Below are 136,690 nucleotides of genomic sequence, written 5' to 3'. Positions count from 1 at the left end.
ATGTTGTTGGAGCACAGGATGATTTTGTTAATGTCTAGTATGATCGATTTCAAGATAAATCATGAGATATTTTATTCTAATTCAACATTCCTTTGTATGAAGAGATTAGACACCTAATAAGATTTTTAATATTTATTAAAAATTAATTTCAAAATTTATTAGAATAAATATACATATAGATTAACTGCGCGAACTCATAAAACGGTATAATAGCATGTGTACAATAAGATGCGTAGATGACTTCGAAGTGCCTCTCTAAAGTTTAATAGTTGTTTTTAAATATCCCCTAAGTTTCAATATATTTTCAAAGTACGCATTCAATTTTATAGATTTTTCAAAAAACAAAAAAAAAGGACGTATCGAGTTTTTTTTTTATTAAAAGCACACTTCATTCTTCCTGCTATTTCAATCATAAATTAAAGTAAAAAAAATTATTAAATCAAATCAAACTGAAGTGAGTCAAGAAAATAAAAATCAAAATTTAATTATTTCATAAAAAAATGTCATTAAACTCTCTTAAATTTCTTCATATTTTTATTTTTAAATTTGGACTTTACTAAAAAAATTTAAAATACAAAAAAGGTTAATAAAAATTTTAAAAATCTTTAATATTTTTTTTATTTAATATCTAACTACAAGAAAATAAGTAAAAGTGAAATAAAATTAGGAGACCATTGTTAATTTTATTATTTAATTTTTTTATTAATTTTCTTTTTGTATTTTTAAAAATTTTAAAGTTTCAAAAGTAAAAATAAAAATATAGATAAATTTAGGAGATGATTATGAATTTCGTAATGTAATTTTTTTAAAAAAATAATTTTTTTAGTGTCATTAAACTCTGTGATGAAATAATAAATTTTTTTCTTAATTCGGTTCGATTCAATTTAGGATTGATACTAATATTTTTTATATTTTTGAGGGCTCTATTAGAATTTTTTAGTGTTTTTACCAAAATCAATCTTTGTTGTTGGTTAATTATTGAATCTAGATGAGTTTGGGAATTTATAGAAGTTGGTTGAGTTGATTTAGAGTTATTTTTCGGTATTTTCTGGGTTTATATTTTAAGAGACTAGATCAAAAGAGGATATCTCATTTTTCTACTTAATACATAATATGTTTACTTCTAGCGATCCTCACCTGTAAAGAATCTGATAGTTGAACCATTGCTCCGACTATCTTCAAATTTTTCAGTTGATTGTCTTTCTTACTTAGCCTACGCAAAACTTATCTAGTCCAGATTTTATTCATTCCTTTATATAGTTGCTATTCACATAAAGGCCACTTAGATAAGTACTGAGTAAATTTTATAAGATTAAGTTTTTCGGAAATAAAAACAACAAGGAAGAGCTTTCTCTGACCTAGTAGAATGACTTAGTTCTTCATAAAAAAACTTGTATTGAAATATGTAGAAACCGTAGACAATTACAAACCTTATTTAGACCATAGATACTTATAAGTTTACATAGATACACAAGTAAACTTACAGAAATCTAAAGCACACTTGTATACTTGTACCTACTCACTAAGTGCTTTCATCATACTCCATTAGAGTGTTATCCAGATTTTATTTACCTACAGAATCCAAGATCATGCCAGAAAAATCAGTACTTATATATATACTCCTTTAGAAAATCTAGAAAACGCCCTTGAAAAATGCTCCCTAAGTGTTCACCAAATGTCACTAGGACATTCTATTATCAAAATGCCTAGTCCCACTAAATAAATGAATAATTTGTTGGATCAATTAGTGTATCCTTAGATTTTGATATTTAGACAAAGAGTTTAAGTTGGGATTTGTATCTATATTTGATATGTGTTATTGAGTGTGTAGATGACAGGTGCAAAGAAAACTCCACGTATAATCTTGGCAAAGGTGAAGTCTAAGCATGGGAATTTTGGCGGTGTAAGTTTAAGCTTGAGACTTGGTTATGTAAGTCTAAGTGTGATTTGGTAAAAGAAGACCCGACAACAAGGACAAGGCTGAAGGAATCTCTTGAAGGAAAAGTGTGAAGGATGAGGAAGTATCTGAGGGACGCAAGGCTGATGGAGAAATCTAGAAAGTAAGGTCAAGGCTGTATTTGCAAAGAAAGACCCGACAACAAGGACAAGGCTGAAGGAATCTCTTGAAGGAAAAGTGTGAAGGATGAGAAAGTATCTGAGAGACGCAAGGCTGATGGAGAAAGCTAGAAGGCAAGGTCAAATCTGTATTGGCAAAGGAAGACCCAACAATAAGGACAAGGCTGAAGGAAACTCTTGAAGACAAGGCATGAAGAATGGAGAAGCATCTGAGGGGCGCAAGGCTGATGGAGGAGGTTAGAAGGCAAGGTCAAGGTTATGCGGGCGAAGACGAGTGCATGAGTGATTATACTCAGAAATAAAATTCTGAGTTAGGGTTTACCAGTAGACTGGTATATGTCCTAGTCGACTGGTGGTTGAGAACCAGTAAAATTAGAATGGAATTTCGGGGCTTATGGTTCTAGGGTTACTAGTTGACTGGTAATTTTACCAGTTGACTGGACCAGTTGATTGGGAGCGAGCAGAATGCTTCTGTTCACTCAACCCATGTGGTTCAGTCGACTGATTTATGTTAGAGCAGTTGACTAGAATCAAGTTGTTAGGTTGTAACGATATAATTCCACATAAATCAGTCAACTGGTAAGTATGACAGTCGACTGGTGGCGAAAACATGACTTGAGTGTTTCCTCCCGAGCTCTATATAATGGAGCTTGGAATGACTGACTTAGGTAACGAAAATAGACTTGGTTAAAGCTCATTAGAGTCTCCAAAGCTTTCAATATGATCCTTGTGTGTGATTAAGAGATTATGGCAAGGTTTCTGTAGGATCAAAAATGCTAGAGGGAGGTGAATAACACTCATGACTTTTTCACATTTTCAGAAAACACAGAACAAACGCAATGGAAATGAAAGAACAAAGGCCCAAAAAACACAAACCAATACTAACACTATTAGTTTTACTTAGTTTGGAGTCTGTGATGACTCATACTTCAAGGCCCGCAATCAAAGATTGCTTTCGATGGACAATTCACTAATAATACAGAGAATTACAAAGACAAGTACAAGTACAATGGAATTATAGATTAAGTACTATAAATGAAAATTATACCGACGACTTAGAGAGTTGGAGTTGCAAACTTTCGGTCGTCAAAGCATCGTTACAACTTTGTAGACTTGTCTTTAGAGCAGCGCACAAGAGAGAGATTGCGAGAGTTGATATTCGAAGCAGCTAGTCGAACCCTCTTTTTATAGCCAAGTAGAACTTGATCTTATCCACTGATCTTGGGATCACTGTTTGACTCAACATTGATCGGTTGACCGATCCTTCTGAATCGTCCCTGATTCTCGTCCAGATGTTGCTGCTTCAGATAAAAGTATTTGTTCGATCTACTGATCCAACTGTTCGATCAACCGAACCTTCTATGCTCCATGTCTTATCTGGTTTGATCAACCCGCTGTTTATCCACTGTTCGGTTGACTGAATTGAATGTTCAGTCGACCTATCCCTTGGTCAAAACTTCATCGTGAGCTAATTTGATCTCTGGGGTTTGGTCGACTGATCCTGACGTTCGGTTGACCGAACAAGGTAAAAACCTTAATCTATAAAATGTTAGTCTTCCAGTAAAACAAAGATAGAATAATAGGCAAGCAAGTTATTTTGACAGTCTCTAAACTGTTTGGTCCTGACTTTGAGTTTCATCGAAACTCTAGGTCAGACCGACACCTACTTTAGTTATATTTAGAAAAGATACTTAGCTTTATGAAAAAAAAATACTTAAATTTTTGCAAAACTTAGCCTTTTTTTAAAAAAAAAATGACTTGAATTTTTTTAAAAAAATACTTAGCTTTTGCAAATGCTAAAAATACTTAAATTTTAACCTCCTTTTTCTCTCTTCCTTAATTAATGTCTTAAAAGAAATTTAAATAAATTGTTTAAATTTGAGGGGACAATTAACTTTAAAATTAGGTAAAATTAATGGCCTCATTATCATCCCTAGAGTTAGAACAATTTTTTTAAAACATATTTAAAATAATTATCTATTTTTCTAATTTTCTATCTCACCCTTTCTAAGTTATCAAATATGTTAAATTTATTAGTTTGTATGAGATGAAGTTAAGTTAATCAAAACTTTTATTTATTAATAACAAATTAAGTTGAGAAATTAATTAAAAATATAAATTAAGTTTCAAAAAATAATTAGATTTAAAATTCTAAAACTTATTAAGATTTTATAATTAATTTAATTTGATAAATATTAATTAAGATTTAAAGATTAATTAAGATTTTAAGATTAATTTAAGTTTGAAAAATATTAAGTTTTAAATGTTGGATCACTTCGGGAGTTAGGGGTGAATAGCTCGTCATGCTCATTCCCTTGCTTTGTAGATGATGATGTTACAGTGGAAAATTTCACAACAAGCTCACAACACTAACATCAAGATTTACTTGGTATCTACCTTAAGAAGAGGTGACTAATCTAAGAATCCACACACACAAGCACTATCCACTATAAAAAACACTCATTCTCGGTAACTACCAGAGGTGGAGAAACCTCGTACAAATTCACACAAGCATACAACTTGAAACAAGAAGTAAAAGTAAACAATACAATGAATAACCTCTCTTGTTCGATCTCGTGTAGCTTGTAGATGTCTCTTGACTCTTGGAAGTGCAACAACACTTGTCCCTAAGATACTCCAAGAATTGGCGGAAGACTCGTGAGCTCGATCGAGAAGAATCGAGAGAGATCTTAGTGTTAGCGCTGCCTCATTTGAACTCGTTGTCATCTTTATATTCCACGATCTAGAGCTCCCAATCGATTAAGATTCCTCCCAATCAATTTCCACGCCAGATCCCAACGATCCTAACCATCTAAAACTTATATCCTGTGCAACGGTCATATCCCAATCAATTGACCAATCGATTGGGGAGGTTTGAATCGATCGACCAATCGATTTAGAGCGTCTCTGTGCTCTCACTAGAAAAAGCCCTGAATCGATTGACCGATCGATTCAATCTTCCTCGTATTCCTGCGAGAAATCCAGCCCTAATTGATCAACTGATCGATTGGTGTGGCTCAATCGATCTGCTGATCGATTGGGAACCTTTCTGTGCTCACGAGAAGGTCTCCCTATTGATCGGCTGATCAATTGGGCTCTGGTTCAATCGATCACTTGATCAATTGACCAACCCTAACTTGTCTAACTCAAGTCTAAGGTTCCTAAACTCAACATCTAGTCAACCTTGACATGTTGAGACTCCTCCTTGCCTAACATCCGATCAACCTTGACCTGATGGGACTTCTTCACCAAGTGTTCGTTCAATCCCTTGACCCACTTAGACTTTTCTCCTTGTGTCAAGTATCTAGTCGATCCTTTGACCTACTTGGACTTCCAATCACCAGATGTCCGGTCATCCTTGACCCACCTGGATTTCCATTGTCTGGCTTCACTCACCAGGACATTCTTACTGCCTAGCTTCACTCACTTGGGCTTTCACCTCGTTTCACTCACTAGGATTTTCATCTGCCTAGCTTCACTCACTAGGATTTTCTCACTGCCTGGTTTCACTCACCAGGGCTTTCTTTCTGCCTGACTTCACTTACCAGGGCTTTTACCTAGCTTCACTCATTAGGATTTTCCTTCTGCCTGGTTTCACTCACCAGGACTTTCAACACCAAGTGTCCGGTCAACATTGACCCACTTGGATATCCCTCTTTTGCCAACCTTTCTGTTAGACTTATCCTTGCCTAATCTTCAGTTAGGACTTTTCCAGTCAAGTATCTGGTCAACCTTGACCAATCTCCCCAAACGGACGATTGCTCCTGTAATATCCATACATTATCAAAACAATCTTCATATATTGTCAAATATCAAAACACACACATTATGACTCAAGCTTGAGCTAATTCAAGTTTAATCAACCTAGTCAACCTTAACATAGGGGAATTGCACCAACATTAAAAATTTGGAAATTAATTAGGATTTTGAAAAAGTAATTGAAAAATTACTAACTTTGAAAATATAATTAGAATTTTGAAAAATTATTAAGTTTTGAAAATTAATTTTAAAGTTAAAAAAATTAATTAAATATATGTAAATTAATTTAAGTTTTAAAATTAATTAAGTTTTTGAAATTAATTAATATTTTATAATTAATTAAGATTTTGAAATTAATTAGATTTTGAAATTAATTTAAGTTTGAAAAGTATTAATTAGATTTGAAAAATTATTAACATTTGAAAATTAAAATTTAAATTTAATTTAGTTTTTAAAATTAATTTATCTTTGAAATTAAGTTTTGAAATTAATTTAAGTTTTGTAATTAATTAAGTTTTGAAATTAATTTAAGTTTTGTAATTAATTAAGTTTTGAAATTGAGTTTTGAGTTTTTGAAATTAATTTAGGTTTTGAAATTTATTTAAGTTTTGAACTAATTTATGTTTAATTTAGGTTTGATTAACTTTGAATTGAGTTTGTTTAAGTTTGATTTAATTTGGGTTTGATTTGAATTTGATTAAGTTTGATTTAATTTGGGTTTGATTAAAATAATTCTTAATTTAAACATAAATCCATCTTACCCTTTTCTAGATTTTTAAATAGGAATCTTATAGATTTTATGAATTGGTTAATTTTTTATCTTTAATTTAAATTGAATTCTATGGATTGATTTATATTTGAGTTAGACTTAGGTTTGACAGTTAGTCGATTAAATATCCATTTTGCTAATCGACTTCCAAGCTGTGGCGAGGTACGAGACCTTCTTAGGTATTGGAGCAACATCCACTTCTAGAGAAAGTCTTTTAAAGAAATTGAACATTTAACTTTCTTTCTCATAATCCTTGGTCTAACCAATCAAATATCGATCAAGCCTAAGTTCTTATGTATCATAATCTAAGCATAAATAAAGAAAGCAGTAAATCAAACATCATGAAATTTTATTTAATAATAAAAATGGTCTTTTTATTAGCTTCCCTATATCATAACCTCAATAAGGTCTATCAAGGTAATTGATTTGATCCTTGAGGATCCAATATTGATGAAGTCCAGCTTGATTAATCAAGTTATACTTAGGGACCTATGCTTAGAGCCTTAGACTACTTTTCTATTGGTTCGATTAACTAGAGATAGATAAGATCTAAATTTTTGTTTAGTCTTATATCCAAGTTCGGATCGATTATATACAGCTCTTTGTTTTCTAAGGATCAGATTAAGATTCTTGGAACCTAAAGTGAACAATTCCAATGTGTCTTTGAGTTCCATGACTTGACTTTTCAAATTGAAATTTTCTTTCTCAAGTTGTTGGACTTGAGTTGAAATTCTAGAATGAACAGGTTAAGTCAAGGGACTTAGGTTAGTCACTTTCTTAAGGGTTGTTACCTCTTTTTGAAGTGACTTGACCTAGATTTTAGATTTGACTAGTTTTCTAGATAGATAAGAAATTAAGTTCTGTAATCTAACTATTGAAGAACTTACAGTGGAATTGTGTTCTGAGCCGGATTCGGATTCGTTGCTTTGCTCAGACTCAACTTTAAATTCAGTCTCAACAATGTGAACTTGTACTGGTAGTGTCAATAAACTTGGTTGAGTTTGTTCTTCGTCTGACTCTTTCAATGACTCAGACCACGTTGCCTTCAATGCCTTCCTTCTTCCTTGCTTCATGTTTGAACACTCCAACTTGTAGTATCCTTTCTTATTGCACCCATAGCAGGTTACTTTAGACTTAGGCTTCGTAGTTTGATTCGTACACATTTGGTTGCCCTTTGATTTGATCATCCTCTTCTTCTTTAGCATTTTCCAAACTAAGTTGACTAGTTTGGAGGTGAACTCCTCATCATTTTCAAAATCTAATTCGTGATCGGGTTCGATTCGGTGCTTGGTTTTTGGTTTCCTTGTTCTACTTGTACTTGCAACTAAAGCAATACCTTTCTCAACTGACAGTGCATTAGTTTGTTTATGCAATTTGAATTCAAAAAATAGCTCATCTAATCTAATTAAGGAAAGATCGTTAGATACTTTGTAAGTATTTACTATCGATGCCCACGAGGTATTCCTTGGAAATACGTTTAATGTGTACCTTATTATGTCACGATTCTACATTTTTTGTCTGATTGTGTGGAGGTCATCGAGCATATCTTAGATCTGAGCATGTAATTGGCTCACCGATTCACCATCCTGCATTTTAATATTATACAATTTATTTAAAATAAGGTCGCGTTTACTTACTTCTACATCGGAGGTCCCCTCGTGCAACTTGATCAGTTTTTCCCACAAATCCTTTACACTTGTGAACGAACCAACTCGGTTCAGTTTCTCTTTGGTTAGTCTACACTATAGGGTCTTAGTAGCTTTAGCGTCATCCTTGATTTTCTTCATTAGGTGCAGATACCAGTTGTTGCATGTCACCATTTTTCCAGTTTCGTCGAGTGGTAGTACAAATCCCTTTTGGATGATTGTCCACATTTCAACTTACGTCTTCAAGTGGTACTCCATCCGGCTTTTCTAGTAATCGAAGTCCTTACCAAAAAAAAGAGGTGGACGAGCAGTGTTGTAGACTTCTTGGTGGGCCATTAGAAGAAATTCTCATACACACAAAAACAGTGACGAATGTTCCAAGACTTAGTCTTGGATTAGTAGTGCATGATAAAAAGAAAACTAAAGAACTCGAGTGGTGTTGTACCAACTTTGAGAATAAAAAAGAACTCGATTGCAAAAAAAAAATCTGATCGGAAGGGGTGATAACAGCGATTTTGATCGACTCTGAAAATCTCAAAATGCAAAATCGAAAAAATGCATAAGAATATTTTCAATAGTGAAAAAGCATAAAAACTTTTTTGCTCAAACGGTGGTTTCACGAATTCAAAGCGACCACGCTCTGATACCAATTGTAGGATTGAAAGCACTAGAGGGGGGGGTGAATAGCGTTCGTGGCTTTTTCATGTTTTCGGAAAACACAGAACAAACATAGCGGAAATGAAAGAACAATACTAACACTGTTGGTTTTACTTGGTTCGGAGCCTGTAATGACTCTTACTCTAAGGCTCACGATCAACAATCACTTTCGATGAGCAATTCACTAATAATAAGGAGAATTACACAGACAAGTACAATTACAATGGAATTATAGATTAAGTACTATAAATGAAAATTATACCGACAACTTAGAGAGTTGGAGTTGCGAGCTTTCGGTCATCGGAGCAGCGTTACGGCTTAGTAGACTTGTCCTTGGAGTAGAGCGTAAGAGAGAGATTACGAGAGTTGATATTTGAAGTAGTTGGTCGAACCCTCTTTTTATAGCCAAGTTGAACCTGATCTAATCCACTAATCTCGAGATCACTGTTTGACTTGACATTGATCAATTGACCGATCCTCCCTGATTGGTCAACTGATCCTTCTGAATCGGCCCTGCTTCCTGTCCAGATGTTGCCACTTCAGATAAAAGTCTTCATTTGTTTAACCGATCTAGCCGTTCGGTCAACCGAACCTTCGATGCTCCCCGGCTTATCTTGTCCTATCAACCCACTGTTTATCCATTGTTTGGTAGACTGAACCGGATGTTCGATCAACCGATCCCTTGGTCAAAACTTCATCATGAGCCAATCTGATCTCTAGAGTTCGGTCGACTAATTCGAACTGTCGGTCGACCGAACAAGGTAAAAATCTTAACCTATAAAATGTTAGTATTCCTGTCAAATAGGGTTAGAATAATAAATAAGTAAGGTCTTTTGATAGTCTCTAGACTATCTGGTCATGACTTTGAGTTTTACTGAAACTCTAGGTTGGACTGATGCCTACTGTTTCCTCTTTGAGGAAAGTATCCTCACCTACTTCTCTTAAGAGAGATTATCTTTTGCCAGACAGGTCCTCCATATCGTTTAGACTTTTGTTCAGTGTCTGAGACATCAGTACTTTCCGCTGGACGTATGATTCCCAACCCGTCCAGTCTTCTGCCTAGTGTCCACGACCCCCATGACTTTCATCTACCATCTTCGACCCTAGGATTGCACCCAAACATCATTGACCCGCTAAGACTTTGCCCAGTCTCTCGGACCAGGACTTCGTTGTCTAACAGTAGCTAAGACTTTTCCACCTTTTGCCTAGCCTCAACTAGGACCTTCATTTTACCTAAGATCCTTAGAACTTTCCTGCACACTCAGTTAAACTTGTTAGAATAACAAAACATCTTAACTTTGAACTCTTTGCCATAATCAAAACTTAGGTTTGATCATCTAGTGTTTCCTGCACCAATAGTTTCTTCATCAAGAAGGAGGCTTGAGCTAGCCAGAGTTCTGAGACTAATCCACCTACGAATTAAGGGATCGTCCACCTCACAAACACGTCGTGAAGTAGGAACATCATCTCCAAACCATGTTAAATCAACGTATAAACGGTTTGATTATTTTCTTTCATGATTTTAGTATTTAGTTTTTGTATTCATATTAGTTCTGTATTTTCGTTGTGTACTAACAAATACTCAAGAAGTGAATGAAGTGGGTGATCGTCTATTCACCCCCCCCCCCCTCTAGTCGATGATCAAGGTTCAAATAATTGGTATTAGAGCGAGGAATTCTTTTGAAAGACTAACTACCGAAAGGAGCAAGCGCTAGAGGAAGAAAATGATAATTCTTTAAAATCGTTCGATACCAAAAAGTGGTATCGCAATGGAGTCAGAAGGAGCACTAGGATGGGACATCCAAATTCCATCTCTATATGAGCAAAGAGATTTCGAGTATTGGAGGAAGCGCTTAAAAACATGGTTCCAAAATGAATTGAACCATTGGATAGCGTTGGAGGAAACTTTTGAAGCTTCAATGGATAAGAAGGGAAAGCATCTCCAACAACGGTATTAGACCAAGAAGCAAAGGGAATAATCGAAGGTAAACATGGATGTAATAAAAATTTTGATAAATTTATTACAACCTAATGTGTTATCTTGTGTAGGTGAGTACAAGTGTGCTCATAAGCTATGGAGCAAAGTGATTGCTCTTCAAAAAAACCCTACACAAATCCAATAAGTGGAGGAGCTCAAGGAGTAGAGTTTATCAGTCCAAGAGGAGGAGAAAGACCAATCAGATATTGAAACGTACCCAACATCCAAAGAGGAGGAAGAAGTGGAATCATCCACATCTTCGAGGAAAGAAGTGGAATCGTCCACATCTTAAAGGGAGGAAGAAGAGTCTAAGACAAGAGAACAAGAAGTCTTAGAAGCGCAACTCTCAACTGCCTCTATCGAGACGAGTGGGAAGAACCACATCAAGTGTTTTGAGTGTGGTAAAATATGTCACTACAAGAGTAGATGTCCTTCACTCAAAAAGGAAAAAGATGTAACTTCTAAACTCAATTCAATTCATTTAGAATCTAATTTGAGTTGTAGGAAGAAGAATGAGAAGATGCACATAGTGTGCTTCATATGTGGTGAGCGGGGACACTACCACTAGGGCTGTAAACAAGCTGAGCTGAGCTGAGCTTTGGGGTGTTCAATCTTGTTTGATAAGGTAACCAAGCCGAGTCGAGCTGAGTCGAGCCGAGCCGAGCCGAGCCGAGCATAAAATGAACCAAGCTTTTGAAATGAGTGTTCAAGCTTGGCTTGGTTTATTTTTTATGAGCTTGAGTTTGTTTGAAGCTTGGCTTGAGCTTGGTTCATTTAGATGTTATCAAGCTCTTAATCCAAGCTTGGCTTGAGCTTGGTTCAAGCTTGGCTTGAGCTTGATTCGAGCTTAATTCATTTAGATGTTATCAAGATCTCAATTGAAGCTTATTTGATTGTTTGAAACTTTTAGTTGTTTGATTGATTATTGAACTTGATAATTTAAATTTATTTATTTTATTTTATTTTATTGCTTATTTAGCATATTAAAAAGAGTTTTATTAATGAATATGGTTCGTGAATATTGTTCATGAATGTTGTTCATGAACATTGTTCACGAACGTTGTTCACGAATGTTAACGAGCTGAACACATATGTGTTTAAGCTTGTTTGTTTAGTTTAACGAACTATTCAAGCTTATTTATTTAATTAATTTTATGTATATTGAACGAACATAAACAAGCTCTTATCAAGCCGAACACCAAACTTATTCACGAATGCTTGGTTCATTTACAACCATAACTACCACACAAAATGCCTAAGGAGGGGAGAGCTCATGAAGATGGAGAAATTGAAATAATGGAGGAGAAACAAGCCATGTGGACGCTCGTGTCATGAGGGAGCTCCAAAAATAAAGGGGAAGATAAACCCTAATTTGAAGTTTAATTCAAATTTAAATTCCTCTATGCATGTTAGAAATAATGTTGTTTATTTGCCCATGCATAATTATAGTTTTAGATATAATGATAGGAATAGGGTTAACATAGTTGATAACCCTAGGAAATCAAATTTAAAAGTTAGACCTAACAAAAATAATCCACTTTACCTAAGGAGAGAAAGTTAGTGGAAAATCTAGGCATTAATCCCGAAGGAGAGGTACATGTCTAGGAAGGTGAGTAGGTCTAAGAATGTCCATGTAAGACAAGCCAATTTAGGGTTAGAAACCTAGAATTGAAAAATCAAGCCTCAAGGGAAAAGTTTGATAGGATAGAAAAATTCCTAGATAGATTCATTGTTAGATCTAAAGGACTTGATAAGATTTTGGGTAGTCAAAAATTCAAAAGTGATAGATCGGGTTTAGAATACCCATCATCATCCCCTAAGGCCAAAGAAAGGACACATGTATTGATTGCATGTGCTAATGGCAAGGGAGAAATCTCCAACGTCAAAGAAAAGATATATACAAGAGTTGCATATAACTATGGCAAGGAGAAGAAAACCAAGGATAAATCATCCAAGGTTAAAGACAAGGAAAAAACAACCAAAGACAAGGTGTCTAAGATTAAGAGAGTAAAGTGGTTAGGTCAATTGTCACCCGAGATGCATCATAGTAGTTTAGCCATAATAGATGAGTTACCTAGAAAAGTGGTTAGGGTTAAGAGCTTTAGGAGGAGTTCAAAAAGCCAATTTGAGACTCATAGTCAATGGATCTCATGTGGACATTGCTTGGGATTCTAGATGCACTCCAAGCCAACACCGAGTTCCTCTCCCGATCTTGCTGACATCGAGCTCCTCTCTTTCGATCCAGCTGTTGTCCGTGGGAGAGCAAGCTTCACCTCTCCCTAGCTGATCGATCCATGGCCAGCCCCCGTCGATTTTTTGGCTCCTGTGAACGTAGGATATCCAGATACAAGAGTTGCATCTGCAAATGGACTCCTGGCCGATGCTGATCTCCCTACTTCCTGTGCCCTCGTCGCCAGGTATTCTGCAATCTCCTGAAAATATCAAAAAGCATATATCATCGTAAATATATGAAAAGTTGAACACGAAAAGTTTCTTATTTTTGTAAGTTCATTAATTGTTAGGATCTGACCCTTGGCTTCAGACTTGCTTGCAGATATTTTGACACAATGGCTACTATTTCTTGGTTATATAGATTGTCGAATAGGCCATCGGTTGCAATCACAATAACATCGCTTTCACACAAGCCAATTTTGTAGGTCTACAAGTCAAGAAGATGAAACCAATGGATTAGGATTTAGGATTCATGGTTGATGGTAGTTGAAAGGGGAAGAAAGAAATTATTACCTCGATGTACTTTGAAGGATCTTCTCCCCTCTCAATCTGCAAAGGGAAGTTGAAACCATAAACCATTGGAGTGGATTTTCTGAAAACAGTGCCATTTCTTATCAAAATGAATCCAGAATCTCCAATGTTGGCAACATGAAGAACCTATATAACATATATATAATTGAATGTTAAAAGAGTTTCTCATGTTGATCCTGATCGATACCAAATTTTTGTTCAACAGATTTTATCAGATTACTTGTATACAGATGTACTTCCAAAAAGAGAATGGCCTTTGTCTAGACTTGAATGTGGTAATGCATTGATCCTATAGACCTGTCTACTTTGATGTTCATAACTTGATCTATACCTTACCATCTATAAATCCATTGTATATGATGGCTGCATTTCAGTCGGTTGTTAAATATAACTATGTTTTTCTCTTTAGTTTAGATGTTAATTATCTTGCATTTGATTGAATGGGTGTCTAAAATAAACTCTTAAAGCAGAACTGTTGTTTCTTCCCATAATCTCAGTTTATCATTGCTTACAAACTATAATTTTTGTTGGAACCAATGCAAACTTGGATAAATGATGAATATATACTAGCATCTTATATCATGGAATAATGTCTGTTGGGCATGGCTTCCCATCCTTGTTGAATTATGTGGCATAAAGAGATGAATCAGGACATGTCACAAGAGGCTAGCTGTAACCAAGAATTGAGGAGTCTACCAGATGATATAAGGGAGATCCACTACCTACGGGCGTTAGCAATAATAAATTGCAATAAATTGGATGCTTTGCCAATTTGGCTCGTACAGAAATTAAGTTTGGAGTCCTTGTGGATATCTAGTTACCCTGCGTTGTCATCCATTCCGGAGGGATTAAAAGTCGAGGGGCGACTGAGAAATCTGATTGTTGAAGCTTGTCCCAAACTGAGCCAGGTATTATTCTAGTCTCCAAAAAAATTTCACAATATATACCTGTCAAATGAGTTTTGTAATACTATTGTTATTATTTTTACTTTGAATTGAATTCAATCAATCCTGTTAAACACCCTTTCCTACTTAAGTTTGAAGTAAATGTCTATGTGTGCTGTTGGATCGAGACATGCTAGAGGGGGGGGGTGTAGGGTGAATAGCGCTTGCGGCTATTTCGTTCGTATCGGAATCGTAAAAAGCGTAAGAGTTAATGCAGCGGAATAAAAATCAACACACAAAGACGCAAGAGATTTTTACTTCGTTCGGAGCCTAAGGCGACTCCTACTCGAAGGCCCGCGATCCTTGATCGCTTCCGGTGGGCAACAACTATAAGCTCGATTATTACAAACTAAGTATTACAAGAAATGCGATAAAAGAAATCTATACCGACGACGAAAAGAGAAATCTTGGAGCTCTGGGTCGTCGGAGACTTGTAGCAGCACTTCCGAGAGTCTTTCGGAGCAGCACGTTGAAGAGAGAAGACTTGGAATTCGTTGGTTTGAGCTGCTGGTCGAACCCCCTTTATAAATAGTGTTTAAGGCGCCTTAAACAAGCTCCAAGGCACCTTAAATGAGAATTTTATCCCGATTTGCTCGCTGCGATAACCCTTTGACTGCCGCGACCTGAAGGCGCCTTCAAACCCTTCAAGGCGCCTCCAAGCTATCTAAGGCGCCTTCAACCCATCCAAGGCGCCTTAAGCCTGCTCCTCGCGCCAGCTCAGGATTTTGAACCCGAGGCGCCTCCAAGCCTCATGGAGGCGCCTCGGACACTGTTCATCCGAGGCAAATTTTCGTTATTTTGTACCTGCAAGACATGTTAGTCCCAAACAACATCCTGCAACACAAAGTTAGCACAAAATAATAGTATGGATAATAAAGAATGTTTAAGACAGTCTCCGGACTATCCGGGTCTGACTTCGGATTTCCGACCAGAAACCCTAGGTCGACCCGACGCCTACTGTTCCCTTTACGGGGAACGCGTCCTCACCTGTTGCCAGTGCGATCCTCCAGATCGACTGGACTTTTGCTCATCACTCGACGCTTCTGGACTTTCTGCTGGACATCCGCTTCCTGGCTAGTCCAGTCTTTCACTTGGTTCGCGACACCAGGACTTTCCACCTAGGGTTACCACCCCCTAGGACTTTTTGCCTGAAGTCATCGACCTGCCAAGACTTTCCGCATAGGGTTACCACCTCCTATGACCTAGGGTTACCACCCCCTAGGGTTTTTCCCTTTGCCTAACCGCAGCTAGGACTTTCCTGAAATCCTCAAGTAGACTTGTTAGAATACAAAACACCTTAACTTTGAATCCTTTGCCATTATCAAAACATGAGTTCGATCGCCGGATGCTTCCCGCACCAACAATCTCCTCCTTTTTGATTATGGCAACTCAAATTCAAAGTTAAGTAAACAAATGAATAGATAACCATTTTTAACACAGGCAAATTTGCTAAGTATAGATGAACACATTAACCAAAGCTAACCAAAGCAAGTTTGCTAAAATAAACTATATGCTCCCCCTTAACTGATGCTCCCCCTTTTTTATTAATTTAAATTTGAATTTTACATTTGTATGTTTGCTACTCTCCCCTTTTGCCATATATCAAAAAATAATAGACTTTTGAATAACTAGATACTTAACATTCATTTCTTATTTATAGTTAAGTGAAAAGATGTATCTTTTTGATAGATTTTAAAGTCTAGGAGAAATGTTTTTTTTAAAAAAAAAAAAAACTTAACATTCATCTCTGAGGGTAATAACTTAAGTTTTTAAAAAAACTGCAGGAATTTACAATGTTAGATTTCAAAGTTAGCTAGGCTCAATAAAGATTTGGACATTAAGATTGTAACTTAGCTTAGCTCTTTAAAAGTATTGAATTTGAAAACTTAGGTTAATAGTAAACTTAAGTTTGAACAATATTTAAATTTGGTTTAGGTTATTCATTCAAATTCAGTTGGTCCTTACGTCCAAGTATGAGTCATATTGATTAACTTACTAGGTATCAAAGCTCTAAAAAAACATGCTTAAGCAGAAAACTGAATGTCCTTTTACCAACTGTCTAACCTTTAGCTACTTGCTGACTGCCTATAGGGCAACAGTTTTCACATGGTTAGTCAAGTCAAGTTGATTTGGTCCAGTTAGATTTGACTAGAGCTGGAAGACTCAACTTGATTAATGTATATTGCGTATTTAACGCCCAGACTCATATCGATGCACAGATATAAGCATTCTTGAGTCCAGGCTGTACCCTATGCATAGTCCAGGCTGTACCCTATGCATCTCACGCCGTTCTATGTTTTTCAATCACAATCAAGGTAGACCTAGGTGTTTGTGAGATGCTCTGGCTTAATTCTAGGGGAACATGATTTCTAGGGGAAATGCTTAGGCTAATTCCAGAATTTTGAAAAATCTAGGAAATTAGGAATTTTGAAAATTATTTTTCCTAGATTTTGAGAAATGATAAGTAAACCCAGAATTTGTGAAACTGACTAAGCATGCAAGTAAGTACATAACCCTTCAAGGAAGTCTAACAACATGAATAGGTAGTGAAGTGAGGGTGTTCATAGTACAATGCATAAAATAGTCATATCAAATAGCAGGATCATCCACGCGAGAAGCATCAGCTGGAAGGTCATCAGCGGAAGGTGGTGAATGGGGCTGCTCGGGTGCTGGCTGACCTATACGTCGTATCTCGTCACGAAGGGACGTAAATCCGGCAGCCATCTCGGATCGAATAGAGAGAACTATCCGTCGTGTCTGGATGGACTCGACCTCGAGTCGAGCAAGCCTGTCCTCGACGGAGAGTGATGTAGAGGTTGAAGGTCCAGCTGAGGTGGATGGTCTGGCAGACGGGGAAGGATATGAAAAAAGAGCCTCAGCTAAGAAATCAGCCCACTCCTCTCCCTCGCCTAGTATATCCTCGGCTGCTGGAGCGATAGGGGCAGCTGCTGGCTGTGGTCGTCCTGTCCAGGCTAGAACTCCATCAGTTGTGATATCAGCACCGGCTAGTCTACAACTACGGGATCCTAGCTCGTCATATATAGTAAGAGGAATGACTGTTCCCCTGGTCACATCTATACCCTCTATGGTCGAAAAGAAGCGTGTCAGAATATGACAATAGGGCATGTGTACTATCTTGGAGGTGACTGTCCCAGATGCACAGATAATGTTCTGAAACATATGCAGGGCTATATCGATATCTAATCGATGACACAGGGCGTACAAGAAAAATGAGTAGGAAGGTCTCATCTTCGGGACATCCCGAGATGAGATCGGCAGAATACATGCTGTCAGGACCCTATACATCACGTAGTCCTGAACCCGAAGAGAGACTGACTTGGACTCAGTCAGGCCAGCAGGTCTCTCTTCCCCGAAGAAATACGTATAGATGGTATCTAACGTAATGTGGGAGTAAGGATCTCTAAATGGCAGATCCCTACTGGGGTAGCATAAGAAGGTAGACTCTGAAACCCTAAGTCCTAGGGTGGTGCGTAAAAAGGTGGGAGTAAGCTCAATGTCAACGCCAGCAACTCTGGTGGAGTACCTATTATCATCAACCCTCTCAAGGTTGTGATAAAACTTTGCACATAACTCCTGGTTTACTGTATCAGTGCAGTAAACCAATTGGTCCAGTTGATAGTGCTCAATCATTTGGATAGATGGCTGACAAAACTGGGTATAAAAGGTCCTATTTATATATCTAGGTTTGATAGGTTCAAAAATGTAATTAGCAAAGGTATCCCTAAGATGTATAGTAGGGAATCTGATATATGCTGATGGAAGTCTAGCTGGATTAGGATCAACGTGTCGGCGCTTCCTATTTTCAACGATTTTCCCAAAAATTGACAGAAATAAGCAGAAATATTACGTAGAACATGAACGGGAAGGATTGAGATTATACCTAGAAGGCATTGCCAAGTGTTGAGGGAAGATTAAACAGGTTGAAGGCGCCTTGGTTGCTTGAATCCGCACGCGGAAGATGTTTTTGGCGTCGGTAGAAAAACGAACAAAAAGAATCTGTTCGTTTTCTAAAGCTGGGAATTGAAGGCGCCTTAAGTGTGTTTAAGGCGCCTTGAGTAGGTTTAGAAGGCGCCTCGGATCGATCCGAGGCGCCTTAAGGTGATGCGGCGGGAACTTTCCCGCCGCTCTTGGAGGCGCATTCCAGTAAGGATTTTTAAAAAATTTTAAATTAATGGATTTTGTAAGATAATTTTGAAATTTAGATTTTAAAATGATTTTTTGAATTTTAAGTTTTAAAATAATTTTTTGAATTTTAAGTTTTAAAATAATTTTCAATTTTAGTTTTAAAATAATTTTGAAATTTAAGTTTTTTTTAAAAATAATTTTGAAATTTAAGTTTTTTTTTTAAATAATTTTGAAATTTAAGTTTTTAAAATAATTTTGAAATTTAAGTTTTTAAAGTAATTTTGAAATTTAAGTTTTTAAAATAATTTTGAAATTTAAGTTTTTAAAATAATTTTGAAATTTAAGTTTTTAAAATAATTTTGAAATTTAAGTAATTAAAATAATTTTGAAATTTAAGTTTTTAAAATAATTTTGAAATTTAAGTTTTTAAAATAATTTTGAAATTTAAGTTTTTAAAATAATTTTGAAATTTAAGTTTTTAAAATAATTTTCAAATTTAAGTTTTTAAAATAATTTTGAAATTTAAGTTTTTAAAATAATTTTAAAATTTAAGTTTTTAAAATAATTTTGAAATTTAAGTTTTTGAAATAATTTTGAAATTTAAAATAATTTTGAAATTTAAGTTTTTAAAATAATTTTGAAATTTAAGTTTTTGAAATAATTTTGAAATTTAAGTTTTTAAAATAATTTTAAGTTTTTAAAATAACTTTGAAATTTAAGTTTTTAAAATAATTTTGAAATTTAAGTTTTTAAAATAATTTTGAAATTTAGGTTTTTAAAATAATTTTGAAATTTAAGTTTTTAAAATAATTTTGAAATTTAAGTTTTTAAAATAATTTTGAAATTTAAGTTTTTAAAATAATTTTGAAATTTAAGTTTTTAAAATAATTTTGAAATTTTTTAATTTTTTAAAATAATTTTAAAATTTAAGTTTTTTTAAAATAATTTTGAAATTTAAAATAATTTTGAAATTTTTGAGTTTTTAAAACAATTTTGAAATTTAAGTTTTTAAAACAATTTTGAAATTTTTTAAGTTTTTAAAATAATTTTGAAATTTAAGTTTTTAAAATAATTTTGAAATTTAAGTTTTAAAATAATTTTGAAATTTAAGTTTTTAAAATAATTTTGAAATTTAAGTTTTTAAAATAATTTTGAAATTTAAGTTTTTTTAAAATAATTTTGAAATTTAAAATAATTTTGAAATTTTTGAGTTTTTAAAACAATTTTGAAATTTAAGTTTTTAAAACAATTTTGAAATTTAAGTTTTAAAATAATTTTGAAATTTAAGTTTTTAAAATAATTTTGAAATTTAAGTTTTTAAAATAATTTTGAAATTTAAAATAATTTTGAAATTTTTGAGTTTTTAAAATAATTTTGAAATTTAAGTTTTTAAAACAATTTTGAAATTTTTTAAGTTTTTAAAATAATTTTGAAATTTAAGTTTTTTTTAAAATAATTTTGAAATTTAAGTTTTTAAAATAATTTTGAAATTTACGTTTTAAAAGAATTTTGAAATTTAATTTTTTTAAAATAAGTTTGAAATTTAAGTTTTTTAAAATAATTTTGAAATTTAAGTTTTTAAAATATTTTATATTAATTTCTTAGTAATCTCACCCGATCTAAATTGTCAATCAGGGAATCCTATAATTGTTGTGAGATGAATTATTGTTGAAATTAAGGGTCTGGTTTAACTTTGTGTTAGATTCAGGTTTAACTTTGGGTTCAACAAGTAAGCATTGTTTGGATAAACTTCTGGGCTATGATGAGTCACAAGGAGTTCATTAAAGTAACTGTAACGACCCGCCTTCTACTACTAGGCTGTAAGGTCGAATCGCTACAGTTATGCTGTGCTATACTGTGCGGAAAGCTGGGCTAATTAAAATTTTACTAATCATCTGATTAATGTTAACTCTGACACTAACATTCCGGGTGTACCTTGGAGTTGTACACCGGCTAGGGGAGGTATTTTCAACTGGTAACCCCCCTCCAGATCGATCCACAGACCGATCTGCTGATACTGGTACGTTCACAAGGCCCTGGATCGGTCGGTTGTCCGATCCCGAAGCTACATCGCTCCTGTACGCACCTGGATCGGTCTGCAGACCGATCCAGGTGTGGCCTGATCGGTCTCTACGACCGATCCAGGAATGTCTGGATCGGTCGGCTGACCGATCCAGTGACACGGCCAGGCCCTGATCGGTCTGGAGACCGATCAGGGTCTGATTTCACCCGGGGAATCTGATTTCAGCACTTTGGCGTGCCAAAACCCCACACAACATCTAACTAATGCATCATAAACTATTCTAACAACATGTAATAACATTTTAACGACATAAACTAGAAATCTAACTTAACATAGGGCATAGTTTAGGAATTCATGGCAACACACAACTAAAAGTGCTTAGAACATGAAACCAAAACCAATAAATAAAATGCTGAAGTAAATGCTAAAAGTCTAATGCTCAATTTGCTACGTCCCCTAAGGACCTTTGATTCCAGTTCCATACACACCCACCATCTTTGCATTGCCCTCCAGCTTCCTCTGCTAGTCCATTTTCCTTTTACCTGTATCTGCAGTATAAGGAAAATAGTATCTATAAGCCAAAAAGCTTAGTAAGAAACCATCTACCTCACAAAATCATGCATTCGATGCAGTATGCTTTTAAATCATGCTATTTGAAAATATGCACTGAACTTACTAAGACATGGTATACAGAAATCATAAGGCATAACATATAAGCATGGCATAAACACTGAATCATGACAAAGCAACCAAATAAACACTGAACTGAATATAGGCTAAACTAACTGAAACTAAATCTGTAACTGGAAACAAACTCAACTAGCATAATTGATTTTGAGTTTTGAAATCTAATACATAATAAGTGAAAATACATAATCATGTTGTTTGGGCCCGGCAACTGTACTTGCTGTGCGCGCATCCCTACTAGACCCGGGGTTGCAAGTCCCGAATTTAGCAGGGTTGTCTAGGCTATCTGAACCTAGGGACGACTGTGGGAGTCCAACCCAATGGATATCTAATCTAGTACAGTGCCACTGAAAATAAAATACTGATATCTATAGCTAACTGATATAACATGTTGTTTCTAGGTTATCTGAACCTAGAGCTAGGTTGTCTGAACCTAGAGGCGACTGTGGGAGCCCACCCATTGGACCGTAGTCCCATACAGCTAAAATAAATTGATTTACTGTTTTAAACGCTTCTAATGCATTTAACTGTAGTATTAAAATGCCTAGGTTGCATTTTTACGGTTCTAGTTATTTTATCGAACACTTAGTGTGCCCCAACTCTCCTCTTTATTAGGGAGACCACCTTTAGGCACCCGACAACGTCTACAACCCCAACTGAAGAGGGTAGGCTAAAGGTGCTCAACTAAATCCCTAAATCTGAGAGGAGGGTTAAAACACCCTACATGTCAACAAAATCTGCATATTACTAATCTAGTGCATAGAAAATCCAAACGGAGCTATTATACTGCAGGTGAGGGGTTTCTTACCTCTTGATCGTAATTTCTTACGATTCTATTCGCTAGAGTTCCGGTGGAGGTGATCCTCTCGACGATCCGATCACGTCTTCGCGTTCCTCTCGCGGAGAAGAACCTCTTTCATGTTGGAGTCGTCGCCGGAAGGTGAACCGATGGACCTTGGGCTTGGTGTGCCGTGCATGAGGAAGAGGAGAAGAAGAGGGGCGCCGGCGTGAGGGTTTGAGAGGGGAAGGTGCCGAACCAAAATAAAAATAACCCAACTCCAACTTACGTTTATTATTTATATTAAGTGGTTTAATGAACCCAACTCTAATATAAATATATTTGGTTCTCCTTTCTTTCAGCACAGCCCTGCTGGGTTCACCGGTTACTAAACTTATCCGTAAACCATAGGTCTCGGGTTCGATTCCCGCCTAAGCTATTTTACGGTTCTAATTATTTTTGCTACTTCCGCTACTCGGAAAATTCCGGAAAAATATCTAAAAATTCCAGAAAAATCATACTATATTTCTAAAACAGTTTTGAGAATTTTCGGGCTTTACAGTAACCATGCCTTCAAGGTTTTCCAAATAGTCCTACCCATTGAACTTAATATTAAACCTTGGTCTAACTAGTTGGGATCCATTTAAGGGTAGCTTCGGTCAGTTCCACTTGGCCAAATGCACCAGGTCGAAGCCATATCTTCCTAGACATGCGATGCCCAAGTTTCCCTAACGTACTATCATCCAAAAACTTCACCGGTATTGTGGTTCAAGTTAAACTTAGCCTGTTTTTAAACTAGCTTTAATTACCCTGCCGGGTAATCTACTCTTGTTTTACCCATTTCGGGTAAATTAGGTTCAGTTACCCTGTAGGGTAGTTCAGTTGGAGGTGCCAGCTAGTTTGGATCCGTCATCTATAATTTAATTTTGAATTTTTAATTTGATTTAGAATTTAGAATTTATAATTTAATTTCGAATTTTAATTTGATTTTGAATTTTAAATTTAGAATTTATAATTTAATTTTGAATTTTAATTTGATTTTGAATTTTAAATTTTTAAGATCGTTTTCTTTTAGCTTTCCCTGGATCATAGCCTTGATATTGTTTATCGAGGTAGTGTATTTGATCCTTCAGAATCCAGTATTGGCCAAATCCAACTTGATTGATCAATTTGGACTTGGGGACCCATGCTTGGACTGATTTACTACTTTGTTTGTTTATTAAGGATAAATAAGATCTATATTTCTTTTTACTTTTATATCCCAGCCCAGTTTTGTTGTAGACGGCTCTTTGTGTCCCAAGAATTAGGTCCAAATTCTTGGATCCTAGAGAAAATCGTTCTAAAGTCTTTTTTAAATCCTTTACCTGATTTTTCAAACTAGAATTTTCTTCCTCAAGCTTTTGAACTTGAGTTGAATTTCCAGTTTGAACTTGATCATGTAAGGAATTAGTGTTTGTCACTTCTTTAAGGACAACTACTTCCTTTAGAAGTGATTTAATCCTATGGTTTGACTTAGCTAGTTTGCGAAGTAAGTAATTAACTAAATTATTAAGCCTTGGAATACTCACAGTGAAGTCTGGCCCTTCTGAAACGGATGCGGATCCGTGGCTTTGCTCGGACTCGGCTTCTGACTCACTCTCGCTCTCGATAATCTGGTCCTGGGCCATCAGTGGGAGTAGACTTGTTTGATCAAGTTCATCGTCGTCGTCCTCCGAAGAAGATTCGTCCCAGGTTGCCTTCAGGGCCTTCTTTCTTCTTTGCTTTTTGGCCTCCTTTTGGTTGGGACAGTTGGCTTTGATATGCCTCTTCTGGTTGCACCCGTAACAAGTGACTTCGAACTTTACCTTTGAGTTCGGTTGGGCCTCCTTGGATTGAACTGTCTTCTTCAGATCTTTCTTGTTGAAGCCCTTCTTCTTCTTGTAGAGCTTCTTCACAAGATTCACGAGTTCGCTGGTCAGTTCATCTTCTGAATCTTCTGAGTCGGGTTCCTCTTCTGATTCCGATTCAATTTTTCGCCGTACTCTTGATTCCCGTGTTCGACTCGTACCTGCAACCACAGCAATACCCTTCTCGGATGGCTGTGCATTAGTTTGTTCATGAAGTTCAAATTCAGAAAATAACTCGTCTAACTTTAAAGAAGATAAGTCTTTGGAGACTTTGTAGGCATCTACCATTGATGCCCACAATGTACTCCTTGGAAACGAATTTAATGCGTACCTTATGACGTCCCGATTTTCGACTCTCTGTCTAATTGCATGAAGAGAGTTGAGAATGTCCTGGATGCGCGCGTGAAGCTGGCTCGCCGTCTCACCTTCCTGCATTTTTAAATTATACAATTTATTAAATGATAAATCTCTTTTACTTACTTTTGTGTCGGTGGTGCCCTCGTGGAGTTCGATCAGCTTCTCCCAGAGTTCCTTTACGGTTGAAAAGGGACCGACTCTGTTGAGCTCCTCCTTGGTAAGACCGCACTGGATGGTGCAGGTAGCTTTGGCGTCGGCTTCCACCTTTTTGATAAAGGCTGGCTCCCAGTTCTCACAGGATGTAGGCTTACCGTCTGTATCAGTTGGTAGTTGTAGTCCTGTCTTGACTATCATCCAGGTGTCGAACTGGATCTTCAGATATATCTCTATTCGCTCCTTCCAATATCTGAAGTCTTCTCCGGAAAATAGTGGGGGACGAACAGTGCTATATCCTTCTTGTTGAGTCATTTAGACCTAAACAAATAAAAACAAAAAGATCTATTCCAAGACTGAGTCTTGGATTAGTAGTGCGGGAGGAAGAAGAAAAAATAACGAGCTCAAGTGGTATTGACCAACTTAGAGCAACACTGATTAGAAAAGAATTAGAATTTTAGCTAATTAGCTAATTTCTAATTGACTCTGAAACAAAATACCACGAAAAAAACTGTTTTGAATGGTGGTTGCACCAATTCAAAACAACCTCGCTCTAATACCAATTGTTGGATCGAGACATGCTAGAGGGGGGTGAATAGTGCTCGCGGCTATTTCGTTCGTATCGGAATCGTAAAAAGCGTAAGAGTTAATACAGCGGAATAAAAATCAACACACAAAGACGCAAGAGATTTTTACTTCGTTCGGAGCCTAAGGCGACTCCTACTCGAAGGCCCGCGATCCTTGATCGCTTCCGGTGGGCAACAACTATAAGCTCGATTATTACAAACTAAGTATTACAAGAAATGCGATAAAAGAAATCTATACCGACGACGAAAAGAGAAATCTTGGAGCTCTGGGTCGTCGGAGACTTGTAGCAGCACTTCCGGGAGTCTTTCGGAGCAGCACGTTGAAGAGAGAAGACTTGGAATTCGTTGGTTTGAGCTGCTGGTCGAACCCCTTTTATAAATAGTGTTTAAGGCGCCTTAAACAAGCTCCAAGGCGCCTTAAATGAGAATTTTATCCCGATTTGCTCGCTGCGATAACCCTTTGACTGCCGCGACCTGAAGGCGCCTTCAAACCCTTTAAGGCACCTCCAAGCTGTCTAAGGCACCTTCAACCCATCCAAGGCGCCTTAAGCCTGCTCCTCGCGCCAGCTCAGGATTTTGAACCCGAGGCGCCTCCAAGCCTCATGGAGGCGCCTCGGACACTGTTCATCCGAGGCAAATCTTCGTTATTTTGTACCTGCAAAACATGTTAGTCCCAAACAACATCCTGCAACACAAAGTTAGCACAAAATAACAGTATGGATAATAAAGAATGTTTAAGACAGTCTCCGGACTATCCGGGTCTGACTTCGGATTTTCGACCGGAAACCCTAGGTCGACCCGACACCTACTGTTCCCTTTACAGGGAATGCGCCTCACCTACTCCACTCATGAGATTTACCTGTTGCCAGTGCGATCCTCCAGATCGACTGAACTTTTGCTCAGCACTCGACGCTTCCGGACTTTCTGCTGGACATCCGCTTCCCGGCTAGTCCAGTCTTTCACCTGGTTCGCGACACTAGGACTTTCCACCTAGGGTTACCACCCCCTAGGACTTTTTGCCTGAAGTCATCGACCTGCCAAGACTTTCCGCATAGGGTTACCACCCCCTATGACCTAGGGTTACCACCCCCTAGGGTTACCACCCCCTAGGGTTTTTCCCTTTGCCTAACCGCAGCTAGGACTTTCCTGAAATCCTCAAGTAGACTTGTTAGAATATAAAACACCTTAACTTTGAATCCTTTGCCATTATCAAAACATGAGTTCGATCGTCGGATGCTTCCCGCACCAACATGTGCTTTGATTCACAAATATTCTGCATAAGAGGCATCTTACTTAACCACATAAATATTCATGTCTCTTAAACTATTCTTCTTCTCCTCTACTTATTCCTGTTTGTTTTTAATTTGTTTTCATTGTGTAAAAACTCCTTTATTAGGCACGTAAGAATAGTTCTTTTTAAAAATATAATGTAGATGTATTTAGCTAAATTTGTCGATACATTTAATGGATTGAAACTTCATAATACAATAGCTAAAAATGAATACTATTGTGCAAGAAAAGTTATTGGTAATTTCACTAATTTAATTTGTTCGCAGGAGTACATGACAGATGAGAAATATCTTTTTCTTCTTGGGCAGCGTTAGCCATGTCGTGACTTTTCAAACTCATTGCATAATTGGAAGGTTAGATAAAAGCTATCAGTCAAAGTCACTCACTTCAATAGCTGGGTGCCTACTTCTGTCACAACTCCGCAGGCTGGTTTAATCACCCACGCATATTCTATGCTTGCAGTTAATGTATTTGTTCTTTGGTCTTATTTCTAAAGTCCATTTCTTCCTCTTAGGAACATCATGTGTTGACAAGTAATGGCCCTATTAATATTTCAGTTTCTGTACATGGTGATCTAGAAAAGCTTACACTTCTTACTTCTCCAAATCTAGAATTAAATCGTAAGTTAGATTAAATTACAGTTACTTTATCATTTCTTAGTTTTTTTACTTAACTTACATTTGCAATATTTGCATCTCGATTCATTCGATTATGTTCACTTTGTATTCAACATGAAGTTAAAAGGTGTTTTGTACATATTAAAGACTCTTTGGTGGTTTTTTTAGTTTCAATCTACTGATCTTTTTAGCATCTTTATCCTGCTATAATGTTATTCTTTAAGATTATGTTGCATTGATTTCTAAAAGCCGCATGACATCTCTCTACTCTGCCTTCAAAACTAACGATTTATGTTGTTTCAGGTAATTACTGCAGCCATTCCTACTATAGTTGGTGGAAACCTTAACGTGTTCATGACTTTAAAATAGTATATTCCAGATTTTCTTAAGGTGAGGACACAAATTTAATGAGAAATATACTTTATAAGATGTTAACATCTAAATTGGTATCCTATGCATCAGCTTGATGATGTAATAGATCTTGAGATTCCAAGAGGAAGAAATAGACTTGTTTCTTTAAATGGTGAAACTTAAATTAAAGATTAGAAAGTCAACTGATATAACATGCAACTCCACTTCTCTTTTTATGATTTAGCTCATGATCAATGTAAACTTAAAGTATTAATCCACAGCCAATGGTAACTTTTTGGATTCATTTTTATTTAAGGCATGCTTTCCTTTAATGGTCCCTTTTAGAATTTAATGTATGACTTACTCCTTAGCATCATATGAAGTGTGTGGGAACGTTTGCATTAGATTGTACCTTTTAGAATTAATGTTGCTTGATCACTGGGAAAAATAATGTTTGCATGGTTTATAATAGAAGCTTTGTATGCAATGACATAGAATGAAAATTTTGCTTAATAATAAATTTAAGAGCCACCATATTGTTTCAAGAGGTTACCATTTATGTTACATAGATAACGCTTTTGCACTTCTGTTAGATGACTATATCAAATGGTTTTTATGGTTATGTAACATTTATGTAGTTCAATTAGAATCACGCGTACAGTTTAGTTTCTAATTTGTAATATATATCTTTATTCGAATAGGTGTCCTCAAGAGTATTGAGAAGAATGCCGACAAGCTAAAAAAATGGAGAGACTTTAACAAATTAAGGAGCACTAGGAGCTGCAATCCCTCCTCTTCACCGACATCTAAGTAGAAAATCTCGTGTTATATTGTTCTACCTTTGTTTTAATAGTGTTATCATTTTGTTGGTTGCTTATGAAATTTTGTTGGTTGCTTATGAAATTTCTTCAGAATGTTATAGATATTATTTTTAAATGTTAGAAAATTGTATATTAAATTTTATTTTAAAATTTAGTATTTTGAATTATTTATAATATTAGAAAATTATGTATTAATTTTTTTTTATTTTTTATCTAAAAAAGACAACGATTTTTCACCGTTGTCGTAGATAGTTTAAAACTATTGTTGAAGACCCTGTTATTAAAGGTAGACGCTCAAAGACAACGGTAAAAAACTGTTGTCTTTAAAGGAAAAGACAATAATTTTTCACCGTTGTAAAAATATTGTCTTTGCCTTCAAAGACAACGGTTAAAAACTGTTGTTTTTGGGCACCCCTTTTAACAACACGACATTTAACAACAGTTCTAAAGGGGCTATGACAATGGTGAAAAATTGTTGTTGGTAGGCTTTTTTCTTGTAGTGATTGATCATAAAATGTGTCAAAGGGTTTAGAGATGGACTTAAGTCTCTAACCTAATTGGTTGACATAATAGGGATGAAATTTATGAATGAAAATATGAAATGTGATTCATATTGTATTAACATTGATTTTAGATGTATAGATTCCATATAAATTAATGCTAGGGATGCATTATGGTTTAGTATAGGCAAATACATCAAAAGAAAGCCAAAACTAGGATTTTAGGTCAAGGTTCAATTAAACTATTTATATAGTTTTAAGTTTTATGTATATATTGGAATCCATGATGAATTAATTTTTGATTATTGGTAAAGGTGAAGTCCAAGCATGAGAGTCTTGACATTACAAGTCCAAGCTTGAGGCTTGACCATGTACATCCAAGTGTGACTTAGCAAAAGAAGACCCGACAACAAGGACAAGACCAAAGAAAGCCATTGAAGGCAAGACGTGAAGGATGAGGAAGCATCTAAGGGACTCAAAGATGATAGAGGAGGCTAGAAGGCAAGGTCAATGTTGTGCTGGAAAAGGAAGACCTGACAATAAGGACAAGGCTAAAGGAAACACTTGAAAGCAAGGCGTGAAGGATGAGGAAGCATCTGAGGGGCGCAAGGTTGATGAAGGAGGCTAAAAGACAATGTCAAGGTTGTGTAGACGAAGATGAGTGTATGAGTGATTATACTCGAGGGTAAACCTCTAAGTTAGGCTTTACTGGTCGATTGGTATATGTCTCAGTTGACTGGTGGTTGCGAACCAGCAAACTCAAAATTAAATTCCGAAGTTTGTGGTTCTAGGGTTACCAGTCGACTAGACTAGTCAACCACACAGTCAACTGTGAGTGAACAGAATGTTTCTATTCGCTCAACCCATGTGGTTTAGTCGACTGATCAATCCATATTTGGGCAGTTGACTGAAATCGAGTCGTTAGATTATAACAATCAAATTCCAAAGAGGCTAGTCAACTGGTAAGTATGGTAGTCGACTGGTGACAGAAACACACTTGGGTGTTTCCTCTGGAGCTCTATATAATGGAGCTCGGGGTGGCTGACTTAGGTGACTAAAATATACTTGGTTAAAGCCTATTAGAGTCTCCAAAGCTCTCAGTGTGATCTTTGTGTGTGATCAAGAGATTATGGTGAGGTTTCTCCACCGAGGAGGATTGAGCTAACCAGAGTTCTGAGGAGTAATCCACCGATGGATTGAGGGATCATCTACCTCACGGACACATCGTGGAGTAGGAGAATCATCTCTAAATCATGTTAATTAACGTGTTAGCGGTTTGATTGTTTTCTTTCTTGTTTTTTGTATTTAGTTTTTGTATCCGTATTTATTCTGTATTTCTGCTGTGCACTAATGAATACTCAGGAAGAGAACAAAGTGGGTGATTGTCTATTCACCCCTTCTAGCCGGTGATCAAGGTCCCAACATGATTTATTGGTAATCTTAAAAGGTAAATAGTTAATTCTCTTAGATAATATTTTGATAATTAAATAAAAAATTTAGAATAAATATATAAATATATATGTGTGTGTGTGTGTGTGTGTGACGGTGTCCGTAACTGAGAGAGTGGGTGTTGAACCCCGTGGTTGTTTTGATGTGATCAACCAAGTTAGGTTAGGTCCTGCTTGTTATTTGATCCCTGTGTCTAAGTGTACAGGAGCTTAGGAGCACACAAAGTCGAGCGGAAGACACAGCTAGCGAGAAGGACGGCATGGGAAGGGAGCCGACAGGCTTGGTGCGTTCGAAGGACGAAAGAGCTGCGGAAGAGTACACCAGTGGACGAGAAGAACGTGTGCGGCGTTCAAGGGACCAGAAGCCGGGACGGAAGCCTGCTCGAGGAGAAGGTCGAAAATTGGGTTTCGATGAGCCCTATTTCGGTTGGCCACAATCACCCAAGCCATCGGAGCTTCGGAAGAAGAGAATGAGTCAAAAGAAGCTAGAAAAGCTAGTTGGAGGCGCCTTCAACTAAGTGTTGAAGGCGCCTGCGCTGACTGCAGCCTTAGAGGCACCTCCAAGCTTGTCCGAGCCGCCTTCAAGGCCATTAGAGGCGCCTCAGACCCAGTTTAATGGTTGTTTTCAAAGCAGATAGAGTTCTATCCAGTCAAACCCCTTGAAGGCGCCCTCAACCCTCTTGGAGGCGCTTTAAAGACCCGAGATAGATTTTTCAGGAGCTATATAAAGGCCCCTGGAGTTAGGAAATTATTCATTCAACTCAGTATCAACTTCCTAGCAATTTCTGTGCGTTCTTATTGTGTAAAAGGCTTCTTCGCCTTCAGAGAAGGAGACTTTTCTAGTGCGCTTTCCAACCGCCTTGGATTAACAACCTTCTTGGTTGTAACCAAGTTAGCTCGCTGAGTCTTCTTTCTTTTTTGCTATTTCTATTATTTTATTATTATTGTTGCTTTAATTTTGAGTTGAAAGTCTTGAGGAGGGTATACTTTATTTTGCAGGCAATTCACCCCTCCCCTCTTGCCGACCCCGCTGCACCAACAATTGGTATCAGAGTCAGACTGCCTCAAAAGGACTGACCACCGACTGAAGCACAAAGATCAAGATGATGGCCGAAACAAATATTCATCCCCTAAAGTTCAATGAAGACTTCACTACCTGGAAACGCCGAATGGAGGTATTCTTCAAAACAGACTTCGATATTCTTCTAACTATGAAATTTGGTTTTACAGCTCTAAAAGACAAAGAAGAGTATTAGTGGACGAAGAAGGAGCAAGCCGATTTCATGGCCAACGGAAAGGCGGAATTCCACCTGCTCAGCGTTCTGCTGTCCCAGGAGGTAAGTTGGATCGGAAGCTACAACTCCTCCAAAGACCTCTGGGATAAATTCCTGGAGCTCCACAAAGGCACCTCGGAGGCGAAGTTAGTAAGGCGGGACATCCTCTAAGCTCAGCTGACGAATCTCCGGATGAACAACGACGAGAAGGTATCGCAACTCTAAGCGAGAATCAAGGAGCTGATAATACAACTGACCAATCTCGGAGAATCGGTAACAAACCGAGACTCTATTCGGTACGTGCTCAACGTCTTCCCAAGGTCTCCAGAATGAGCGTCTTTAGTAGATGCATACTACATCTCTAATGACTTTGAGGTAAGTACTTAGAAAATTTATTTTCAACATTTGAACTTCACGAATCGCGACTTACAGAGCCTAAATAAATAGATAAGCCAAATCTCAATATTGCCCTACAAGCCGAAAAGGACGATCCCGACTCTGAAGCATCAATCGACGAAACTGAAGCGGCTCTTTTGGTAAGAAAGTTAAATAAATTTATTAAAACTAATAAATTTATATCGTACTCTAGGAAGCATCAACGCAACAGAAGGACGATCCGATACTACAACTGCAACAAGGAAGGGCACATCAAGGATGACTGGCCAAAGTTAAAGACAAGGGATAAGGAGAAGTCTCAAAGACTAAAGTCCTCTAAACGCAAGAGTCTGAAGGCTACATGGGATGATTCTTCATCCTCCGAGTCAAAAGTCGAAGCCTTCTCAGGAGTAGCACTGATGACCAACCATCTCTTTGAAGATGACTCGAGCTCAGAGATGAGCATAGAACAAGGGAGAGAATCAGAAGAGGAAAGCTACGATGAAGGGGGAGCATCACCAAGTGAGGTAAGTAAGGTATGTGCTCTCACCCCTACTCAGTCTTTTCAATTTATCAAAGTGCTAACGAAAGATCTAGCAAAATTAGAAAAAGAAAATGCTGAATTGAAATTGAAATTAGAAAAATCATGCCCATTAGAGTTATTTAACAACTTAAAATCAGAAAATGACAGTTTGTAAATGCAAATTGAAAAATTAAAAAATAATGCATGCTCAAATAAATTTTCAAAATCAAAACTTAAAATTTATAGAAAATTGAATTGGTATATTAGAAAACATCAGGGACAACTTAGAAAAGTTCCCAAAATTTATATACCCCCTAAGTTTTTAATTAATCCAGTAGGAAGAAACCTATACTGGGTTCCAAAATCTTTACTAGATTAAAATTCTTTAAGTTAAGGATTTCAGAAGAAATTAAACAGTGAGTTTCTTTTTGAGACTTTGTCTAAGGAAGTGGTTGTTGCTCCAATAACCAAAAAGGCCTAGTGCCTCGCCACGACCTGGAAGCCAAACTATTGCAATAAAATATTTAATTAACTTTCTGGTAAAGCATTAAAATTAGAATTAAATAATACTTTAAAAAGTTTCTTTAAACAATTTTTTTTTGGAAATTCTTCAAAAAAATATTTTTATACTTAGAAAAAATGTTTCTTACTTAGAAAAATTCTCAGAAACTATTTTTGCCTAAGTTAAAATGTCTTCTGAAGTTAGAATTTTTTTTTCAGAAATTTTTTACATAAAGTTTTACTTAGAAAATCTTTTTTTTTCTAAATAATCTTTCAAAATGCTACACTTGGATTTTAAAATCATTTTTTTTACTTGAATTTTTTTTTAATTAGAAAATTCTTAAAGATTATTTTGACTTAAAAATTTTTTAACCTTAAACTTTTACTTGATATTTATTACCCCATTCTTTTTGTTGTGATCAAAGGGGGAAAGATAGGTATAAGTTTAGGTGGAGTTAGGGGAATTAAGAATTTTAAATTTTTTTACTTGTGTTGCAAATTCTATTATTACAATCTTTTTGATTAAAATGCTAGTTTAGTAATTTATTTAAAATTACTACTTGTCTGTTTTTCCCTAACTTGAACTTGAGTTGATGCACATCAAAAAGAGGAAGATTGTTGAACCCCGTGGTTGTTTTGATGTGATCAACCAAGTTGGGTTAGGTCCTGCTTGTTATTTGATCTCTGTGTCTAAGTGTGCAAGAGCTTAGGAGCGCAGGAAGTCAAGCGGAAGATGCAACTAGCGAGAAGGAAGACACGGGAAGAGAGCCGACAGGCTCGGTGCGTCTGAAGGACGAAAGAGCTGCGGAAGAGTACACTAGTGGACGAGAAGAACGTGTGCGACATTCGAGGGACGAGAAGCCGGGACGAAAGCCTGCTCGAGGAGAAGGTCAGAAATTGGGTTCGGGTGAGCTCTATTTCGGTTGGCCACAATCACCCAAGCGATCGGAGCTTCGGAAGAAGAGAAGGAGTCAAAAGGAGCTGGAAAAGCTAGCTGGAGGCGCCTTCAACTAAGTATTGAAGGCGCTTTCAACTAAGTGTTGAAGGCGCCTGTGTTGACTGCAGCCTTAGAGGCACCTCCATTCCCTTGGAGGTGCCTTCAAGCTTGTCCGAGGCGCCTTCAAGGCCATTGGAGGCGCCTCAGACCCAGTCTAATGGCCGTTTGCAAAGCAGATAGAGTTCTATCTGGTCAAACCCCTTGAAGGCGCCATCCACCCTCTTGGAGGCGCCTTGAAAACCCGAGATAGATTTTCCAGGAGCTATATAAAGGCCCATGGAGTTAGGAAATTATTCATTCAACTTAGTAACAACTTCCTAGCAACTTCTGTGCTTTCTTATTGTGTAAAAGGCTTCTCCACCTTCAGAGAAGGAGACTTTTTTAGTGCACTTTCCAACCGCCTTGGATTAACAACCTTCTTGGTTGTAACTAAGTAAATTCGTTGAATCTTCTTTCTTTTCTGCTATTTCTGTTATTTTATTATTATTGTTGCTTTAATTTTGAGTTGAAAGTCTTCAGGAAGGTATACTTTATTTTGCAGGTAATTCATCCCTCCCCTCTTCCCGACCCCGATGCACCAATAGTGGGAAGCCTGGAAGTGATTCAGAAGCTCAAACCTATACTCATACTTAATCGCAGATGCGGACGCGATTGCAGACAAAGGGGGTGCAACATATCCCCCCTCCCCCCTCTCTCTCTTTATAGATAGGCGTTGGTTATTCTAGGCACCCATCGTGTGTGCTTACGTTGGGTGCCTAAGTGTATGCGAGGCGTCAAAATATGATCCGAACACCCCGGGAGTGATCCAAGCGCTCGATTGCACTCAAGTTCCCATGTTGGGTGCGCAGGGGGTGACTATATATATATATAGCTGGATTCACTTTCGGACGCTCTACGCACTCAGTTGTGTAGTATAAGGTGAAATCCGCCATATATATATATACAAAAGCTTGTACTTTCAATAAGAATATTCATATAACTTTTGAGTAAAAATAGATCATAACAACATTTTAATAAAAACTCCTAAATAGTTATTAGGATTAATTGTTTTTTATCTCCCGTTGTACATATTTACGAAATATATTTTAGCACGCAATCATAACAAACATTACCTAACAATATACTATTCAATATTATTATCTTTTGTCACACATATTAAATCTTGATTCGATCTGTCAATTGTATGAATAAAATAAGTCCATATTATAGTAGATAGGACAACTACGTCTCCTTCGTAAAATGATATACTTCTTCTCAAATAGACTATTCAATATTATTATTTCTAGTCTATTAAATTCTGAATCTATGAATAAGATAAGTCTATGACATTATAAAAATTATAATTTTATAATTACTATATATTGTAATAATATTTCATAGTTGCGCTATCTTGTATAATTCTATTTATATTGTAATAATCATGAAATCTTAATTATTATAGCTATGATAATAATTATAATTTTATAATTATTACAATGTCGACCTACCTTATTTATATAATTGACTGATCGAAGGATTTATAATTTAATGCTTGTGTAATATAGACGTGTATTATATTTTGAAAGAGATGGATAGCATGAGATGCTCATTATTATTATTATTATTATTATTATTATTATTATTATTATTATTATTATTATTTTAACAAAAATGAATATAAAGGAAAGGGGCCATGTGTAGGTGGGGCCAAGTGTCGGTGAGGGAAGACGGCGAAGTCGCATCCTTCTTCGTTGCGGAGACGGATGGTAACGTTTGATGGCGGCCCGGTCCAATCGCCATTCGTGACTGACGCATGACTCCATGTCTGCAGTGTCAAAGAGGGCGACGGGCACGTAGCGGAAGCGTGGAGATTAGCTAACCGCCTCCTGACTTTATCCATCGACCGAACAAGTGGAGCACAGATCCTCTAGACTGTAAAATATGATTGAAGCTTATAAGCTTTTCAAATTTATTTGATAATTTTTTTTTAAAATAACTTATAAGCTGTCAAAATAAGTTGTTTTGGAGCTTATAAGCGGTTTTTAAAAAAGTATGGAAGACCCTACTTTTTTTAAAAAAATCTTATTTTAATAATTTATTTCTCTAAAATATCCTTATATAATTTTATAAATCTCTATCTTATCCTCCATAAATTTTTATAAGCCTAATATCTTTTTATCTCCGCCGACTTTTCTTCCAACGTTGTGTCTTCTTCTCCGCCAATGCCTCTTTCTAATTTTCTCTTCTCCGGTGCAGAAATTCGCCCAAAACCCTCTATTAATAAAAATCTCAAAACCCTCTATTAATAGTATTATACCTTTTTTGGTAATTTTATCAATAAAAATATCTTATAATACCAAACACATCAATATCTTTAAGTTGATTGTAATAAGTTCACCCAAACACTTTAACAACTTATTTTTAAAATAAGACCTAACAACTTATAAGCTCCTAAAACAACTTATAAGCTGTACGAGCTTATAAGCTGTTTTTAATAAGTTTAGCCAAACAAGACCTCAAAAGATAGACTGCATCATTTATAGGTGAAATTTTATGAATTCCATCTATTATACAGGTGGGATCTATAAAATCTCACCTATAAACAACCCCTGGTCTAGGAGAGAACCAGGGGTTGTGATCCAGAGGATCCTGGATGGAGCAAGGGGCACGGATCCTAGATGGAGCAAGGGGCACGGATCCTTTGGACCGTAAAGTACGATCCAGAGGATAGACCACATCACTTATAGGTGGAATTTCATGGACCCTATCTATTATACAGGATAGATCCATAAAATTCCACCTATAGACAACCCTGTCTAAGAGAGGACCAAGAGTTGTGGTCCAAAGGATCCTAGGTGGAGCAAGGGGCACGGATCCTCTGGACCGACTCGACGGCAGGAAGATGACAAAAATGTTTTGGACACTGATATTGTTGGTGCAGTGGAGCCGGCAAAAGGGGAGGGGTGAATTGCCTGCAAATGAAAGATACCCTCCTCAAACTTTCAACTATAAAATAATAGAAACAATAACAATAAGAAACTAAAATAAAGAAAAGCAGGAGGACTCAACGAGTTGAGTTGGTTACAACCAAGAAGGTTGTTAATCCAAGGCGGTTGAATAGACGCACTAGAAAAGTCTCATTCTCTGAAGGCGGAGAAGCCTTTTACACACTAAAAGCTCTTACAAGTTGCTAGGAATTGAATACTGAGTTGAATGAATTATTCCTAACTCCAAGGGCCTTTATATAGTTCCTGGAAAGTCTATCTCGGGTCTTGAGGGTGCCTCCAAGAGGGTTGAGAGCGCCTCCAAGGAGTTTGACCGAATAAAGTTTTATCTACTTCGCAAACGACCATCTAGAGTCTGAGGCACCTCCAATTCCCTTCAGGCCGCCTCGGACAAGGTTGAGGGCACCTTCAAGGTAATGAAGGCGCCTCCAGCTAGCTTTTTCAGCCCCCCTCTATCGACTTCATGATCCAACACTTTTGGCTCCTTTTTTTTTTCTAAAGCTCTGATTGCTTGGGTGATTGCGGCCAACTGAAATAGAGCTCACCCGAACCCAATTTCCGGCCTTCTCCTCGAGCAGACTTCCGACTCGTCTTCTCGTCCCTTGAACGCCGCGCACATTCTTCTTGTCCACCGGTGTAGGGATGACAATTTCACCTGAACCCGATGGAGGATCCGACATCCGACCCGAATGGAGGAGGGTATGGAGAGACTATTAATACCCGATACCCGATCCAAATACCCGATTAAATAATATATATACATATATTAAAGAAATTTTCCTTTTTCCAAAATCAACTTACTATTTTTGTTGATATTAGGAGGAGACTATATAGATGTTTAATCTATTTTTTTAATTATATATATTTTTTAATAGGTTGTTAATTTTAATATATTTTTGTTGAATGATAATAGTTAGATAGAAAGAAAAAAATTATAACTATACAAGATATCTGATCATTTAATGGGTATGGGTAAGCCCATCGGAGATCCTATACCCGATGGGTATAGGGACGGAGGATATAGAATCCGACCCGAACCCGACCCATTGCCATCCCTACACCGGTGTACTCTTCTGCAGCTCTTTCGTCCTTCGGACGCACCGAGCCCATCGGCTCCCTTCCCGTGTCATCCTTCTCGCTAGCTGCATCTTTCGCTCGACCTCCTGCGCTCCTAAGCTCCTGCACACTTAGACACAGGGATCAAATAACAAGTAGGACCTAACCCAACTTAGTTGATCACATCAAAATAACCACGGGGTTCAACAATCTCTCCCTTTTTTATGTGCATCAAACCAAGTTCAAGTTAGGGAAAAAAACAACAGACAAGTAGCAATTTAAAGAAATTACTAAACTAACAGTTTAAGCATAAAAGGTTGCAATAATAGAAATTTTAACATTTAGAAAATGTTAACTCCTGCTAAACTTAAACTTATACCTAACTCTCCCCCTTTGATCACATCAAAAATATGGGATAATAATTTGCAAGTAAAGATTTTCAAGGGAAAGAAACTTTTAAGTCAAAATTCAAGATTTAAAATAAGTCATTTTCAAAAAAAAAAATCTTTTGAAAATATTCTAAGTAAAACTTAGGTAAGACAATTTTCTAAAAAAAAATTTAAACAAAAATTTCTAATTTCAGAAGAAATTTTAACTTAGGCAAAAATATTATTTGAGAATTTTTCTAAGTAAAAATTGTGTGGAAGAAACATTTTTCTAAGTATAAAATTTTTTTTGAAGAATTTCCAAAAAAAATATTTGAAAAAACTTTTTAAAACATTATTTAATTCTAATTTTAATGCTTTACCAGAAATTTAATTAAACATTTTATTTCAATATTTTGACTTTCAGGTCGTGGTGAGACATTAGGCCTTCTTGGTTATTGGAACAATAACCACTTCCTTAGACAAAGCCTCATAAGGAAATTTTAACGTTTAATTTTCTCGCTGAAAGCTTTAACTAAAAAAAATTAGTTTAGAAAATATTTTGGAACCCAGTAAAGGTTCCTTCCTACTGGATTAATCAAGAACTTAGGGGGTACATAACTTTTGAGAACTTTCCTAAGTTGTCCCTGACGTTTTCTAATGTACCAGTTTAATTTTCCATATAACTTGTGTTTTGATTTTAGAAATTTATTTAAGCATGCATAATCATTTTTAAAATTTTCAATTTCATTTTTCAATTTCTCATTCTCTAATTTTAAATTATCGTACATTTCTAGTGGGCATGCTTTTGCTAAGTTTAACTTCAACTCATTATTCTCCTTTTCTAATTTAACTAAATCTTTAGTGAGAACTTTTATGAATTGAAAAGACTGCTTGGGAGTTAGATTACGTACTTCACTTACCTCTATTTCTGATGCTTCTCCTTCATTGCAGCTTTCTTCTTCTGATGATCCTCACCCTTCATCTATGCTCATTTTTGAGCTGGTCTCGTCTTCTTCTCTTTGATGGTTGGCCATCAGTGCTAATCCCGAGAAGGCTTCTACTTCTAACTCGGAGGATGAGGATTCATCCCATGTAGCCTTCATACTCTTGCGTTTAGTGGACGTCGGTCTTTGAGATTTCTCCTTATCTTTTTTTTTTTTAATTTGGGGCAGTCATCCTTGATATGCCCTTCTTCATTACAGTTGTAGTATCGGATCGCCCTTTTGTTACGTTGATGTTTTCTTGATTGTGATCTAAATTTATTAGTTTTAATAAATTTATCTAACTTCCTTACCAATAGTGCCGCTTCAGTTTCATCGATCAACGCTTTAGAGTTGGGATCGTCCTTTTCGACTTGTAGGGCAATATTGAGATTTGACTTCTCTACATGTTTAGGCTCTGCAATTCGAAACTCGTGAAGTTCAAATGTAAAAATTAAATTTTCTAAAGTATTTACCTCAAAGTCCTTAGAGACATAGTATACATCTACTAAGGACACCCATTTTGGAGACCTTGGGAAGCCGTTGAGCGCGTACCGGATCGAGTTTCGGTTTGTTACCGATTCTCCGAGGTTGTTCAGTTGCGTTATCAGCTCCTTAATTCTCGCTTGGAGTTGCGCTACATTCTCGCCATTGTTCATCCGGAGATTCGTCAGCTGAGTTCGGAGGATATCCCACATTGCTAACTTCGCCTCCGAGGTGCCTTCGTGGAGCTCCAGGAATTTTTCCCAGAGGTCCTTGGCGGAGTCCTAGCTTCCGATTCGACTTACCTCCTGGGGCGGCAGAACACTAAGTAGATGGAACTCAGCCTTTCTGTTGGCCACGAAATCGACTTGCTCCTTCTTCGTCCAGTTGTATTCTTCCTTTGTTTTTGGGGGCTGAAAAATCATATTTCATGATTAGAAGTATATCAAATTCAGTCTTAAAGAATACCTCCATTCGGCGTTTCCATGTCGCGAAGTCTCCGTCGAACTTCGGGGGATGAATGCTTGTTCCGGCCATCGTCTTGATCTTTGTGCTTCAGTCGGCGGTTAGTCCTTTTGAGGCGGTCTGACTCTGATACCACTTGTTGGTGCAACGGGGTCGGCAAGAGGGGAGGGGTGAATTGCCTGCAAATGAAAAGTACCCTTATCAAACTTTCAACTCTAAAATAATAGCAACAATAACAATAAGAAACTAAAATAAAGAAAAGCAAGAGGACTCAGCGAGTTGACTTGATTACAACCAAGAAGGTTGTTAATCCAAGGCGGTTGGAAAGCGCACTAGAAAAGTCTTCTTCTCTAAAGGCGGAGAAGCATTGATATGAACCCCACCAATAAATATGATGGAACCCGAAACAAAGGTGGATAGAACCCCAAGAACTAAACGACAAGAGTGTGAGCCTTGACCCATAACCAAGAATTGGCACGAACCAAGCCTACGAAGGAAAGAAACTCTACACCTAGGGGTGATAAGTTTCGATGGGTTGAACGCCACGAGAGTAGATTCGATAAGTTCAGCAAGTTCTTTCAAGAACTAAGAGAGCACACAATCTCACCAAAAACTATGTTGCTTCATACTAAGATGTCCCTCCCTTTTATAATGGGAGTGAACAAGGAAAAATACAAGATAAGTACATGCACAATTAGAGTCCCAATGTTGCATGTCTCATGCAAGCTATCTAGAAACCCAAAACAAAATAAATGCATGCACAATTAGAGTCCCAAGTTGCATGCTTCATTAAACAATCTAAAATACTTAAGTCTTCATGCATGAACGAATTCCCATGCTTTACATGCTTATTAGCGTTCTTCCGTTAAGCACGGCCAGTCATGGATGGTTATGCCCGATTACGTGGATTAGACCACGACTAGCAGTTGCGATTATCTTGGTTTCTCCTTGCTCATAGTCCTACCAATGTTTTTTCATTAGTCCATTTAGTGCTTCCTTGAAACGCTTTGCCCGTAGTCTTGTAATTGGGCCTTCTGAAAGTAATAACTGATCTCTCCTATCTTCAGTCCTTGGGCATACATCAAACATTCTACATACTAAAAGCTCTTACAAGTTGCTAGGAATTGAATACTGAGTTGAATGAATTATTCCTAGCTCCAGGAGCCTTTATATAGCTCCTGGAAAGTCTATCTCGGGTCTTGAGGGCGCCTCCAAGAGGGTTGAGGGCACCTCCAAGAGGTTTGACCGGATAAAGCTTTATCTGCTTCGCAAACGACCATCTAGACTGGGTCTGAGGCACCTCCAATTTCCTTGAGGGCGCCTCAGACAAGGTTGAGGGCGCCTTCAAGGTAATGAAGGCGCCTTCAAGACTGCAAGCAGCGCAGGCGCCTTCAGTACTTCGTTGAATGCGCCTCCAGCTAGCTTTTTGAGCTTCTTTTGACTCCTTTTCTTCTTCCGAAGCTCCGATTGCTTGGGTGATTACGACCAACCGAAATAAGGCTCACCCGAATCCAATTTCCGGTCTTCTCCTCAAGTAGACTTCCGACCCGGCTTCTCGTCCCTCGAACGTTGTGCACGTTCTTCTCGTCCACTGGTGTACTCTTCCGCAGCTCTTTCGTCCTTCAGACGCACCGAGCCTGTCGACTCCCTTCTCGTGCCGTCCTTCTCGCTAGCTGCGTCTTCCCCTCGACTTTCCGCGCTTTTAAGCTCCTACACACTTAGACACATGGATCAAATAATAAACATGACCTAACTTAACTTAATTGATCATATCAAAACAACCACGAAATTCAACAGATATAACATTGAATATAACTTGAATAACAGGGGCGTAGCCAGGATCTTAATTTACATGGGGTTGTATCTATTTCAAGAATCATGCATATTTCTAGCACCATCATATCTTTATTCCCGTATATTGCGAATATGTAAGTCATAACAACCAAAAGCAGCAGATATTTCTTTCTCTAAGTGTTGCAATAATTGTATCAGTCACATCTACAATGGTGAAAAATCGCTCTTGTAGATATTTACTCTTTTGCTTTAAAAAATAAGTTGATAGTCTTCATTCCCTGAATTTTCTATATTAAAGTGAATAAATACAAAATTTATCTCATCCTTTTTATGATCAATCTAATATCTAATATCTAATATCTAATATCTAATATCAAACCAACAATAAAGAAAAGTAAACAATTATATAAATAAAACTAATCAAATTAATTAATAAATCTGTTAATTAATTTAATCAATTTATCAAAAGGAAAAAAATAATAATTGACTCGTACAGATAATATCAAAAGAAAATAAACCTATGGTGATGGTCACACCGATATTACGTGCTATTCGAGAGAAAGGATATCGTGGTTATACTCGTCGAATTACTATCGAATGTCTATACAGTACATGAATATGAAATATCAAGTGAATGATAATGTAAAAACCTTCAAGAAATTAAGAGATTACACCGTTGAGAAAGGAGCTCGAAGGAAATTCATTCCAAAGGCGAACAAATTTGTTTGAACCCAGTGATGGAAAAAATAGAGAATCGAAACCAAATCTTTTGCACTTGCGGTTCCACGATTGCGAGGAAGAATAAGGAAGGCAGCAGCACTTATTGTTCATGTAGCGTGTGACAAATAGAATGATGCGTGGGATTATGGAGATAAAGAGCCGTGCACAATTTTTGATTTAATTAAAAGTTCTAATAAAGTAATGGGTACATGGAGGTTTAATTAAATCAAATCAAAAATTTTGATTTAATAAACGTAACCACATGGGACAAGCAATAGGGGAAAAAAAAAAAGGAACAGGGCTGGAAAAGTTTTTTGGTTTTATTGTTTGTAAGATGGGTGGGGCTGGAGCCACCCTAGCTCTAGAGTGGATCTGCCCATGCTTGAATTATACAACCTCAAACAGTTTGACGGACGTGGACATTTGGCCCTGCGGGCCACGCTGCAACGTCAAGGTGCTCAAATAATTTTTCAAACATCTCCCATTCGAATCCTAACTACTATATTTTCAAACAATATGTGATTATTTTGACTTTTTAGAAAAAAGAGCCGTTTCTATTAATTTGGCCTTTTAATTTTTATCCTATTTTTTAAATAATATATACTAAGAAAAATTTAAAATGTGTTTTAATAAAGCAAAAAAGGTAATTTTAAGAAAGCTACTTAATGTTGAGGGACATTTTAAAAATAACTCTAAATATTTGTTGGGCATTTTAAATAGGACTCAAAATATCTAGTTCATTGAGCCAGCTAGTCTTCTCTCGTGGAATACATACTATCCTTTAAAATAAATATTATATTTGATCTTTTTTTATAATAGATACTAAGAAAATTTTAAAATACATTTTAAGAAAGCTACTAAATATTTGAGGGGCATTTTAAAAATGACTCGAAATATCCAATTGGTTGATTAGTCTTCTCTTGTGGATTAGATAATGAAGGACCTTTATAATAAATACTATATTTAATATTTTTTTATAATAAATATTAAGAAAACTTTAAACTGTGTTTTAAGAAAACTACTACATGTTCGAGGGATATTTTAAAAATGACTCAAAATAATTGAGCGGCACTTTAAAAATGATTCAAAATAAATTTATTTTTTATAATAAATAAATACTAAGAAAATTTTTAAATGTATTTTAAGAAAGCTACTGAAGAATATTTGAGGGGCATTTTAAAAATGACCTCAAAATATCGTGTTCGTTGACTGGTCAACTCTTCTTCCCCTGTCGATCAACTTCTGTAGTTAACACAGCTCTACTAATATCATTGTTCTCCTGAAAATAGGATTAGTTAGTTATTTACCAATGGCGAACAACCCTTTCTCTAGCTTCGGCTCCAAGATCGACGACCTTTTACCGCTGCTTGCTGAAGCGACGATCGGATTATCAGATGTTGCAGCGGGATCTTCGCCTGAGGTACCGTTGAAAGAATTAAAAGATATTAAAGCGATTCTGAAGAATATCAAAGGGCTGCTGTATGATTCGGGGCGCCAGATTAGGGAAGATGCTATCAAACTGCTGCTGAAGGAGCTCCAAGATTTGGTCATCGAGGTTGAAGATTTGGTGGACGATTACGAATACAAGATGTTCCAACGCGAAGCGGAATTTCTTAATAAAATCGAGCAGCCGTCAGGTTACGTATCTTCAGATCGTTTGCGGGGACTTGATGGAGGGGCAATGCATTCCCCGGGACTCGACGGAGGGGCAAAGTCGTGTGTAACAGGCTCTTCCCCGGGACTTGGCGGAGGGGCAAGGTCTCCAATAAATCCTTCTCCGGAACTTAGCGTAGGAGCAAGTCCTTCTTCGGGACTTGATGTAGGGGCAAGTCATCATTCATGTATAACAGACTTTTCCTCGGGACTTGGTGGAGGGGCAAGGTCTACAATAGACCCTTCTCCAGAATTTAGCGAAGGAGCAGGTCATTCGTCGGGACTTGATGGAGGGGCAAGTTCCTGTATAACAACAGACCCTTCCTCGGGACTTGGCGGAGGGGCAAGCCATTCCCCGGGATCTAGGGGAGGAGTAAGTCAGTGTACAACCCATTTAACGTTAGCTCTACGGAGGGTCCAATGGATATGGATGGAGCTCCGCGAACAACTCCGGAAGTCCCAGAAATTCGCAAGCCACCTGCTGCTAGTTTCGCAAGAGAATCAAACTTTTAAGAAGTTGCAAAGGGTAAGAAAGTTTCTTCTTGCAGAGTCGGAGGATACCATCCGTGGAAGGAAGCATTACAATGCTTTTGATGTAACTAAACAAATCTATGGGAGGAACACTGACCGGGAGCATATCATTAGCTGGCTACTACTCGGTACAAATTCCAGATTTTCTCTTTTTGAGGATGAACGCAGTAGAAATAAGTTCTCTGCTATTTCGATAGTCGGCGAGGCAGGTGTCGGAAAAACAGCACTAGCTAAGGAAGTATACAATGATCCCCTCGTATGCAAATACTTCAACTCAAGAGTCTGGCTTCACTTCACTGAGGAATCTGATGCTGTAAGCTTATCAAAAGCATTTTTTGTCTCTATAACTGGAAAATCTTGTGATGGCAAAGAACCGGTTCATCTTCAAAGTGTTATGAAGGAAGAACTAAAGGGAAAAAAGCTTTTGCTCGTGCTGGATGATCTTCAGGACCTGAATCCGAGACTGTGGAAATACTTGCAAGCTCCCTTAGCTGGTGTTAGAATGGCTAAGTTTATAATTACTTCCCAGACTGAGCTAGGCACTAGTAAATCAAGAGGAATCGAATCTTATCCATTGGGTCGCTTGAGTCTAGATCTGTCATGGAATGTATTCCAGCACTATGCATTTTGTGAAGATTCCAGTTGCCCACCTGAGCTCATTGAAATTGGAAAACATATTGTTCAAAAGTGTTGGGGATTGCCTCTAGCTGTGAAAACTCTTGGAAGCCTTCTTGGCTATCAAATGGATAAACGGATATGGATAGATGTTTTGGATAGTGAATTGTGGGAATTACAAGAAAGTGAGACTCACATTTGTCCAGCTCTTCAGTTGAGCTACTATCTATTGCCCACTTATTTGAAACCGTGTTTCCTCTACTGTTCTCTATTTCCTAGGGGATATAAGTTTGACAAATATGAGTTAGTCAGATTGTGGATGGCACAAGGTTACATTCAGCATAAGTATGGTCAAAGTCTGGAAACCGTTGGTTGTAATTACTTCCATGAGTTGCAGATGCTAACAATTTTTGACAGATCATGGGATGGGACATTCACAATCCATGACTTGCTATATGATGTATCGAAGTATATGTCAAATGGAGAATGCTCTTCCTTGCCAAATGTGAAGATGTATAAGGACTCAGGTAAAATCCGTCAATTATACGTGACAAGTAGCAAGGGGACAAATGAACTCCAGTCTTCTAATGCAATCTTGACATTGCAGTTATTATATAGAAGTTTAGGTGGTTTCCTACCTAATGATATTTTAACTATGGCATTGATCGAGTCCGTGCAAGGCATTCGGGCCTTGGAGTTGACATGTCATGCAGATTCTTCAATAGCTGAAACAATTCAGGAGAAAGCATTGGATAAACTTAATGCATCTTCGGTATCAAGCCTAAGATTCATTCACCTGCGATATCTTCGAATTTGTGATAGATTTATTGAACTCCTTCCTGCAGCCGTGTGCGAGCTTTACAACCTCCAGACACTGACCTTGGACAAATGTTTAAAGTTAAGAGAACTACCAAGTGACATAGGCAAGCTTGTTAACCTACGGTATCTTGGACTTTCTGAAGCAAACATTGAAAAGTTGCCGAAATCTGTTTATCAATTGCGAAACCTTCAATCCTTGAAAGTTGATTATTGCAGAAATCTGAAGGATCTACCCTACAACATTGGCAGTCTTGTCAATCTTTGCCATCTCGGGCTTTCTGGAACATCTATCAAAAGGTTGCCTAGATCTGTACATCGCCTATCCAAACTGTCAACACTAAAATTGGACCAATGCAAAATCCTAATGGAGTTACCCAGTTCCATAGGAAACCTTGTGAACCTTAGACATGTTACAGCTTGTAAGACAAAAATCACAAAACTACCTGAGTCCATCTGTTCATTGTTCAACCTACTCACTTTAGATTTGGCTTACAGCAATCTTTCAGAGTTACCCAATGACATAGGTAACCTCTCCAACTTGAATTACCTTGCACTTTCATATACAAATATTTCTATTCTTCCAGAGTCTTTTATGTTACTTGTCTAGACTTTGTACATTGAAGTTGAATGGTTGCACAAATCTTTCTCAATTACCGAGTGGTATTGGAGCCTTGAAAACATTAAGCCACCTGGTAGTTTCTGGCATCAATATTGAACAGCTTGTCTGCATCTGTATGCCAATTGTTGAACCTGGAAGTTCTTGAGATGGATGGCTGCAGAAGATTTTTCAGTTTACCTGATGGCATTGGCTATCTTACTAAACTGCATCAACTTAAGCTCTCGGATACAGAAATACGAGAGTTACCTGAATCTATAGGTCAGCTATCTAACCTGCAAAATCTGGATCTGAATGGCTGCCAAAGGCTCTCTAAGTTACCTGAGAGTATTGGATATCTTTCAGAACTTAGTAATCTAGAAGTCACGGAGACAAAAATCAAGACATTGCCTGCATCATTCTGTCAGCTTTCTAATCTGAAAGTGCTAAATCTGAATGGTAATTTGGATCTTCAAGAGTTGCACAGTGGCATTGAAAACCTTGCTAATTTGTCTCAACTTGAACTTTCTGAAGTTGGCATTGAGGTACTTCCTAGATGCATTGGCAGATTGGCTAACCTAGAGAAGTTGAGTTTTGAGCACAAGCAGAAACCATTTGAGAATTATCAGTTATAAGCTTACTAAAGAAGACACTCTCAACTGTTGTGTTCTTACCACTTGCAGTCTTGGTACGCAAATTTCATGTTTTGAATTATTATAACGGTTTGTCGATGCTGCTTTCTTTGTTTCTGAAAAATGCAACTCTTAGAAGAAGTTTACCTGGGCTCTTGTGTTAACTATTCAGCATTGTAGTGTAAAAGCTGATGCTTCTTTAAATGGACTTATATACATAGAAAATGCTTGCATGATGCTTCTTTTTCTGGGGAGTGATTGCTTCATCTCATTTTTGCACTTACGAGAGTGGAATTATTCTGCACAATCCTATCTGAAAAAAACTTGAAAGTAGGAAACTGTAAACTTCCCTATTTCTGTAAGTACCCTAGGTGAATTTTAATGTGATCAATCAGATTAAGTTAGGCTCTATGTATTTGATGCCTTGTGTCTAAGTGTGCAAGGACTTAGGCTGAGCCGTAACTTCCATGAGGCGAGAGAGGCACCGCCTTAGGGCCCAGCCCAATGAAGGGTCTATTTTTTTAATTATACTAAAAAAATGAGAGACATGGACCCTAAATAGGCATTAAACTTATTCTCACGGCTCTGAGGCACACACCGACGCATGACTCTTCTTTGCACGCAATTTCTTCTCCAATGTTACTCTTCTTTGCACGCGATTTCTTCTTCGACGTTCTTTCTACCAAGACAGGGATCCACGGAACAAGAGGTAATCATAATCTTTTTCTTCAATCATCTTCTTCGTCTTGCAACACGTGACACTAATTGTAACCTAATCGTGCAACAAGGATCGTTTGTGCGACCTAATTGTGTCGATTCTCGCAGTGGCTATCTCACTCGATGCGGGCTGGCGGTTGGCCTTTGCTCGTGTAACCTAATTGCGTAGCACAGAGCTGTCGCACGCTACCTTAGTTGCTTGTGCGAACAGCGACCTAATTGCATGGTGGTTACTACTTGTCGCCTTGCTACTGCCTGCGACCACCGCATTGGTCTCAGTATTACAAGAGACACTAAATGGACTATCAATGTTATCGATTGAGAAAGAAAGAGTTCGACGAGTAGTGTTTATATAATTATTTTAAATATTTATTAACTTATTATTGATTTAATATATTTATTTTAGTTTATTTATATATTTAGTATATATATTATTTGTAAATTGAACTTTATTATTATTTATCGTAGCAAAAGAGTTACTTTTTAGTATGCGCTTCAGGCCTCGTCGAACGTAGGTACGGCTCTGTCACTTAGGAAAATAAGAAGTTGAGCAGACGACGCAACTAGCGAAAAGGATGACACGGGAATGAGTCAATGGATTCGGTGCATTTGAGGGACGAGGTGCTGTAGAAGAGTATACCAGCGGACGAGAAGGACGCTTGTGGCGCTTCCGAGGGATGAGAAGCCGGAGCGAAAGACTGCTCGAAGAGAAGATCGGAGTTGGATTCGGGTGAGCTCAACTCTAGATGGCCAGAAAATTACCCAAGCAACCGGAGCAGAAGCCAAATAAGTCAACACTAGACCAAGCCTGGGTGCCCGGACTTCAAGCGCCCGGACCAACCTGGTACCAAACAGTCACCTCTTCGCAAATGTTGTTGCGGATGACGTTCACGATCCACGTCAGCACCACTCCAAGCGCCCGGACCATCCAGGCACTCAAGCGAGGATAAAATTTTATCCTCAGACCATCGAAGAGTCTTTGCAAAGCAGATAAGGGCACCACTGGGGCACCCGGACCTACTCTAGGCGCCTGAAGTTTCCACGTCAACAAACGTCTATTTTCGACCAATGGGTTATAAATAGAGCCCCAATCCTCTTCATTCGAATAATGCTATAACTTCTGTAATCTTCGTTTTTAATTGTTCGTGATTTCATCATTGTAAGGGGCTTCTCTACCTCCAAGAAAGGAGACTTTTAGTGAGCTCAATTCTGCCTTAGATTAACAACTACTCAGGTTACAAACCAAGTAAATTCCTTATGTATCTTACTTTCTTTTTTATGCTTTTATTACTTGTTTAACTAACGTGTGTTCATTACAAAGTTGAAAATCAATAGAATTTTTTTAAATTCTAACTTGCCGGCAATTCACCCCTCTTGCCGACCACATCGGGACCAACAATTGGTATCAAAGCTCGGGCGCCTCAAAAGGACTAACCGCCAATTGAAGCAACAAGAAGATGGTTGGAGTTAGTATTCATCCACCAAAGTTTGAGGGAGACTTCGCTATATGGAAGAAGAAGAAGATGGAGGTATTTTTTAAAACGGATTTTAAGATTTTACTGACTATAAAATATTGCTTTGTACCACCCAGAGGACAACATAGAGAGGAGGAGGAAGAACACCTTTGGAACAAAAAAGAGCAGATTGACTCAGTGGCAAATGGGAAAGCAGAATTTTATCTACTAACTGTACGACCACCTCAAGAAGTCAACTGTATCGGAAGCTACACCTCGGCCAAAGAACTATGGGAGATGTTCCTGGAGTTTTATAAAGGAACATCAGAAGCGAAGCTAGCAAGACGGGACATCCTTCAAAGTTAGTTAACAAATCTCTGAATAGAAAAAGGTGAGACGGTGGCTCAACTACACATGAAGATCAAGGAGCTAATCACCAGACTTATCAACCTCGGTGAATCGGTAACAAATCAAGACTCTGTTCATTATGCACTTAATGCCTTTTCTAGAACTCCAAAGTGGACTTCAATAATCGATGTCTACTACATCTCAAAGGATCTAGAGGTAAGTACTTTAGAAGATTTATTTTCTACATTAGAATTACACGAGTCTAGATGTGTGCCGGGTACAACAAAAAGAAAAGGAGTCATGTTAGAACTTGGCATTGAAAGTCAACAAGAAGGATGAACCGGAGTTAGATTCTTCACTCGACGAAAATGAAGAAGCGTACATGGTAAGAAAATTTAAAAGATTTTTTAAATCTAACCATTTTCATAAGTCGCAGGCCAAGAAGCTTATTCGGAGCAAATGAAAGGTTCAGTGCTTCAACTGTAAAGAAAAAGAGCATATCAAGGATTACTACTCAAAGATCAAAAGCAAAGAAAAAGAAAAGGACGGAGGGCTAAGATGGTCAAAGCACAAGAATCTCAAGGTAACTTGGGATGAAACATCATCATTAAAATCCGAAGTGGAGATATATGCTGGACTTGCACTGATGACAAGTCATCAAGAAGAAAACATCGATGAAAAGGGAGCTACTTCTGAAGAAAGCAGCAATGAAGGAGAAGAATCAAACTACGAATCCGACGACACGGTAAGTCAGGTATATCAGCTTCCTCCTGATCAATTATATAAGTGTATTGAAATGTTGAGTAAATCATTATGCAAACTCATGGTTGTTAAAAGCACTCGCTTTGCTCACTTAAGCGTGAAGTGAAGCGAGGCGCAACCCTTGCGCTTATGGGAACTCGAAAGCACAAGAGGTTTAAAAAGTGAGCGCTTCGTGCAGAAGCGAGCAAAGCGAGTAGAAACATTCCTTTTTATTTTTTATTTTATTTAAAGCCTTAATTAAACCTCTTTAAACCTTCGTCTCTTCATCTGTCATTGCTGTTTCTTTGCATCTGCCTCTGCTGCTTCTTCGCGTCTATCGTTGCTACTTCTTCGCGTGTGCCGCTGCTACTTCTTCGATCGACTGCCTCTTCGTTTCAAGGTAAGTTCTCAATTTCTGTTAATTAAGTTCGAGGCATCCTGGGATTCTTGTGCCGTCAGAGGCATCCTGCGACCGCTGCCGACGGCGTCGTGGTCGTGAGCTGCAAGAATCACATTTTTTTTTTCAAACTTTACGTTTAATTAATTCAATCAACTCCCAATTCAAATAGATAGTTCAAACAGCTTTTCAGAAAGCCTAATTAATTTATTCTAATAAAATATATAAAAACATATTTAAAATAAAAAATCTAATAAATTTATTAATTCATGAAAATCAAATTTAAATATATTTAAAATAATTTATTTATCATTGATTTTATTAAATCACGAAAATCAAATTTAAATATATAAACAAAATTAAAAAATTTTAAAATATAATAAATTTTATTAATTTATATAAATCAGATTTAAATATATATAAAAAATATTTAATTTCTAAATCAGATTTAATTATTTAAATTTTAAATATATAAAAAATATCTAATAAATTTTATTAATTATAAAGTAAATTTAATTATTAAAATTTTAAATATATAAAAAAATATTTTTAAAAAATCTAATAAATTTTATTAATTCTAAATCAGATTAATTATTTAAATTTTAAATATATAAAAAATATATTTAAAATAAAAAAAATGATAAATTTTATTAATACATATAAATTAGATTTAAATATGAAAAATATATTTAAAACAAAAATCTAATAAATTTTATTAATACATATAAATCAGATTTAAATATATAAAAATATATATTTAAAATTAAAAAATTCTAATTAATTTAATTAATTGTTATAAATTAAATTTATATTTTGATAATTTATTTTTTATTGTTTTATATTTTATTACTTATCGATTGTTTATTACTGATTTCAGCGGTCTTGAGTCATGATTCTTAAGTTAATCATGTCAAATATCACAAAATACATCCACTCGAAAAGATATTAGTTTGAATTATGCAATATGTTCGAATCCTAAATATCCAAATATTGTCAGTTGTATTTTTTGTGGTAAAATAACAAATGATGAAATTTATCGACACAAGTTACATTTAGTTGAGAGCAATAGAAATGTGAAAGCTTATCTGAAATGTCCTGAGCATGTTAAAGAAGAAATTAGGGAGTTCATGTAAAAAAAATTAATTTGAAGAATCAAATAGATGAAATTCCTCATTCTAATGATGTTGATAATTTGAAAGATTTTGAAGAACATGAAGAAGATGATCATCAAACTAAAGTGAAAGGGAAACAATCAATATCTGATTCAAGCAACCATCTTATAGTCCAAGGTAAAAAGTGTAAACAAACTAGACCTATTAATCTTTATTTTATGAAAGATGCCGATGAAATTGTCAAATAAAGACGTGCAAAAAAACAAAGGACAATTTGATGAAAATAAAAAGAAGTTAAAAGATATTGTAGTTGAGAAATTTGCAAGATGGATGTATGATGCTTGAATTCCCTTCAATGCTATTAAATATGATTCTTTTGAGTATTGTATTGAAGCTATTGGACAATTTGGATCGGGGATGAAACTTTCATCATATCATGAAGTGAAGGCTAAGTATTTGAAGGAGTTGACAAATACGAATTGATCACTTCTCAAATCCCATGAAGAAGATCATGCTAAGTTTGAGTGTAAATCATGGCAGATGGATGGATGGATAAAAAGGGTAGGACTCTTATAAATCTTTTGGTGAATGGTACCAAAGGAAATGTATTTGTCGAATCAGTTAATACTTCTGGCTATTCTTACACAATGGATAAGATGTTTGAGTTACTTTATAAATTTGTGTATTGCATTGGAGAAAATAATATGGTTCATATTATAACAGATAATGCAAGCCGCAATGTCAATGCAGGTAATATTTTAAATTTTGGTTACTTTCAATTAATAATTGAATTATATTTTTAATTTTTTGACTAAATTTATTTATTTTTCAGGTCATCTTTTGGAAAATCAATTTTCACACTTGTATTGAACTCCTGTGTAGCTCATTGTTTAGATTTGTTGCTCGAGGATATATTCAAAATTCTTTATTTCAGAAAATTACATGAACGAGTGTTGATGGTGAATGATTATATTTACAACATACCACAAGTATTGAGCATGATGAGAGAGTTTACTGGACATAGAGACATGACAAGAACCGTAAAGACACATTTCAGAACTGCTTTTATGACTTGAAAGCAGTTTTATGTAAAAAAGCAAATATGAGAAAAATGTTTACATATAAAAGTGGGCAAATAGTCTATTTTCTAAAGAGGCCACAAAAAAACGTGTAGCAGAAGTGATATTGATGCTTTGTTTTAAAAAAAATATGATTTTTGCATTAAAAGTTGGTGATCTATTGGTGAAAGTATTATGGCTGGTAGACGGTGAAAAAAGGTCTCATATGAATTATATTTATGAGTCAATGGACATGGCCAAAGAAGCTATCGCTGTGTCATTTAACAATAATGAAGAGAAATATCATAGCATTTTTGAATTCATTGACAAAAGATGGAATGTTCAACTGTATCAACCTTTGCATGCAGCTAGATATTTCTTGAATCCAGAGTATTTTTACTCGAACTCTGACATAGAAAATGATACATAATTGAGGGAGGGTTTGTACAAGTGCATATCTAGATTGGTGAGAGGTGTGAATTTACAAGATAAGGTCATGAATCAATTAGAAAAATACAGAAAAGTAGGACTTTTTTGTTTGCCAATGACTATCGGACAAATAACTTTAAAATCACTAGATAAATTTATAAATAATATATTGTGCAATATCAATATTGGATGGTAATAAAATTAATCTTATAATTTATATGTTTTTGCATTTCAAGATGATTGGTGGTCTTCTTATGGTGCATCAACGCTTGAATTAAAAACATTTGCAATGAAGATTTTAAACCTTACATGCTGCTCTTCTGGCTGTGAACATAATTGGAGTGCTTTTTGTTGGATCAGAAATTCGCTAGAGGGGGGGGGGGGTGAATAGCGATTTAAAATTATCGAGTAAGCACGCAGCGGAAAAAAGAAAAAGCAAAAAGAAAGAGCAACGCTAACACAAGTAATTTTTTACTTGGTTTGGAACCTTCGGCAACTCTTGCTCCAAAGCCCGTACTCGTCGAACGCTTTCGTTGGGTAATCCATTAGCAATTCAAATATTTGATTACAAAAAGTTAGGTACATAAATGCTAGAAAGAAAATACCGACAATAAATAATAAGACAGAAAAACAGAGCTTTGTCGGAGAGCCTTCGTAGCATAGCAGAAGCACAGAAGAGCAGATTGTGAGTTGTTGTTTTTGCTCCAGCCTTCACCCTCCTTATATAGGAGGTTCGGGGTGTCCGGATCCTTTCGGGGCGCCCTGAATGTCACGTAGCCGAACCAGTCAGTGAGCTCCACGTGGCGAAGCGATATGGATAAAAGTTGCCTCCGGGCGCTCGAACCCTTATTTTCCAGTATATTCCTTCCTGCAAGAAAACGTTAGTCCAGAGACAAATATAAGATATATATCCTGCAAAATAAAGTATTAGCATAGTTTAAAATTAAGTAGAATATTAGTTAGATTCCGTCTCTCCAAGACCAGAATCTAGTCAAAATCTCAACTTAGAGTTTCGAAATGGTTCTAAGTTAGATCGGCGCCTAAGTTCCCTTCCCAGGAATGCGTCCTCACAGTCACTCTCCTCTAGTGACTTACCTTCACTTACCTGCCAGACGTCCGGTCAGTCCGTCGACCCGTTTGGACTTCGTGTCAGCTACCTGATCAGCCCGTCGACCTAGCTGAACTTCCCTGCAACACTGAGTTAGCATAATATAAAAACAGTGTCAACAAAATTCAAGTATAACCTAGGGTTACCTCCTAGGGTTGCCTAGCTTCACTCACTAGGACTTCCATTGCCTGGCTTCACTCAATAGGACTTCCTTTACCTAGCTTCACTGTAAAATACTGAAAAAGGGCAGATAATAATAAGGGGATTTTTCGAAATTTTTTGGAAAATTTTCGGAGACCGTATGGACGAGTTTACGGGGATTATATTGGGCCCCGGGAAAGCCTGTTTGGGCTGCCCCATTTTAACGAGCAAAAGTTTCATTTTCCTTTTTATTTTATTTTCTTTTATTTTCTTTTATTTTTCTTCTCCTTCCCGTGCCCTCACCCGAGCCCTCTCACGCGTGATCTCCCTCTTCCTCGCGCCGAGCCGTTGCCTTCTTTGCCCTAACCGCACACAGCGGTTTTCCTTCCTCCCACGCATACAAAGCCGAGACCATTGTTGCCGATTACTCTTCCCTCTCCCGATCTCTGCCTTAGTTCTCCCTTTTGCATGCCATTGTCGAGCCTTCTTCACGCACGAAGCTAGCGCAGCGACGCCAGCTGATCGTCGGCCGCCTCCTCTGTGCCTGAGCCCTAGCGCCAATCACCGGGCAGAGCCCCTTCCCTCTGCCCTAGCGACGACAGCCGACCGCAATCCACTGTGCGCCCTTCGACCATCGCCGGCCATCTCTTTCCTTACTGTGCCTGTGCCCTATTTTGGGTTTACAACCGTCGCCGCACCTCTGCACCTCACTGTTGCCGGCCACCAGGTTCTGCCGAGCCCTTTCCTTTGTGCCCTAGCAGTGGTCTTTGAGGTAGGTGCGCTACCTTGGGATTCAGGTGATATATTAGTTTTATTTGTTGTAATCTTCTTCCGGTGATGGACTAGGAGGGGAAGTGTCAGATCAATCTCTTGTTGTATTCCCTGATCAGTTCTTGTTCTTCTTCCTTGCTGCTGACCAAGGTCCCTGTTGAGGTAAGATTAGGTTATTGTTGTGGCATTTGTGATCTCCATCTTGATTTCACCTTGAATTGAACCGTAGGGAAGGATTGCAGCAGGGTGTTGTGTACTGTGCATCAACAATCAGGGGCTGTGAGGGAGTGGAAAGCTCTGCTGTGTAGTATTCCAACAGCAAACCCTGAGTTCCAGCACAAGGCACGGCTGCAAATTGAGGTAAGAGGTAGAAATTTTGATATATGTGTTGAATTAGGGCTAAATCGGGTAAGAGGCTATGATTGATTATTCTGATTGTAAGCCCTAATTCGAATGGATTAGTTAGAATTGATTGAGGAATTAAATGATCCAATTAGAGTTTATAATTGAATCTGAATTTATGTTAGCTTTTCGAGGATTAGATTTAGCTAATTTATTTATATGTAATTAGCTAAATCTGGATACCATGTACTACAGGACTTTGACGCGAGAAGAGTATCTTGACGTCGGATTTAGACTGGATACGATCCTTGTCAATTGGAGGCAGGTACCTTGACTTATCTTTGATATTGTCATGTTAATATGTCTAGTAGGTTATAGTCTTTAGTAATAATTATGTTCGTTCTTGTTTCGACATGTCACTACCGGATTCCTGTTACATGCTTGTTTGCTCACCTGTTATGCATTATATGTTAGTACCCACATGATTATATATATGCTCATATGGTAATGACATACCATGCCTTATTATACTCAGGACCTAAGTTTTTATACCCTACCTGACCTGTGTACCTTAGGTCTTTAGATTTGACCATCGATACTACGGTACATATTTTATATATATGGATATTGCTATGCTGCTCAGGATATTGCCATGCTTAGTGTCATGCATCATCTCGCATGATTACATGTTGTGCGATAGTGTGCTCCATTATTGTCGAGCACATCGCCAGTTACATGGATCTGCACACACCACCACTCATGTGTTAGTGGTATATCAGGCAGGTGTGTGGCAGTTTTGCTGTTAGGCTCCGCTGGTCCGGTGACTCAGTGTGGTAGCCGGTAGACAGTTCTGCTCTGTTTGGCTCCGCTGGTTTAGTGTAGCAGCGTGGTAGCCGGTAGATAGTTGGAATTTGTTAGGCTCCGTTGGTCCGCTCATGGGTAGTGTGACACAGCATGGTAGCCGGCAGAGATTCCTCCCCGTCATCGTGTACCGGGAGATGAGAGTATTGTGCTACCCCACTTATGATTTGGGGTAGGAGGATAGGTGTACTCCGACAGCATCCCGTCCACTCGGTCACTCATTAGGAGCAGTGATAGCAGAATGCACGGTTGCCGCAGTCCTACCCACTCGGTCTCACCATCGTGTGTGAGATGGCTGACTGGCGTCAGGGGTGACCATGTCATTGGCATCATATGCATTGATGCATTTATTGATTGTGTTTGTTGCACTTATATGCTGCATTTGGATGGATGCATATGTTTGACATGCATACAGGATTTATGACATTCTCGGTCTGACGACCTGACTATTCTGATAGAAGGCCCTGGTGAGTACAGTTCTCTTCAGCCCCTTTCTATTGTGCATTTCTAGTTTTTGTCTAGCAGACTATACTCCATAGTTATTACTAATTGTTATAGTTTACTATACATATCAACTAGGTATCTGCTGAGTTATTGAACTTACCTCCGTGGACACTATCTTTTTTCAGGTACCAGGTTGTTTACGGAGTCGCTTAGAGTATCATGTCTGCTGGTTCCCACGTCACATCAGAAGACTTACTGGTTTCATTTATGCTTTATTTGTTTTTTATGTATTAAGAGTACTTAGCATTGTATATGTTCTGGTTTTGGCGCTGGAGTGTTGTTATGTGGTATTTTGTGTTGTTTGATGGTTGTGTAAGCCTAGCCAGCTAGCAGTTTTGTATTTTGGTTTGTATTTGGTTTTCTATCATTTTTCGCTGTGTTTTAGTTTTAATATAGCCGAGTGGGCTGCTACATATATAACTGCGTGGTTGTTTAGTTATTTCATTATTATTATCCCAGCCGTGTTGGCCGAGGTATATGTGGCCCTGAGGGCATTGTATATATGTCTCAGATTGTCACCCGTACAGGGGAGATGCTGCTGAAATTTCTTCGGACAGGGACTCCCCTGGGGCGTGACAATTTATTTGGTATCAGAGCCAGGTATACGAGTCGTATTTCCTGTGTTTCGGATTTTGTGTTTTAGTTTTCTCAATGTGACTTTTTCGAGTTTTGGGAACAGGCAGCAGTAGGACATCTCCAAGCTATAAGAGGTATGTTGATATATTGTTATCCTACCTTTTTGTTAGTATATGCATTGTTGACTATGATAACTATGACATGTATTAGCACTTTTTACTTAGTACCTATCTGATTGTTGTAGCACATATTACATGTGATGGGTTATCCACTGATCTTGGTCGACCTTAATAGAGATTAAGGATTATAGTCTCTGGTGATTTTTCATAACATACCCCCAGTAGTTTTAGCTTCTGTTACTACTAGTTGGTTAGAAGATGGAGGCACATATCAGCCTCTGCTGGACAGTGGATGATATCTATATATTCAGGTTGACTTAGCCAGTAGAATACCATGTTATCTTAATTAATTTCATCAGTAGATAATTGATTTACTTTTGTTAGATCGGTCAGTAGAAGTCTGATTTACATTTGTTGATTTGGGTAGTCATGGATTGATTTACCATAGTTACTTGAAGAGGATTAATGTAATCTTGATCAGTTAATAGATGACCGATTTAGTTTTGTTGGTTCGATCAGTAGGGGATTGTCATACTCTATTTTTAGAGGTTCAAATCTTTGGGTTATTTGTGCTTAGTTAGGTGTCTAGAGCACATTTGAGTACATGGCTTGTACTGACGTGGAAAGGACTGAATTAGCCGTGTATCATTGTCAACCTGGTTAGTCTATAGAGGTTCGATGTATCCTATTCCATGGGGTACTTTAATTTTTAACTGTATGTACCTAGTTGGATAACTTAGAAGGTTGCATAGGGAATGCCAGGTTGATTGAGTTAAATATGCTGATTATTCATATCTATGTTGCATGTACATATGATTGTTATGTGTTGTAGGAGTTCTGTGATAGACTATCCATTTGCAAGTAGTATTTGTATACATGTTCCGATATGATTATTGTAGTTTCCTTGTGGATTATAGCTATATAGTTCGGTGTACGTGTCTGATTGTATTATTGAAGGTATCATGTCGATTAAATATGTGTTATGGTATGTGTACATGTGTTTGATGTATTATGAGAGGTATCTTGTTGATTATATTTGTTCTGTGTGTACACTCGTAGTCTATTATGATTTGTTGGAAGTATTACGTTGATTATACTCTTGGTATGGATGTATGTATGTTAGGTGTATGTTGTTTGAGGTGTATTATCGATTATACCTACGTTGATATATGCACACGGGTTCGGTATGCATTGTTGGAGGTATCATGCTGATTTATACCTGTGTTATGGGTGTGTTGGGTGTGCACTCATTGGAGAATTATGTCGATCATACCTATGTTGTGTGTGCACGTGTGCCGGGTGTATTGTTGGTGACATCATAATGATTCTACCTATGTTGAATGTAGAATGTTGAGTGTCTACATTATATCATTTGTTGTATTACACTATCAACTAATTCTCCTATTAGTAGGTGACCCACTAGGATGTTGATAGAGTTGAGGATGGATTTGATTTGATTACTAGGTTATTATACCCCTGGCTGCCACAGTGATATATGGTATAGTGATCTCGTGCAGTCTCTAGTTGGATAGTGAGATGTCTTGATCACATATTATGAATTATTGTGGTGGAGCGTTGTCTCCACCTATTTTAGATTGTTTGTGGTGGAGCGTTGCTCCCACATATTATGGATTGATTGTGGTGGAGCATTACCCCCATATATTTTAGATGATTGTGGTGGAGCGTTGCTTCCACATGTTATGGATTGTTTGTGGTGGAGTGTTACTCCCACATGTTTTGGATTGTGTGTGGTGGAGCGTTGCTCCCACATACTTTGGATTGTTGTGTTGAAGCGTTGCTCTCATATAGGTTGCCTCGTTGGTGGTAGAGTGTTGCTCCCACATATGTAGTATTTCTTGTGATGGAGTGATGCTCTCATATTAGATGATCTATTCTTTGGTGATTTGTATTTAGTGATCAAATTTCAGACTTGTTATCAGGGATCTCTGGTTGAGAATGTTTGTTGTACATACATTATGAGTTTTTGGTAATGTCATTTGGACTTATCGATGCTCCAGCGATATTTATGGATTCGATGAACTGCATCTTTATGGAGTATCTAGATCAGTTCGTTGTCATTTTCATCGACGACATATTGATCTACTCATGTTCCGAGGAGGAACATGCACGGCATCTTCGCATAGTCTTGGAGACTTTTCGACAACATCAGCTATACGCGAAGTTCAGCAAGTGTGCCTTTTGGCTATCTTCAGTCGATTTTCTGGGCCATGTGGTCTCCAGCCGAAGTATTTTAATAGACCCTCAGAAGATTGAGGCTGTCACTAGTTGGGAGCAGTCAAAAATTAGTGTAGGAGATCCGCAGTTTCTTGAGACTGGTAGGATATTACAGACGTTCCGTCGAGGGTTTCTCCCGCATAGCTATGCCACTGACACGCCTGACCAGGAAAGACGGGAAGTTCACGTGGTCCGAGGACTACGATACCAGCTTCCAGGAGCTGGAGCAGAGATTAGTGTCGGCTCCAGTATTGGTTTTACCTTCTGGAGAGGATGACTTCGTACTTTACACCGATGCTTCTCTACAGGATTTGGGCGCTGTTTTGATGCAGCACGGCAGGGTAGTCTCCTACTTCTCGACAGTTGAAGGAGCATGAGGAGAACTACCCAGTATATGACTTGTGGCCGACCACCATTATTTTTGCCTTGAAGATTTGGCAGCATTATCTGTACGGTGTTACATTTGAGATTCTTACTAACCATAAGAGTCTCAAATATCTCTTCACTTAGAAAGAAACTTAATCTCTGACTGAGGAGATGGATGGAATTCCTGAAGGATTACGATTGTACCATTAATTATCACCCGGGGAAAGCTAATGTGGTTGCCGATGGACTCAGCAGGAAGTCCAGAGAGACTTTGGCTTGCCACTGAGTAGTGGTCACAGACTTGATTCAGGGATTCTCGGAATTGGGCCTTGAGGAGCAGGGACAAACAGAGCAGGGTATTCTGATCACCATGGTTGCTTAGTCGTCGATCAAGACGAGGATCCGAGAGGCCCAAGCTGGTGATCAGCATTTGCAGTTTATTGCCAGCCAGATAGCTTCCGGGCAGCAAATCGAGTTCACACGAGATGAGGAGGGTATTATATACTTCCGAGGCAGATTATGCATACCTCTGTCTCACCCGGTCTTACAAGAGCTACTTCAGGAGGCTCATCGCTCTCGATTTGCAGTCAACCCAGGCGGGACCCACATGTATCGAGATTTGAGGCATTCCTACTGGTGGAACGGTATGAAGAAAGACATCGCGGAATTTGTAGTAAGATGTCTTGTCTGTCAACAGGTGAAGACCGAGCACCAGAGACCCGCCGGCTTACTTCAGCGGATTCCTACTCCTGAGTGAAAATGGGAACATATTACCATGAACTTTGTGGTGGGTTTGCCGAGGACACGACGAGGCCATGACGCGATTTGGGTAGTCATTGATCGATTAACCAAATCCACGCACTTCTTAGCGATCCGGAAGACTGATTCCCTGGATCGATTGGCAGATCTGTATTGCCGAGAGATCATCAGATTACATGGTGTCCCATTGGGTATTATTTCGGATAGAGACCCCCGATTCACGTCTTATTTCTGGTAGAGTTTGCAGCAAGCCTTAGGCACTCAGCTCCGTTTCAGTACAGTTTTCCATCCGCAGACAGATGGACAGTTAAAACGGATCATTCAGACTTTAGAGGACTTGCTGAGATCTTGTGTTATGGATTTTGGAGGCAGTTGGGAGGACCATTTGCCATTGGTAGAGTTCGCCTACAACAACAGCTTTCATTCGGGTATCCGGATGGCACCGTTTGAGGCGTTGTATGGTAGGTCTTGTCGGGCACCCATCCTCTAGGATGAGGATGGGGAGACCCAGCTGTTGGGACCTCATAGAGCTCAGCAGGAGACAGAGTTGGTCCGTATTATCAGACGGAGGATGTCAGAGGCATAGGACCGCCAGAGGAGTTATGCTGATCGGAGACGCAGACCCCTGGAGTTCTCTACGGGCGACCATGTTTTTCTGTGAGTTTCACCAGGGGTGAAGAAATTTGGCTTCAGAGGTAAGGTAGCTCCGTGATACATTGGACCTTTCCAGATCTTGGAGAGGATTGGAGCACTAACTTATCGTCTGGCACTATCACTGTCCCTGGCAGGCGTTCACGACGTGTTCCACGTATCCATGCTCAGGAGATACGTAGCCAACCCAGCATATGTGCTGACAGATATCTCAGTTCTTATTCAGCCTGACGCCACTTATGAGGAGGTTCCAGTACGGATTCTAGACCGGAAAGAGCGTCAGTTGCGAAACAAGACTATCCGGCTGGTTAAAGTCGGATGGCAGTATCATTCGGACGAGGAGGCTACCTGGGAGCTCGAGGATACGATCCGAGCTCGATACCCCCATCTTTTCACTTGAGATATGTAAGTTATGGTTCCGTTCAACATTTATACTGTTTAACTTTTTCTATTACTTACTGATGGTATATAACGAAATTTGGGTACCAAATTTTTATTAGTGGGGGAGAATGTAAAATACCGAAAAGGGCAGATAATAATAAGGGAATTTTCAGGAATTTTTAGAAATTTTCTGAGAATTTTTCGGAGACCGTATGGACGAGTTTACAGGGATAATATTAGGCCCTGGGAAAGCATGTTTGGGCTACCCCGTTTTAACGAGGAAAAGTTTCATTTTCCTTTTTATTTTGTTTTCTTTTATTTATCTTCTCCTTCCCATGCCCTCACCCGAGCCCTCTCACGCGCGATCTCCCTCTTCCTCGCGCCAAGCCGTCACCTTCTTTGCCCTAACCGCACACGGCGATTTTCCTTCCTCCCACGCATACAAAGCCGAGACCATTGTCGCCGATTACTCTTCCCTCTCCCGATCTCTGCCCTAGTTCTCCCTTTTGCGTGCCACTGTCGAGCCTTCTTCACGCACGAAGCTAGCGCAGCGACGCTAGCTGATCGCCGGCCGCCTCCTCTGTGCCCGAGCCCTAGCGCCAATCGTCGGGCAGAGCCCCCTTCCCTCTGCCCTAGCGACGACAGCCGGCCGCAATCCACTGTACGCCCTCCGACCATCGCTGACCATCTCTTCTCTTACTGTGTCCGTGCCCTAGTTTTGGGTTTACAGCCGCCACCGTACCTTTGCACCTCACTGTCGCCGGCCACCAGGTTCTGCCGAGCCCTTTCCTCTGTGCCCTAGCAGTGGTCTTTGAGGTAGGTGCGTTGCCTTGGGATTCAGGTGATATATTGGTTTTATTTGTTGTAATCTTCTTCCGGTGATGGACTAGGAGGGGAAGTGTCGGATCAATCTCTTGTTGTATTCCCTGATCAGTTCTTGTTCTTCTTCCTTGCTGCTGACCAAGGTCCCTGTTGAGGTAAGATTAGGTTATTGTTGTGGCATTTATGATCTCCATCTTGATTTCACCTTGAATTGAACCGTAGGGAAGGATTGCAGCAGGGTGTTGTGTACTGTGCATCAACAATCAGGGGTTGTGAGGGAGTGGAAAGCTCTGTCGTGTAGTATTCCAATAGCAAACCCTGAGTTCCAGCACAAGGCATGGTTGCGAATTGAGGTAAGAGGTAGAAATTTTGATATATGTGTTGAATTAGGGCTAAATCGGGTAAGAGGCTATGATTAATTATTCTGATTGCAAGCCCTAATTCGAATGGATTAGTTAGAATCGATTGAGGAATTAAATGATCCAATTAGGGTTTATAATTGAATCTGAATTTATGTTAGCTTTTTGAGGATTAGATTTAGCTAATTTATTTATATGTAATTAGCTAAATCTGGATACCATGTACGACAGGACTTTGACGCGAGAAGAGTATCTCGACGTCGGATTTGGACTGGATACGATCCTTTTCGATTGGAGGCGGGTACCTTGACTTATCTTTGATAATGTCATGTTGATATGTCTAGTAGGTTATAAATTTTAGTAATAATTATGTTCGTTCTTGTTTCGACATGTCACTACCAGATTCCTGTTACATGCTTATTTGCTCACCTGTTATGCATTGTATGTTAATACCCACATGATTATATATATGCTCATATGGTAGTGACATACCATGCCTTATTATGCTCAAGACCTAGGTTTTTATACCCTACTTGACCTGTGTACCTTAGGTCTTCAGATTTGACCATCGATACTACGGTACATATTTTATATATATGGATATTGCTATGCTGCTTAGGATATTGCCATGCTTAGTGTTATCTATCATCTCGCATGATTGCATGCTGTGCGATAGTGTGCTCTATTATTGTCGAGCACATCGCCAGTTACATGGATCTGTACACACCACTACTCATGGGTTAGTGGTATATCAGGCAGGTGTGTGGCAGTTCTGCTGTTAGGCTCCACTGGTCCGGTGACTTAGTGTGGTAGCCGGTAGATAGTTCTGTTCTGTTAGGCTCCGCTGATTTAGTATAGTAGCATGGTAGCCGGCAAACGGTTGCACTTTGTTAGGCTCCATTGGTCCGCTCATAGGTAGTGTGACGCAGCGTGGTAGCCGGCAGAGATTCCTCCCCGTCATCGTGTACCGGGAGATGAGAGCATTGTGCTCCCCCACTTATGATTTGGGGTAGGAGGATAGGTGTACTCCGACAGTATCCCGTCCACTCGGTCACTCATCAGGAGCAGTGATGGCAGAGTGCACGGTTGTCACAACCCTATTTACTCGGTCTCACCATCGTGTGTGAGATGGCTGACTGGCGTCAAGGGTGACTATGTCATTAGCATCATATGCATTGATGCATTTACTGATTGTGTTTGTTGCACTTATATGCTGCATTTGGATGGATGCATATGTTTAACATGCATACAGGATTTATGACATTCTCGGTCTGACGACCTGACTATTCTGATAGGAGGCCCTGGTGAGTACAGTTCTCTTCAGTCCCTTTCTATTGTGCATTTTCAATTTTTGTCTAGGAGACTGTACTCCATAGTTATTACTATTTGTTATAGTTTACTATACATGTTAACTAGGTATCTGCTGAGTTGTTGAACTCACCCTCGTGGACACTATCTTTTTTCAGGTACCAGGTTGTTTACGGAGTCACTTAGAGTATCCTGTCTGCCGGTTCCCACGTCACGTCAGAAGACTTACCGGTTTCATTTATGCTTTATTTGTTTTTTATGTATTAAGAGTACTTAGCATTGTATATGTCCTGGTTTTGGCGCTAGAGTGTTGTTATTGTTGGTGCGGGTAGCACTAACGGTCTAACCCAGGTTTTGATGAATGACAAATAGGTTAAGTTAGTTGTGTTGTTGTCTGACACTTTGATCAAGTGTGCAGGAAAAGTCCAGCTAGGTCGACGGGCTGACCGGATAGCTGGTGAGAAGTCCAAGCGGGTCGACGGGCTGACCGGACGCTTGGCGAGAAGTCCAGCTAGGTCGACGGGCTGACCGGATAGCTGGCGAGAAGTCCAAGCGGGTCGACGGGCTGACCGGACGCTTGGCGAGAAGTCCAGACGGGTCGACGGGCTGACCGGACGTCTGGCAGGTAAGTGAGGTAAGTCACTGGAGGTGAGTGACTGTGAGGACGCGTTCCCGGGAAGGGGACATTAGGCGTCGATCCGGTTTAGATCCATTTCGGATATCTAAGTCGAGATCGTGACTAGATTCCGGTCTCGGAAAGACGGAATCTAAGTCATACTCTTGTTGTTAATTTTTATTACTTAGCGCATCTATAAAAATGTGCTTACAATCTGTGCTGCAGGGTTTTATTTGCCTCGGACTAACACTGTTTTGCAGGTAGGGAAAAGTGGGGGTCCGGGCGGCCGGAAGTCCGGGCGCACGGAAGGGAACCAGGCGCCCGGAGGCAACTTTTATCCCCGGGACGACGTTGACACTTGGAGCATGCTGGTTGGGAGTGTTACGTCACATTCCAGGCGCCCGGAAGGGATCCAGGCGCCCGGAGCAGCATATAAAAGAAGCCCCAGGCAGGAGCTTCAAGATATCTGTTTGCTGAGAACTCTGAGTTCAATCACTCTGCTACTCTGCGCTCCAACGACATTCACAAAGCTCCGACGACTCACTCCGGCTCTCTTTTTAATTCATTGTTTGTCGGTTAGCTTTGTTTTCCTTCGTTTCATTAGCAATATTTGTACGTAAATTGTAATTATCCGAATTGCTAGTGAATTGCCCAACGAAAGTACTCAAGGAGTACGGGCCTTCGAGTAGGAGTCGTCACAGGCTCCGAACGAAGTAAAAATCAACAGTGTTCATCTCTTTACTGCTTTACTTTTCCGCTACGTTTAACTATTGATATTCACCCCCCCTCTATCGAATCTAACGGTCTTACAAGTGGTATCAGAGCAGGTACCGCTCTGATTTGGTGCAACCACCAATCAGACAGGGGGTGAAATCTTTTTTTTAACAATTCCAAACTGATATTATTATCTTTTTGGAAGATTTTTTCTCGTTGCATTTAAAATCTAAATTGGTACAACACCAACTTAGAGTTTCTATTTCTCCCGCACTGCTAATCCAAGACGAAGTCTTGGGATTTTTTTTTCCTGTTAATTTAGTGTGTGCAGGATAAGATGTCTCAACAAGAAGACTTCAGCACAGTACGTCCTCCCCTATTCAACGGGGATGTCTTTTCGTACTGGAAAAGGAGAATGGAGGTCTACATGAAGACAGACTACGACCAATGGATGAGCGTCACAAGGGCTTACAAAATTCCAGTAGACAACTCCGGGAACATAGTAGACCCTGAAGACTGGACAAATGATATAAAGAAAAAGGCATCAATTGAAAACAAAGCCATCAATACTCTACACTGCGGACTAACACGAGAAGAACTGAACCGGGTCGGACCGCATCAAAACGCTAAGGAGCTCTGGGATAAACTGATCGAGCTGCACGAAGGAACAAGCGACGCGAAGGTAACAAAAAGAGATTTGCTGTTAAATAAAATTTTTAATATAAAAATGCAGGAAGGAGAAACGGCAAGTCAGCTCCACGCGAGGGTCAAAGATATCCTCAACGGTCTCCACGCGATTGGTCACCAAATGGAGAACCGAGACTTAATCAGGTACGCGTTAAATGCTTTTCCGCGAAACAATTTGTGGGCATCAATCTTAGATGCCTACAAAATTTCAAAAAATTTATCTAAATTAAAATTGGATGAACTCTTTTGTGAATTAGAACTGCATGAGCAAACTAACGCCGGGATCGAGAAAGGTGTAGCTTTATTTGCAGGTTCCTCTAAAGAAAAGAAGAACAAGCCCGAATCTGAAGAAGATTCCGATCAAGACTCTGAGGACGAAGAACACCTGGTGAACCTGGTAAGGAAAATGTTCACCAGGAAAAAGAGAAGCTTCAAGAAGATCAGTTCGCCAGCCGACTCAAGAAATGTCACATGTTTCGGATGTAACAAAAAGGGGCACTACAAGAACGAGTGCCCAAGATTGAAACTTGACAAACCAAAGTCAACAAAGAAGAAGGCCCTCAAAGCAACATGGGACGATTCCTCCTCAGACGAATCGGAGGGAGAAAGGCAAAAGCACCAAAGTCACCTCGCGCTGATGGCTCGCGAAGCTGAAACGGAAGACGAATCAGAGGAATCGGAAGACGGGTCCGAACCCGAATCGAGTCACGAGTCCGCACCTCAAGGTTCCGAAGAGGTATACCTAAACTTAAATCGTAAATTCTTTAGAATTATCTCGTGTTTAAATAAAAAATTAGTTAAATTGGAAAATAAAAATAAATCGCTTCTTGAGGAAAATCAAAACCTCAAGGAACAATTAAAAAATTTGAATCCAACTCAAGATCGAACACTTGAGGAGGAGAATTTATCATTAAAAAATGAAATTAATAAGTTAAAAGAATTGTTGGAAAAATTCACAACAAGATCTAAAAATTTAGATTTAATTCTAAATAACCAAAAGGCATGCTATAATAAAACCGGACTTGGATATAAGTCAAACTCAAACAAAACCTTTAAATCATTATTAATCCAACACAAAGCAACTAAACAAGCTTGAGATAAATAAAACTTAAAAATTAATTTCAAAATTTCAATTTTAAAACTTAAATTAATTTCAATTTTAAAACATAAATTAATTTCAAAATTTTAAAACTTAAATTAATTTCAAAATTTAATTTTAAACTTAAAAAAAATTAACTTCAAAATTTTAAAACTTAAATTAATTTCAAAATTTAATTTTAAACTTAAAAAAAAAAAAAGTCAAAAACCAGGGGCGGGCGCCCCTGGTATTCTTATCGGGGGCGCCCGGAAGGGGTTCCGGGCGCCCCGCCCCAGCAACCCCGGGCGCCCGGAAGGGATCCGGGCGCCCGGAAGGGATCCGGGCGCCCGGAATCCCCTATAAATAAGGGGCAGCAAGCGCCCCCAACCTCTGCCCCACTCATTCTCACTTTTGCCAAGGTTCACTTTGAACCTCAGTGCGAAAGTACTCTAAATCAAAATTTTCTTGCGGTGAAGACGCTGTTGCGATTCAACCGAGGTCGTCAAATCTATATTATTTTTTCGATGGCTCCTCGGTAAAACATTCTTCCCCTCTCTAAAATTTTTTTTGTCTTCTAAATTTTTTTAATATTCTTTATATACAGTAGGAAACGAACAAATACTGGTGCTGGACCCTCCAATGCTAGTACAAACCCTAGGTTTCCTACAGACGAACTTAGGATTAAATTTGAGTCCACCATTTATAAGGCCATTAGGACTACCTGCATAGATAGAGCGTTCTTCCTTAGGTCATGTCCCTCTGCTTTAGAGGTTATAGGCCACTATAACTTAAGGAACCTTGTCGAATGTACCAGTCCAATAAACATAAGTCTATGTGCCGAATTTTGCAATAACCTAGTAAAAGTAGACGATTTCACCTATACCACTAGGGCAGCAGGCACTGATATCGTATTTTCCCCTACGACTATCCGAGAGTTTTTAGAGTTGCGTCCATCTACTTGCTCCTTTTTGTGCTATCCTCCGAGGGATCTTCCGTTCGACGATCCCTACTCACATATTACTCTCGATACGATGTATTCGTATTTTTTTGAGAGAGAGAGAGATCCCACTGTGACACAGTTTAGATCAGTAGAACTTAGTGTCCAGGACTACGCTCTTTATAGGGTTGTAGTTCTTTGCATTTTACCACTGACTACTCGGGACATCGCTGTGATGCGCCCATTCCATTCATTCTTACTTTATGCCCTGATTCATAGGTTAGAGATTGACATTAGCCTACATATCTTCTCCACCATCATTTACTCAGCCGGATTCGTGACTGACAGTCGAGTCCATATACCATTTGGTCACATTTTGACAGCCTATATGTCCTCGTTGCACATTGATGTCACTAGAGGAGACGTTGCCCATATGACCGAGTTCGATGTAATATCCTCTCGGAACTTTTCCCTAGCCGGTATCCACATAGATAGAGATGACGGGACTATGTCTTGGCGGAGGGGGGCACAGCACCAGCCCGATCCAGACGCACAGATGGACGAGTTCATGCTCGCACTATTTCCGGAGGAAGACGCACCGACTCCACCACCACCCCCAGCTCGAGCACCACGACACGCTCCCCGCACTCTAGCCGACTGTATGACCGGACTAGAGAGAGCCATGGCGAGTCTCCAGCAGGAGAACTCCGATTTTCATCGGGACATACGGCGAGAGGTTGCCGAGTTACAAGCTGTCGGGGACACCCGACACACTGAGCTGATAGCACTTCTTCGATCCTTGGGATCTGGACCACCCCCTGTATCATCTCAGTAGCTTTAGTGATGACCTACTTCTGTAGCTACACTACTTGTAAAATATTTTGGATTTATCTAGTGGCACTTCAAACTTACATTGCATATGTTCTATCTTAATAGACTAGGATCTGTCAAAAATACTTTTAAAAATGATTTTATCAACTTATAGGCTAAACTTGGTTGTTTTTCAAACTTTCCATTTTTAGACTTTTAAAAACAGTTTTGGCCTTAGACTAGTTTTACATCCTTAGAAAGCATGTACCCATAGGACTAGTTTTTGAGCATCTCACCAACACCCTAGGGTTACCTTGCTTGTGTTTGACAAACGTAGAAAGGGGTGAGATGCATAGGCCAACTGTCTAGACTTAAGATGCTAATTTCAGTGCATCAGCATAAGTCTGGACGTTAAATACAATTCAGATATTAATCAGATTAAAGTTCATCAGTCAAGTCAAACATTGACTGATTATAATTAACTTTATCTGACTAACCAAGTGAAAGCTACTATCTTCTGATAGTTAGTTAGTACCTAATTGGTTAGATAGCTGGTTAGAGTTAAGTATCAAATTCAGGGGAAGAAATAAAATGACTTTGGTTTTCCAAATTGAATTTCAAACTTAATTTTGAAAATCAAAGGTTAAAAGCAACTTGTTTGAAATTGTGAAATTCACAAACTTTTATCCTTTTTACCTAGTATTTTGAAAACTAAACTTTTCAAGTATTTTAAACCATGGTTTTTAATCTAGTACTTTTAAACTTTATAAATTTGGTTTTGGAAAATAAATTTTACAAAAACATTCTATAAATATGATCTTACTTTTACCAAACTCCTTTGAAAACTAAAAGTAAAGTTCAAAATCAATATTTACAAACTGAAATTTGATTTGCAAAAACTCAAGTGTTGAAAATTATGAAAGTTAGATTTTTTCAAAACTTAAATCACTGTCAAATCTTAAGTTTTAAATTAAATCATTTACAAACTTAGTGTTGAAAAATAAATTTTTCAAACTTAGTTTTGGAATTCTGGTTTTTGAAAACTTGTGTTTGAAAATGAAAACTTAGCTAGCTTTCTAAAAGCTAAAAGCTAATGCTTTAAACAAATTTTCAAAAGCTTAAACTCCCCCAAGTCAACTTGACTATTTTTTAACTTGCTGTTAAAAATTGTACTTTTATCAGTATCTTTGAATTTTTGAACTAAACTTTTTATTACTCTACACTATGCTTGTTTACCCATGCTTACTTTTTGATGAATGCTAAAGGGGGAGAAGGGTTAGGTGGTTAAGTTAGCTAAACCAATTTGAAAACACAAACTGACTTTAAAACCACACAAATGCATGTTGTTTCGTACATATGCTTTCACTAACTTAACCAGGTTGTCATTCCATCAAAAAGGGGGAGATTGTTGGTGCGGGTAGCACTAACGGTCTAACCCAGGTTTTGATGAATGACAAATAGGTTAAGTTAGTTGTGTTGTTGTCTGACACTTTGATCAAGTGTGCAGGAAAAGTCCAGCTAGGTCGACGGGCTGACCGGATAGCTGGCGAGAAGTCCAAGCGGGTCGACGGGCTGACCGAACGCTTGGCGAGAAGTCCAGCTAGGTCGACGGGCTGACCGGATAGCTGGCGAGAAGTCCAAGCGGGTCGACGGGCTGACCGAACGCTTGGCGAGAAGTCCAGACGGGTCGACGGGCTGACCGGACGTCTGGCAGGTAAGTGAGGTAAGTCACTGGAGGTGAGTGACTGTGAGGACGTGTTCCCGGGAAGGGGACATTAGGCGTCGATCCGGCTTAGATCCATTTCGGATATCTAAGTCGAGATCGTGACTAGATTCCGGTCTCGGAAAGACGGAATCTAAGTCATACTCTTGTTGTTAATTTTTATTACTTAGCGCATCTATAAAAATGTGCTTACAATCTGTGCTGCAGGGTTTTATTTGCCTCGGACTAACACTGTTTTGCAGGTAGGGAACAGTGAGGGTCCGGGCGCCCGGGATGGTTCTGGGCGCCCGGAAGTCCGGGCGCCTGGAAGGGATCCAGGCGCCCGGAGGCAAGTTTTATCCCCAGAGCGACGTTGACACTTGGAGCATGCTGGTTGGGAGTGTTACGTCACATTCCAAGCGCCCGGAAGGGATCCAGGCGCCCGGAGCAGCATATAAAAGAAGCCCCAGGCAGGAGCTTCAAGATATCTGTTTGCTGAGAACTCTGAGTTCAATCACTCTGCTACTCTGCGCTCCAACGACATTCACAAAGCTCCGACGACTCACTCCGGCTCTCTTTTTAATTCATTGTTTGTCGGTTAGCTTTGTTTTCCTTCTTTTCATTAGCAATATTTGTACGTAAATTGTAATTATCCGAATTGCTAGTGAATTGCCCAACGAAAGTACTCAAGGAGTACGGGCCTTCGAGTAGGAGTCGTCACAGGCTCCGAACGAAGTAAAAATCAACAGTGTTCATCTCTTTACTTCTTTACTTTTCCGCTGCGTCTTAACTCGAGATTTTCGAATCGATATTCACCCCCCCTCTATCGAATCTAACAGTCTTACAGTTATGTGGCATTTTGTGTTGTTTGATGGTTGTGTAAGCCTAGCCGACTAGCGGTTTTGTATTTTGGTTTGTATTTGGTTTTCTATCATTTTTCACTGTGTTTTGGTTTTAGTATAGCCGAGTGGGCTGTTACATATATAACTGCGTGGTTGTTTAGTTATTTCATTGTTATTTTCCCGGCCGTGTTGGCCGAGGTATATGTGGCCCTGAGGGCATTGTATATATGTCTCAGATTATCACCCGTACGGGGGAGATGCTGCCGAAATTTCTTCAGACAGGGACTCTCCCGGCAAAAATCCACTGACCAGGAGTGGAAAGACCTTGTGAGTAACGGCACACGCCCGAGGATTGTCGGTTGATGACATAAAGGGGTCGCCAGTTGGGCCGCCTAAGGGACCGCCAAGGGGTTGCCAAATGGGCCGCCCAAGGGGCCAGGGGTCGGGTCGTTACAATAAAAGGCGCATTTTTATTGTAACGACCCGGCCCCTTGGGCGGCCCAACTGGCGGCCCATTTGGCGGTTCCTTATGTCGTCGACCGACGACCCTCGGCCGTGCCGTTACTCACTAGGTCTTCCCACCCCTGGCTAGTGGATTTTTCCCTTCCCCAGGATTCAAACTCTAAGCCTTCAGGATAAGTACTAGAGTTTATGAATCCTGGTAGCCAAATGAGTGGCGCTCACTTGGCTACCAGGATTCATAAACTCTAGTACTTAGCTTGGAGGTCTAGAGTTCGAATCCTGGGGAAGGCAAAAATCCACTGGCTAGGGGTGGGAAGACCTAGTGAGTAACGGCACGGTCGAGGGTCGTCGGTCGACGACATAAGGGGCCCCCCAATGGGCCGCCAGTTGGGCCGCCCAAGGGGCCGAGGGGTCGGGTCGTTACATTCACTCACTAGGGCTTGGCTTCACTCACCAAGACTTCCTCCACCTAACTTCACTCACTAGGGTCTAGTTTCACTCACCAGGACTTCCTCCATCTAGCTTCACTCACTAGGACCCGACTTCACTCACCGAGACTTCCACCACCTAATTTCACACACTACAGCTCGGCTCCACTTTGCCTAACCCTTGGTTAGGACTTACCTTTGCTAGTTATCTAGATATGACTAGAGTTCTCTCTCCCAAACATCAAGTCCTATTTGGGTCGACCCTTAGTCATATTGTCAAACATCGAAACCCTAGAAGTCAATTTCACTAACAATCTCTCCATTTTTGATATTTGACAATTTTCTTAAGTTAGGTTTGGGTCTTTTAAAGATTAATTCTCAAGATTTGAGAAATTCGAAAAAGTTTGAGAGAGGTGGTTAGGAATGTTTTAACTTTTCCAACTTAAGATTTTTCTAACTTAAGATATCACTCTTCCCCTTTGGCACACATCAAAAGGACATGCACTTAAGGTTAGTTTCTATTACGTTTTGCACCAACAATGTACGGAAAAAAAACTGTTTAAAGTGTTTGAAAAAAACACCTTTCAACGTATATTTTAACATATTTAATAACTTTTGAAAGTTTAAGTATATATATATATATATTAAAAAATATTTTTCAATATGTTTTCACAAAAAAATTGTAAAGTAAAGAGATATTTTGTAAAAGATTATGAACATAAATCTTAGTTTCAAAGACTTGCAAAAGTAATTTTTAAAGATTACTTTTAGTCTTTTAATCAGGACTCCCCTTAACTTGACACATTCTTAGGACTTCTTGTTAAACATAAAACTTCCTATGTATCAAGGGGGTTGATCCAAATTAAAAGAACACAAAGTTTGAAGGTGAGTTTTCAAAATATTTTTGAAAAAAAAAAATTGAAAGTGATTGTGCACCAAAACATTTTAAGAAAACCTTGTCAACTTAAGTGTTAAAATGCTAACTAAGTAATAAAATATTTTTTCAAAATATTGTAAGTCGTAAAGATTTTTGAAAAGCAGAGTGTTTTTTTTATATAGAATAAATTTGAAAAATAGTTTTCAAAATGATTAAAAAAGATTTTTTTTTTGAAAATATTTTAAGAATATTTTTCAAATAAAGAGTGAGAGGGTTATTCAAAATATTTTCGCACTTATAGATTTTTCAAATAATTTTACAAAAATAATTTTTCAAAAGATTTTACAAACATAATTCTCAAGAATATCGCCCCTGAAGTCAACACTCCCCCTGAAGTCAATACTAGGATTTGAGTACCTAAGTGTTATAGGGGATTTAGGGTTAACAATATTTTCCTACATAATTATCTCTATATACTTGACATAATTGTTCATTTATTAAACAACTAGTCTAAAAGATAGTTAATTTTAGACTTAGGTGTATTAAAATAATTTGTTACTAACTCTATAATTTCAAACTTATTCGATTAAAATAGCTTAAATTTTGTATTAATTGATTGAGTTAATTTAATAACAATCTTAGTTATAAAATTTATTTCATTTTTTGTTTTAAATTTAATTTAAGTAGAATTAATTAAGTTTGTAGTCAATATTAATTCGAAGTTGAATAAATTAGTAGATTAATTAATCCATTAATTTTTTAAAAAATAAGATTAGGAATTAAGTAAATTAAATAAGTTAATTTCAAGTTGTTAACTTACATTTAAGTAACATAGACTTAGAATTAATTTTAATTTTAATTTAACTTTATGTTTGGGTTTAGTTTAAGTTTAACTTAATTAAATTTAATTTTAAAGTTTAATTTTAAATTTAAGTTTAAGTTTTATTTTAAGTTTAAATTTTAAGTTTAAAGTTTAATTTTTAACTTAATTTATGTTTTAAGTTTAACATAATTTAATTAGTTTAATTTAGTTTAGTAAATCTTAAATTTAATTTAATCAGTATTAATTTAATTTAATTTTTAGTTAAGTTGATTTTAAATTTTAGCTTTATTTTTGATTAAGTTAGTTTAAAATAATTTTTAAGATAGTTTTTAAGTTAAACTAAAGATAATTTTTAAAATAATTTTAAAGTTAATTTTGAAAATAATTTTTGAAATCATTTTTAAGATAATTTTTAGAACAATTTAAAATAATTTTTACAAAATTTTTAAGTTAACAAGATTTAAAATAGTTTTAAGTTTAAAAAGATTTAAAATAATTTTTTAAGTTAAAAAAGATCTAAAATAATTTTTTAAGTCAAAATATTTAAAATAATTTTAAGATTTAAAAGATTTTAAAATACTTTTTAAGTTAAAATATTTAAAAAAACTTTTAATTTAAATTAATTTTTAAAATAATTTTTAACTTAAATTAATTTTTAAAATAATTTTTAATTTAAATTAATTTGAAAAATAATTTTTAAGTTAAATTAATTTTTTAAATAATTTTTAAGTTAAAATACTTTTTAAAAGAATTTTAAAATAATTTTTAGAGAAATTTTTAAAGGAATTTCCAAAGTTATTTTTGTTTTTTAAAAAAATTAATCTAATTTTTTAAAGAATTTTTAAAATGATTTTTACAGAATTTTTAAAATGATTTTCAAATAATTTCTAAAAGTAATTTTCAAAGAATTTTAAAATAATTTTTTAAAGAATTTTCAAAATGATTTTTAAAGGATTTTCAAAATGATTTTTAAACTTATTTTAAAAATGATTATTCAGGAATTTTTAAAATAATTTTAAAATAATTTTCAAAATGTTTTTTAAAGAAGTTTTAAAAAAAATTTAAATAATTTTTAAAATAATTTTTAAAATAATTTTTATATAATTTTCAAAATGATTTATAAAGATTTTTTAAATAATTTTCAAAACGATTTTTAAAGAATTTTTAAAATAATTTTTATATAATTTTTTAAATTATTTTTAAAATAATTTTTAAATATTTTTTAAAGAATTTTACAATAATTTTTAAAGAATTTTCAAAATGATTTTTAAAATAATTTTTAAATAATTTTTTAAAGAATTTTACAATAATTTTTAAAGAATGTTCAAATTGATTTTTAAAATAATTTTTATAATAATTTTTAAAGAATTTTTAAAATTTTTTTAAAATAATTTTTATAATAATTTTTAAAATATTTTTAAAGAATTTTTAAAATTAATTTTAAAATAATTTTAAATAATTTTTAAATAATATTTAAATACTTTTTAAATAATTTTTAAATAATTTTTATAATAATTTTTAAAATATTTTTAAAAATTTTTAAAATTAATTTTTAAATAATTTTTAAATAATTTTTAAATAATTTTTAAATAATTTTTATAATAATTTTTAAAATATTTTTAAAGAATTTTTAAAATTAATTTTTAAATAATTTTTAAACAATCTTTAAAAATTATTTTTAAATTAATTTTAAAATAATTTTAAAAGAATTTTAAAATAATTTTTAAATATTTTTTAAAGAATTTTACAATAATTTTTAAAGAATTTTCAAAATGATTTAAAAAATAATTTTAAAATAATTTTTAAAATAATTTTAAAATTATTTTTAAAATAATGTTAAAAGAATTTTTAAATAATTTTTAAATATTTTTTAAAGAATTTTACAATAATTTTTAAAGAATGTTCAAATTGATTTTTAAAATAATTTTTATAATAATTTTTAAAGAATTTTTAAAATTTTTTTAAAATAATTTTTATAATAATTTTGAAAATATTTTTAAAAAATTTTTAAAATGATTTTTATATATTTTTTGAAGAATTTTTAAAATAATTTTTTTAATGAATTTTCAAAAGGATTTTTAAAATAATTTTAAAAATGGTTTACAAAATGATTTTTATAATATTTATTTAAAAGGATTTTTAAAATGATTTTTAAAATGATTTTTATAATATTTCTTTAAAAGCATTTTTAAAAGGATTTTTAAATAATTTTGAAATGATTAAAAAAAATTTTGAAGAATTTTTATAATGATTTTTAAATAATTTTAAAAAAATTTATTAAAAGGATTTTTAAATAGTTTTTATAATAAAATTTTAATGAATTTTAAAAAAGATTTTTAAAAGAATTTTTAAATAATTTTTAAAATAATTTTTTAAAGAATTTTTTAATGGATTTTTAGAATAATTTTTAAAATAAATTTTTTTATAGAATTTTTAAATGGATTTTTAAAATATTTTTTAAAATATTTTTTAAATAATTTTTTAAAAAATTTTTAAAAGGTTTTTTAAAATAATTTAAAAAAACATTTTTAAAGTTTTTTAAAATAATTTTTAATAGAATTTTTTTAAATGATTTTTAATTTAGTTATTTTTTTATTTTTAATTTAATTTATTTTTAATTTAATTTTAACTTAAACTTTAAAATTGATTTTTATTTTTATTTAATTTAATTTAATTTTAATTTTAATAATATTTTATTTTGATGATTAGGCATCTCACCCGATCTAAATTTTGAATCAGGGAAACTTTAGAATTTTGTGAGATGAGTTAGATTAAATTTTTAGGGTTTAGTTTAACTTTATGTTAGATTCAGGTTTAGCTTTGGGCTCGACAAACAGACTTTTTTTGGATAAACTTCTGGGCTATGTTGAGTCACCTGGACATCATTAAAGTAACCATGCCTTCAAGGTTTTCCAAATAGTCCTATCCACTAAACTTAGTACAAAACCTTGGTCTAACTGGTTAGGATCTGTAAGGGGTAGCTTCGGTTAGTTTCACTTAGCCAAATGCACCAAGTCGAAGTCATATCTTCCTAGACATGCATAGACTAAACTTCCCTAACGTACTATCATCCAAAAACTTCCACCAGTACTGTAGGTCAAGTTAAACCTTGTCATTTTTTTTACTCTAATCCTAATTACCCTGCCGGGTAGGTTACTTTTGGTTACCCTGTCAGCTAGGTTATTTTTTTAATGTGCCAGCTATTTTGGAGCCTCCCTTAAATTATTGATTTTCTTTTTAAGATTTTTGTATAATTAAAGTTAGTTTTAGTTAAGATTTAATGTTTAATTTGTAATTTGTAATTTGTAATTTAAGTTTAAGTTTTTTATTTTGAATTAATTAAATTAGTCAAATTATCTTCTTTAAGAGAGTGTATTTAATATTTGAATTTTCTTTCAATTTTAATTTTATTAAGTTAATTGAATTATCTTTATTTAATAGATTATTATTAATGTTTAAGTTTTTATTAATTTTTAAATTTGAATTAATTAAAGTGTTTGAATTATATTTCCTTAAAGATTTATCTTTTAACCTTTTATTAATTGATAATTTTGAATTTTCTAGATTATCTTTGTTTAATATGTTATCTTTAACATTTAATTTTAAGTTTGTTAAATTTAATTTTGATTTTATCATAGTGTTTGATTTTATCCTTATATTCTCTTTACCTTTTAAGTTGATATATTTAGTTGAATTTATTATATTAGTCTTATCTTTAAAATTTACTTTTTTGTTAGTTAGATTATCTTGGGTTTGGATAGAATTTTCTAGATTGATATTAAAAAATTTATTAATTTTATCTAGATCAACATTGACTTTGTCAACATTATCATTTGATTTTTCAAATTTATTTAGGTTTAAATTTGAATTTTTAAGTTTATTAATTATTTTCAGATTTTCTGTATTTTCTAAATTAATTAAATTTATTTTATTAGAAAATATCCTAGGGGTATTTTTGCAAGTATTGTCAATTACACTATTTTCACATATATTTTCAGAAATATCTAAATTAACATGCATATTATTTAACCTACTATTAGCAGGGGTGTTTTGATAAATATTACTAATCTTGAGCACAACCTTTAATTCAGTAGGTTTTCCCGTTGGATCTGACTCGAGTCCGGATTCGATTTTGACTTGATCGTCTAATTCCAACGGCTCCTCGTGAAGCTTGGTCAGACATGTCCAAAGCTTGTGGGCATTCTTGACTTTTCCTACCCTGCAATTAATTTTGTTAGGTAATAGATTTGAAACTAACTTTATTACCTTTTGGTTTGCTTTCGAGTTTTGTGTTGATCTTCTCAATGCCAAGCCACTATCAAAGTCGTTCATGAAGATGAAGCTTTCCATCTGCATCCTCCAGAAATTGAATTCATGCCTCTCGTACATCTCATATGGAGGTGGTTCGTGGATGTTCCATTCTTTTTGAAGAGACATTGGTCCTGCACACAAGGAAACAAATAAAAAAAAATCCCAAGACTTGGGGTTGAATTAGCAGTGTTGGAGAAAAAAAGTAATATTTCACTATTTTTTAAAAAATAAAATATTAATAAAATATTATTTCAAATTTTGGTAAATGCTATATTTTACTAATACTAACCCACGGTGAAAAAATGAAAATGAAATTTTCAAAAATATTTTTGGAGGGAAAAAATGAAAGACGTAAGAATATATTTTAAGAATAAATGATATCTAATTTTTCTTTAAAAAGACCCCTCCCCCTTTGCCTGATTGGTGGTTGCACCAAATCAAAGCGGTACCTGCTCTGATACCAGTTGTTGGATTAGAAATTCGCTAGGAGGTGAATAGCGATTTAAAATTATCGAGTAAGCACGCAGCGGAAAAAAGAAAAAGAGAAAAGAAAGAGCAACGCTAACACAAGTAATTTTTACTTGGTTCGGAGCCTTCGGCGACTCTACTCCAAGGCATGCACTTGTCGAGTGCTTTCGTTGGGCAATCTACTAGCAATTCGAATATTTGATTACAAAAAGTGAGGTACAAAAATGCTAGAAAGTAAATACCGACAATAAATAATAAGACAGAAAAATAGAGCTTTGTCAGAGAGCCTTCACTGCGTCGCAGAAGCACAGAAGAGCAGATCATGAGTTGTTATTTTTGCTCCAGCCTTCACCCTCATATAGGAGGTTTGAGGCGCCCGAATCCCTTCGGGGTGCCCTGAATGTGACGTAGCCAAGCCAGTCAGTGAGCTCCACTTGGCGAAGTGACGATATGGATAAAAGTTGCCTCCTGGCGCCCGGATCCCTTTCGGGCGCCCGGATCCCTTTCGGGCGCCCGGACCCTTGTTTTCCAGCAAATTCCTTCCTACAAGAAAACGTTAGTCCGAAGGCAAATATAAGATATATATCCTGCAAAACAGAGTATTAGCACAATTTAAAATTAAGCAGAATATTAATTAGATTCCGCTTCTCCGAGATCGGAATCTAGTCAAGATTTCGACTTAGAGTTTCGAAATGGTTCTATGTTGGATCGGCGCCTATGTTCCTTTCCCAGGAGCGCGTCCTCACAGTCACTCCCCTCCAGTGACTTACCTTCACTTACCTGCCAGACGTCCGGTCAGCCCGTCGACCCATCTAAACTTCGTGTCAGCTACCTGGTCAGCCCATCGACCTAGCTGAACTTCCCTGCGACACTGAGTTAGCACAATATAAAAACAGTGTTAACAGAATTCAAGTATAACCTAGGGTTATCTCCTAGGGTTGCCTAGCTTCACTCACTAGGACTTCCATTGTCTGGCTTCACTCACCAGGACTTCCTCTACCTAACTTCACTCACTAGGGACTGACTTCACTCACCAGGACTTCCTCCACCTAGCTTCACTCACTAGGGCCTGGCTTCACTCACCAGGACTTCCTCCACCTAGCTTCACTCACTAGAGTCCGACTTCACTCATCGGGACTTCCACCACCTAGCTTCACTCACTAGGGTCCGACTCCACTTTGCCTAACCCTTGGTTAGGACTTACCTTTGCTAGTCATCTAGACCTGACTAGACTTCTCTCTCCCAAACATCAAGTCCTGTTTGGGTCAACCCTTGGTCATATTGTCAAACATCGAAACCCTAGAGGTCGATTGCACCAACACTTTTGAACATGTAAGTTGGAGCTTTTTTAATGCATATTAAAATTTATATTATGAACTTAACCTTTTACTTTTAAGTTTTTTTTTGTAGATACATTCTAAGAAAAGAAATAGGTTGTCTTAATAACAATTGAATGATTTGGTATATATCAAGTACAATAGAGCTTTGAGGAAAAGATATCACATGCGAGATAAGATTGATCCTATTACTTTGTCAGAGATAGATGATAGTAATGAATGGTTGTGAGGAAAGTTAGATAATAATGATAAAGACAATGATAATGATTTTGTCTATGAAGGTGAAGATTTGCGTTGGAGTGATGTAGCATGAGCATCTGGGGTTAGTGAAAGTGCATATGGCTTTCCATCTCAAAATGTGTCTTCTTCAAAAGGGGCATCATCATCTACATTAGCAAAAAGAAAGCAATCTTTAGCTCAAACTAGTCTTGTAAATGAAGAAAAAATTAATCTTGATGATGAAACTAAAGAAGAAGATATTGATGGATACAAACCAAGCGATGGAGCTAATGACAATGAAGATGATTATTTTGATATTTGATATTTTATTTATCATATTTTCAAATACTTTTGATTTTCAATAATTTACAACTTCATCAAAGAATATTTTGTTTATGGTTATTTGGATTTTTAAAGACATTTTTAAAGATTTTTAATAGATATAATAGTCCTTTGTGTATTACGTTTTTTTTGGGGTAAAGCTCACGCTTTGCCTTGCGCTTTAAGCCTCAAGACCCTTGAGCGCTTTTTTGCGCCTTGCGCTATTGACAACTATGTGCAAACTAAGAACAAAATGCATTGGATTCAAGAAAGGTAATCTTGATCTAAAAACTAAATAAGCAATAGCTTGCCCGTTAGATCATTTTGATAAAGTTCAAATGAAAAATTAAAAGAAGAAATAGAATTACTGAAAAAGAATAATGTAGGCTTAAATTCAAACTTTTTCTAAAATATAAATTTTAAAAATTATGGTGGACTTAATTGGTATTTACAAAATCATACAGACCAAATTATAAAAGTAAATAGAAAATTTATTCCTAGAAAGTATTTTGTAAATCCAGTAAGTAAAGATTTATTTTGGGTTCATAAGTCATGTTTAGTATAATTAAAGTTAACTCTTATGCATATTTTAGATTTAATTTTCTTTTGCTTATGAAATTAATTAGTTTTTTTATGAAATTAATTAGTTCATATACCTACTATTCATGTTTTCTGTTAATTGTTTTCTATGGTACATAAATGGATTAAATATTAACATAATTTTTTTGAAATTTATTGACAAGTAGTTAATTTTTTATGAATTTTTATAGAAAAAATAAATTTTAAAGTTTAAAATATTTCAGAAATTAATTTTGAAAAATCTGATTTTTTTGATAATCACTGTTGTATTTTGAATGAGTAGAAAAATTATCTAAATTTTTAGGATTCAAAAACTATTTTTAAAATTTTCATTTTCAAAAATAACTCTTTCTGTTTAAATTATTTTCTACGGTTAAAGTAAAAGTATTCTATATTTTAAATTTTTATCATGTTTTCAAATTATTATTATTATCATTGATAAAAAAATTTTAAGATTTTTAGACACATTAAAATTATTTGTGAAATTTTTTTTGATTATTTGATTAAAAATTATTCCTTTGAAATTTTACTTTGGTAAAAGATATAACATTGACAATTCTATATTATACCACTAGAAAAATTTTCAATATTTTTATAACTATTTATCATATTTTCCCGATTTTATTTTTTTATGTAATCAAATGGGAATAAATAGTGTATTAAGTTAAGAGAGAGGTTTATTTATTACAAAACTTTTGTTACAATGATTTACATTAAAAAAGAGGGAGATTGTAAGTATCCTGTGTGAGTTTTAATGTGATCAATTGGGTTAAGTTAGGCTATGCGTATTTAATATCTTGTGTCTAAGTGTGTAGGGACTTAGGAACACAAGAAATCGAGTACAAGATGCACCTAGCAAGAAGAATGACACTGGAAGTGAGTTGATGAGCTCGGTGCATCGGAGGGACGAGGTTGTGAGATCTTGGAAAATTTAATTAATAGGGTTATTTGGAAAATAACCTTATAGGATTTTTCCGGAATTCTTAGAAATTTTCTGGGAATTTTTCGAAGCTCGTACGGAGGGTTTTGAGGGGATCAATTTTGGGTTCGGATAAAGCCTGTTTAGGATACCCGTTTAAGTGAGGAAATGTGTTAATATATAAATTCCTTTTCTTTTATTTCTTTTCCCTTAAACCGCCGATCCCGAACCCGAGCTTCCCCGAGCTTCCCTCTTCCCTTCTCTGTTCTCTCTCGCGGACAGGCGACGACGACGGGTGCAAGGCGCTAGCTCCGGCGATCCTTCCTCTGCCGGCATCGACACCCTAAGGTTAGATCCGATCGGTGCTTCTCCTCTCCGGATTGTCTTCGACCGAGGAGGGGTTGTTAGGCAGATTTTGTGGCCGATCGCCGGAGGTGTTATGGCTAGGGCACGGTGAGGAGCCGGATCTCGCATCGTCTCCGACTGGTAGGTCTTCCCTCTCCTCCCCTCGTGTTGCTCACAGAGCGGTTTGCACCTCTTTTCCACCGCCGTTCACCTAATCTTGGAGGGGATTGGTTGGATCCGACGCCACTAGGTCGGTCCAGATTCATCGAGCGTCGGCATAAAGATGTCTTAGGTGATTCTTCTCCCTTTCTTTCTACATCGCTGGATTCCGTTAAATTAGGGCTTGATCAACTTGATGCCTTCTTGATCCGAATGATTACAGCAAGGTGGTGTTTTGTGGATCCGAAGTTCTATTTCTATGGAGTTTTCTTTAGCTCCAGCAGCAGCTATCCTTCCGGTAGCAATCATTCATGATTGAGGATCAACAGAGAGTGAATTGTTGATCTCTTCTCTTGATCCGATCAGTGAGGTGAGTTCTGTTTACTGTGATGTTTTCTTGGTTCTAGCAGCACTTCCTCCAGTAGTTGGGATTTGGGTAAGTTTTTGGAGGTCAATTGTTACCTTGTTTTAATGATACGAATTAGGGTTATATTTAGTTGGTTATGTGTAGATTTAGGTATGATTTGGATTACATGATTACTAGAGGTTGTAAGTAGTGGTTGATTGTGATTAGATTTGGTTGCTTAGATTAAACTAATGGAATGATTAGGGTTAAGACAATTAACCCTAGTCAACTCTTGGATTTAATCTAAGTTTAGATTTCTAATCTAAATGGTGATTAGGGTTTTGCCCTAATTTAGTTTTGGAGATTTTATTTAGCTATTCATTTGGATTTAGCTAAATAAAAAATATATATATTGCTTGACACAGGACTCTGATTCGAGATAGGCGTCTCGACTTCGGATTTGGATTGTACCTTCTTTTTGAGGCGGGTACCCTTTGACTTATCTTTTTATATTGTCTTATGATATGTATAGTTTATATATAATTACTAGTGATAGATGGTAGATTTATTTCTTCCCTGGTCTTAGCTAGTTGATACCTATCACATGCTTCATCTGCTAGTTGCTTTACTTCAGGATTGGATATTTTATCTCTTGCCATGTGTATATATGTTCATAGAGATGCATATCTATAGTGCTCTACTCTACTGTATTAGTTGCGTTACATGTGGGATACATGCTCTTGGATTCATGATACTTACATCATTGTTATATGTGATGTCTTTGGATTTATGCTGTTTATTTTCATTGTTATTTGTGTGTTGGTCTGTTTGGCATCTACACAGATGGAGGATATGTTCAGGTATGACATATTATAGCCGCATGCACCATATCGCATGATTGCATGCTGGGCGATTGACGACTCCATTATTGTTGAGCTCGTCGGCCGGCTACATTGACCTGCGCACCACGTGACCACTGCATGGGTAGCGGCACAGCACACAGGGTGTGTAGGTTGCCCGGTGGTGCTCCGCTGGAGGCTCCACTCATGGGTAGTGTGATAGGCAGCGTGGTAGCACACCGGGGTCCCTCCCCGTCATTGCGTACCGGGAGATGAGAGCATCGCGCTCCCTCCTATAGTTGAGGTTGGAGGATAGGTGTACTCCGGTGCATCCCGTCCACTCGGTCACTCTTCAGGGGTAGTGACGGCAGAGTGCACGGTGTCACAGCCCTACCCACGCGGTCTCACCATTATGCGTGAGATTCTGACTGGCGTCAGGGGTGACCATGTCATATTGCATCATATGCACAGATTGCATTTATTGTGATTGTTGCATATTGGATGGTGCACTTGGGTGACTGCATATGATTGACATGCATACAGGATACATGCGTATTTGCTCTGACTATCTTTATCTGTGTATGTCCATAGTCATTCGCCAAGCCTCGCAGGTGAGTACAGTTTATTTCAGTTATGCACTTCTTATATTCTTGCAGTAGATTGTATTTCATGCTTATTGTTGGTTACTGCAGTTTATTTAGTTATGCATACTTGTTATACTTAGCAGACTGTACTATATATGTATACTGTTAGGATGCTGTACCGTAGGATTGTTACTGGTGGTTATATGTTGTTGTACATATCTATTGGATTACCTGCTGAGTTTTTTGGACTCACCCCGTTGTTACTATTTTTCAGGTTGAGGCCGTCGGGAGATATTCCAGTCGCTAGCCCCTTTGTCGCGAGGATTTCTAGATATCGTTTTTTGTGTTCGCTCTTATACGTATACTTGTGATGTGGGTTTGTATTGTGGACTTTATATCGAACATTCAGGTTTGTTACTTTGTTTTCCGCTGCGAATATTTCATTACTTCGTGGATTTCATTTCTTCGTTGTAGTGGAGTAGGATGTGTACGTATATCTTCGTTGATTTCTATATCATCCTTTCGTTAAATATAACTGCGTGGATTGTTTACTATTTGTGTGTATTGTTCCGGCCGAGTGTGGCCGAGGTATAGATATATGTATACTGAGATTCATATTGTTCGCCGTACAGGGGAGATGCTGCCGAAATTTCTTCGGACAGGGACTACCTGAGGCGTGACAGAGGTATTGCAGAAAATTATACTGGTGGACAAGGACGTGCACGACGCTTCTGAGGGATGAGAAGCTGGAGCAGAAGACTGCTTAAAGAGAAGGTCTGAGTTGGGTTCGAATGATCTCAACTTTGGATGACCGGAGCAGGGCCGACATTAGGGGGAGGCAGCCTAGGCAACTGCCAAGGGCCTCTATATTATTAAGATTTTATATTTATATTTGAAGGTTTTATTAAATTTGATAATGGATCATTTTTTTTTTACAAACAAACAAATATTTTATCTTTAACCGGCATGCAAAAAAAAACAACCTTAAAAAAGCCTTTTTATTATTAATATCTCTTTTTATTTAATCAATTCACGGTTTGAAATTGTTCAAATTGATCTTCATTTTTTAACATAATAGTTTTACTTCGTATTTTATATTTATCCTTATCTTGTTATTTATAACATTCCACCTATTTTGTAATTATGCATGGGTCATGAGACACATCTTGACTAAACCTTTTGCATCCACAATTCATTATATTCAACCATTAAAAATCAATTTGAGTGAAAAAAACTGATTCACTTTTTCCTTTTTAATTCTTTGGTTCTCTCTCAAAGTTGAAGTTGATAAAGAACTATCTTCGATCAACTATGTCACAGGATAGACTAAATGGTTTGACCATATTGTCTATTGAAAAAAAAGATAGTAACTAAGTTTGATTATGATGATTTAGTTGATAATTTTGTATGACAAAAAGTACAAAGAATATGAACATTTTGTTATTAGATTTAGTTGATATATGTTATTTTTTAAATTTAATAAATTTACGTAGTATATTGAATATTGGTGATAATTATGTGCATTTAATTATTGGCTCATATGTAATATTTTTATATTTAATTAAGAAATATTATATAGGGTTGTCATCTAAAAATTAGAGGGCCTGTAATTTTCTAGAGACGACCCTGGACCGGAGAATCACTCAAGCGATTGCAGCAGAAGGCGGACAAGTCAACACAGAGTTTTGTCCAAGCGCTTGAACTTGGTCTAGGCACTTAGACTCCTGGACATAGTTTGAGCGTTGGACCAGTTTGGTACCAAATAGGTGCCTCTTCGCGAACATTGATGTGGATGACATTCGGGGTCCACGTCAACACCACTCCAGGCTACCGGACCAATCGAGGCACTCGGGCGAGGATAAAATTTTATCCTCAAACCATTGAAAAGCCGTTGCGAAGCAGATAAGGTTCACCACTGGGCACCCAGACCTGCTCCAAGCACTCTGACCTGCTCTAGGCGTCCGGAGTTATCATGTCAGCAAATGACTATTTTCGACCAATATGCTATAAATAGAGTCCCGGTGTTCTTCATTCGAATAACACTCGCTTTAACTTATGTAATCTTTGTTTTTAATTGTTCATGCTTTCAACGCTGTAAAAAGTTTCTCCACCTCCAAGAAAGGAGACTTTTAGTCAGCTCTATTCTGTCTTGAATTAGCAACCACCTAGTTACAAACCAAATAAATTCCTTGTGTCCCTTACTTTCTTTTTTTTAAAAATATTTTACTTATTTAACTAACGTGTGTTCATTATTAAGCTGAAAAGCAATATAAGTTTTTTAAATTCTAAATTACAGGTTTAGATCGGATTTCTAAGTTACAATGTTATACAATAAGATACACGTTTGCTAAACTTGTTCTACAATTATTATTACTCAATGCAAAAGATTGGTCGTATATTCAGATTTAGACACTAATATCCTACTTCATAGATGGAAGTATGAGAGGAAGAAAAAAGAAAAGACGCCCGTCTATTTCAGAAATGATAAACTCCATTAGATTCACCCAAAGCGCAAAACTTAGAAGGAAAATGAATAAAATAATACATTATTCCAGGAAATAATTGATCAATCAATTTTAACGCTCCTATCGTGGCCAAACAGTTCCCAATTACACTACAAAGGGAAACAATCAGCAAGAGCAGTTAAATGGTATCAAACTTCACAAAAAAAAATTAAGATATGGAACCTTGGAAGTGCCGCGGGTAGGGAAAGTCCGTGATGCTTATCCTAGATCCGCCCACCATTCCCGTCAAAAACTTAAACATCTCCTCCTCCTCCTCCTCCTCCTCCTCTTCCTCCTCCTCCTACGGATCCCCTACTGATGCGGGAGGATTCGTCGTATTCTTTTTATTATTTTAATAAATTATTGTTTTTTTTATAATTTTCTTTTTTTTAATTGTATTTTAGGGGTTTTTTGGGATAATTTTCATCTTTTGTATTTTTTCTTTTTAATTTTCATCTCTTTATTGACCGCTAGAACTATAACAACTATTAATTAGCTACTTAAACTATTGTATCAATCAATTAGTAATTGCTACAATATTATAATACCTAATTAATCATTATCTTAAATAATTTTATGATGAATTTGATCATATTTTGATTTTGATAAAATTTGAATAATTTTGATCAATATCATTAGAAACATGATAGTATTAAGTTGATTATATAACAGGTCATTAGAAGAAAATATTGCCTCAAAAACAGAGTTACATGCAAGCAAAGAGATTATAGTAGCAGAATTTAAATAGGTTCTGTCACAATGTAAATAGTATGTTTCATAGAAGATCCATCAAAAACCTCAGCCTCAGTGCTGTGTAGGAAGGATAGGATATTCGGATGCCTAACCTGGAAGAAACCACATAAACTTTGCCAACTATAACCGAATGTGTGCAAAGAGTGCATGAAAAATGATTATGGAGCACATGATATTGACACATTCAATTGGCATGACAGAAATTTGGCAAAAAAAAAACAAAAATAGTCCAATCAAATTAAAAGTGCAAACATGATGCCAGGAATTGCAGCAAAGTAATTTTTATAAAAACAGTCTTATGCAAAAAAGAAGAAGTAATCCGAGTGAAAAAGGAGAAGTTTCAGAAAAGGAACTAAGAATTCCTATCTAAGAATTCTCATCCTTTTTACGTGAGAAAAGGTAGTAGCCGGGTTGTCATCAGTCATATAATGTCAGGTCGGAATTTACATATCAGATTCCCAAGATTGCAGCATGTCACGCGGTTAGGGAAGTGATCAATAGAGGGGGAAAGACATGATAGTACTGCCGGGGGTCATCAGTCATATAAAGTCAGGTTAGGATTTACAGATCAGGTTCCTAGGACTGCAGCATGTCGCACGGTTAGGGAAGTGATCAACAAAGGGGGAAAGACATGATAGTACGATCGGGGGTCATCAGTCATATAATGTCAGGTCAGGATTTATAGATCAGGTTCCAGGTCTGAAGCATGCCACGCGATTAGGGAAATGTCTGGGTTATCCCCACCTATCGGGCCTTCTAAATCTAGTCTGCATATTCTCCTGGCCAGTATTTCACAGGGCGGGACCTCCGATCTAAACACCCATAACTAAAGCACAGGAAGTAATCCAGATAGCGTCTGACCTACTCTACCTGGTCGGATTTCCATAGCTCAATTATATCCAAGCATGACCCTTCAAATACCGAGAACCCTAAGTCCTCTCCTATTCATACCCGGTCGGCAAGGCACAACGCAACAACAAAGCCAGGTTATCGTAACCGTCTGTCAGGGAATAATTGTTGCATGTCAGAGAATATGCCTATGGTCTATGACCCTTTGTTAGTAGAACCTTCCTCCAACCTATAGGGCGCCACGTGTCATTCATTGCTATGACAGGTCCTAACATCCGACATTCCCTGACACTTGTCAGGATCCCGAAGTACGCACTGTCATATAAAAAGGGAGGTCCTCTCCCTTACGGAGGTAAGCTCACTCATCTTTTCGCATCTGTCTTCTACTTTTCTTGCATACACTGTTTTTCTTGGGGAAAAGTACTTAACTTGAGCGTCGGATGATTTTGGCCTCTAACGTTCTGTGACTTATCTGAGTGTGTGCAGAACTCCTGCATCACTGTCTCAATCGTCACCCCTTGTCAGCGACTCGCGAAAGTTCTTTCCCCAAGTCATCAACCAACTGGAAACTACAGTCACCCCTTCGTCAACGCCATCGACAACTCTCTCGGCCTTCATTTGACTCAGATTCCAGACAGGATCAGAGGCATTATGGAAACATATATATACCGATACATATATCGCCCATATCGGAGAAATATTAATTTTCTGTTAACTAATATAGCAACAAAAATGCAAAAAATGTGTGAGTTTACATCTACATTATAACATATCAAACTAATCAACAATAAATTTTTACATTTATAAAATGTATACATAATAACGTAAATTATCAATTAATTAATCTTTGCAATCCTAATTTCATGTTAAAATATTTACAACAAACTAAGCAATTCAATACCATAAAAAACAAAATATAGTTAAAATACATTAAACATACAGTAGTATAGTTTAGCCCTTAGTATTATATAAATATATATATATATATATATATATATATATATATATATATATATATATATATATATAACCCGGGTGTTTTCAAAATATTTATTTCATTTAAAATTTAAAAAAATTATTGCTCTTTAAAATTTTTACCACTAATTATAATTTTATTTATAATATATTAGAAGGGATAAATATATTAATATCTTAATGGTTTTTAATTTTCAATTGTTTTATAGGTTAAATTTGTAATTTTATTGATGATCAACTAATATCAACCAACCAACTAGGAAACTTCCTAGGCATCCAACAAAACGATGCAGGGAACAACTAGAAAAATGATCTAAGGAGTGTGCCACTTCATTGGCCGTTCTATTAACGTGGAAAATAGTCAAAATTGAAATTTCAGACATCAAAGCTTTAATCTCTTGAGCACATAATCCGGTATAGCTTAAATCACCTAATGGCTTTATGGCTGCTTGCACGGCCAAAAGTGAGTTAGAAAAGACTGTTAATTTGTTAAAACAATATTTTGATGATATTCACAAAACAATATTTTGATGATATTCTAGTGAATATCATCAAAATACTTTTGAAAATTTTATAAATATATAGAAAATTTGTAGGAATATTTGGGAATAAATGTCTTTGGTAAATTTATTTTTATAGATATAAAATCGGAAACGTTACATTTGATATAATGTAATGTTTAATATATATATATATATATATATATAATAGGTATTTTACTCTAGGGGTGGGGAAAATAGCGAAAGTTTCAATATATAACACATATCATACCAACATATATCGAATATATAGATATTAATGATATATAAAAATTTTTGATATATTGTATATACCATATTGATAAATATTGAATATATCGAATGATATACTAAAAATTTTGAAACGGTATTACATCGTACCAATTTTTTGGTATCAATATGAGATTTAATATTTTTTGGTATATTGGTATTTCACATTCATTATTTTTCTATATTTCAATATTTTGGATAAATATAATTTTTTTATAATTTCAATATAAACAGTATTTTACCGATCCTATCAAAATTTCAATATATTGAAATTCTTGATATAAATAGTATGAATTTAGTATATGAAAATTTTGGTATATCAAACTTTTTTAGCATATATTTTTTTTATATCAAAATTTCTAGAATTCATATGAAAAATTCGTTTTACCATACCAAACTAGGATGCAAATGAGCCAAGTCGAGCTCGAGCTTGGGTCAGCTCAAGCAAATTAAAGAGGCCCAACTCAAGCGAGTTTGTGACGAAATATTGAATTAAAATTAAAAAAAAAGAATTAAAATGAAAAGCGGGCTGTGCAAGCTAAAATTCAAACCTTCAACCACCAGCAACCCTAATAAAACCCTCCAACTAGAAATACTTTCTCAACTTATTATTTACTTTTTAAAGTAGTTATTCTTTTAAATATTCAAATATTGAATTGGCCAAGCTCGATGAGTCATCGAATCAGTATTAAATGGACTCAAGATTGATTCAAATATTAAACGAGCTGGCTAGAGGTCTGTCAACTAGGAACTCAAGTTAAGCTTTGACCGAGCCACTCACAAGTGGCTTGACTTATTTGTACCTCTATACAAAACCATCTATTTTATTCTTATATAAAGAATATTTTGTCAAAAATAAATATTAGAGGTCTATACAATTAAGTAGGCGAGGTAGTTATCCCACCTCAATTTTTTGTAACCCTTAGAGGTCTATACAATTAAGTAGGGATAATCAACTTAGCTCACGCAATGCGTGTGCACAAGCGATATATATATATATATATATATTGATCCGGTGGTAAGAATCCGGAATCCCATAACGAGGGGTCAACACCACGGGGAGGTCAAAGGGCCCAGTGACCCGCCGGAGAAGGACGAGCCGACCGGATTTAGAAGAAAGGGACATCTGGTAGTAAAAGGCACCCTGGTAGGGACCAGGGTTCCGACGCTCAATGAAACAGTACATAATGACCGAGCGGAGGGACGGGCCGCCCGGCCGACGCAGGGAATTAAGGCCGTCCGGACGACGTTCTTCGCCCGGTCGGCCGGACGGACGTCCCGGCCGGGCGGTGGGTAAAGGAAGGGAACACCCTCTGACAACCGTCAAGTCGTATGGCTACGCCATACCCCTAGTCTGGCAACGGGGTGTTCTGTTGTCCCATCGAAGACATGCTCGGACTGTAGCAGTATGGTGTCAGGTAAGCTCTCTGACAAGTGCATACCGAGGTATGGGTTGCTGACACGTCTGCACCTCGGTGAACGTGCATTAGTTCTCTCCTCGCTCTATATATAGAGCCTCTTACTTCACCGCAGGTACGCGAAAAATCATCTTTGGAGCCACCTTTTGCATTATTTGCTTGCCTGACTTGAGCGTCGGAGGGTCGACGCCGGGAACCCTTCCCGGCCCGACTTCTGTGCAGGTTCGCCGGAGATTCGTGCGACCAGACGGAGGCCTATGTCCTCGACTAGGAGCGCGCCACGTACCCAGCGTCCTTTGGTTCGGTGATTCGGACATGATCAATTTGGCGCCGTCTGTGGGAACGCTCCTGCATCCGATCGGGAACAATGGACGAGGCTGGACGACAACACGTGGTGACGCTTTCGAACGAGGAACTCGACGCTCTGATCGAGACAAGGGCCGCTAAGCTCGTGGAGCAAAAACAGAAAGCCGCATCCGAGCGGCCGGAGCAGCAAGCAACATCAGCATCTGGTGGCCGAACGGAAGCACCACCTGCCACCGTCGCATTTCATCGGGCTCTGTTCCGCACCCCTGAAGCCTTACCAACTCACAGAGATAAGGGGTCTTCTTCGGAGGAAATGCCTCGACGAGACGACAGGAAGGGGAAAGCCCCCCGAGCAGACGCGTCGCCCGAGCGGATCAATCGCCAATTTTCAGAGGCCATTTTACGAGACCCTCTGCCCAAGCACTACACGCCCTCGACGATCGGCGAGTATAATGGGACAACCGACTCGGATGATCACCTGGGTAAGTTTGATAACACGGCAACCCTCCATCAATACACAGATGGAGTAAAGTGCCGAGTTTTTCTCACCACTCTCTCGGGATCGGCTCAACGGTGGTTCCGGAGGCTGCCGGACGGATCCATCACAAGCTTCAAGGACTTCCGAATGGCCTTCCTCCACCACTTCACCAGCAGTCGGCGTTATCAAAAAACAAGCGTAAGTCTGTTCGCCATCAAGCAAGAGGCCCGGGAATCGCTTCGAGCTTACATCCAGCGATTCAACCAAGTGGCGATGGACATTCCAACGGCCACTTCGGAAACCATGATGAATGCCTTCACACAAGGCCTAGTGGATGGAGATTTCTTCCGATCGCTCATCCGAAAGCCGCCCCGGGATTACGATCACATGCTACATCGGGCTAACGAGTACATTAACGTGGAAGAAGCACAGGCGGCCAGGAAAAAAGAAACTCCCGCCGAACGGAAACAGCACGCCGCTCATCAACCGCCGAGGGGACCAAGGGCTGAAGCAATCCGATCTTCCCATGACTGGTCCCATATGCAGGAGGTAGCCGCCGCCCGGCCCAAACCGAAGAAGAGGTGGACCCCGATGTTCTGTTCCTTCCACCGGACGGATACGCACAACACAAGGGATTGTCGAAGTCTTCCCTTCGTGGCTCATCCTGTGCCACGGAATGCTGGACGGCGATCTCCCTCAGTCGATCATGACAGAGAATTCAGGAAGCCGATCGGACGCGAGTTGATAGGCCACGACAATAGACTCCCGATCGACATCGCTCTCCTAGGCGAGAGAATCGCTGAGCGTCCAGAGAACGGTCCCGACCATCCGCTCGGGAAGAGGAAAATAAAAGCAACACTTCCCGAGGCGAGATCAATGTCATCGCTGGCGGGCCGACCGGAGGAGACTCCATTCGAGCTAGAAAGGCGAGCGTTCGGCAGCTCCAAATCCATGCCGTCGGTTGCAGCAGAGAGCGAGCAAGCGGACCTGAAATCAGTTTCGGGCCCGGGGACTTGGAAGGAGTTGAAGTGCCTTACGACGACGCTCTGCTCATCAATGCGGTAATAGCCAACTACACTATTCACCGCGTATTTGTTGACACAGGGAGCTCAGTCAACATCATATTCAAGAGGGCGTTCGATCAGCTGCAAATTGATCGAGCCGAGCTGCTACCTATGACGACTCCGCTCTACGGGTTCACGGGTAACGAAGTTCAGCCGGTCGGCCAGATCCGGCTGGCTACCTCGCTGGGAGAAGAGCCGCTCAGGAGGACGAGAACAACAAACTTCGTGGTGGTTGACTCTCCCTCGTCCTACAACGTCATTTTGGGACGACCGGCACTCAGCGAATTCCGGGCGGTCGTCTCAACTTTTCATCAGAAGATCAAATTCCCCGTGGAGGACCATGTGGGAGAAGTACGAGGAGACCAGCTAGCAGCTCGGCGATGTTACATCGAGATGGTCCGAGCAGAGGCCAATTCTGCTCGAAAAACGCCCCGGATCGAGGTAAACGCCATCACCGAAAGGCCACCCACTTTAATTTATGAGGAAAAAGAAGAAGTGCAGATTCATCCAACCCGATCGGAGGCCACAACCTTTATTGCGTCCGATCTGGAGGAGAAGCAGAAAGAGGAGCTGATCCAGTGCCTCAGGAGAAATCATGATGTCTTCGTCTGGTCGACACATGAGTTGCCCGGAATTTCGCCAAACATAGCGCAGCATGAGTTGCATGTCCGACCGGATGCTCGGCCGGTAAAACAAAGAAAAAGAGATTTCAGCGCCGAGCAGAACGCCATCATCCGGACGGAGGTGGAGAAACTTCTGGAAGCCGGCCATATACGTGAGGTGCAGTTCCCGAGCTGGCTTGCAAATGTAGTATTAGTCTCCAAGCCGGGCAACAAATGGAGGGTGTGCATAGATTTCCGGGATCTTAACAAAGCTTGCCCGAAGGATTTTTATCCTCTGCCCCGGATAGATCAGCTGGTGGACTCCACGGCCGGTTGTGAATTAATCTGTATGCTAGACGCCTACCAGGGCTATCACCAAGTGCCGCTCGCCCGTGAAGATCAAGAAAAAGTCAGCTTCGTGACGGCCGACGACACTTATTGCTATAATGTGATGCCGTTCGGATTGAAGAATGCTGGAGCCACATATCAGCGCTTGATGAATAAGGTATTCAGAGAGCAGATCGGGCGGAACCTAGAAGTTTATGTGGACGACATTCTAATTAAGTCTGTCCGAGCGGTCGACCTCTTCAAGGACATGGAAGAAACCTTCTGAACGCTGCGTAAGTATGGAGTCAAGCTGAATCCTCAGAAGTGCCTGTTCGGAGCGAAAGGATGGCGCTTCTTGGGATACATAGTGATCGAGCGGGGCATCGAAGCCAATCCCAGCAAGGTGAAAGCTCTGCAAGATATGCCGCCTCCCAGAAATACAAGGGAAGTTCAGCGATTGACCGGTCGGATAACTGCTCTGTCTAGATTCATCTCTAAAACCGCCGACCGGAGCCTTCCTTTCTTCAAAATCTTGCGCAAAGCCACAAAGTTTCACTGGGATGAAGAATCCGATCGGGCGTTCGAAGACTTGAAGGCATATCTGAACTCTCTTCCGGTGTTGGCCAAACCAACGGCGGGTGAGCCGCTTTATATGTATTTGTCTTCAACCGAGCATGCGGTCGGCTCAGCATTAGTAAGGTCGAGCAGAGAAGAGCCTGTGTATTTCCTCAGTCACATTCTAAAAGATGCTGAATCTCGCTACACTGGGCTCGAGAAACTAGCATTCGCTCTGGTCCTCGCCGCTCGGCGCCTTCGTCCATACTTCCTGGCGCACACGATCGTTGTCAAAACCAATAGCCCGCTCGGACGAGTGCTACTAAATCCAGAGGCATCCGGACGGCTCATCAAATGAACGACGGAGCTGAGTGAATTTGACATCCAGTATTAGCCCAGATCGACGATCAAAGCTCAATCCTTGGCCGATTTCGTGACTGAGGTGCAAAGGCAGGAGTCGGAAGCTATGTGGAGAATATATGTGGATGGATCATTTACTCGGCTCGGAAGCGGAGTCGGAATATTGCTGCTCTCTCCTCAAGAAGAAAAGATGCACTTATCCGTCCGGCTGGATTACAAAGCTACCAACAATGAGGCAGAGTATGAGGCCCTCATAGTTGGCTTGCAGGCTGCCAGGCATGTGGGAGCCGGTCGGGTAACTATTCACTCGGATTCGCAGTTGGCCGCTCAGCAGCTCTCTGGCACCTTCGAAATCAATAGCGCTCGGCTTAAACTCTACGCTGAAGCCTTCGAGAAGCTCAAAGCTGAGTTTAGAGAAGTTATTGTCCAGAAGATACCCAGAGCGGAAAATCAAGCAGCCGATGAGTTAGCCAAACTTGCGAGCTCAATAACGCCGGTCGACATACAGCAACCCATCGAAAAAGTACTGTTGGTAGCGCACGTCGACCGGATGAAAGGTCTCACATTTCCCAGCGATTGGCGGACACCCATCATAGAATTCCTCCGTTCGGGCGCCACACCATCCGATGAATATGCAGCCCGGCTCCTCAGAAGGAGAGCCGGTCGGTTTACACTCATCGGAGATCAGCTTTACAAGAAAGCTTTCTCGCGCCCGTTGCTGAAATGCGTAAGCTCGGAGGACTCAGCTTACATCCTCCAGGAAGTACATCAAGGATCATGCGGGGGGCATCCGGGCGGGCGCTCGTTGGCCAAGAAGATCCTCTTGGCCAGATACTTTTGGCTAACTTTACAAACAGACGCCGCTCGGACAGTATCTACCTGCCTTTCATGCTAGAAGTATCACAACTTCTCCCACCGACCGGCCGAAGAAATGAAGGCGTCAAGCGTTTCATGCCCGTTCGACCAATGGGGAATGGATATTGTCGGTCCATTTCCGATGGCAGCCGGACAAAGGAAATTTTTACTAGTAGCGGTCGACTATTTCTCCAAGTGGGTGGAGGCCGAGCCGCTGGCAAAGATCACTGAACAAATGGTTAAAAAATTCATCTGGCAACACATCATTTGTCGGTTCGGCATCCCTCGCCGACTAGTGTCCGACAACGGGCGGCAGTTCACAGGGAAGATGTTAGAGGATTGGTGCAAAAGCTACGACATTGAGCAACATTTCACGTCCGTGGCCTATCCTCAGAGCAACGGTCAAGCTGAAGTGGCCAACCGGGAAATTCTTCGTATTCTGCGCGCTCGACTCGACCATTTGGGAGGAAGTTGGCCGGATGAAGTGCCGAGCGTCTTGTGGGCCATCCGAACGACGCCAAAAGAAGGGACAGAAGTCACACCGTTCCATTTGGTATATGGCGGCGAGGCAGTCATTCCGGTTGAAGTTGGCGTTGAGTCCGCCCGGATCCAGAGCTACGATGATGACAACGCCGAACGGAGGAACATGGAGCTGGATTTGGTAGAAGAGGAGAGGGCAAAGGCGTCCGTTCGGCTGATGGCATACCGGCAGCGGATGAAGCAGAACTACAACCGACGAGTAATCCCCAGATCATTTCAGGTCGGCGATCTCGTTTGAAAGAAAGTCAAACCAGTCGGCGACGTTGGCAAGCTTGAAGCCCCTTGGGCAGGTCCCTTCAAGGTTATTGAGAAGCTCCGTTCGGGAGCCTATTATTTGGAGGATGAAGACGGACGGCAGCTGGAGCGACCGTGGAGTGCAAATCACCTCCAGCCTTATCGGGCTGGATGAAAGGTGCACGAATGTAATTTATTCTGGTGTATATGCTAGCTGCCTATGTACTTGTGATGCAGAAAGCAAAGAGATGGAAACACATTGAGCATTCTCCGCCGAAAGGATTACTGCATAAGACCCCTTGCCGTTCGGCAGGGGCATATAAATTATCCGGCCCAAGCGCTCAGAGAGCGAAGGCCCTCGAGCCGATCGGCCGGGAGGGGTATATATTTAAACTCGTAAGCGAATGACCCGTGCTGTTCGGCCGGGCATAAATATTGTTCGAGCGCGGGATATGATACAAGGCCGCTCGGCCTGGTAAGGAGTTAGCCTCGGAAAGCCGACGAGCCCCGTCGTTAAAAATCGAGAGCCGCGCCGACCGGCTATAAATAACCGCGCCGTCGAGCACCGACGTTAAATATCGAGGGACGAGCCGGCGGCTATAAACGTCCGAGCGGAAAGCCGACGAGCCCCGTCGTTAAAAATCGAGAGCCGCGCCGACCGGCTATAAATAACCGCGCCGTCGAGCACCGACGTTAAATATCGAGAGACGAGCCGGCGTCTATAAACGTCCGAGCGGAAAGCCGACGAGCCCCGTCGTTAAAAATCGAGAGCCGCGCCGACCGGCTATAAATAACCGCCCCGTCGAGCACCGACGTTAAATATCGAGAGACGAGCTGGCGTCTATAAACGTCCGAGCGGAAAGCCGACGAGCCCCGTCGTTAAAAATCGAGAGCCGTGCCGACCGGCTATAAATAACCGCGCCGTCGAGCACCGACGTTAAATATCGAGAGACGAGCCGGCGTCTATAAACGTCCGAGCGGAAAGCCGACGAGCCCCGTCGTTAAAAATCGAGAGCCGCGCCGACCGGCTATAAATAACCGCGCCGTCGAGCACCGACGTTAAATATCGAGAGACGAGCCGGCGTCTATAAACGTCCGAGCGGAAAGCCGACGAGCCCCGTCGTTAAAAATCGAGAGCCGCGCCGACCGGCTATAAATAACCGCGCCGTCGAGCCCCGACGTTAAATATCGAGAGACGAGCCGGCGTCTATAAACGTCCGAGCGGAAAGCCGACGAGCCCCGTCGTTAAAAATCGAGAGCCGCGCCGACCGGCTATAAATAACCGCGCCGTCGAGTCCCGACGTTAAATATCGAGAGACGAGCCGACGTCTATAAACGTCCGAGCGGAAAGCCGACGAGCCCCGTCGTTAAAAATCGAGAGCCGCGCCGACCGGCTATAAACAACCGCGCCGTTGAGCACCGACGATAAATATCAAGAGACGAGCCGGCGGCCGAGCGGCTCTCATCCAGCGAGGCAAACAAGTTTGCGCGGTGAGCGGCTGATCAGGCGCGTAATGAGACATTAAAGATAATTTGCTTGTCTGGCATAGCGAGGTGCCGAGCGGAATGGTTATAAAGAATATTTAGTAAGTTCTTGCCACAATAAAAGGTGAAAGGAACAGAAGATCATCTATTACGCAAGCCAAAAAAGTCATTACAGAGATAGTCTGGGCCGAACGGCGGGAATACAAAAAAGTTTATAAAAACGCTCCTCACACATCAAAATCAAAAAGAGCGTCGGGGATGGTGTCCATCACGCTCGCTAGATCCTCAGGGGGGGGGGATGGTGAGCTCGGCAGGCAGGTGACCTTTGGTCTTTAGATATCCCACCGCCGCCTTGATTGCCTCCTCGAATGTGAGGGATATCTTGTCGGTAAACTTCTCTCCGAAGCCCTCCGAGCAAAGGAACGTTTTCCTCACTTTGTCAAAGCGGGCCGACTCCCCCTCTTGGTATTCCTTGAGCGCGGCGTGGGCGGCATCGCTGGCGACTTGGAGCTTTGCCAAATCTCCGTCGAATCTTTGGAGATCCGCCGAGCGGCCCTCCTTCTCGGTGGCCAGCAGGGCGTCCAAGTCTTTGATGCGTTGTTCCAACCCCCTGATCTCCACCTTCATACGGTCCATATCATTGATGCCCTGTTGCTTCCGAGTGATCGCCGTTTTGATCTCCTTCTCTCATTGCTTGATCATCGCTTCAAGCCGAACGACTTTGCTCGCCAAATCGTTAGCCCTTTTCCGTTCGGCATCCAGCGATTTTTTGGCCTTCTCCAGAGCGGCAGTCGACTGCCCGTTACCCCCCGCGGTTTTTTGTTTTTTCAACTCGTCCTCCAGCTCGGCCAATCGATCGCTAATAGCGATCTGCTCCACCCAGTTCTACCAACAAATGTCCACAGGTTAAAAACATAATTCGAATATGCAAACAAAGAAAAGGAGAGCATACCCCGGTGGCCTGTTGAAGGTTGCTATCGCCGAGCTGCCCGGGAGTCATCTTGGCTATGCGACGCCGAGCATCTATCCAAGCTTGGGCAAGAGGGCCCGTCAGAGTAATCTGCTGCTCGGGGACCATTGGCCGATCAGCAGCAGCCATGTACGCCTCTGAGGGGAGGCGCAGAACGGTCTTTATCAAATTCTGGCCGCTCGGCTCGCTCTGAGAAGCAGCGGCCTTATCGGACGGCCCACCGGCAGAAGAGGAGGGAAGCTCACCCATACGCCTGATACGGCGCAAAGTTCTGGAAGGGCTGGACGGCGGCACCTCAGAGCTGGCCCTCGGAGAACCCTGAGGGGTTGGGGTACTCTCGAGGGAAACCGTCCCGGACAGCACCGGTGCGCCCGCGCTCCGCTCGGGCTGTGGCTCATCAAGTTTAGAGGCATGGGCAGATTCTGGTCGTCGGCGCTTCCGAGTGCGTAGCGGCACATCATCGGCCGAACGGCCCTCTACCTCAGCCTCGGTAGGAGGTTCCAGGTCGCCCGCGGCCTCATTGTGAAAGGCAGGGACATCTGAGGCTTCGGGGACAATTGGTGCCCCCTCACCTTCTCCGCCGGCCGGATCAGATGGAGCAAGGCCCCGCTCGGCGGCCTCCTTGTTCGTCACCTCCTCAATCTGAGCGGATTTCAGTTTGAGCTTCTCGGTAGCTCTGGCACGCCACATGACTTCAGCTGCAGAAGCAAAAAATAAATCAGTTAGAACAAAACAAATGGGAAGATAAGGAAACTTACTCATGCTGCAGGGCAGATCGGCTGGGATAGAAGACAAGCCGAATATATGCATTACTCCCGGAAGGAGCATCTCGTCAATATGATAGCGCTGACCGACTAGCCGTTCGGCTGCATGGAGATAGTCCGCGTCGCCTCTAAACTTGCCGAGCTCCGGTTGCGCGGGCATAGCCGTCTGCCACTTGGTGCGGAAAGTCGGCCGCTCGGGAAAACGTATATAGAAAAAATGCTCCTTCCAATGTTTGTTGGAGCTCGGCATATGATCAAAAAGCACGAAGCCTATCCTAGACTGGAAAACAAAGGTACCCCACTCGGCTTGCTTGGGATAGTAGAAGTAGTGGAATATTTTTGGGTCCAAGGGAATGTTGTTCAGCTTGAACAAAACTATCACTCTGCCCAGCAGCCTAATAGAGTTGGGAACTACCTGGCAGAGCGGAATGCGGAAATAGTTGCAGACTTCTAAGAAAAATTTGTGGGGTGGAAAACGCAGTCCGGTCAGAAATTGGTCTCGGAAGAAAAGCACTGTGCCGGACGGCGGTTCATGAGGCCGATCGGCCGGTGTGGCTAACACTATTTGGTGGTCGGTCGGCAGGTCATAAGTCCGGACGAGACGCAATGCGTCTTCCTCATCAAAACGGTTCTCCATGGTCGTGTACCATAGACCTGGAGCGCCGCCGGTCGACTGTGAAGTGCTAGTCATGGTCAAGGGACGAGAATATAGGATTCCGAGGGAAGGGGCGAGCAAAGAATGGAGAAAAGCCGATTGAAGGAAACGGGTAACAAAAAGAAGAAAACGCTAGGAACAAGAAAAAAGGCCTTACAAACAAAGAAGATGATCGACGAAGGGCTGAGGTTTGCCGAAGAGTTGAGGGGCGAGGTCGCCGGAAGAGAAAACGAGCAGAGAAGTGCCGGAGGAGAATGAAGCAGCGAGGCGGCGGCGGAAGCGGAGCCGCGAGCTTTATATTGCCGCCCGGAAGCAACCTCCACCGTCCGATCCAGGTCGTTGATAACGAGGTCATCATCCAGCCGTTCATTTCAAACGGCGGCTGTCCCATCGGAAGTGACGCCACCGCCATGCGCTGACAAGCGCACGATCGCCACGTGTCAGCGAGATACTGGCTGCATTTAATGAGCTCCCCTTTCCGTGCGCAGTGCACGTGATAAACAGTGGGGGGGGAGCATTGGACATGGATTCCGAGAGAAGCACAAGGCACGGACAAGATACTGCCGAACGGATGAGCATCCTTATGCTTGGCCGAGCGGACTAATGCAAGGATCATTGCTCAGTCAGATCGGCAGTCCAGTCAGTCGGACTTCGCCTCCTTCGATTAGACTCGAGGGGGAGGCAAGTGATCCGGTGGTAAGAATCCGGAACCCCATAACGAGGGGTCAACACCACGGGGAGGTCAAAGGGTCCAGTGGCCCGCCGGAGAAGGACGAGCCGACCGGATTTAGAAGAAAGGGACATCTGGTAGTAAAAGGCACCCTGGTAGGGACCAGGGTTCCGACGCTCAATGAAACAGTACATAATGACCGAGCGGAGGGACGGACCGCCCGGCCGACGCAGGGAATTAAGGCCGTCCGGACGACGTTCTTCGCCCGGTCGGCCGGACGGGCGGTGGGTAAAGGAAGGGAACACCCTCGGACAGTCGTCAAGTCGTATGGCTACGCCATACCCCTAGTCCGGCAACGGGGTGTCCTGTTGTCCCATCGAAGACATGTAGCAGTATGGTGTCAGGTAAGCTCTCTGACAAGTACATACCGAGGTATGGGTTGCTGACACGTCTGCACCTCGGTGAACGTGCATTAGTTCTCTCCTCGCTCTATATATAGAGCCTCTTACTTCGCCGCAGGTACGCGAAAAATCATCTCTGGAGCCACCTTTTGCATTATTTGCTTGCCTGACTTGAGCATCGGAGGGTCGACGCCGGGAACCCTTCCCGTCCCGACTTCTGTGCAGGTTCGCCGGAGATTCGTGCGACCAGACGGAGGCCTACGTCCTCGACTAGGAGCGCGCCACGTGCCCAGCGTCCTTTGGTTCGGTGAATCGGACAGGATCATATATATATATATATATATATATATATATATATATATATATATATGACATTGAGCTCTATTTTTTTTTCATAAGTGGATAAGTAAAAATGGTAAAAATCATAAATATAAGAGTACATCGTAATCTAGAATTAGAAGCTATTCGTGTCAATAAAGTATCAAATCAGTATTAATCAATTTAAAAATAGATATATGATCGATGGAAAATTTTTATAGGATCAAATCAGTATTAATCAATTTAAAAATAGATATCTCGATCAGCAAGAAAAGAAAAAAAAGAGTTTGTATGCCTCTCAAATGGCACATCATTCATTTTTCTAAAGAAATGCGTCCTTTTCACATATGGAAAAAAAATCTTTTAATTAATATATCTATTTTATCTCCTTTTAGTATAAACTCTAAATCCTCTAAATGAGGGACGTAATCAAAGGATGTTAGACTTCTGGACTGACTATCACGTGCGCTTCCCGATTTATCCTCGTGTTCGATGGAAAACTTCTATGGGACTGTACCGATCACCCTAGAGATAGTCAATAAAATTAACTGGAATTATTATTTTTTAAAAAATATATTTGAACAAAGGATACAAAATGTTTGAGAGACATTTCAAATTTTCCTAGAAATGCTCGAGCCACTTGTTGCTAATTTCGCAAGGGAAACAAAATTCTGAGAAGTTGCAAAGGATAGCCGAGTTTCTTATTGCAGAGTCATCGAGTCTGAAATCAATCAAAGATTTGAGCTACTTTGAAAGCAAGCAATACAATGCTTTTGATGTTACTAAACAAATCTATGGGAGGAACAGTGACCGGGAGCATATCATTAGCTGGCTACTGCTCGGTACAAATTCCAGATTTTCTCTTTTTGAGGATGAACGCAGTAGAAATAAGTTCTCTGCTATTGCGATAGTCGGCGAGGCAGGTGTTGGAAAAACAGCACTAGCTAAGGAAGTATACAATGATCCCCTCATATGCAAATACTTCAACTCAAGAGTCTGGCTTCACTTCACTGAGGAATCTGATGCTGTAAGCTTATCAAAAGCATTTTTTGTCTCTATAACTGGAAAATCATGTGATGGTAAAGAACCAGTTCATCTTCAAAGTGTTATGAAGGAAACACTAAAAGGAAAAAAGCTTTTGCTCGTGCTGGATGATCCTCATGACCTGAATCCGAGACTGTGGGAATACTTGCAAGCTCCCTTAGCTGGTGTCAGAATGGCCAAGTTTATAATTACTAGCCTGACTGAGCTAGACGCTAGCAAATTAAGAGGAATTGAATCTTATCCATTGGGTTGCTTGCATATAGATCTGTCATGGGACTTATTCCAGTACTATGCATTTCGTGAAGATTCCAGTCACCCACCTGAACTCGTTGAAATTGGAAAATATATTGTACAAAAGTGCAGGGGATTGCCTATAGCTGTGAAAACTCTTGGAAGCCTTCTTGGTTATCAAATGGATAGACGGATATGGATAGATGTTTTGGAGAGTGAATTGTGGAAACTACAAGAAACTGAAAATGACATTTCTCCAGCACTTCAGTTGAGCTACTATCTATTGCCCACTTATTTGAAACCGTGTTTCCTCTACTGTTCTCTGTTTCCTAGGGGATGTAAGTTTGACAAATATGAGTTAGTCAGATTGTGGATGGCCCAAGGTTACATTCAGCATGAGGATGAGGATGAGGATGATCAAAGTCTGGAAACCGTTGGTTGTAATTACTTCCATGAGTTGCAGATGTTAACAATTTTTGACAGATCATGGGATGGGACATTCACAATCCATGACTTGCTATATGATGTGTCGAAGTATATGTCAAATGGAGAATGCTCTTCCTTGTCAGATGGGAAGATGTATACGGACTCAGGTAAAATTCGCCAGTTATATGTGACAAGTAGCAAGAAGACAAATGAACTCCACTCTTCTAATGAAAACTTGACATTGCAGTTATTATATAAAAGTTTAGGTGGTGTCTTACCTAATGATATTTTAACTATGGCATTGATCAAGTCCATGCAAGGCATTCGGGCCTTGGAGTTGACACATCATGGAGATTCTTCAATAGCTGAAACAATTCAGGAGAGAGCATTGGATAAACTTAATGCATCTTCAGTATCAAACCTACGATTCATTCACTTGCGCTATCTTCGAATTTGTGATAGATTTATTGAACTCCTTCCTGCAGCTGTGTGTCAGCTTTACAACCTCCAGACACTGACCTTGGACAAATGTTTAAAGTTAAGAGAACTACCAAGTGACATATGCATGCTTGTTAACCTACGCTATCTTGAACTTTCTGAAGCAAACATTGAAATGTTTCCGGAATCTATTTGTCTGTTAAGAAACCTTCAATCCTTGATAGTTGATTATTGCAGAAATCTGAAGGAGCTACCCCGCAACATTGGCAATCTTTTCAACCTTTGTCATCTTGGGCTTTGTGGAACATCTATCAAAAGGTTGCCTGAATCTGTCGATCGCTTATCCAAACTGCCAACACTAAAATTGGACCACTGCAAAATCCTAATGGAGTTGCCCAGTTCCATAGGAAACCTTGTGAACCTTCAACATGTAACTGTTTGTAAGACAAAAATCACAAAACTACCTGAGTCCCTCTGTTTGTTGTCCAACCTGCTCACTTTAGATTTGGCTTACAGCAATCTTTCAGAATTACCCAATGACATAGGTAACCTCTCCAACTTAAATTACCTTGCACTTTCATATACAAATATTTCTATTCTTCCAGAGGCATTATGTCAATTGACTAGCCTTCGTACATTGAAGTTGAATGGTTGCACAAATCTTTCTCAATTACCGAGTGGTATTGGAGCCTTGAAAAGATTAAGCCACCTGGTAGTTTCTGGCATAGATATCGAACATATGCCAGCGTCTGTATGCCAATTGTTTAGCCTAGAAGCTCTTGAGATGGATGGCTGCAGAAGGTTTTTCAGTTTACCTGATGACATTGGATATCTTACTGAACTGCGTCAACTTAAGCTTTCGGATACAGAAATACAAGAGTTACCTGAATCAATATGTCAGCTATCTAAGCTGCAAAATCTGGAGCTGAATGGTTGCCAAAGGCTCTCCAAGTTACCTGAGAGTATTGGAGATCTTTCAGAACTTAGTAATCTAGAAGTCACAGAGACAAAAATCAAGGCATTGCCCGTATCATTCTGTCGGCTTTCTAATCTGCAAGTGCTAAATCTGAATGGTAATTTGGATCTTCAAGAGTTGCCCAGTGGCATTGAAAACCTTGCTAATTTGTCTCAACTTGAACTTTCTGAAGTTGGCATTGAGGTACTTCCTAGATGCATTGGCAGATTGACTAACCTAGAGAAGTTGAGTTTTGAGCACAAGCAGAAACCATTTGAGAATTATCAGTTATAAGCTTACTAAAGAAGACACTCTCAACTGTTGTGTTCTTACCACTTGCAGTCTTGGTACGCAAATTTCATGTTTTGAATTATTATAACAGTTTGTCGATGCTGCTTTCTTTGTTTCTGAAAAATGCAACTCTTAGAAGTTTACCTGGGCTCTTGTGTTAACTATTCAGCATTGTAGTGTAAAAGCTGATGCTTCTTTAAATGGACTTATATACATAGAAAATGCTTGCATGATTCTTTTTTTTTTCTGGGGAGTGATTGCTTCATCTCTTTTTGCACTTACGAGAGTGGAATTAGTCTGCACAGTCCTGTCTGAAAAAAACATGAAAGTAGGAAACTGTAAACTTCCCTGTTTCTTGTGACAATTCAACCATTTTCTTTTCAGGTGCAGTAGTTAATGGAGCTCCAGTTCAAACTGAAAAGGAGGTTAACTGAGTTAGATTCACTTACAGCATATGTAAGTGAAAATAATGCATAATAGACACCTTTACGTGTCCATTGTGTGTCCTTAATAAGGTTCATTTTGTTGTTTTGCTACACACAGTTGGCTGGGAAGTGAAAAATAACTGATAAAAACAGAATTCTGCAAATTACAATACTGGTATGTTTGTTGCATATGTAATGTTTCGTTTTTCTCTAAATACAATGTCTTTCATCTTTTCTCCAATTGTATCTAGTATTTACAAGCCTGTTTAGATCGGGTTTCTCAGTTACAATGTTATACAATATGATACACGTTTGCTAAACTTGTTCTACAACTAGTATTCCTTATTGCAATAGATTGGCCTCTATTCAGATTTAGACACTAATATCCTACTTCATAAACGGAAGTATTGAGAGGAAGAAAAAAGAAAAGACGCCCGTCTATTTCAGAAATGATCAACTCCATTAGATTCACCCAAAGCCCAAAACTTAAAAGGAAAATGAATAAAATCATACATTATTCCAGAAAATAATCGATCAATCAATTTTAACGCTCCTCCCAGTCCCAGATCGTAGCAAAACAGTTGCCAATAACACTACGAAGGTAAATAATCAGCAAGAACAGTTAAAAGTCATTTGTCCCTCATAATTTATTCCCTTTTAAAATATGTGAAATCATCTTAAAAAGATCGTCATCTAATTCAAAATATATAATTTAGAATAAAAAAATTATTTATTAAATTTAAATATTCATTTATTGTTATATCATATATTATCTTCCATATTTTCTCTTGCCTCTATAATATTTAAAGAATGAAATTCATTATCTAAATTTAGAAGTACTATCTAAAATTTAAGGAATGAATAAGATATTTCATGTAAAAATTTATTAATTATCCTATTTAAAATTTAGATAAAATTTTTGAATAAGATAACTGGGTAAATACATTATATGTTAATGGTGTTTAGTTTTCAAAAAAATATATGAATAAATTAGGGGGATCATTATGAATTTATAACATAAATTTTTTAAAAATTGAGTTTTTTAGTGTCATTAAACTCTTCGATGAAATAATATATATTTTTAATCTGATTCGACAGTTTGGTTGGATTTAAATAAGAAGCGTTAATTTTTATTTTAATTTAGTATTGTCATAAAAGAGAAGTGTATTTGAAAATTAAGTATGTCTTTTGGTAAAATTAAAATATCATATTCTATTATCAAAATGCCCAGTCCCACTAAACAAATGAATGACCTTTTAGAGAATATTTTGGCAATTAAATAAAAATTTAGGGAAAATTTTAATATTAATGGAACCTTAAGGGGTATTCTAACTAATTGACTCAATGCTGGTAATAAATCTCTTATAAATAGTGATCTTTATAGTTCCTAAATATATAATCTTTCAAGAATAATAATACCATCTGTAAAATACCATAATAAAATAATAATTAAATAATAAGGTTTAATTGACGAATAACCTTAATGGAATTTTTAGAAATTTTCTAGAAATTTTCTAGAAATTTTTCGGAGCTCGTATAACGAGTTTAAGGGGATGACTTTATAGGCTTGGGAAAAATCTATTTGGAATGACCATTTAGTGGGAGTTGATTGAGGAATAAACTTAGGTTTTGATTTTCCTAAACCTAAATTCAAATTTTATAAACCTAATACCATTACCGTGCCCTAGCCTCCTTCTTCGCCCGACGCCGCCTCCCATCTCTCACGCCGACCCTCCCTTCTTCTCCATCGCGACACCGCGCCCTCCCCCGATCATCCTCCTTGCATCGTTTCCAACCACCATGGCCTGACGCCGAACGCCAACCGCTGCATACTGCCTCACCTCCTAATTCCTCATCTTCCCTCCCCTGGCCGATCCTGATCAGCCGCCGACCATCTTTTCCTCTTCGTTGTGTTAGGATCGGTTGAGCTAGAGGGGGGGGGTGAATGGTTCACTTCGTTTTCTTGATCTTTGATTTTGCACAGCGGAAACTTGAAGCCAATGCTAACTCCGGTATTTACTTGGTATCCATCTCCTCAAGGAGGTGACTAGTCCAAGGATCCACGCCACTCACCACACTTCCACTATTCAAAAACCCTCCTTCTCGGAATCACACCGAAGGTGGAGAAACCTTACAACACTTACAATATTTCCTCTCCAAAAGGAAATAGCTCACACTCACTACAATGAGGAAGAGAAGAGATTTACAAACTTGAAATAGCTTCTTTCTTATGGCGTGAGATTTGAAAGCTTGGAGAGATTGAGAGCTTTAACTTCCAACGCTTGAGAGATCTTGAGCACTTCAAGGATTCTTCACACCAGAGCAATAGAACAATATTTTTCGTTAATCGGTGTTTATTTCTCTTTCTTCCAGCGTTTTAAACATCAAGAAAACTAGCCGTTTCTCACGCTGCTGTCGCCATGAATCGATTGAGATTATATCCCAATTGATTCACAAGTATCCGTTGGAAGCAATCGTGTCAAGATCAACGGTGCATATTCTTTTATTTGAAGTGGATCGATTGGGACAGAGTTTGAATCGATTTAGCCGCTTGCTCATGAAATCGTAGCTTTGTGAATCGATCGACTGGTCGATTCAATACCTTGAATCGATCGGTTGATCGATTCAGGATGATTCTGTGCTTCGCACAGAATGTTCACGGATCGATCGGCCGATCGATTCAATACCTTGAATCGATCGGCTGATCGATTCAGAAGGGTTCTGTACTTCGCGCAGATCCTTTCCGATCGATCAGCCGATCGATTGGCTTACCTTCAATCGATCGGCTGATCGATTCAAAGGCATTCTGCCTCACAGCCATGTCTGAATCGATTCACCAATCGATCTCTGATAGTGAGCCTAACACACATATAATCTTGTGACCTGCAGGAGCTTCTTTTGCCAAGAATCCGGTCCCTGACCTTTTCGAACTTCTCTTGTATCTGGTCTTCTAACCTGCAAGAACCCTTTTTACCAAGAATCCAGTTCTCGACCTTCTTGGACTTCTCTTGCATCTGGTCTTCCGACCTGCAAGAAACTCCTCCTGCAAACTCACAATGCATGTTAGTTCCAACGTATTAACCTAAACTTAAATAATTGTCAACACATTGAAACTTCCAGGGCATGATTGCACCAACAATCTCCCCCTTTTTGATGTTTGACAATCTATTTAAGTTTAGGCTAACTTCCAAAATATCATAATGATACAATGATAGATAATGATTGCAACAACGCTGAAAATCATTTAAATTAAACATAAGCAATAAACATGAACATATTTAAGCAGTAAGCTTGACTTTAATTATTTTAAGCGTAAACTTCAACATATATCTCCCCCTTTGTCAAAAATAAAAAAAAACAGAACTCCCCCTCAATAAGTGCACGAGACAAATACGATAAATCCGAGGGGTGCTCCCCCTAAAACACATATATCCACAGAATATAACAACACTGAAATATAGACATATATATAAAAAAGATGAAATACATCATAAGGAGTATATCATATATTAAAAAAGAGACGAAGTTCACACAGGGACTCCATAACAACAACCATCCATATAGCATACAATAACATGTCATAGCGGGACATAGAACTCAATAAGATCATCCCCCGGAGGAGTAGGATCAGGCTCAGCAGAAGGAGCAGACGTAGTGGCCGGAGCTAGAGCAACCACAGACTCAGGAACAGGTGCATCCTCAGCAGGGGGAACAAGGGCGGTGGATGGACCAGTCTGAGACGGGTGAACCGTCACCCACGAGCCCACCAAGTCCACCAGTGTCTCCAGAGTCGCCTGCATCGAAGTCTGCTGCTGGACCATGGTATCCATCGAGATACGCAAGTCGGCTACCTCTATGGTCAGCTCCTCCAGACGAGTGTCGACAGTCTCCTCGAATGTCGGAGAAGCTGGCTCGGGAATATCCTCCTCAGCATCATCCGCCTCAGGGACCAAGGCCTGTGCATCCCCCCTGTGGCGAGCCCGGGGTCCCTCACCAAAAGCACGACCATTGAGCCATCGAACTCCTGCTGGACCACCAATCAAGCCCGTCTTCTTGAAAGAGCGGGAAGAGATCCGAGAATAAGCCATGGTCATGTGCTCCAGTCGTCCCCGGGAGACATCAATCTTCTGAGATTCCAGCCAGTCTGTGATAAGATGCCCGAAAGGCATATGGATCGTCTGTTGCACGGGCTGGGTAAAATGAATGATGCAATGAAAAATGTTCAGAGCGATGTTGATGTCAAGGGAATGACGAATGACATAGAGAGCAAACATGTGAGGAGGTTGTAGAGCGGCCAAGGCACGAGAGACAATGGGGAATAGGCAGTTGATGATCACTTTAAACAAGGCATTGTTTTCAGCCGACAATTCAAGCGAAGAGAATTTAGTGATTTGAGCATTTGGCCCATCCGGACGAGGACGACCAAAGAGGAACTGATGCATGGATGCAATGCTAATATGCTCAAAAGGTGGAGGTAGCTCATCGGGAAGATTGGGATAAAAGACAAAATCATTGTTTGAAGGTAGACATTCGAGATAAGATTGAAGAATCTCATAGGAGAAGTCCAAGCTCCGTTTCGCAACACGAGTGTGATAATTTACACCATCAGAAGTGTGCAAATTATTATAAAATTCGGAGACAAGACTTACATTGACATCCCTCTCACAAGTTAACAAGGAATCAAGTTTATAGTGCTTGAAACGGTTATAGGTGTCAAAACAGGATGTCCTATAGTATTGCAAATCAACTGATCTAGGGGTTATGAGTTTTAAAGCGTGTTTGCTAAAGACGTGTTGCATTACAGCATTAGGAAATCTTTGATCAGTAGGAGGTTGAGGACGGGAAGGAGGAACGGATGATCCTTCACCCGATACACGAACCTTTTGTTTCTTTCTGCGGGATAGGAAATGAACCAGAACCACAAACAGGAAAGGAGATGCAAAAACGCAAGGACAGTGCAGATAATGCAATGCATGAGGAATAATGCAGAAGGACACACAAAATATATATAGATTAGGTCAAATATAGGAACAAAACCCAAAAAAAAGAAGAGAGCAGAGAAATTTACTTAGGGTTAGGGTTTTGAGACCGCATAGTTTGTGAGGACACGGTGACGAGGAAGAAGGGCTGCCCAGTACGTCGAGTAGAACTGGAAGAGAAGTGGAAGAGCTCCCCTTCGCCGGAGAAGCACGCCAGAGTGAACGAGCGAGGCAAACAGAAGAATCGCCTGGAAAGTCGCCTAGGGCAAGACAGCGTCGAGAGAGAGAAAAAGAAGAGAGGAGAATAAGTGGATCGATTCGGATTTAGGGGTTTAAGACGGGTTTTAAGTTCTCGATCGATCGACCGATCGATTGAGAACAAGTGAATCGATCGGTCAATCGATTCACGACGCTTCTGTGAGAAAGTGAACAGGCGTCTCAATCGATCCAACGATCGATTCAAACGGGATGAATCGATCCATTGATCGATTAAAATGCCTTCTGTGAAAATCGAATAACGTTGTCCAATCGATCCATTGATCGATTGAAATGGTCTGAATCGATCCATTGATCGATTCAGATGCCTTCTGGAAAAATTCGAGTACGTGTTCTGTAGTTAAACGAAAATACGTCGTAATCGATCCATTGATCGATTCAGACGATCTGAATCGATCCATTGATCGTTTCAGATGCTTTCTGGAGTGAAACGTGAACCTCCCAATCGATCGACGGATCGATTGGGAAGTCTGATATATCTGTATTTCTGAAAGCCTTTCAGATCCAAGATTTGGAAATGTACAAATAATTGTATATTCCTCTAAAAATCATGAAGTTTGGTGTAAACACTATTCATGTCTCATATCATCAAGGAAAAATAAAGGTTTACAAAAAACGACACTCCCTAGACAAGATTTACAAAAAATTAAAAATTGTTGAAAACATCAATGATTCGAGTGAGTCTTATCAAGGTTTCAAAAATAAGTATGGTGCCTATGGTGATTTTAAAAATTTCCAATCATAATCGTAGGGCAACGTGCACATGATTTATACACGTGCTTTCCCTATGATTGGACAAATGAATGCTTCATATGAAAACCACTTATCTTGACCAAAATAATGCATCATAACAAGCATCATGACCAAGATAAATATCCCTAACCTCTCACCCCATCTAAATCATATTAAGGGGACAATCCATGTTTTTGTGAGAGGCAATGTTACGGGAAATAAACCTTAAAGAACTCTATCGATGAAATGATCATGGAGGATGTGATTTAATCAATACAACACATTCCCAATTCCCTTCTAAGAAAGCTAAATTCAACTTCGAGAAGAGGTTTAGTGAAGATATCGGCTAGGTTTAATTTTGATCTAACATAATTTAAAATGATATCTCCTCGAGTGACATGATCACCAATAAAATGATGTTTAACCTCTATGTGTTTCGTTCTTGAATAATGAACGGGATTTTTGGTCAAGTTGATTGTACTCACATTATCACAAAGAACTTGAACATCGTTATAAGTAAGTTTATAGTCCTCTAGAGTATGAGTCATCCACAATAATTGTGATACACACTCTCCCATGACAATATATTCCGCTTCGGTTGTAGAGAGAGCTACACAATGTTGTTTTCTACTTGACCAACTTACCAAAGAGGACCCTAGAAATTGACAACTACTACTAGTGCTTTTGCGATCCAATTTGCATCCGACATAATCGGAGTCGGTATAGCCCACTAGGTCAAAAGTTTCGGTTCTAGGATACCAAAGACCAACATTTTGAGTCCCCTTGAGATAACGAAGAATTCGCTTAACGACACTCAAATGTGACTCCTTGGCACAAGATTGATACCTAGCACATATACCTACGGCGAAAAGTATATCGGGTCTACTAGCCGTGAGATAGAGAAAACTTCCTATAGCACTACGATACACCTTGGAGTCAATTTCTTTCCCCTCAATGTCTTTATCCAATTTAGTATTTGTGGCCATGAGAGTAGATATTTCCTTTGCATTTTCCATTCCAAATTTCTTAAATAGCTCTTTGACATATTTGGATTGATGAATGTAAATGCCTTTTTTTGTTTGCTTAATTTGTAATCCTAGGAAAAATGTCAACTCACCAACCAAAATCATTTCAAATTCACTCTCCATGTGATTAATGAATTCATTTAAAAAATCTTTATTTGTGGAACAACAAATAATATCATCTACATATACCTGGGCCACAAACATATCATTACCACTATTTTTCAAGAATAAAGTAGGATCAATTTTTCCTCTATGAAATCCTTTTGATACTAGAAATGTTGACAATCATTCATACCAAGCCCGAGGAGCTTGTTTTAGTCCATATAAGGCCTTTTTAAGTTTATATATATGGGTTGGACACTTCAAATTCTCAAATCCCGTGGTTGCTCAACATATACTTCTTCTTTTATAACACCATTTAAAAATGTTGATTTTACATCCATTTGGTACAATTTGAAACCCTTGTGGGCGGCAAAGGCCAACATCATTCTAATTGACTCCAATCTTGCTACAGGTGCATAAGTTTTATCATAGTCCAACCCTTCTACTTGATTGAAACCCCTAGCGACCAATCTAGCTTTGTTTCTCACCACGATCTCTTTATCATCAAGTTTTTCCTAAAGACCCATTTTGTATCAATAATTGATTTGTTGGTAGGCCTAGGAACTAAATCCCAAACTTGACTTCTCTCAAATTGAGATAATTCATCTTGCATTGCTAAAATCCAATCCGGATCAAACAAGACATCATCAATGGTTTTTGGTTCTATTTGAGATATTAAGGCAACTTGACTTTCTTCATTTCTAAAGTAAGATCGAGTTCTCACTCCTTGAGTAATGTCTCCTACTACTTGATCTAAGGGATGATTTACATAAATCCTAGTAGGTCTTGAGTCTTGATTTGTTATAATTTCGGGTTCAAGTGGCAAAGGTTCATTTTTCTCACCATCACTTTCTTGATTTTCTTCTCCTTGATGATTTATCTCATTTAGTGTTAGTTTCTCTAACTCAAATTATAATTCTTCATAGTTTGTTCTTATAGAGTTTAAAGAAGGATTTTCTTCAAATACAACATTTAGTGATTCTTCAACTAGTTTTGATCTTTTGTTGTAAATTCGGTATGTCTTGCTATGACTTGAGTAACCTACAAGAATCCCCTCATCCGCCTTAGTGGAAAACTTTCCCAAGTGATCCTTGGTGTTTAGAATATAGACCTTACACCCAAATACTTTAAGATGCTTAATTGTAGGTTGTTTACCAAACCACAATTCATGAGGTGTTTTTCCTAGAAACCTATGTATTAAAGTTCGATTTTGGACATAACAAGCCGTATTAATTGCTTCGGCCCATAAGAAACTATGTAGGGAATATTCATTTAACATGCTCCTAGCGGCCTCTTGCAAAACCCTATTTTTCCTCTCAACAACTCCATTTTGTTGAGGTGTTTTTGTTGAGGTGTTTTAGGGGTTGAAAACTCATGTTTGTAGCCTTTTTCCATACAAAAAGTTGTGAATCTATCATTTTCAAACTCACCTCCATGATCACTTCTTATCTTGTTTATCTTATGAGCCTTTTCATTTTCTACTCTATTACAAAAAGCAATCAAGGTATCTAGAGTTTGATCCTTATGTATCAAGAAAAATACCCATGTATATCTAGTGTAATCATCCACAATCGCAAAGCAATATCTACTACCATTTAAAGAAATATATTTACTACTATCAAATAAATCCATGTGAATGAGCTCCAAAGCACTTGAGGTACTTACAACATTTTTACCTTTATGAGTAACTTTGGTTTGCTTACCCATTTGACATGCATCACATATTTTGTCTTTTTGAAACTTCAACTTTGGCAATCCTTGCACCAACTCCTTTTTTGAAAGGTTTTTGATATTCTTCATGTTGGTGTGAGCAAGTCTCCGGTGCCAAAGCCACGTCTCCTCTTCTTTGGACATGAGACACTTAGCAAACACATTAGTAGCACCAAATAGTTCAACTTGATAAATATTCTCTCTTCTATGGCCTATGAGAATATTGGTGTTTAGTTCACTATGCTTGATTAGGCATTGCGATGAGTTGAACTCAACTCCATAACCCGAATCACATAGTTGACTAACACTTAAAAGATTAAAGACCATGTCTTTCACTAATAACATATTTTTTATTACAAATTTTTCTGAAATTCTAATATCTTCAATTCCTATAACTTTTAACTCACCACTATTACCAAAAGAAACGGTACATTTACTTTTGTGTCTAAATGATGAAAATTTTAATGAGTCCCTCGTCATATGCTTAGAGCATCCACTATCTACGAACCATGTTGTTGGATGCTCCCCCTTCGCGCATGCCTGTTTAAACACGATGAACCAAATGTTTTAGTACCCACACTTTGGGTCCGGTAGCATCAATAACAAATTGCTTGGGTACCCAAGCTTGAACAACCTTAACCCTTGAAGCATGGTTTCTACTAATTAGAGACATGAATTTAACTTCCTTATCTTGTGATTTAAAACCTAATTCCGCTTTGTTGTATACGCCTCTTTGAGCTCCTAGAATCATGTCTAAGTATTTTAAGCTTGAAGTAAATTTTTCTAGAGCACATCTAAGATCATCAACTTGTGATTTCAATGATACATTTTCTTTTTCAAGATCATTAACATCATTTTTGTCATTTTCATGAAGCATGCAACTTTCACATGGCACAATTTCATTTTTGAGTGATTTCAATTCATTTTGCAATCTTTTAACCTTCCCTTTTGATTTAGCTAGTGCATTGGTTAAGCATGCAATGGTGGCATACATCTTATCAAGCTTGGGAGAAATTACCTCATCATCACTAGATGATGACTCACTTGAAGACTTCACATCTTCTCCATGACTATCTTCATCTTCACTATCTTCTACATGGCTTAAGGCCATGAGAGCCATGTGCTTTGAGCTCTTCCTTTCATCTTCTTCAGATGAACTTGATGATGAGTCATCCCATGTGGCTTTCAACACCTTCTTCTTTTTCTTGATCTTTTCCTCTTGCTTCTTCAACTTTGGACACTCCGTTTTGTAGTGCCCCTTTTTCTTGCATTCATAGCAAATTACATCAGTCTTATTCTTAGAATCCACAAGAGATTTACCTTTTCTCTTCTCATCATTGAAGATTTTCTTAACATCCTTCTTGTCAAACTTCCTTGAATGTCTCATCATTCTTCGAACGAAGTTTACCATTTCACTTGATGATAGCTCTTCATCACTATCACTATCACTATCTTGTTTGGATTCTGAAGACGACTCCTTCTTCTCCTTTTTCTTTTCCTTGTGTTTCTTTTTACTCTTTTCACCTGCAACCAAGGTTATACCTTTCTCCTTATGGCTTGTGTTAGCTTGCTCATGCAATTCAAGTTCACAAAATAATTCATTCAATTTCACTATTAACAAATCCCTTGAAACCTTATAAGCATCCACCATGGATGACCATAAAGAGTTTCTTGGGAAAGATTTTAAAGCATACCTTATGAGATCTCGGTTCTCCACACTCTCTCCAACTGAATGAAGACTATTTAGGAGTTCCTTGAATCTCCCATGTAGTGAGCTTACCGTTTCTCCATCCTTCATGGTGAAGTTTTGAAGTTGATTTATCAACAAATCTCTCTTTGCAATTTTTGAATCCTTGGTGCCTTCATTTAGTTCAATAAGTTTATCCCACAAATCTTTGGCACTCTTAAAAGGTCCAACTTTGTTGAGTTGTTCCGAGCTTAATCCACATTGAAGAGTCACAATCGCCTTTGCATTTGCTCAAGCCTTCATTTTTTGTTCAACAGTCCACCTTGATGACTCAAGCATTTTTCCATTTTCAGTTGGCGCCATGAATCCCTCCGTGATAGAGAACCACATATCAATTTCGGTCATGAGATAGTGTTCCATGCGGCTCTTCCAATAAGCAAAGTTGCTGCCTTCATAGAATGGTGGTCATGAAGTACTATGTCCCTCCTTCATTGACATCTTGTAGCTCTTTAACTTGTGCTTTCTTGACAATGAATCCTCAAAAGAAAACCAACGCTTTGATACCACTTGTTAGGATCGGTTGAGCTAGAGGGGGGGGGGGGGGTGAATGGCTCACTTCGTTTTCTTGATCTTTGATTTTGCACAGCGGAAACTTGAAGCCAATGCTAACTCCGGTATTTACTTGGTATCCACCTCCTCAAGGAGGTGACTAGTCCAAGGATCCACGCCACTCACCACACTTCCACTATTCAAAAACCCTCCTTCTTGGAATCACACCGAAGGTGGGGAAACCTTACAACACTTACAATACTTCCTCTCCAAGAGGAAATAGCTCACACTCACTACAATGAGGAAGAGAAGAGATTTACAAACTTGAAATAGCTTCTTCCTTGTGGCGTGAGATTTGAAAGCTTGGAGAGATTGAGAGCTTTAACTTCCAATGCTTGAGAGATCTTGAGCACTTCAAGGATTCTTCACACCAGAGCAATAGAACAGTATTTTTCGTTAATCGGTGCTTATTCCTCTTTCTTCCAGCGTTTTAAACATCAAGAAAACTAGCCGTTTCTCACGCTGTCGTCGCCGTGAATCGATTGAGATTATGTCCCAATCGATTCACAAGTATCCGCTGGAAGCAATCATGTCAAGATCAACAGTGCAGATTCTTTTATTTGACTTGGATCGATTGGGGCAGAGTTTGAATCGATTCAGCCGCTTGCTCATGAAATCGTAGCTTTGTGAATCGATCGGCCGATCGATTCAATACCTTGAATCGATCGGTTGATCGATTCAGGATGATTCTGTGCTTCGCACAGAATGTTCACGGATCGATCGGCCGATCGATTCAGGATGATTCTGTGCTTCGCACAGAATGTTCACGGATCGATCGGCCGATCGATTCAATACCTTGAATCGATCGGCTGATCGATTCAGAAGGGTTCTATACTTCGTGCAGATCCTTTTCGACCGATCGACCGATCGATTGACTTACCTTCAATCGATCGGCTGATCGATTCAAAGGCATTCTGCCTCACAGCTATGTCTGAATCGATTCACAAATCGATCTCTGATAGTGAGCCTAACACACATATAATCTTGTGACCTGCAGGAGCTTCTTTTGCCAAGAATCCGGTCCCCGACCTTCTCGGACTTCTCTTGCATCTGGTCTTCTGACCTGCAAGAACCCTTTTTACCAAGAATCCATCCCTCGATCTTCTTGGACTTCTCTTGCATCTGGTCTTCCGACCTGCAAGAAACTCCTCCTGTAAACTCACAATGCATGTTAGTTCCAACGTATTAACCTAAACTTAAATAATTGTCAACACATTGAAACTTCCAGGGCATGAATGCACCAACACGTTGCTAGCGTAGTCCCATGCTGCCACCGATCGTCGGCCACTAGCGACCTCATCCTCAACCGACTGGCCACTTCGCTGGTATGGATTCTAGCCATTGTCGCCTGGTCCTGCCATGGTTGTAGACGCGACTACCATTGGCTCCTTGCAAGGGATCTAACCGGCAACCTCGACTCCGACCTTTGCCCGATCCCTTCCTCCCTCACCCTCTCCCTCTCCTTCGATTGCCGAAGCTTGGATCTCACTACCACCTCATATCTAATCGCCAGCACACCTCCACATCTCTTCATCGCCGGCACAGATTCATTGCCATCTCGTGCCCTAGTACCATTGCAGCCCCTCTGCCCGGTTCACCACCACAGTAGCAAGTTGAGTTCGTCAGAGAGGAGGCTACGAATCTGGATTGGGGGTGAACCTTGCAAGGTATTGGATTAGCAGGATTTGATTTCATAATCTATATTGGGATTGTATGCTTAATTGATTTCCCTGCCTTCATAGCTCCCACCAACACTAGTGCCTTACACGAAGTCTTCTTGTTGGTACACTTGAGGTAATCGACTAACCCTAGCTCTATGTGAGGAATTGATTTATACTTATTGATGATTTAGGGTGTTTGTGTCGAAGATCAGCAACTGCATTGTAGATTTGGGCATCACTTGTTGAGAACGATTTGTTGGATCGAAAAGATTTTAGATATCTCCACAATGACATGATATTGTCTACTTTGGGCTTAAACCCTTATGATTTTGCTCTTGGGCTCTACCCAAAATGCCTCATGCCAATGAAGATACCTTTTTTCTTATAAACTCATGATATTTCTCATGTGTTTTCAATGTGGGACTATGTTTGCAACCTTGCAACTCCAACAATCCCCCCTCAAACAAAGGACCACAGGCTTCCCACGTCCAATCCTCAACCCACCAGGTCTTCCTGTCCCTCAGTCCACTCGACCTACTAGGACTTCCTTGCCTAGCCGCAACTAGGACTTCCTGCCTGGTGTCTGGTCCTCTTGATCCAAACATAGGAGCCCCCACTTTCTTTGTTCGAGGTTAATATTATAGCCACATGGCTCAATCAGACCAAAGCTCTTGTGCACAGTCGGTGCTTAAACCTTTTAATAGTCATAGCTCTAATACCAATTGTTGGATTGAAAAGATTTTAGATATCTCCACAATGATATGATATTGCCCACTTTGGGCCTAAGCCCTTATGGTTTTGCTCTTGGGCTCTACTCAAAAGGCCTCATGCCAATGGAGATATCTTTTTTCTTATAAACCCATGATCTTTCCCATGTGTTTTCAATGTGGGACTATTTTTGCAACCTTGCAACCCCAATATGATTTACCATTTCTCGGTAGCAAGTATCTCCGGTTGTGAGATAATAGCAGAATCTCTGATTTTAGGTAAGATTGATTCGTTCATTTCCCTATCATGTGTAGTGGTGGATGTAATAGATTGAGTGATAGGCTAATTGATTTCGGGGTTTGGTTAGTTGTGTTGAGTTGATTAATCTATACTTGGTTGGTAAACATGGATTGATTAGTGGACTAGTTGAAGTAGGATAATTAATGATCGTTTGGATTGGGGTTTTCCCTATTAGTTGGATCTTGGGGTTTAGTTAAATATTGTAAATGTGATTAACTAAGCTGTACATTACGTGATTACAGGATTGTGATTTGAGATGAGTATCTCAACGTGAGATTGTTTAGCTCGATCTACATTTGAGGCGGGTACCTTTGACTTATCTCTTTTGATATTGTCATTCTGATATGCGTAATAGGTTATAGCTAGTAGTAATAGTTATGTTTATATTTGTTTGGTATGTCACTACTTGATACTCGTAGTACACCCATATTGTTATCTGTTATGTATTTATGTTTATGCCTCTTGATTCTTGCCATGTGTATTTATGTTCGTAGAAGTAGTGACATACAATGCATTATCGGTGCCACGCTTCGGGGAGTCCCTACCGGTGAAATTTCGACAGCATCTCCCCTGTATAGGTGATAATTTGAAATTTGTCTACACAACCCTCAGGGTCTCTCAATCCTCGGCCAACATGGCCAGAACTAGGGGTGTAAATGAGCCAAGCCGCTCGTGAGCTATTCGAAGCTCGATTCAATAAAAGCTCGTTTGAGCTCGTTTAATGATGCTCGTTAAACAAACCAAGCTCAAGCTTCACAATATTCGGTTTGTTAGCTTGTGAACATGTTCGTTAAGTTCATAAATCAATTTTTAAATAAAAAAAACAATAGTTTTGATATTGAATTTATAGATTTTGCACTCTACTTATGAAAAACATAGACAAATATATTAAATTTATTTATTAGAATAAAATTATAAATTTTAACAAAAAAAATTATAATTTTTTTAAAATATATAATTTAATTTTTAATGAATATTTAAATTTATAATTTATATTTATTAAGCTCGTTTAGGCTCGATAAAAGCTCAAATAAACTCGTGAGTCATGAATATATTCGTTAAATAAAGCTCGAACTCGGCTAGATTATAAACGAGCCAAATTTAAACATCCAAGAGTTCGGCTCAGCTCGACTCAATTACACCTCTAGCCAGAACATATACAATACAATAAATGAACATTCCACGCAGTTCATAATAAATCAACCTCCAGCTGACTACACAACCACGCAGTTTATAATAATACCTACTCCACTACAGCGAGAAAAACACAACACAACGGAAAACCTTCACATCGGAAAACATGGGCAGCATACTCAAATCACGATATAAAATCCACTAGTGCAAGGCACATGCATCACCAGTATGTATATACATAACAAGAAAACAAAGACTGAAAATAGAAAATCGTCACAACATGGAGTGGGGACTAGCGATTGGAACCTCCTGACAGCTTCAACCTGAAATAGGAAAATAAAGCAACAGGGTGAGTTCAATGAACTCAGCGGGTATTAAACTAACATGCATAATAAATTATACCTAAATGAATGATTTAGTGGTATTAAACTGACATGTATTATATATATATATATATATATTAGAAAATGTCCTTGGAAAATGCTCCATAAATGTTCATCAAATGTCACTAGGACATATTCTATCAAAATGCTTAGCCCTACTAAACAAATGAATGATTTAGTGATAATCTTAAAGGGTAAATAGGAAGAGATAATATTTTGGCAATTAAATAAAAATCTCCCCAACATTTTTCTATTAATGGAACCTTAAGAGGGAGCCTAAAAGTGATTCAGACACTCCGACCTATACTCAGTCGCAAACATTGCCATGGACAGGGGGCACAACATATCCTCCTCTCTCTCTCTCTATACATAGGCGTTGGTTATGTTGGATACCCATCGTGGACGCTTACACTGGGCACCTAAGTATTTGTGAGGCATCCAAAAGTGATCTGAGTCCCTGGAAGTGATCTAGGCTCCCAATTGCACTCAGGTTCCATGTTGAGCGTGTAGGGGTGCCCAGCATAGCACCCTCCATATATATAGCCCGATTCACTTTCAGACGCTCTACACACTTAATTGTATACGGAAGGCGCACATGACAAGTCAAGCAACATATATATATATATATATATATATATATATATATATATATATATATATATATATATATATATATATATATATATATATATATATATATATATATATATATATCGTGATATATCTTGTGTCTATGTGATTCATTCTAGTAGTAATTTTTTAGTTTTTAATTTTATTTTAGGGGTAATTATATGTATTTAAGGTTCAAAGTTTTAAAATTTAGGAGTTGAGTTATAATGAGTTTGAGCCAATAAGATTTTTCCTCTAGGGTTCATTCTTCCCTCTTATGTTATAGTATTCAAAATTTAAAATTTTAGATGCTTACGAGGTACATTATACATATATATAGGGTTTAAGATTTTATGATTTAGAAGTTGAGTTATAATAACTTTAAGCTAATAAGATTTTTTCACTAGGGTTCTGACTTCCTTCTTGGTTATAGTGTTTAAGATAAAAAAAATAAATAGATGTTTACGGGATATAATATATGCATTTAGGATGTTTTAAGAAATTTTTTATTTTTTAAAAATAAAAAAAATTGAGTCGAGACGCCTAGATTAAATTCAGGTAGCATAAGGTGGAATTCGTCACCCTTGTGGCTTCACATGGTCGGCCCCATGATCATCTATGAGGAGGTAAATCAGGAAGTTATAGTTGACTAATGCGGAGAAGGACTTTTTTCCTTAACTTTGTCAAGATTCAAACCTTTACATACGGTAGTCACTATGTCTCGTACTAATTAACTCAACCGTGTCTCGAGGTGTATGTATATATATATTGCTTTTAAAAACACAGATTTGATGTTCCAAAGTATGTTCTTTTAATAAGAATATTCATATAACTTTTGAGTAAAAATAGATCGTAACAATATTTTAATAAAAACTCCTAAATAACTATTAAGGATTAACTTTTTTACAAGCATTATATTATTAGAATTTTTTAACAAAAAAATGCGATTAATTTTCAAAATGCCCTTAATATTCAATAACCATTTAAAAATATTTTTAAAGATTTTATGTTATCTCAAAAATTCAAAGGAGGGTCTTTTATCCACATGTCACTTTTTTTGTCATTAATATATTTAACAAAATATAAACAAAATTGATAAAATTTTAAAGTTATCTACAATCACGTGTTAGCCATAAATTTTTTAAATAGTCATGATTCATGATAAATCTAGTTCGACCTTTTTCTTGATCGGATTAAAACTTTACTTAATTTTTTAAAATAAAAATCATTTTAATTTTTGTATATCAGTCTAAAATGTATAAAATATTTGTTAGTATTTTAATTTGGTTCAACGGTTCACATAACATATCCATTTTAGATAAGAATCCTAAATGTTTTTTATAAATAAATTAAATATTATTTTTGAATTTTAAAAAAAAAGTATTTTGACATAAAATAGTAAAGCATTCTTTTCATCTACCTTGAAGTTACTTCGGATAAAGCAATTTTAAAATAGTGTTTTTTGTACAAATTAATTTTAAGGTCGAGAACGAAAAGAGTATTTTTAATTAAAAAATTATCAATTGGGCACAATTTTGATATTTTTTTAAAAAAGAAATATTTTATACGAATAAAAGATCTTTTTGATTTTCATCTCTTTCTATAATAAACACTAATAAAATTTAAAATGTACCTTAAAAACGACTCAAAAGATTGGAGGTGCATTGTAAAAATGATTCAAAATATCTAGTTCGTTGACTTGGTAGTCTTCTCCTGTGGATTAGATAATGTTCTTTATAATTGATCTTGTCCAATTATTGAAACGATAATTATTGGGGATGTGGTGCTCCCTATTGATTTCACGTAAGCTTCGAGATAACGTAGACCTCCATTGAGAACCTGTAAACACAAAATCGAGCCGAGAAGGGGTTTCCGGCGACGACCCTCCGACACTCAAGTCAGTTCCCGACGTCGAGAAATCGAGGCAGAGTAACGAGAACTATAGCTATAGTGATGAATAGTACATACCTCTGTTGAAGTCTGGAGGTTCTTATATAGGACTCCCTGAGGGCGCGCGCACGCTTACCAAGATACGCACGCTTCTCAAAGCATACCTATAATGAGTGTATCAAAAAAGCGTGTCTGGCGCCATACCTTAACAGACCGGGCATATCCCTGACGTGACAGTAGAAACTTCCGTCGTACGATTCTCTGCCTGACCATGCCGCTAGCCATGCCGTTTGTCGGTGACACTCTCCCCGAAGAAGATATTCCCTCTTGCTCCTCTTGTCGTATGCGTCGCCGAGTGGGGAGTTGGCCCGGCCGGACCTTCGTACTGCTGAGGGAGTGGCCGAGCCGAGCGGGATGCCCGCTCGCCCCCTAGTGCTTCATCCTGCTCCCGTCTCGCCATGCGTAGTTGGGCAGCGTTCACCATCCAGCCGAACGGGGCCTCTGCTCGGCCTCTTAGCGTCGGAAACCCAGCGTTGAGCTGGGTTGTTGTGTCGCCGCCCGGGCAGTATACCGGTCACTTGGCCGGGCCCGGGATGTTGATTGTGATGACTCTGACCCCCATGTGTCATTGGCTCCTCTGCCATCCGGGTCCCACTTTACCTTCGGATCACATGCCTCCCCTTCAAGTCTAGTCGAAGGAGGCTGTAAGTCCGACTGACTGGACAAATTAGTTTAGTGCTTTGTCGGCCGCCCGGCCGTGATGCTTAAGTGCTTCAGGTGGGCTCGGGCGATCCGCTCGGCCGAAGCTTCGTTATCCGCTCGGTGAGGCGTGCACTGGTATCGCTCTTTTCCAGGTCTGCTTGTGGTCAAATCTGTCGTTTATCGAAATCTTCTCGTAATTTGTGCAAATCCTCGTCATTAAGGCTGGGCACACACTCCTTAAATGCCGCCTTGTGGGGGGGGGGGGGGGGGGGTGCCACGTGTCGCCGGTGCAGTCGCCGCACGTCCGAGGTGACAGCTGCGGATATGACATTTGGCGGTTCGAATTTGACGGTTGAATGAGCATTTCGATTCATGTGCCCTAGATCGGACGGCTCAACTCGGCCGAGTCCGACTTTATAAAGTTTTGGCGTCGCTGCTCCCTCCGCGTTCTGCTTCCGCTTCTCCTTGTTCGTTCTGACGACTTCGCTCACTGCCAGTGCTCCGGCTACTCCCTGCTTTCTCCTTCGACGCTTCACTCTCCTGTAAGCTTTAACTTCTGTTTCTTTTCTTTCGGTTGTCATCTCCCTTCAGTTGTCCGTCATCCTGTTTAGCAAACTTTTTTGTTGATCTCGCCCTATCCTTCCGTCGACTCCCTTGGCCTATCCCTCTGATTGTGTTTTCCGGCTATGGCCAACTCTTCTCAGCCAGTTGACTCGGCCCTTGGTCCCTGGTACATCACCATGCAGACCAGGTTTGATGCCGACGACGCGACATATCTTGTAAACGCCTTCGACCTCCCGCCCGACCACGAGCTTGTTCTGGCCGAACCGCCCGATCGGCCACACAATCCGTCGACCGATACTGTTTGTTTCTTTCAAGACCAATTTGTGGCCGGTCTGTAGTTCCCCATCCATCCTTTCATAATCGAAGTCTATAATTTTTTTCGTATCCCGCTCGCCCAGCTCGTCTCCAATTCTTTTAAAAATGACCTCAAAACATCGTGTTCGTTGACTCGTCAAGTCTTCCCCTGTGGATTAGATTTTGTAGTTAACACAGCTCTACTAATATCATTGTTCTCCTGAAAATATAATTAGTTAGTTATTTACCAATGAAGAACGACTCTTTCTCTCGCTTCGCCTCCAAGATCGACGACCTGTTCCGGCTGCTTGCTGCAGAGACGATCGAATTATCAGATGTTGCAGCGAGATCTTCGCCTGAGGTACCGCAGAAAGAATTAAAAGATATTAAAGCGATTCTGAAGAATATCAAAGGGCTGCTGTATGATTCGGGGCGCCAGATCAGGGAAGATGCTATCAAACTGCGGCTGAAGGAGTTCCAAGATTTGGTCATCGAGGTTGAAGATTTTGTGGACGATTATCAATACAAGAAGTTCCAACGCGAAGCAGAGTTTAGAAGCCTTCATGGGGCGACGTCGGATAGTGTAGACGATCTTCCACGCTCGAGGGCCCTGTCCGGAAGGCGATTATTGGAGAGAAACCGGAGAAACCGCGCATCTTCTCATCGTAAAAAACCTGTCGCAACGGAGGGGAGCCTTGGCGGAGTGACAATGCGGCGTACAACACATTCTCCGCCGCTCTATATCGACGGGGAAAGACCGTGTACAATAGATCCGGATCCGGTACGTCAATCTCAGATTGACGAGAGCTTTGTGAATCAGGCTGAGAGCTTCGGTTCCGCTTTCCTGCCCTGGATTTACGGGAGTTCCGATTCCTCTTTCGTCCCGAGTCTCCGGACTGACGGGAACTTCGTGAACCAGGTTTTGGTGCACTGGACTGCCCATTTAAATAAACCTGTTGAAATCGAGGTTCCACTCAATATTGTGGTCAGGATTGAAGTGATGAAACGCACTATTGATGATCTCCTCGCACAACGCCAGAAGGCCCAGAAATGCTCGAGCCACCTGCTGCTAATTTCGCAAGAGAAACAAGATCCTAAGAAGTTGCAAAGGGTAGCAGAGTTTCTTCTTGCAGAGTCTCTAAAATCAGACCAAGATTTGAGCTACTTGCCTGAGGATAGCATCCGTGGAAGCAAGCAATACCAAGCTCATGATGTAACTAAAGAAATCTATGGGAGGAACAGTGACCGGGAGCATATCATTAGCTGGCTACTACTCGGTACAAATTCCAGATTTTCTCTTTTTGAGGATGAACGCAGTAGAAATAAGTTCTCTGCTATTTCGATAGTCGGCGAGGCAGGTGTTGGAAAAACAGCACTAGCTAAGGAAGTATACAATGATCCCCTCGTATGCAAATACTTCAACTCAAGAGTCTGGCTTCACTTCACTGAGGAATCTGATGCTGTAAGCTTTTCAAAAGCATTTTTTGTCTCTATAACTGGAAAGTCATGTGATGGCAAAGAACCGGTTCATCTTCAAAGTGTTATGAAGGAAGAACTAAAGGGAAAAAAGCTTTTGCTCGTGCTGGATGATCTTCAGGACCTGAATCTGAGACTGTGGGAATACTTGCAAGCTCCCTTAGCTGGTGTCAGAATGGCCAAGTTTATAATTACTTCCCGGACTGAGCTAGAAGCTAGCAAATTAAGAGGAATCGAATCTTATCCATTGGGTTGCTTGCCTCTAGATCTGTCATGGGATTTATTCCAGCACTGTGCATTTCGTGAAGATTCCAGTCACCCACCTGAGCTCATTGAAATTGGAAAACATATTGTTCAAAAGTGTTGGGGATTGCCTCTAGCTGTGAAAACTCTTGGAAGCCTTCTTGGCTATCAAATGGATAGGCAGATATGGAGAGGTGTTTTGGAGAGTGAATTGTGGGAATTACAAGAAACTGAGACTGACATTTCTCCAGCTCTTCAGTTGAGCTACTATCTATTGCCCACTTATTTGAAACCGTGTTTCCTCTACTGTTCTCTGTTTCCTAGGGGATATAAGTTTGACAAATACGAGTTAGTCAGATTGTGGATGGCACAAGGTTACATTCAGCATGAGGATGAGGACTATCAAAGTCTGGAAACCGTTGGTTGTAATTACTTCCATGAGTTGCAGATGTTAACAATTTTTGACAGATCATGGGATGGGACATTCACAATCCATGACTTGCTATATGATGTATCGAAGTATATGTCAAATGGAGAATGCTCTTCCTTGCCAAATGTGAAGATGTATAAGGACTCAGGTAAAATCCATCAATTATACGTGACAAGTAGCAAGGGGACAAATGAACTCCAGTCTTCTAATGCAAACTTGACATTGCAATCATTATATAAAAGTTTAGGTGCTTTCCCACCTAATGATATTTTAACTATGGCATTGATTGAGTCCGTGCAAGGCATTCGGGCCTTGGAGTTGACATGTCATGGAGATTCTTCAATAGCTGAAACAACTCAAGAGGAGGCATTGAATGAAGTTAATGCATCTTCAGTATCAAACCTAAGATTCATTCACCTGCGATATCTTCGAATTTGTGATAGATTTATTGAAGTCCTTCCTGCAGCTGTGTGCGAGCTTTACAACCTCCAGACACTGAACTTGGACAAATGTTTAAAGTTAAGAGAACTGCCAAGTGACATAGGCAAGCTTGTTAACCTACGGTATCTTGGACTTTCTGAAGCAAACATTGAAAAGTTGCCGAAATCTGTTTATCAATTGCAAAAGCTTCAATCCTTGAAAGTTGATTATTGCAGAAATCTGAAGGAGCTACCCTACAACATTGGCAATCTTGTCAATCTTTGCCATCTCGGGCTTTCTGGAACATCTATCAAAAGGTTGCCTAGATCTGTACATCGCCTATCCAAACTGTCAACACTAAAATTGGACCAATGCAAAATCCTAATGGAGTTACCCAGTTCCATAGGAAACCTTGTGAACCTTAGACATGTTACAGCTTGTAGGACAAAAATCACAAAACTACCTGAGTCCATCTGTTCATTGTTCAACCTACTCACTTTAGATTTGGCTTACAGCAATCTTTCAGAGTTACCCAATGACATAGGTAACCTCTCCAACTTGAATTACCTTGCACTTTCATATACAAATATTTCTATTCTTCCAGAGTCTTTATGTTACTTGTCTAGACTTTGTACATTGAAGTTGAATGGTTGCACAAATCTTTCTCAATTACCGAGTGGTATTGGAGCCTTGAAAACATTAAGCCACCTGGTAGTTTCTGGCATCAATATTGAACAGTTGCCTGAATCTGTATGCCAATTGTTGAACCTGGAAGTTCTTGTGATGGATGGCTGCAGAAGATTTTTCAGTTTACCAGATGGCATTGGCTATCTTACTAAACTGCATCAACTTAAGCTCTCGGATACAGAAATACAAGAGTTACCTGAATCTATAGGTCAGCTATCTAACCTGCAAAATCTGGATCTGAATGGCTGCCAAAGGCTCTCTAAGTTACCTGAGAGTATTGGATATCTTTCAGAACTTAGTAATCTAGAAGTCACGGAGACAAAAATCAAGACATTGCCTGCATCATTCTGTCAGCTTTCTAATCTGAAAGTGCTAAATCTGAATGGTAATTTGGATCTTCAAGAGTTGCCCAGTGGCATTGAAAACCTTGCTAATTTGTGTCAACTTGAACTTTCTGAAGTTGGCATTGAGGTACTTCCTAGATGCATTGTCAGATTGACTAACCTAGAGAAGTTGACTTTTGAGCACAAGAAGAAACCGTTTGAGAATTATCAGTTATAAGCTTACTAAAGAAGACACTCTAACTGTTGTGTTCTTACCACTTGCAGTCTTGGTACGCAAACTTCATGTTTTGAATTGTTATAACGGTTTATCGATGCTGCCTTCTTTGTTTCTGAAAAATGCAACTTTTATAGATTTACCTGGGCTCTTGTGTTTAACTATTCAGTATTGTAGTGTAAACTGAAAGTAGGAAACTGTAAACTTCCCTATGTCTCGTGACAATTCAACCATTCTCTTTTCAGGTGCAGTAGTTAAATGGAGCTCCAGTTCAGCTGATAACTCAAACCAAAAAAGAAGGTTAGCTGAGTTAGATTCACTTGTTGTGCAAGGTTCAACTAAATCATTTCTGCAGTTTCATTTCATTCATTACTTCCAATCCTTTCCACCAAGAGCAATCTAACAAACTATTTAATGCACCCCCACCCCCACATGGTTAGTTCCTCAATAGCTTCAAGCTCTCAATTGAAGGGGAGGTGCACATGACCCTGTCCCAAAACCTCCCCTTTCTCGATCTTCAATTTAATTCCTGGTCCACCCAAATCCAATCCCCTGACCTTTCCCTTTCCCCTGGCATCAAGACAAGATTTGCAGGATAAAGCCCACATGCACCGAAATCTCTCCTCACCAGCATTGAATTCATGCAGTTTGTGTACAAGAATTGATCCCTCGGCACGCCACTGCATGTTAGGTGAACTCATGGAGGGCACTGATTTGATGCTTGGCACCTCGCTGCTCCAAAAGCCCATGAAGACTGTAAATGTCGAGCCAGGCTTGGCTGGAACTTGCACAGTCACGTAGAGAAGAAGAAAGAGGCATTGGTTGTCATCTGATGAGACTCAATCCAGCCAAACTGAGGAGAATTAGATTGTGAATGAGCCGAGCTCAACTAAATTTTACGTTGTTCAAATTTATTTAAAAAGATAAGTGAGCCAAGTCAAGTCGAAATTAAAATGAATCAAGTTGTTGAAACGACTCTTTAAGCTTTACTTAATTTCTTTTTTATGATCTTGAGCTTGGTTTGTTTAGATATCATTGAAGTCTCAATTATAGATTGTTTGAAACTTTTATACTTTTAAACTTTTTAGTTGGTTAGTGAGTTTATTTAAAAGTTTATTTGTTTATTTATCATATTAATAAGAGCTTTATTAATGAACACAGTTCACATATTTTATTCACGAATATTATTTGTAAACAGTTTAGTATCTTTGTTCATGAATATTAATGAATTAAATATATGTGTTCAAATTTGTTCATCTAACTTAATGAATTGTTAAAATTTATTTATTTTATTGAGTTTATATATATTAAACAAAATTAAAAAATATTTATCAAATCAAATGCTAAATTTGCTCATCAATATTTAATTCATTTACGACCCTAGCTAAGAAGAGGAAGATACTCGATTTTGCCCAAGCATAGCAAGAAAGAAGTAATGCCATTCCTCCGACTTCTTCATCGTGTCGATCAAAGAGTGGAACGAGATCATAGTTTAGCATGCTCACGTCAAGGTGTTAAGGGTCCGTTCACATTTTTATCTCTTAAGTCTATTCCATTCCATGTGAGGAGGGAGAAAAGGGGAAGCCATGTGCTCGTAACATGAAATGTGGGACTCCAAATTTAATGTTTTGACTCTCTTTTCTCTACAAAAGAATTTGCATCAAAGTGGAAGGTCTTTGCCCTGTCTGATAAGGAACACAAACTATCCACTCAAATATCATTTTTTGTAATTGCATTTATTTTTTCTGTCTAAACCTTTTTAGTGGTATTGATAGTAAAGTTTAAACTATCACATTAATACGATTGACAATCAAAACGATTATAATGTTAAGTTATCTTGACTTGTGTTGGATCAGTTGTGGCCCTAATTATTTTAAGACAAGAATTATATCAATTATAATGTTGTTAGTACTACAGTCGTTGGATTGGTTAGTCTGGTTAAACAATTTAAATGATTTGGTTGAAATTTTATTAGCATATTTGAATGTAGGCCTAAACCGATTAGCTCGTTCAGATTACGGATCCAAGTAAGTTGACCCGTGGCAGCTAAGATCGACCCATGGGTTGGGTAAAAAAATTAAAATTAAAAATTAAAGTGCAAAATTGTATGGACTCGTGTGCTGACCCACTTAATTGTAATCTAAACTTAAAAATTATAATTTTTTATGTTTTAAATATATTTTTTGGTCCACTGAATTGTAATATAAACTTAAAAATTATAGTTTTTAATATTTTTAATATATTTTTTGGTTGACTAACCTGCTTAGTCGGCAATCCATATTAGATTGGGTTAGAGATTTCTTAACCTGTCAAATTGATAAGTTTGCCCACTCCGAAATGACTTCATCTAATAATTATATAGATATAAAGTATTTTTATATCAAACCATCTTTAACAACGGGATTATAAATATTTAAATTTATCAAAATCACTACAATATTCTGAAATTCACCATAAAAATATTATAATGCCACTAATTAACTACTATTGTATTAGTCTATTAGTAGCTGTAATAATATTGAATAGCTACAAAATTAACGATGGATTTTAATTTTGTCACAATTTAATAGGATTTTAAATTAAAAGTGCACTTAATTCTTCCTGCTATTTCAATCATAAATTAAAGTAAAAAAAATTATATTAAACCAAATCAAACTGAAATGAATCGAGAAAAAAAATAAAATTTAATTATTTCATAAAAAATATGTTATTAAACTCATGTTAATCTCTTAAATTTCTCCATATTTTTATTTTTAAATTTGGACTTTTACTAAAAAAATTTAAATACAAAAAGTTGATAAAAAATAAAAAACTTTAATATTCTTGTTTTTATTTAATATCTAACTACAAGAAAATAAGTAAAAGTGAAATAAAATTAGGAGATCATTGTTAATTTTATTATTTAATTTTTTATTAATCTTCTTTTTGTATTTTTAAATTTTTAAAGTTTCAAAAATAAAAATAAAAATAAAGATAAATTTATGAGATAATGATGAGTCTAATAATGTAATTTTTTTTAAAAATAATTTTTTTGTGTCATTAAACTCTTTGATGAAATAATAATTTTTTTTCTTAATCCGGTTCCATTCAATTTAGGATTAATATCAATATTTTTTATACTTTTGAGGGTTATATTGGAATTTTTAGTGTTTTTACCAAAATCAATCTTTGTTTTTGGTTAATTATTGAATCTAGATGAGTTTAGGAATTTTAGAAGTTGGTTGAGTTGATTTAGAGTTATTTAGAGATTAGGTCAAAAAAAAAAAAAGACATCATATTTTTCCGCCTTAATACATAATCTATTTATTTATAGTGATCCTCACTTGTAAAGAATATGATAGTTGAATCAATGCTCCGACTATCTTCAGGATTTTCAAGTTGATTGCCTTCCTTACTTAGCGTAGACAAGAATTATCTAATCCAGATTTTATTTATTTCTTATATAATTATTATTCATATAAAGGTTACTAAGATAGGTACATAAAATTTTATGAGATTAAGTTTTTCGAAAATAAAAACAATAAGGCAGAGCTTTTTCTGATATAGTAGAGTGATTTAGTACTTCCTAAGAAAATCTTTTATTGAAATATGTAGGAAGCATAGACAATTACAAAACATATTTAGATAGGAAATTAGACCATAGATACTTAGAAGTTTATATAGGAAATTACAGGAAGAAAATTATGTAAACATACTTACAAAAATCTAAAGCACACCTGTATACCTTACTAAGTGCTTCCGTCATACTCGATTAGGGTTCCATCCTATTATCTAGGTTTTATTTGCCTATAGAATCTAAGATCATGCAAGAATATATATATATATATATATAAATAGAAAATGCTCCATAAGTGTTCATCAAATGTCACTAGGACATATTCTATTATCAAAATGCTTAGCCCTACTAAACAAATGAATGATTTAGTGATAATCTTAAAGGGTAAATAGGAAGAGATAATATTTTGCCAATTAAATAAAAAATCCCCACCCCCCCCCCCCCAAAAAAAATTTGTCTATGATGGCGTCTGCAACTAAGAGAGTGGGGAGCCTAAAAGTGATTCAGACACTCCGACCTATACTCAGTCGCAGACGTTGCCATAGACAAAGGGGGTACAACATATCCTCCTCTCTCTCTCTATACATAGGCGTTGGTTATGTTGGACACCCAACGTGGATGCTTACACTGGGCACCTAAGTATATGTGAGGCATCCAAAAATGATCTGAGCTCCTTGGAAATGATCTAGGCCCCCAATTGCACTCAGGTTCCATGTTGAGCGTGTAGGGATGCCTAGCATAGCACCCCCCATATATATAGCCCAATTCACTTTCGGGCGCTCTACACACTTAATTGTATACGGAAGGCGCACATGACAAGTCAAGCAATATATATATATATATATATATATATATATATATATATATATATATATATATATATATATATACATATTGTAGTAATTTTTTGTTTGACAACATGAAAATCGAAACTAAACAAAAATAAAACAATGCGGTAATTATAATCACTTACAGTGATCTCCCGAAGTCGCAACTGAAGACGCCGGAAGTCGAAGTGAGTAGCCTGTAAAATACCGAAAAGGGCAGATAATAATAAGGGGAATTTTTCGAAATTTTTCGGAAATTTTTCGGAGCTCGTATGGACGAGTTTACGGGGATAAAAAGGGGTCCGGAAAAGCCTATTTAGGCTACCCATTTAAGTGAGGAAATGTTTATTTTCTTATTTCCTTTTCTTTTTCTTTTTTCTTTTATTTTCTCCTTATTTCCTTCGTTTCTTCCCTCCTCCTCGCGCCGAGCCGCCCGACCCTTTCCTCTCTGCCCTAATCGCCGCACGCGACGGTTTCCTCGCGATTAAAGCCGCGGTCGAGGGTTCTTGGTGTCTTCTTCTTCTTCTTTCCGAGCTCTGCCCTAACCTCTTTGTAGACCGCCGCATGGAGCAGCGCCGAGACCCCCTTCTCTTCCTCCTCGTCGAGCGATAGCGTCGATCGCCAGCCACTCCTCACCGTGCCCTAGATCGGCTTCTGCGCAGCACTGTCGCCGGCCACCAGGACCGACCCACCACAGATCGTAGCCCTCTGCTGCCCTAGTTTGTATTCGATGTCGCTGCCATCTCTCGACCTGAACCAGCACCGCTGTTGCCTGTGCCCTAGCGCCGGCGTCCGAGTTCATCTGTGCCCTAGACCGCCGACTCTTGGTGTCTCCTCATCGTGGCACCAGCAGGTCTTTTCTTGCCGCAGCTCTCTACTGGTTCGTCACCACAGTGGCTTTGGGAAGGAGGTTACCAATCTGGTTTTGGTAAGATTGGATTGGTATTAGGTTAATTTCATGTTCTGTATAGAAGTTGAGATTGTTAAGTGACTGAGCAGTCTTGTCTCTTGCTCACCAGGGGTATCCGGTGCGGAAATCACAATCTGGTAGTGGTGGATTTTTTTTGGTCTTTTCTTGATCCGAGCAACGAGGTGAATTTCCAGCAGGTGAGGTATTAATTTTGGGAAATTAGGAATTTGATCTTGTTGTAGCATACATAGATTTGAAGCTAGGAAAGAATAAGAAATGAATAGTACAGAAATTCATTTAAGTTTAAGTTGTTTATGTGTAAATGGATTAGGTTTGGAATATATCCAGTGGTATGATTAGCGTTTTACCCTAATTTATTGTTAGAGATTTTTATTTAGCTATTTTATTGGATATTAGCTAAATAAAAATGTATATATTGGTGATACAGGACTTTGACGCGAGACGAGTATCTCGACGTCGAATTTGGATCGGTTTGGACTTTTCGTTTGGAGGCGGGTACTTTGACTTTATGTCATTTGATATGTATAGTAATGTTTTTAACAAATAGCAATGATTGTGTTTCTTATCTGCTTCGGTTGGTCACTACCTGATCTATTACATGCTTGTTTGTTTATTTGTTATGCACTTCATGTTAGTACCTACCTGATTATACATGCTTATAGGGGTAGTGACACAACCATATTTTTATTATGTTCAGGATCTAGGTTTTATACCTTATTTGATCTGTGTACTTTTGATTTGGTTCATTGTCCTATGGTACACATTTTACATATATATGAATATTGCTATGCTGCTCAGGATTTTGCCATGCTTAGTGTCATGCACCATTCGCATGATTGCATGCTGCGCGATAGTCTGCTCCATTATTGTTGAGCACATCGCCAGTTTCATCTCTGTCGGTGCTCCGCTGGTCCGCTCATGGCTAGCGTGACACAGCGTGGTAGCACGTCAGT

The 136,690-nt window shown here is 38.5% G+C and overlaps 3 protein-coding genes across 5 annotated transcripts; all 3 read left to right on the top strand.

Moving 5' to 3' along the window:
- The first annotated feature begins 43,978 nt into the window (after window positions 1-43,978).
- LOC122031264 (putative disease resistance protein RGA3) lies at window positions 43,979-47,822 on the top strand. Its single transcript, XM_042590399.1, has 2 exons — window positions 43,979-46,975; window positions 47,071-47,822. Exons 1-2 carry the CDS (start codon window positions 44,066-44,068, stop codon window positions 47,602-47,604), a joined length of 3,444 nt encoding a protein of 1,147 aa, XP_042446333.1. The 5' UTR covers window positions 43,979-44,065; the 3' UTR covers window positions 47,605-47,822.
- A 5,081-nt stretch (window positions 47,823-52,903) lies between these two features.
- On the top strand, window positions 52,904-106,967 carry LOC122031263 (putative disease resistance protein RGA3). The gene is made up of 3 exons (XM_042590398.1): window positions 52,904-53,120; window positions 56,107-56,237; window positions 104,060-106,967. The coding sequence occupies exons 1-3, from the start codon at window positions 52,904-52,906 to the stop codon at window positions 106,820-106,822; spliced, it is 3,111 nt and encodes a 1,036-aa protein (XP_042446332.1). The 3' UTR covers window positions 106,823-106,967.
- A 19,870-nt stretch (window positions 106,968-126,837) lies between these two features.
- On the top strand, window positions 126,838-131,503 carry LOC122031897 (putative disease resistance protein RGA1). Of its 3 annotated transcripts, none has more exons than XM_042591117.1 (3): window positions 126,838-130,478; window positions 130,669-130,723; window positions 131,115-131,503. In XM_042591117.1, the coding sequence occupies exon 1, from the start codon at window positions 126,860-126,862 to the stop codon at window positions 130,424-130,426; it is 3,567 nt and encodes a 1,188-aa protein (XP_042447051.1). In that variant the 5' UTR covers window positions 126,838-126,859; the 3' UTR covers window positions 130,427-130,478; window positions 130,669-130,723; window positions 131,115-131,503. The 3 variants fall into 3 exon arrangements, with proteins under 3 accessions (XP_042447051.1, XP_042447050.1, XP_042447048.1); XM_042591116.1 differs by having other exon boundaries at window positions 131,071-131,503; XM_042591114.1 differs by having other exon boundaries at window positions 130,669-131,503.
- Window positions 131,504-136,690: the final 5,187 nt, after the last annotated feature.

This window comes from Zingiber officinale, chromosome 11A (assembly GCF_018446385.1).
Source record: "Zingiber officinale cultivar Zhangliang chromosome 11A, Zo_v1.1, whole genome shotgun sequence".
NCBI classification, from domain to species: domain Eukaryota; kingdom Viridiplantae; phylum Streptophyta; class Magnoliopsida; order Zingiberales; family Zingiberaceae; genus Zingiber; species Zingiber officinale.
The sequence above is the reverse complement of the archived record's forward strand: the minus strand, read 5'-3'. Positions and strand labels throughout refer to the sequence as shown.

Excerpts from the sequence above, each read along its gene's own strand:
- LOC122031897 (XM_042591117.1), top strand. The coding sequence starts at position 126,860 with ATGAAGAACGACTCTTTCTCTCGCTTCGCCTCCAAGATCGACGACCTG.
- LOC122031264 (XM_042590399.1), top strand. The coding sequence starts at position 44,066 with ATGGCGAACAACCCTTTCTCTAGCTTCGGCTCCAAGATCGACGACCTT. Across the intron at positions 46,976-47,070 it reads CAGAGTCTTTTATGTTACTT|TTTCTGGCATCAATATTGAA; the intron begins GTCTAGACTTTG and ends GCCACCTGGTAG.
- LOC122031263 (XM_042590398.1), top strand. The coding sequence starts at position 52,904 with ATGGCAGATGGATGGATGGATAAAAAGGGTAGGACTCTTATAAATCTT. Across the intron at positions 53,121-56,106 it reads AAGCCGCAATGTCAATGCAG|GGAAGGATTGCAGCAGGGTG; the intron begins GTAATATTTTAA and ends ATTGAACCGTAG. Across the intron at positions 56,238-104,059 it reads AGGCACGGCTGCAAATTGAG|AAATGCTCGAGCCACTTGTT; the intron begins GTAAGAGGTAGA and ends AAATTTTCCTAG.